The 116,242-nt window shown below is 37.9% G+C and overlaps 4 protein-coding genes across 12 annotated transcripts; 1 reads left to right on the top strand and 3 right to left on the bottom strand.

Moving 5' to 3' along the window:
• Positions 1–5,657: 5,657 nt before the first annotated feature.
• LOC149813941 (polycomb group protein EMBRYONIC FLOWER 2-like) lies at positions 5,658–55,480 on the top strand. 5 transcript variants are annotated; one of them, XM_089992422.1, is made up of 23 exons: positions 5,658–5,713; positions 5,790–6,176; positions 7,717–7,835; positions 21,141–21,309; positions 21,477–21,532; positions 23,006–23,120; positions 23,276–23,435; positions 23,532–23,600; positions 24,193–24,332; positions 24,671–24,730; positions 24,868–24,992; positions 35,445–35,509; positions 35,903–35,955; positions 36,083–36,136; positions 36,221–36,280; positions 37,173–37,219; positions 37,349–37,572; positions 37,658–37,958; positions 38,122–38,170; positions 44,987–45,070; positions 45,335–45,414; positions 53,481–53,570; positions 55,069–55,480. In XM_089992422.1, the coding sequence occupies exons 2-23, from the start codon at positions 5,895–5,897 to the stop codon at positions 55,190–55,192; spliced, it is 2,526 nt and encodes an 841-aa protein (XP_089848548.1). In that variant the 5' UTR covers positions 5,658–5,713; positions 5,790–5,894; the 3' UTR covers positions 55,193–55,480. The 5 variants fall into 5 exon arrangements, with proteins under 5 accessions (XP_089848548.1, XP_089848549.1, XP_089848552.1 ...); XM_089992423.1 differs by lacking the exons at positions 5,658–5,713; positions 5,790–6,176; positions 7,717–7,835 and adding exons at positions 17,406–17,550; positions 18,593–18,720; XM_089992424.1 differs by lacking the exons at positions 5,658–5,713; positions 5,790–6,176; positions 7,717–7,835 and adding exons at positions 17,407–17,550; positions 18,582–18,720.
• Positions 46,328–52,497, bottom strand: LOC149813942 (uncharacterized). The gene is made up of 4 exons (XM_089992234.1): positions 52,403–52,497; positions 49,257–51,031; positions 49,079–49,145; positions 46,328–46,388 (listed from the first exon to the last, which is right to left on the bottom strand). The coding sequence occupies exons 1-4, from the start codon at positions 52,420–52,422 to the stop codon at positions 46,328–46,330; spliced, it is 1,923 nt and encodes a 640-aa protein (XP_089848360.1). The 5' UTR covers positions 52,423–52,497.
• A 2,093-nt stretch (positions 55,481–57,573) lies between the features above and the next one.
• On the bottom strand, positions 57,574–91,862 carry LOC149813940 (U1 small nuclear ribonucleoprotein C-like). 5 transcript variants are annotated; one of them, XM_089992427.1, is made up of 7 exons: positions 91,655–91,862; positions 85,674–85,736; positions 85,511–85,553; positions 83,277–83,318; positions 82,912–83,197; positions 58,801–59,143; positions 57,574–58,149 (listed from the first exon to the last, which is right to left on the bottom strand). In XM_089992427.1, exons 2-6 carry the CDS (start codon positions 85,679–85,681, stop codon positions 58,803–58,805), a joined length of 720 nt encoding a protein of 239 aa, XP_089848553.1. In that variant the 5' UTR covers positions 85,682–85,736; positions 91,655–91,862; the 3' UTR covers positions 57,574–58,149; positions 58,801–58,802. The 5 variants fall into 5 exon arrangements, 4 of the variants coding, with proteins under 4 accessions (XP_089848553.1, XP_089848555.1, XP_089848554.1 ...); XM_089992429.1 differs by having other exon boundaries at positions 91,698–91,862; XM_089992428.1 differs by having other exon boundaries at positions 91,706–91,862.
• A 3,242-nt stretch (positions 91,863–95,104) lies between these two features.
• Positions 95,105–114,774, bottom strand: LOC149813939 (putative LRR receptor-like serine/threonine-protein kinase At1g05700). Its single transcript, XM_089991232.1, has 14 exons — positions 114,279–114,774; positions 112,949–113,489; positions 112,156–112,640; positions 111,930–112,062; positions 111,774–111,845; positions 111,635–111,706; positions 111,425–111,505; positions 110,921–111,075; positions 110,588–110,808; positions 110,368–110,494; positions 98,037–98,099; positions 97,770–97,959; positions 97,068–97,200; positions 95,105–95,503 (listed from the first exon to the last, which is right to left on the bottom strand). Exons 1-14 carry the CDS (start codon positions 114,361–114,363, stop codon positions 95,105–95,107), a joined length of 2,757 nt encoding a protein of 918 aa, XP_089847358.1. The 5' UTR covers positions 114,364–114,774.
• Between the last annotated feature and the right edge of the window lie 1,468 nt (positions 114,775–116,242).

Genomic DNA, 116,242 nt, shown 5'->3' with positions numbered 1-116,242 from the left:
CCCACAATACTTTATATTGTAAAGTTTTGGATGCATTGTGAGCCATTAATTTTTCAAGTTTAGAAAAACATGTCTATTAAAGCATATTTTTTACTAAATAAATTATAAATAACAAATGTATGTGGTCTGATCGATGAGATGCTGAAGCATTGGAGAAGGAGTGACGTATGACCATTAGTTATAGATTTTGGACCTTTTTTTAGTTTGAAGGGTCTTCCTTTCGTGTGTGTGTATATATATATATATATATATATATAATGGCGAAGTTCTCCAGGGAAGTGGGTAATCTCCAGCTGGAGTCAAGTTCTTAAGGCACCCACACACCTGGTGAGAGTCGAACCTAAGACCAAGGAGTCAGCACCTTCTCTCCAACCCGCTACCATTCAAGCGACTAAATCATCACCTGTTAAGTGAACAGAAGAGAAAGAGTCTGTATCAGGTCAAAGTGGGCTCCAACGAATCACCCTTAGAGCCCAGGTTGATACCATTCACCCATGGGATGAACAACATCCAGAATAAACCTATGTTTTCAACCCTTCATTCTCTAAACTCTAGTAGCTGTTTCCTTTAAGGCATCAGTAGAATTTGAAAATAAAATGTGAGACCTATTTAAAAGATAGAGTCCATTAATGGCATTTTGGATGATGTTCACTGTAGGATGAGCTCTGATGGTAACTGAATAAAACCCATTCTGACATGATAGGCACCCAAACAAAAAAAAAAAGAAAACCTCACTCAATAAGTATGAGGTCCTCCTTCTTTATTGCTCTCGGCAAAGGTGGGATATAAATGCAAACGGCATGTGCATACCACTAAGAAAGAAAAAAACAGACTAATCTCCATCGTCTAACTTTTGAACGATACGTCACCTTGTGTTGGGAGGTTTAAAGTTCGAATCCCGATGGTATGATTGTATAACTGATGATACACGGATGTCCCAAATCAAATTTTACAGAGTACGGTTAGGGATGGCAGTGGACGGGTAGAAAACGGGGTCTCACCCCCGTCCAGACGGTGGATGGAAGACATGAGGTGGGGATGAAGGTTAAAATCAAAACTCGTACGAGAATGGACTTATGCTTTTTCTCGCCCCACCCGATCCTCGTTCCAATCCCCGTTCTTAATCCTTTTTTAGGGATGACAATGAACTGACAGGAAACGAAGCCCTACTTCGTTCCGTTTGGACCGAAGATGAAGGACATGAAACGGAGACTAAGGTAGAAATGAAGGTTAAAATCATAACTCATGCAGGGATAAAGGTTCAGATTTTGAGTTGGGTAAGGGTGGAGACCTTGTTCACCACTCCAGTCTACTGCCATCCCTGACTTTGGGTATGATGGTTATAAATAAAATGACACGGTTCAGACTCGAGTCTAGACCCAAAGGTCCAATTAATACCTTAAGCCAGATATAGTTTATGAAATTTTATACTTCACCCAAGTTCTCATTAAGACATAACTTTTCAATGTAAAAATGATAAAAATATAATTTTACCGAGTATGGTCCAAATTTGATTCATGTTATCATCACAAAATTTTACTTTTGCAAGTCAAATTGACAATTGAAAAAGATTTTGAAAATAACTCGCCTCCGTTTTAAAATGCAGGATAATTCTGAAGAATGAAACTCGCATGTCGGTACGAGATTCAACCGTTCATGACGCCTTTACCAGAGGTAATTGAACAAATGATCAAAAGTGTGCTTAGCTTTGCTCAATGTGTCTAAATCGTGTTCTATTTCTTAAATGCAAAAAGAATCAGACATGTGTCATGAATTTCTGAAAATACAAATTCGAAAACATGATGTATGATTCAAAATTTGGAGAAAATACTTGGAAAAGAAGCTCTTTGAAAATCGTGAATCCTGATTGAGAGGATGTTCCTCAGAAAATGAAAATCGATTTATGAAGAAATTTTGAAGTTTTGTAAAAATCGATTCTGGGAAAACTTGATTAATTTTGAGAAAAGTTTGAATTTTCAACTTTGGAATTGAAAATGTTAGGATTTGGAAATTTAAAATATAACTTGGAAATTAGGGTTTTGGTAAACCCTAACGAGTTTTAAAATCTGGATCCGACTTTCTGACAGAGGAAAAATACCAAACAGAGGCAAAAAATTATGAAAATTTTACAGTAAATAGCCTACATTAACACGAAGCCACTGCACTTTATAGATCTTGAATCAGATATCGAATGAAAGAAATAACACAATTGCAAGTTAACTATGAATTTCAATAATGATTTTAACGATGGAAAATCATGGTTTAATCTTTTATTTTTTGACAAGTTTTTTGAATCCCAAAACGTCTGGTTTTTTTATAGAGACTCAATAACATATCCGTGTATCACATATAAAAAAATCAATAATTTCTAACTATGATTTAAATGCTAAATAACATGTTTTTTTACAGATCTATAATCAAAACGCATGAAAATCTAATAAAACATTAAAAAAACATGATTTAACAATGAAAAATAATAAAAAAACACATAAACAGCAAAACAAAATTACATTTAATGTTGAAACACAATCAATGAACATTAACAAATACCAATTCTAAAAACAGAGTCCTGATCCAACTGGGACTCTGGGGACATTGTCCTAATTGAACTAGGACTCTAAGATTTTTGGATTTTCTGAAAAAATAAATAAGAGAATTTTGAAAAACAGTTAAAAACAAGATAAAATTCAAGTTTTGGTTCAGAGTCTTGATTTGATTAGGACTCTAAGGAGGAGTCCTACTTCGATTAGGACTCTGAAATTTTTGGTTTTCTGAAAAACAAATGATGAGATTTAAACAAAGCTTTTGAAAACCAGTGAAAATGAAGTGAGAAAATAAACTTTGGATAGAGTCCTGATTCGATTAGGACTCTGGGGTAAAATCCCATAATTTTGAAACTTAGTGGTAAAAGTGTAAATTTTTTAAAATTGGGAAGATAAATGAAGAGATTTTGGAAAGATTCTTACAAAATTGAAATCAGGGTCAAAGTCCTGATCAAACTGGGTTTCTCTGAATAGAGTCCTAGTTCAACTAAACTCTGAGTTTTTTACTTCTTTTTGAAAGATTTGGTTAAAATAAGTAAAATAACAATAAAGGACATAGTCCTAGTCCTACTGAGATTCTGACAAAGATTCTTAATCCGACTAAGATTCTTGAAGAATAGTCCTAATCCAACTAGGACTCTGAGATTTTGGCCAAAACGGAAGATTTTGAAAGGTTTTCTAAAAAAACAGGTAGAAAAGATAATAAAAAGTAGAGTTTTGATCCGACTAGGACTCTGGAAAAAGAGTCATGATCCAACTAGTACTCTAAAATTTTGGCTAAAACGAAAGATTTTGAAAGGTTTTATCAAAAAACAGGTAGAAAAGGTAATAAAAAGTAGAGTTCTGGTCCGACTAGGACTCTGGAAAAAGAGTCATGATCCAACTAGAAATCTAAGATTTTGGTAAAAATGAAGGAAATGGACAATGGATATGACCATAACTGGTTTAAAATCAAAATGAAGTTTTGAAAATGTTTTAAAAAGTTAAAAAGATAGAGTCTTGATCCAACTGGGGCTTTGAAATTTTTGAGAAATTTAATAAATGAAGAAATTCAGATGCGACACCAGCTAAATGAGTCTCATGTGAGAATTGAAATCAGTTGAAAATTGAATTTAAAATGAATCCATATTGTTTTGTGAGAAAAACACTTCAAAATATAAGGTCCTGGGTGGTTGGCAAATGACAAAATGTTGATTAAAAACCCAAGTTTTAAAATTGATTTTGAAAGAAAATTTTAAGACTCGAATCTGGATTAAATATTTTGAAAAGAGGAGTGTTGAATCTCGAAAATGAGATGTAATGACATGCAATGAAGTGAAATGACATGCCGAATGCATGCAGTGACACATGAAATATATAAACACTGAATGATGGTGAAAATTTGAGGTGTTTACAGTTCATATAGTTTATATGTGATTCAAATATGTTTTTTCTTATAATGGACCTGATTAGACTTGAGTTCAGACTTGATACCATACCTGAAAATCTAGTTCAAATCTGATTTTACCTAACCAAACCCTACCCATTGACACCCTAATAACTGATAGGTGTGTGCCTAACGTCGGCTTTATCTGTGAAAAAAATAAAATTTTGAACGAACGATTGGCGCATGGCAGCTGTTGTAGCTTTTACATTGCGGCGGCAAGTAAGGTCGGGTGGTAGTGACCTCAAGTGGGAGTTATTATTCCTCCGGAGGCGGAGGACAATGACACGGTTGTTGGCGATGGTTGTTCTGTTAAAAGAAAAACTTTTGAACGAACGAGTTCGTCTCTGTAAAGAAAACCATATATATATATTTTTAAAGGCTGGCTTGTGTTGTGTTATGTAGGTAGCCCCCCATCAATTATTATTGAGCGATACCACTGTGGTTGTGAAACTGCAACGTCCCACCACTTGGAGACGTGTGCATTTGCACTGACGGCTCTACCCATTGCCTCAGAAAAAAAGAAAGTCCAGATTCTGGTCATGAATCCCCAACACAAAATTTAATATTATATCAGAACCTTTTCCCAATGAGCTGACCCATCACAAAGAGCCCAGATCATGTGATCCATTTGGATCCTATTTGTTGTTGGATTTTTAGATTGTATTTGGATAGAGGATTCAAATGATTGATAAACATTCAGTTAAGAAGTTAAATAGATTTAGAAAACTGCCTTATTTAGGTTTCAGTTTTTTTTTTTTTTTATTTACGAGATTTGGGTCACTTAAATGGGCCTCCCTGCGAGGTAAACTTTGGGACCCAACAAGCCCTTATGAAACCCATCAGTTATTAAAGGCACTCGCACAACCGGTGGGAGTGAAACTTGGAGCAAAAAGGTCAAAACCTTCTCCTCAGGCCTGCTGGCGGATATGCCACTCAGGCGATATTGGAAGTTGGATTTATCAAGATCAAAAATTTCTCACAAACATGGTCTGTTTCTACTAGAGGTTGTAGTATCAACGGGGGATCCGTTTGTCTGGTAGGAGCATAGTGCACGTTACCTTGTGTTGGGAAGTTGCAAATTCGAATCCCAAAGTATCATTGTATAACTGGTAGGGGTCTGCCTCTAACTCTAGCTTGCCTTTAAAAAAAAAAATGAGTGCAGCAAATACATTCCCCAATGTCTGACCCATGGTGACAAAAGTTAAAAACGGCAAAAATCTTAAGAGTAAAAAAACTCGTGAGATTTTGAAAATTTTCATAAATCTCGTATTTTTTTGGCAAAATCTCGGCAATTAAAATTAAATTTAAAATATAACAAAAATATTTTTTATAAAAAATATAAATAAAGCACATTTAAAAAAAAATCTAGGGGGTTTAATGTTAAATATCTAAAAAAATTATAAATATCACGATATTTGTCACGGTTTGAAAATCTCAAGATAAATTACGGTTTTATACTTTCAGACAATTTTTTGCGATATTATACCAAGATTTTTATAAAAATCTCGCGATATTTGTTACAGAGGTGACGTCTGACAACGTCTAAATCCTATTCTAAGATTCTGGTTGAGCTAGATCCAATTATGTCTTAGTCATTATTGTAGGAACCTGCCTACCAGGAAGATGGCCACATTCAAAGATATCCAAACAACCAGCTACTGGGATATACACTAACCAGACAGACGTTCATGGGATTCAGATTTGAAATCACGTTACAAATCCGAATCCGAAATATTAATTGAATGTAATACTCTTTTAACTTATTCAGATTTGGTTGGTTACCGACCTCTTGGCATTATCGTAATATTTATGATTAACAGGTGCACTACTAACATCTCGCTTCTATATTTGTTGACGATTGGAATCCCCGAGAGAAAAACTCTGTCCGTGGTCAAACTGTGAAAAGCCAGTCACCGAGAAGGGAAATGGCGACAGCGAAGGCGTGGATTCCGTCGATCTCCGACCTGCCCGAGAATTGCATCTCCCACATCCTCTCCCTGACGACGCCGAGGGATGTCTGCCGGTCGTCGGCCGTCTCGTCGAGTTTACGATCGGCCGCGGACTCCGACTACGTCTGGGAGAGGATGCTCCCGCCGGACTACCTGCAACTTCTGTCTCGGTCCGTCTCTCCGATCGATTTCTCCTCCAAGAAGGATCTCTTCTTCCACCTCTGCTCCTCCCCTCTCATCATCGACTCCGGCACAAGAGTAAGGCCGTCTTTCTCTCTCTCTCCTGTTTTTGTTCGGTAGGTGGGAGGAGAAAGGGTGACGATCTTAGCCTTTGACTGTTCTTATGATGAAATCGCCCATAGGTTTGGGGTTTAAACTGCTTGGGAGGTTTGGGGTTGAATAGGGGCATCTCTGTCGAGTGATTTATCGTGGATGAGAATAGCTTAAACCATAGAGGCGCGCGCGAGCTTTGGTTGGGGTGGGCTTGGTCGCCCAATCCCCGGTCGAGTTGACTGAGGCGAGCGGCGGGACGACGAAGCCTTGGGTCCTTTGACTAGCAAGGCTTTTCGGTCAAACTCGATTGAGCTGGCGCAGCGAGGCTCGAATGTCTTGAGTCGGTGGAGTTTGGGTGCGAATGAAGGGCCGACGAACTGTTTCTGCTCGTCTGATGGGTGGGTCCGCGAGGGGCGGGCCGCTGGTCATTAGTGAGAACATAGAGTTGACACGTTGGAGGTTTAATAGTGCATCGCCCCAAGGGTACGTTGGGAAGCGAGAAAAATGCAGAAAAAGTGATGCAAAACAAAAAAATCGTACAGAATTTTCTGATTTTTTAAAGAGTTTTTTTTTTCTAAAAAGCACTTTTTTAGGAAACATTCTTTCCTAACAAGAGATTTTCTATGTTTTATGTTTTTTAAGAAATGTAAAAATCAATGACTTATATAGCATCTAAATTTTACCAAATTTTTTAGATATTTTGATGGATATACACGAAAGACGTGTGAAAAAAAAAAATGAATGAAAGCAAAGGATGAGAATCTTAGACACGGCAAGGAAGATGACAAATTGGCCAGATAAAAAGTGAAAAAAAAAGTATTGAGGAATAAACAATGTTTTCAATCTGAACCGAGACCTTTTAACACCAAGAACCGTACGTATACGATTGTTTGGTTGGTTTACTTGCCTATTAAGTAAATAGTTCGTGTAAGGGCTCTTTGATGTCACGGAAGAGGAAGCAGCCGCACCTTTTCGGCGTAAACAGAATCGGAACCCCCCTCGGGAACACTTTCCCTGGAAAAGGGGTCGTGCGTGTATTTCTGCACGCCCATCGAGGCAAATCCTCATTCTCATGTTTGCTTGCACATTTTTGGCTCTGCGAAAATGTACGCCGGTGATGCGTTTCTGCATAAAACACCCACTTTCGGTGACAAGCAAACGGGCCCTAAGTGGCATGTCGCACCAAGAGAAGGTTGGCGTAGTGGGATCGGGGCCTTGGCGAGCAGTCAAGGTTCTATTCTCGTGGGCATCGCCCTTCTGCGCAAGCCAATGCTTAGCATAGGCCCAGGGGCAGGGGTCCTAGCTTCGGACTTTTACGCTGCCAGCACTTGCAGGTATGGCAGTACCTGCAAGCTGAGCTAGCTCAACCAGGTCTTCGTGCCGAGTGAGGGTGCGGTTTCTTAAGTTATAAATTCAAAAAAACAAAACAAAACAAAACAATAAGTGGCATGTCAAGAGAGTGCGGTTATCATCTTTAAGATGTATGAGTACCGTGACTTGAGGTGTTGGTTAACTCTAAATGCAGAGTTTCTCGCTTGAGAAGTCGAGTGGTAAGAAATGCTTCGTGCTATCAGCGAGAGAGCTATACATCGTGTGGGGCGAAGACGATCGATATTGGAGGTGGATTCCCCTACCCGACTCTAGGTATGCATTACGTTCAGTTTTCTCTGATTTTTTACTTCTTTATCTTTGTCCTTCCCGGTAGGGGGTAGGGTCGGGGTATGGTGATAACTGATAAATAAGAAGACTCGATTAAGACCCGGGTTAGGACTCGAACGTCAGATTAATACATGAATCTAGGTATAGTTTGTGAAATTTTATACCAGACTACCTGATTTCCGATTAAGGCCTACAAATTTTCAATTTAAAAATGATAAAAAAATGGTATTCTACTGGGTATGTCTCGGGTCTCCTTCGTGTAGTTCTTATCGGGTCCATGGTTTTTCTTATAATGAGTCTAATTAAACTCAGGTTCAGACTTTATACCATACCTGAAAGTCGGGGTCAAGTCTGGTTTCACTTGGTTTCTAACCAAACCCGACCCTTTGACACCCCTACTTCCCGGTGCGTGTAGCCTTGATCAGTGACAGTGGCGTTTTTTTTTTTTTACTTTATGGCCTATAAGTTTCTCACAGACATGGTGGTCAATCTTGATTTAGTGACACGTGTACTTTTGTTTTAAATAGTTTCAATGCCATTCTTGGCGACTTTTTCTCTCCGTGAAGGAGGAGAAAACCAGAGACCTGGTTCCACTGGCTCAGCCTGCCGTACTTAAGATCGCCTTTCCAACTATGCAAACCCTTGGGTACCCCTTACCCCAGGAGAGTCTCTTCCTGCTTCTGAGCTTATCCCTTTGCTTTCTTTACCCTTGTGCGCCCCTTATTGGCCATTTAAAAACGAACTAATAAGTGCTCCACCTTGACGGTACATTTGAATTGAGGGCGGTGTGCCCACATTCCACATACAAAATGGGACGCAAGTATGTTACACAAAAATGACTCAATCTTCTCTAACGTACGATGTCCAAAAATCTATGTTGATCTTAGCCGTTCAATTGATGCATTTGGACGGCTAGCACTAGTCCACATCTGCATCCAAGCGAGAATGTGATCTAAATCCTAGCCGTTGACTGGACGGTTAAGATTGAATGCAGGACGGATCCCATCAAATTTCAGAGGATGAGATCCGTTCTCTTGCATTCCATTTGAGCCGGACACCAGAGTCAGAACCCCGCAAGTAAAAACAGATAGTGGTACACGCAAGTATTTATGAGTTTGTACCTCGCCAGTGGCCATGCTCACATGGTTATGGTTAGGTTGATTCACGATTGTTCGTTCTGCCTTGATCCTTCGTGTGTTGTGGTTAAGCCTAAAGGGGGCTGTGACTCTGAGCCAGGGTTTTTGCTGCAACAAGAATGGATACAAGTCCCTTTTCACACCCTGGCAGTGGACTGATGGGAAACGGGGCCCCGCTCCACCTCGTCCGGTTTCGACAAGGGATGGAAGACATGCAACGGGAATGGAAGTGGGGATGAAGGTTAAAATAAAAACTCGTTCTGGGATAGACTTACGCTTTCCCATTCCCGTTCCAATTCCTGCCTTGCCCTGCCCCGCCCCGCCCCGTCACCAATCCTTCTTTAGGGATGGCAATGGACCGAGGAGAAACGGGCCCCGCTCTGCCTAGTCCCGTTTGGAACCAGGGATGAAAGTTAAAATAAAAACCCATTCGAAGATGGAGGGCAGGATTTTGAGGAGGGCGGGAGTGGAGTCCTTGTCCTCTGCCCCCACCCCGGTCCACTAGTGAGCATTTGTTTGGTTATGTAAACACTGGTGATGAGTCTCTCAGGCTTGAACTCAAGCTATGGCCTCATTGGGTCATGCATCTCTTGCACTGAATGCTGGAACATATGCATCAAAATAGAAAGAGGAAACGGGCTTGTTGTGCACATGGTACTCGTGCTGAACATCGTCTTCCTGTCTGTAGGTTTTCTGAAGTGGCTGAACTCTTGGAAGTCTGCTGGTTGGAGATCCGTGGTTCCATCAAAGCCACTGAACTTTCACCACTTACACAGTATGCTGCATATTTCATCTTGAAGCACAATGACCATTCAGTTGGTTTTCACTCGCATCCTGCCGAGCTTTCTGTTAGCGCATGCGACAGCGGTCACGTCTCCAAACGTGAAGCCTTCATATATTCAGAAAAACGCAGCGAGACTGCACCACTTCCTACATACAGGCGTGCGTTCGGAAGGTTCCTGAGCTTCAGGGCCCGTGGGCAAGGGGTGACCTCGCGGCCGGTTCTCGTGCCCCCGCCGAGTGATCTGCACCAAAGAGAGAGTGATGGTGAATGGATGGAGGTTGAAATTGGGGAGTTCTCCACAGATGACGAGGTTGGAAATGTGGAGTTTGGTTTGACGGAGTTGGGTGGCCATTGGAAGATTGGGCTAGTACTTGAAGGGATTGAAATAAGGCCTAAAATGAAGCCTCACAAGTAACTGCAGCCAAATCGAGCATGCTCGTTGCTATCTGCTGCTACACCATTACTTTAGGTGCATGGTGGTCATAGAGTGCTCTTTTGCTTTGCATTTGAATTTTGGCATTTATTGACATTGTGTGGATCAGAAGCACGTGAAACTGTAATAATTTGAATTTTATGAATTAAAGAAAGAACTTCTGCTTTAATGGGTTTTTAGTCATGGTTAGATGTATCAAAGATGAAACGCAAAGGGTTTTAGTCAAAGATGAGGAGATTAAGGAGAGATGGAAAGATTATTTTGATAAGCTATTTAATGATAGTCATGCTCAAGATCTTGGAGACTTCTCCATTCCTTTTCATGAGATAAATCGTGACTTCATGCGCAAGATTCAAAAGAAAGAAATTGCAGAGGCTGTGAAGAAAATGAAATCAAGAAGGGCAGTTGGCCCAGATGGTATACCTATTGAGGCTTGGAAATGCTTGGGAGAGAAAAGTTTAGAATGGTTGACAAATCTTTTTAACTTGATTTGGCGAACAAATAAGATGACTAATGAGTGGAGGAAGAGTACTTTGGTGCCTTTATATAAGAATAAGGGTGATATACAAGATTGCACAAACTATCGTGGTATAAAACTCATGAGTCATACTATGAAACTTTGGGAGAGGGTGATTGAGTCTAGGTTGAGGAAGGTTGTCATGATATCGGAGAATCAATTTGGTTTTATGCCTGGAAGATCAACTATGGAAGCTATACATCTTCTTAGACAACTTATTGAAAGATATAGAGAGAGGAACAAAGATTTGCATATGGTTTTTATTGATTTAGAGAAGGCATACGATAGAGTACCTAGGGACGTTCTCTGGTGGACAATGATGAAGAAAGGTGTTTCTCTCAAGTATATTAGTATAATTAAAGATATGTATGAAGGAGTAGTAACCAATGTCCGCACTTGTGGAGGGGTGACAACCAATTTTCCGATAACGGTTGGGTTACATCAAGGATCTGCTTTAAGCCCTTTCCTATTTGCGATAGTGATGGATGAGCTTACGAGATCAATTCAAGAAAATGTACCGTGGTGTATGTTGTTTCCTGATGATATTGTTTTGATTGATGAGTCTAGAGCTGGGGTTAATGCTAAGATAGAATTATGGAGACAGACATTGGAAGCTAGAGGTTTTAAGTTGAGTAAGAGTAAGACTGAATATATGGAATGTCGGTTTAGTAAGCAACGAAGTAGTGATGGGAGTGTAGTGAAGCTTGGTGAGCAAGATATACCGGTGAATGATTATTTCAAATATTTGGGATCCATCATTCAAAAGTATGGAGAAATTGATGGAGATGTAAATCATAGGATAAAGGTTGGGTGGATGAAATGGAAAAGTGCTACTGGAGTGCTGTGCGATCGTAGAATGCCATTGCGGTTGAAGAGAAAGTTTTATAGGACGACTATTAGACCCGCTTTACTATATGGTACGGAATGTTGGGCTGCCAAGAGACATCATATTCAAAAAATGAGTGTAGCTGAGATGCGGATGCTTAGATGGATGTGTGGAAATACAATAAAAGATAAGATTCGGAACGAAGAGATACGTAAGAAGGTAGGTGTTGCACCCATTGAAAATAAGATGCGAGAGAATCGTTTACGGTGGTTTGGACATATTCGGCGAAGGCCTAATGATGCTCCAGTTAGAAGGTTGGAGAAATGGGAAAATATATTAGTTAAAAGAGGTCGGGGTAGGCCTAGGAAGACTTGGATGGAGATGATAGGAAAGGATATGAATGCTTTGAACCTCACCGAGGACATGGCGTTGGATAGAAATGATTGGAGGAAAAGGATTCATGTGGAAGACCCAAAATGAATTTCTTTTTTGGTTCATATCGCTGACCCCAATTGTTTTGGGATGAAGGCGTAGTTGTTGTTGTTGTTGTTGTAAAGAAAGAACTTCTGTCTATACATATTTTCATTGAAGATGTACCGCAATATAGTATTTACTACAGGAAAGCCCTCTGTTTATGCTCTGGAGCCACCTTAAGATGGTTTCTTAATCACCGCATAACTGAATTTGATGTCAAGTAGGAATTTTAGGCAAGGGCCAGACTTTTCTCATTAAAATCACATTAAGTTTTCCCTCCTGCCCCTTTTGGAAAGTGATCCTAGTATCACTCACATTTAATGAAAACCATTTAGAGTGTTGAAGAGATCAAGAAAATTGCATTTGGTTGAGCTGCTGCTTGAATTGATTGATACTCTGCTTCTACTAATTCTGCATACAGATGAAAATGAAAATAATAAGCATAAGAGAAAACACTGAGCGAATGCAATCTCATTCAGTATTTTGTGGTGTAATTAGCTTTTTGGTGCACAAAATATACGTTGATGTTCTCCTGTTAAATGCAATCTCTTCATTGCATCAAATGCACACTGTACAGTAGATGTGAACAAGACCTGTAAAGTGGAAAATAAAAAACAATTAAGAACCACCCAGAACAATTCCTTTACCACCTGTATAACAATCTGGACTTTAATCATACATGTCTGATCATACAAGAACATGGCAGATTTGAATTTGCAGAAACAAAACAAATGTTGATGTGCTGATCCAACTAACTTTTCACACTATTCTTGATCAGTGACAGCATCAGAAGAAAATGAAGTGGCGAGGTTTTCATTGCCTGCCGATTCAGTCAATGAGTTGGTGGTTATCAATGCCTGCTCTGCCAAGGCTTCCTGGGGAGCCTTCTACTTGGCTTTTCTTGTTCTCTTCAACATTTGCTCCTACATGGATCAGCTCTAACATTTTGGTGAATTGTCTGTCAAAAGCAAAGTGATCCATATGGGGGGCCCTTCCACAAGTCAAGACAGGAGGCTCCCTGGGGTTCGAGTGAGGGTGTCCGTGAGGTTTTTTACGGTGCCAAGACATCAACTGTAGGTGTGTTCTGGCTAAGACCAGCGCAGCCTGGTCTCCGATCTTGGGTGTGGTTTTTTCATGTAATAATGACCCCCCACTATAAAAAGGGATAAGAAGATTAACCCCTTTGAAGTGTGAACACTGAGCTCAGGGCAAAAATGATGCAGCCGATTCATACTCAATATCTGTTTAGGTCCATCTTGGAATTAAAAGGTAAGTTGGACTTTCCCACCTAAACTGAGTACCAGTCAGAAGAAACAAGAATGATTTTCCTGCTATTGCACAATGAACTAAACATGAGAATCTCCTGGACTTGAAAAATCTTAGCAGCGTGCATATCACTAGTTAAGTCTGATCGTGCTAATGTTCCTCTTAGAGTAGAAAGGCGATTTGGACCAATTTCAACCAAAACCTCACATAAACACAATATGTTAGATTAATTCATGAGTAATCTATTCAGATATGATGTGAAACAGCAAGGATGCTGGCATGAGAAGAGAAAGCAGCGAGTTATTAGCAATCTGCAAATCATTGTAGGAAAAAACTCATAAACAATGAAGAGAGAGAAATATATATAACCACTGGATTTTCCTATTATGGATTTTAGAGAAAATCAATGTGAAGCCGTTCAGTGATATGACAGACTAGTGGCAGTTAAAACCATTCTATTGCAGTTCAACAATATGTAATTGTGTATAACCACTCTGGATTTTCCTTTTGATTATGGATTTTGGAGGAAATCAATGTAAAGAGATTCACTGATACAACACAAACTAGTGGCACTCAGCCATTCTATTTAAGTTCAACAAAAAAAGTAGTTTCTAGGAATTGCCCAGTGCAAAAAACATAATGACAACAGTAATAAAATGAAAGTCTCCAAAATCACATGGATTATAATCAAGAAACGTTTTTTCTACAACATGCAGTGATTTAACACGGCACAAATGCCTTCAGTTGAGCGCTAAGAGATGCAACCTTTCATAGAGCAACCATCTTATAAAGAACAACCTCTAACAGGTCACAGATTGGCTATTAGAACTATGAAAACTTTTCAGTTTTTTGTCCCTAACCAGAAGCCCGACGGAAAAAATAAAAACTAAAAAGCCTGCTCAAACTCTACAGAAGTTGCTCAATCCATTGAGGCACGTGGAAAGTTAGCTTTCTGATTACTGAGGTTTGGGACAGAATAGGCAACACTGAATATGATCATATATGACCTTATAGATGGATTCATCATTGTCGATTTAATAAGAATAAACCCTTGGATCATATTTTTTAAGCAAAAAATATGATTTTTAAGTCAGAAAATTGTGTTGTGTTCACCATTGATTTTTTAATCGCCAAAAAAACCCTGCACATAAGGATTTCTTAAATGTCTATCTTCACTAAGGCTGTGTTTGAGAGCAGTTGTTGAGGAGATGAGAGAGGTGATGGGAGCGGTGAGAGAAATGGGATATGAGGTTGGAGTTGTCAACAACATGAATATATGAATATTTTGAGATATGATTTTCGTTAAAATATTAACATTTTTTATCACTTGGCATAAATGCATAATTTATATTGTTTGTAGTAATTATGGGTTTAATTTGTTTTTTTAGAATGATGCAAATTTGTAGTTTATAGTTTTAGGGTTTTTGGTGTTTTTTATTTTAATTATCATTAGACATGAATCCATAAATATTGTGTGATTTAATTACGGTTAAAATATTTAGATTTTGTTATCAATTAGTATAAATGAATAATTTATGGCATTCATAAAAAAATATGGTTTTGATTTGGTTTTTTGAAACATATCATTAATAAATATTTTTTTACTTTGCATTTATGCCCACCCTAGTTTACAATCCTGGCTCGGCTCCCTGGTGGAACTAGATGGCCCTGATGCTAAGCATGGGAAGCTACAGTGCTTTTCTAGTACAAGTGCACCTTTCCTTCAGAACATGCATGGTTATCATATGATTCATAAGCAGCCCACCTACAGCGATAGGGTCGATCTCAAAAGCTCCAGTGCTCACATCTTCAATGCTGAGCACGTAAATACAATCCATAGCAACGATTTTGGATTTTGTTGGTGTCCTATGAGCAGAAAGAAAAACCACATTTTGGAGTATAGAGCCCAATAACCAATAAAATCTATGTCAACAATTCTGGGAGAATAGGGGTGGGCAATGGAGCTGGGCCGCTCGGTGGGCCAAGCCGACCTTGTCCACCATGGGCTGAGTTTGGGTAAAGGTTTTACGCCCTGAATCGTTAGCTGTCTAGCCCAAACAAGACCCGTTATATACATGAGCCGGCTCGGGTCAGCCCACGGACTACCATGCCAGCCCGATGGGCCTGAGCTACCTTGTTAATTTTTTCGTAGCTGGTTGCATAGTAACTTGGTAACTATTACTATTTACCTAATTAGTTGTAGTGATTATATGAAAAATAGAAAGATAATTAAATGGGTGCATTAAATTTTCATTTAATTCATTGATTGTTGTATTACCTGAATTAATTTATGAACTTTATTCAAAACTAATTGCTCTTCAAACCCGAGCCTCTTAAGAACCGGTCTTAAACCCAGCCTATTAATAAATGGGCTGTGCCATCTCTGAGCTGGGCTGCACTTAAAACCCGATGAAGTGAGCCCTAAACAGGACGGGGCCAGGCCGGGCTGGTCTGATGCCCACCACTAAGAGATACAGAGTTAGAGTCGTGTGTGTTTTAATAACTGGGAAAAATCACTGCCAGGTGCCACATTGAGGGTGCATTTGATTGCGCATCCCGTACATCACACACCCGCTATCAAACAACAGACATGTTGTTCCACACGTCCGCAGGATGAGCAGAAAACTGTTTTTCTGTACCGACCCCTCCTTGGAAAGATGGGGATGCTACACTTTTGAAAAAAAAATTATGTCCAAGACCAACTGGATAGTGTGTCCTGTTCATTCTGAGCAAGTTGTTCTGTCATAACTTGGACATGGAGTAAAACACACACTGAATGTAGCTCTGTTTTGGTGTACACAGTGTGAAACTCTGCCAATACTCCCCCATCCACCTGGACGGATAAAACACAATCACATTGCACACTTTGAGTGTGCCGCTGCACGGCACCTAGCTACCCTCCATCTATGGGGTGCAGCTTGTCAGTTGTGGGATCCATGAGAAGATGAAGGGTGGATCAGGTGCAGTGGCACGTTAAAGTGTGCAATGTGATGGTACCTGATATGCTGTCTCTATCCACTTAAGATCATTTCCATCGACTTCGACCTTGCAGCAACAAGGGATGCATACCGCAAGTATGGAACTTGCAACTTCATTCAAATTGAATACGTCAACCCAACCAACCTAGCCCGGTGTATGGAGCCCTTCTAGGGTGTGCTTTTTATGTTTTGCTTTAATAAGAGATAAAAGAGCAATGTTCACGTTTCCAATGGTCTTTGTGGAAGTAAAACATGCCAGATTTGGTTTAGAACCAGGCGTTGCTGTACCGCTTAATTGGATTCGGATCTAATCTATTAGAAACCAGATTCTTAGAGTAAGATGGGGAAAAGTAATAACTGGATCCAGTTTTGATTGATTAATCAAATATGTATAGTATGTTATCGTGTTGGATTATCCATCAGATTGTATATCGTTCAGGCTTAGATTTGAAATTAGCTGGATATCCAACCCAAATCCAATCCATTGACATCCCTAACAATGATCAACAATCTCGAATACTTCCCATTTTCCTCCTGCAGATGCCACCTGCGAAAAGGTTGACTTTGGTTTATATCCATATTGTTCTGAAACGGTGCTGGGCCCGGTGAATTTGCCAGAAGTAGAACAGTCCGAGACCCAAAAAAGGTCCCTCACGCTTGGACCCGACCCGAACTCACAGCTGATGTGATGAATGCCTGCAACCAAACGTGCGATCCACCAAAAGCAGGCACGGAGTACTCACAAACAAAGCGCCCATTGCGAGGCGTTTTCCACCGTCGATCGTTTCAGAAAATCTAACCGCCTTATTTGTCGAACGTCGATTTCGGAAAAGGTTCCTGTCCGTCGGTTCTAGAAAGATTAACGGTTCTAAATTTCACCGCTTCCAAGATAAACGAGCCAAGGGCTCATGCAATCAGTGCGCGTGAAGTGAGAGAAGGAGAGCTCTTTGAACGGGGAAGCAGATCAGGTCATGCTGAAAATGAGCGTTTTTGCTCATGCTGACATCGTGGCCATCCGATTTGCATTTTAAAAAGTTCAAAAGTCAACGAAACCACGTGGCATTCATCCAAAATGAAAACAGACGGCCACGATGTCCGCATGAGCAAAAACGCTCATTTTCAGCATGACCTGATCTGCTTCCTTTGAACGGCGGGTTTCGAGGAGCGCCCCTCTCTTTCTATGCCCCTCGACTACAAATAGGGAGGCGGGACTAAATCCCCGAATTTCTTCCTCTTCCCGACATTCAGCAAAATATGAACACTCCCAATTGCGAGCTAGGGCAAAGGTACGATTTTTCCTTTTCCTTCTCCTTCCTCCGTTATTTTCTTGTCTTTCTTTTAGTGAATTATTTGATTATAATAGCAATTTTGTATCCGTTTCACTCGCTACTTTCTCTTTAGATTCTTAATGCGTATCGTATAAACTCAGTTTTTTTGTTTTTTTCGGGTTTAGCGACGAATTTTCGATTTTTCGGCGCACAGTTTTGTTTATTAGGTTTCTGTTTGGTTGCTTTGACAGTCGTAAAGTTTTAACGGGTTTTTAAGTGACAGCCTTGGCGTTGATTGTCACTTGTTTAGCATATTTTGGTCCAGAATCGGTGATAATTGGGGATGACTTTGGGGTTTTACATTTTATTATTTGGTGCCTATTGGATTATCAATTGGAGCGGAAGCTCGTTTTTATGTGGGTTTTGCAAATTTAGTGTTTTTATAATATTGTGGATGAGCTCTCATTCACATTTTAGTATTTCATCTAATTGACATGCAGCAGTATATCAGCATCAAGTTCAGGCAAAGGTGTTTTAAATAGGCATTTATCTTTGGAATCATCAGGGTACTAATGTCAATAAGCAACATAACTAACTTGATCAAAGGCTCGCCTTCATTAGTCAAAAAAGAAAAAAAGGTCAAATATAAGTAGAATGAAAGGTGAGTGATTGCGTATACGCTATAAACCAATCAGACTACAGAAAGAAGGTGATGATGAAGATGATGTAAATGAAGAGCTTGGAGGACACCCCTATAAATATAAGTTCAAAGCGCTATATGCTTTGGGAGCAGCATCTAGATGTCTATAGTTAAAATCATAAAAATGTTGTTTTGGTTCTTATTGCATCCATTATTGGTGTTTATAATGCATGTTACTGCACATATTCTGTGGGTGTTTCCTTTAACACTCGTAAAATCAAGGGCTCTGACAATGATTAGTTTTGTTTATTTTTCTGTCTAACCCTTATGTTGCTAATGATTGTTAATGTCTGGATAGGCTCAGGCAACTCTTAATTGTTTAATTGGAAATACGTTAAAAACTTTGTAGGTTTGATGCAGGAAGTTTGTGCCATTCACCTGCTAGCGGTTGAATTCTTGGGAGGCTTATTGGAGCTATGAGTTTATCTTGTGTCTGGAATCTCTTGTGTCAAAATGCCTGGCCTACCCTTGGTGGTCCATGAAACAACGTATATTCCTTTCTTTCAATTGGAGTTATTTCATGCTTTCACTGTGATACTATTTGAGCCTTTATTGTGGTTTCTGCTTTATTAAACATTTTTAATTGTTAATAGCTTGATTAACTTACATCTATTATCCACTTAGTATGGTCCATGTTCATATTTTATTTTTTTTGTTTTTGTTTCTCTTTACACTGCACTTTTTTTATTGCATTTATTGTTCCTTATCCACAATAGCAAATGTAAAAAGCTCCTTGATATGCTTATCAACTCACGTGGTTCTTTATGTCATTAACTGCCCTTAGTATAGCACATTTTTTGGGACTAATCCAACATAGTCTAGGGGGAAAAAGAACATAAATAAAAGGTTTAACGACAGGAATAAAAGAATTAAGGTGGATGGGCCTTCAGCATAATCTCAGTCAATGGTGCAGAAAGCTTATGGTAACATTACATGGATGGCCCAAAGCGGGATTGTGAAAACCTATGCTGTGATCTCTAAACTACTGTACTCTGATCTATGATCTATTGAAAATAAAAGAAAATTAGTAGAAAACACAGGAAATAATTGTAAATAATCAATCCAACCTTTGATCCCTTCTAAAAGTCTCTATAACCAGTATTTATAGGAAAAGAAACCCGAAGTCTAATGTAGACCTGATATAGATTAAGTATCCAAATTAAATCCAAATATCAAAATGGATCCAAAGGAATCCTCTGTTAGTCCATGTCAATATTTGCCATTGTGGCATCTTTGTGATTTTGCTTTATTATTGTCTTATTCTTGTAATATTTTCAAATTTGTTCTTGATGTCACCAAGGTGGCTTGTTTGTAGTTATTTCTTAATGTAATTGTATAATAGAATTTTATGGTTCAGCTCCTCACTAGTGATGAATCTCTAAGGTTCAAGACTTCCTCAACACAACTGCTCGCTAGTGGCATGTTTGTAATTATTTCTTAATGTAATTGTAATTTTTTTTAGCCTCATCTGGGCAGCCAATATATAATAAAATTTTATGGTTCTGCTCCTCACTAGTGATGAAGCATTAGGGTTCAAGACTTCTCAACACAACTGCCATGCATCTCCTTCTTCATGTCAATGATGATACCATTAATTTGCATGGTATCAGATTCAGTGGGATGACCTGGCTGGACTGCAATATGATAAGTGTGCTAAAATTAAAGAGGCACAGTCAGCCTTTCCTTCCTTCTAATCTTCTCTTTATTGTTATCCTTCTCAATCTTTCTTCTTCTTTCATACCCTTCACAATCTTTCTTCTTCTTTATTTTGCTAATCCTTTTCCATCTTTTCGTCTCTTTTTTACCTGAGTTTCTTCTGTCATCCCTCTTTCTTCTACTTTTTCCCAGTCTTTTTTTTATTGCATTTCAGTTTCTTAACTTGTTATAAAACTGTCTTGACTGTGATCCCTATTCTTACCTATCTTAGTTTTCTTTCATAAAGTTTCTTTATTTTATATATCGTTTTTCACACCTACTTTAAAGTCTGAGTTTTCTTTATTTTTTATCACAGATCTGAAAAATCTTTATTAATTTTTTCTCGCTGGTTTCTTACCCAATTTCAAATAATATCTATCTTGGGTTTATATTGATTGCATTGGTGTTTGTGCCTTCTTATAGTGCACAATCATATAGCTATTAACTACTACGACTTTCATGCTGATGTTATTCTCAGGTTTGTCTTCCTAAAAACTAAAAAGGATGGTAAACAGAGTAGCTACTTTTAAAACCAGCCCTTCTAGTTTCTTTACAGATCTGCTATTTCCTTCCTTGAATCAAAGGACAGAATCATCTTATTCTTTGGTTTCCGTTCCTAACACATCCATGCCAAACATGTCTTTTCTAAAGGTTCCCATCAAACTTGCTGTATATACTGTGAAAAGGCATTGCAATTCTATACATCAGGCACATAATACTCCACACTCCACAGGCATGTTGGTGGCTCTTGTTCACCCATTGGAACACATTGTGAAGGAGGAAGGTGATGGAGCCAACAAGAGAAATATGTCGGTTCCTAAACCCCTTTATGAAGATTAGCTGGCCAAGGATGAAGGACTCCTTGGATGGTTGAGCTTGACCCTCTCAGAGGACCTTCTCGCATAAGCTGTCAATCTTAGTACTACAAAATAGGTCTGGAATGAGTTGATGAAGTGCCATATGCAGCAGTCTCAAACTAACATGATGTTTTTGCTCAAGTAATGAACCACAAAAAGGAAAACATGCCAGTGTCAAGAGTGGTCTGTCATTCCTTCATGGAGTTTCCCATGTTGGAATTAAATGAAATTTTAGCAAAAAATGTGAGCCTTTTACTGAAGATTTCTATGCTTATGTATGTGAAAACTTCATAAACGTGTTTGTTCAAGCTAGAGTTTGTATCTGATTTATGCTGTTCTTTGTGCACATGGTGCAGGAATCTTGGATGTAATTGTAGCCATCTTAGAACTGTAGAACAAATGTGTCATCAGGATTCTCAGGTCCATTTGTCTGCAGAAGAGGCTGTCGCAGCTGAAGAAAGTCTCTCAGTTTACTGCAAACCTGTGGAGCTATACAATATTCTTCAGCGTCGAGCATTGCGGCATGTAAGGGTTTCCTTTTTCTTTGGAAGATGATCATCTGTGTTGTGTTTATGGCACACTTCCCCAGTTCCCTTTTTGTACTGATTTAATTATGAAGAGTAGTTTGTCATGCTATGAGTATCTAAATGATAAGAAGAGAACAATCTAAGGGTAATTTCTTTGTGCTTCAGCCATCATTTCTTCAGCGCTGTTTGCATTACAAGATACAAGCAAAATGCAAAAAAAGGTAATATCCTCTTCTTTGTCCATTCATTTATGCTCATCTTGACTGTATTATTTTATGTGATCATTTGACAATTTTAATGTGCATTGTATGTGCTCTTGATGCTTTTGCATTTTAATGTTCCACCATGCTTTAATGCTACTGCATGACCACTGGGTATTGCATGGAAAGTTCCATCTTGCACTTACATACGTGGAAACATCTATCTGTTGATGATTTCTCATAGGTCTGTTTATGATGGCATAGCTGTATTTGGTGCTTTTTTTATTTCTGAGGTCTTTGATTCATTTGGTCAACCTATGTGTGTTTTTAGCACACTTTAGCCATAGGTTGTTTCCTGTTTTCTGATCTGATAGTGGTTGTAAACTAGAATAATGTGTTGCTTGCTTTTTTAAGTATCATAAATGTGGATAAATGCTGATCCATTAAGTACTTTAATCTGTCTGGTAATTCCATGATTCTGGGATTGGCTAACAAAAAGGCAAGGCTAAACATAGAGCAGGTTCTGTTAGGGAGAAATTTGTATTTTGATTGCTTTTGGATGGTAAAATGATGGGAATTTATGCAAAAGAAAAGCAATCTGATGACTATAATATGTTCTATGCTTGATTCATGATTTGACCCAGGTCAATTGCCCCACTTTTTTCTTTTATGATATTGTTAAAGTCGTGTATACAGTTTATACAAGACTGCAATATTTGAAAAATGAAAAAACTTGGCACTCCTGATTGGTCATGCAAATGCCTCGTTGTATATAGTTTCAGGCCTATGTCACATGGATGCAGCAGTAGATACGGGGATATGGCCATTTGCATGAAGTTTTTTAATATGGCTAGTATATAAGCTATGTCACAGTGACACGCCTAAATGGCCTCATGTCATGGATGATACACTTGGGCACGAAGTCTGACACGTTTTGATGCACGACACACTGGTGAGATAGTCCAAAACGTGTTGGACTTAGTGTCTTAGTTAGCTCGCAGAGAGAGAGAGAGAGAGACTCTCTTCTCAATAAATATTACAAAATGCCCTTGTAGGCGGTCTATATAAAATATTTTATCATTAATATAAAAGTATTTTAAGTACTTAATACAAAAAAATAAATAAACACTGCAAAATATTTTATATTAAATTATGAAATTTTATTTTATATTTATTTATATATGTATTGCCATGTCGTACTTTTCAAGATTTTGCCAAATCAGTGTCACGTTTACAAGTCACGGGCATGTATGTACTCCTATCTTTGTGACATAGTATATAAGTGGATACAGGAGCAAAAATGGAGTATGGAGTATCTGTGTGACATAGGTCCAGGCCCAGCTTGGTGGGTAAAGAATGATTACATCCAATAATTTATACATCCAATAATTTTACCATCATGCTTGAATGTTGCTTGTTTTGTGAATTTATTTATTTATTTATTTGCTGCTTAAATGTGATTCATCTAACTGCATTATTATCTTAAATTTGCAGAATTCAATTGATGATATCGCTCCCTGTGTTTGTCTCTGATGGTGTGCAACCGCAAAACCCGTTTCCCTTCTTTATACTCATAGCTGCACCTGTTTCTGATATCTCTGTTTCAGAGGTGCGACTTTTCTCGTCTTTGCTTGCTTATTGATGTGTAAGGACACCTGGGCATGCATTATGCTCTTTTACATTGTACAACATATGTATAACTACCTGCAAGCATGTATAAACCGGCACATATTATGAAGAGATAACGTTGAAGCTACCTTACAGAAGTATGTGAATTATCGGATCAGTCGGGCATGTGCAATTACCACACTTTGTGAATTTGGAAGAAGAGATCAGACAGAAGCCAGTTTTATTCTTCCAGAGATTAGGAAGCTATCAATGGATGCTAAAAATGGCAACATTGCTATCCTGTTTGTAACTTTTGGTATGAATTAAATTATCTTGAATCCTTGATGTCTTCTTCTACATAAATGTTCATATTCATGCTTAATAACTAGCTATTTTCTGTTGTCCTCTCTAGGCGATTCAAGAAACCAATCTGTGGATGGCAGCATGCTGAAAGATCACCTTCCTCTTGCATTTCTTTCATGTAAGATTCTATTATGAATGGTTTAAGGTCTCTTAACTGTTGAATCGAGCTTTAACTTCATGCATCCTCCCAAGGTGTCCCATCTGATGTCTGGCTTTATGTTGTGGTGATCTGACATGTGCTATAAGAAGGGCATCTGAATTCTCGGATAAGACATTTGGTTGCTCTTTGTTTGTAGTAAACTCTCATACCTTACCATTTTCCCTCAGCGTAGATAAGTTGAAGGTTCTGGTACTTGGTCTATGACAGTTCTGACTAAAATCATTTCAACTGAATTCTTAGGTTAATGGTAATTTATACTGCAATATTGTTGTGGGTATCTAACATGTCCATTTTGACAGAGGATTGGCATAAGGCTTTATTTTTCCAGGAATGATCTCTCTGCTTGTCAGCCTTTGTTTGCTTTGATTTGCCATAAATTGATATATTTATTTCTATTTGTTGTCCCACTGGTGATCATAAAATATTCTATTTTTGTATTTGTTTGTGGTACATATTGTCAAACTCCCCCTACATGAAATTGATACTTGATGCAAATGCTTTTAGAAATTTCAGTTTGATAGTATGAGATATTTATCCTTTCTTTTTTCAGCTAAATTTGGCAGCCTTTGTCATTGGGGCAAACTGCCTATGGATTTGCTCAGTTCTTCATGGGAAGAGTCTGCCAGCTTGCGTATGGGGCATAGGACTGAGGTGCTGCAAACAGTTGACTTGCATCCTAGCTTTCTTGAGGTATGTATTCAGTATTTTCTGAATCCATATATACAAGTGTATAAAAGTCTGTGTATGTCAGCGGATTCTAGATGTGCAAGAATTGAAATTATTAGTTTATGAACATTGATGATGGATTAACCTTTTATTTGACATCTTCTAGTAGGAAACATACTATACTCGCAATAGTCTGTTATATGTTGGTTGGACATGCAAAGCCTAATCATTTCATTATGTAGTGATAAGCTTCTTTGAACAGTTTCTGTAAGAATTTTTTTCTGCACACATTTATCTTTAACATCATAATATCAAAAGAGCCAAAAATTTGATTCTTAAGATCTGTTTTTTTCCGTATGCAGCATGGGGATTTGGGTGTCGGAAACTGTATAAAATTTCATACCCGTAATATTGGGGCTATGGTGAGTCCATTCCGCAAGCTTTACCGTCTTTTTCTTGGCAATTTACATGATACTTTTATCCCTTCTTTTGAGAGAGGAAAGGGGGTTGGGGGTGAGAATGGATTTATATGGTGATTAGAGATTTTCGTTGACCACAGAAGAGTTCAACTAAGCAAGCACAAGTAAATATTTCTGCACAAGAGCTTTGTGTGAAAGAAAGGTCTCCTTATGATTCTTACTCGTATCTTGATGTTCCTGCTTCTTCATTATCTCACATTATTCGGTAAGTACAACTTCATTTCTTTTGGTTTAATACTTCGTTTGTCAGCAGTGGATCTGCACAAATTCAGGCTATTTTCATTCACCAGATTATTTTTATGATGATGAAAACTTGTAAGAGTAGTATCATCACTGGTATCAATAATGTGAAATAAACTTACCTATATACAGAACACATGTTTCAATAACAAAGTTAGGGGAGATGTAGATAGAGTGGCATTCTTCAGTATTAATTATGATTTATAAGCATAAAAATGCTCATGTGCAGACCCATTATACAAGGAAGGAAAAATAGATCATTCTTGAACGATAAATGAAATGAAAAGGAGCAATAACAAAAGATGGGGTAACAGGTAGCGAAACCCTTTGCTACCATGTATGCCTAATAATATTCAGGATTCCATGTCCATGCCCTTAGCTCATAAAACTGCCAACAAGAGTGATCCGAGGTGGAATAAAACTGATCACATATTTGGATCCTTTATTACGACAGAAGAAATAGACACATCCATATTTGCAAGCTGTCTTAACTCTCAATTATAGGATCTTAATAGAGAAGATCACAAGTTTCTGCTTTGCTTTGGGGACAAAAAGGACTCTACTGTGGTGCTTGTTCCATTGTCCATGATATAAGAGAGTTATTCATAAGAATGTAGAATCTAGTAGTAGCCCATGTTAATATATATATATATATATACATATACTTATATATATATACATTCATTTGGCGAACAAATAAGATGCCTAATGAGTGGAGGAAGAGTACTTTGGTGCCTTTATATAAGAATAAGGGTGATATACAAGATTGCACAAACTATCGTGGTATAAAACTCATGAGTCATACTATGAAACTTTGGGAGAGGGTGATTGAGTCTAGGTTGAGGAAGGTTGTCATGATATCGGAGAATCAATTTGGTTTTATGCCTGGAAGATCAACTATGGAAGCTATACATCTTCTTAGACAACTTATTGAAAGATATAGAGAGAGGAACAAAGATTTGCATATGGTTTTTATTGATTTAGAGAAGGCATACGATAGAGTACCTAGGGACGTTCTCTGGTGGACAATGATGAAGAAAGGTGTTTCTCTCAAGTACATTAGTATAATTAAAGATATGTATGAAGGAGTAGTAACCAATGTCCGCACTTGTGGAGGGGTGACAACCAATTTTCCGATAACGGTTGGGTTACATCAAGGATCTGCTTTAAGCCCTTTCCTATTTGCGATAGTGATGGATGAGATTACGAGATCAATTCAAGAAAATGTACCGTGGTGTATGTTGTTTGCTGATGATATTGTTTTGATTGATGAGTCTAGAGCTGGGGTTAATGCTAAGTTAGAATTATGGAGACTGACATTGGAAGCTAGAGGTTTTAAGTTGAGTAAGAGTAAGACTGAATATATGGAATGTCAGTTTAGTAAGCAACGAAGTAGTGATGGGAGTGTAGTGAAGCTTGGTGAGCAAGATATACCGGTGAATGATTAGTTCAAATATTTGGGATCCATCATTCAAAAGTATGGAGAAATTGATGGAGATGTAAATCATAGGATAAAGGTTGGGTGGATGAAATGGAAAAGTGCTACTGGAGTGTTGTGCGATCGTAGAATGCCATTGCGGTTGAAGGGAAAGTTTTATAGGACGACTATTAGACCCGCTTTACTATATGGTACGGAATGTTGGGCTGCCAAGAGACATCATATTCAAAAAATGAGTGTAGCTGAGATGCGGATGCTTAGATGGATGTGTGGAAATACAATAAAAGATAAGATTCGGAACGAAGAGATACGTAAGAAGGTAGGTGTTGCACCCATTGAAAATAAGATGCGAGAGAATCGTTTACGGTGGTTTGGACATATTCGGCGAAGGCCTAATGATGCTCCAGTTAGAAGGTTGGAGAAATGGGAAAATATATTAGTTAAAAGAGGTCGGGGTAGGCCTAGGAAGACTTGGATGGAGATGATAGGAAAGGATATGAATGCTTTGAACCTCACCGAGGACATGGCGTTGGATAGAAATGATTGGAGGAAAAGGATTCATGTGGAAGACCCAAAATGAATTTCTTTTTTGGTTCATATCGCTGACCCCAATTGTTTTGGGATGAAGGCGTAGTTGTTGTTGTTGTTGTTGTTGTATTCATATATATATATAAGTATATATATACATATATGTATATATATACATATTCTTTTTTAGTGAAATACCCGATAGGGGTATTCTTGTAAAACTGCAAAATGTACTTTTTATTTTTTTACCTTTTCTTTTTTCTTTTTCCTTTTTTACCTTTTTTTTTTTCATTTTTACTTTTGTTTGAACCACAAGGGGCCCCACTCTTGTAGTCGTTGGGGCCCCAACGGTCAGATTTCTGACCGTTGGGGGCTCCCAACGACTACAAGGGAGCCCCCTTGTGGTCCCTTCTTAGTGCCCTCCTCCTCTATAAATAGAGGAGGTGTTCCTCTCTTGTAAGCATGGGTTTTTACACCCTTCTCTTCCTTTCTTCAATAAATCCAACTTATGACTTTAAGTCATTTTCTATATTTGAGAGTTTTGTGTGTGCACATTTGGTGTTTGTGTTCTTGGCTCTAGTGGTCACTCTTAAAGAGTGCCTTTTGCTCTATTGGTGCTTCCGCCTTTTTTCATTATATGGTATCAGAGCTCGGTTGGTGATTGGGCTTTTCTTTTGTTATCTTGGAACGCGTGCCTTTCAAAGTTTTGAAGAAAGGAAGTATATTTGGTGCCGATGAAACGTGACTCTAAAGTGGAGCTTTCTTTTAAGCTAAATGGGTCCAACTATCTCATGTGGGCCTCCGCTATGAAAAATCATCTAAAAGGTAAGAAACTTTGGGGTTTTGTTATGGGAACTACTCCCGAACCCTCTCTTGTTCTCACCAAAATCGAAAATGAGGTTGAAAAAGCTTTAGATGACGATGAGCGCATCAAAGCCATTAATGACCATCAATCCAAAATTGAGGATTGGGAAAGTAACCATGCCAAAATTTTGGCATGGTTTATGAACAATGTAGACCTTAAAAATTGTGCTAATATTGCCAAATTTAGAAGGGCCAATGAGGCTTGGTTTTCCTTAAGGGTATGTATACCCAAAAGGATCTTGCTCGGCAATTTTTTTGTCAAGAAAAAATTCGTTCCACCAAACAAATGGATATGAGTGTCCGGGACTATTTTAGCTCTCTAACCCCTCTTTGGGATGAGCTTGCCCTTCTTGAGCCTAAATGGGTTGCTCCACAAGATATTGAACTAAGAAGGGAACAAATTGAAAAGGAGCACTTTTTTCAATTCCTTCATGGACTTCGCCCGGAATTTGAACAAGTGAGGGCATCTCTTCTCCATAGAAGCAAAGCCCTACCTATTGAAGATGCCCTTGCCGAGATATGTCAAGAATAAACTCGACTTGGCTTGAGCATTAGGAGTGATGAAGTTTTGGCCGTTAATAGGCCCGGATCGAATGTTAAAGCATATAGACCTCCACACTTTAACAAAAATAGCAATGGGCCTAAAAAGGGAATTATATGCCACTATTGTAATGAACCGGGGCACATTAGACCGGTTTGTCCAAAGCTTAAAGGAAAGGTTGCCGCGGTTGGAGAAAGTTCTCCAAAGAAGGAAGAAAGTACCAAGGAAGAAGATATCAAAGAAACTCTTAATCATATCTCCGAAGTTTTCCAACACCTTCTCAAGTCTTCTCCTTCAACATCCGGAGCCGCCATCGCCTACTCTTCATCACCTCCAGGTATGTGGATACTAGACTCTGGTGCTTCTTTTCATATGACATCTCATAAAAACTCTCTTTCAAATGTTTTTTCCGAACCCATGTCCTCCTATGTTTCAACGGCCGATGGAACGTCATTGAAAATTGAAAGTATTGGAACACTTGACTTCAAAAATTCTCAAAACTTTTTCATTCCTAAAGTAAGAATTGTTCCAAAAATTAATTTAAATCTCTTTTCCGTTTCCCAAATCACCGACCATGGATGCCAAGTCTCTTTCTCACCTGAAGATTGCACCGTGCAGGATCTCCAGTCAGGGAAGCTGATTGGGCAAGGCCATAGAAGGGGTGATCTCTATTTTATGGACTTTTTGACGCTTCCATCTAAGTCATCTTGCAATCTTGTTAAAGACAAAAGTATTGGAATTTGGCATGAGAGACTTGGTCATCCAAATTTTGTAAAAATGTATCTTTTTCCTTTTTTGAACAATACTTGTAAAGACAATCACATGACTTGTAAAGATTGCATTTTTGGGAAATTTAAAGCTACTCCGTTTCCTCAAAGAAGTTACTTTACCACTCGGCAATTTGAACTTGTTCATTCCGATGTATGGGGACCCTCCCCAATTTTGTCCAAAGGAGGTTTTTCGTATTATGTGGTCTTTATTGATGACTTCACTAGATTTACGTGGATATACTTCCTAAGTCGCAAATCCGAAGTCTTCTCCTTCTTTAAAAAATTTCATGCAATGGTTAAAAATCAATTTTTGGGAAATCTATCTATTCTTAGGTCCGATTCGGGAGGTGAATATATGTCTAATGATTTTCAAAGTTACTTAAAAGAAAATAGAATTTGTCATCAACGTTCTTGTCCCAACACTCCGCAACAAAATGGTCTTGCGGAAAGAAAGCATAGGCACATAATAGAAACTACAAGAACATTATTGATTTCAAAAAATATCCCAAAATCCTTTTGGGCCGAAGCGGTTCTAACCTCAACATATCTCATTAATAGAATTCCTTCATCCTCTTTGAAAAATCTTTCTCCATTTGAAAAACTTTACAATATGTCTCCCGATTATAAAAGATTAAGAATTTTTGGATGTAAATGCTTTGTTTTAACTCGCAAAAATGATGAACTTTCTCCTAGGGCTATTGAATGTATTTTCTTGGGATATGGCGAAAAACAAAAAGGATATCGATATTTTGACATACTTAAGAATAAACTTTATATCTCAAAAGATGTCACATTTCTCGAAGAAGAAAATGTTTTTTCGCATCAACCAAATGAAAATATTGACTATTCCTTTTTATTTGACTTGTTACCTCAAGAAAACATCATAGATGATCATGTTGATCCTAGTGAACCTCTTAATGAAGATCTTGTTGAACATCCAAATAATGATCAAAACTTAGAAGAAAATGCTTCAAGACAAATACAAGTCTACTCTAGAAGGAATGAAAGAAATCCTCCTTGTGCCCTTGAAAGATTTTCTCAAAGTGAGTCGATAGAAGAAACCTCTCAAAGAAGATCAAATCGCATTCCCAAGATACCAAATAGATTTGTTTCTTATGACTCTTTTTATCCTAATTATTGAGCATGTCTACTTGCTCTTCACTCCTTTCATGAACCATCTCATTACAATGATGCTAAACAATATGCTCATTGGAATGAAGCTATGGAACTTGAGCTTAATGCCCTTAAAAGGGCGCAAACTTGGGAAATCATTGATCCTCCCAATGACAAGAAACCCATTGGATGTAGATGGGTGTTTAAAGTAAAAACTAAGAGATGGTTCATTAGAAAGATATAAGGCTAGGTTGGTAGCCAAAGGATATGCCCAAGAGTATGGGGTAGACTATGATGAAACTTTTGCCCCATTTGCTCGAATGACTAGTGTTCGAGCCCTTATTGCTATAGCTTCTGTTAAAAAATGGCCAATCTTTCAACTTGATGTTAAAAATGCCTTCTTGAATGGTAATTTAAATGAAGAAGTTTATATGGAACCGCCTCCAGGTATGAATTTAAATGGAAAAGTTTTAAAATTAAAAAAGGCTTTATATGGACTTAAGCAAGCTCCTAAAGCTTGGTATGACAGGTTTAATAATGTATTAATCAATTTAGGTTTTTCTTCTTGTTATACTGACACTGCTCTTTTTGTTAAAAGGACAGGTGACTCCATTATAATGCTTCTGCTGTATGTTGATGATATGATCATCACTGGGAATGACAAAAAGGGAGTAAATGATGTTAAGTCTATGCTAAAAGATACTTTTGATATGTCTGACCTTGATTATTTGAGATATTTTTTAGGAATTGAAGTGGCTTATTCCGCACGAGGATACATCTTATCTCAAACGAAGTTAGCTGCAGAAATTTGTACCAAATCAGGAATATCTGATGAAAAGAAAGTTGAGACTCCCAAAGTTATCAATGCGAAACTAAGACTTGAAGATGGTGTTCTTCTTGAAGATCCAACTCCCTACCGTCAATTAATTGGATCCCTCACCTATTTGATCCATCACCCGTCCTGACATAGCTTATGCGGTTCATGCAGCGAGTCAGTTTCAGCACGCACCTACCACGGTTCATATGGCAGCCGTAATGAGAATTGTGCGATATATCAAAAACACCATCTCTAAGGGACTCTTCTTATCCTCTTCCTCATCTCTTGAATTGACTGCTTTTACTGATGCTGACTGGGGAGGAAATCCCAATGATCGTATCTCAATTACGGGTCTTTGTATTTTTTTAGGTGAATCCCTCATCTCGTGGAGATGCAAAAAGCAGCAGAAGGTCTCCTTATCATCTACTGAAGCTGAATATCAGGCTATGGCGATGACAACTATGGAAATCATATGGCTCAGAAGTCTCCTTGCTGACATGGGCGCCCTTATTTTCACTCCTACCAAGCCCTGCTGTGATAACAAAAGTGCGATATACATTGCCAGCAATCACACCTTTCATGAGCGGACAAAGCATATCGAAATAGATTGCCATTATGTTCGAGACGAATACCTCAGAGGGACTATCTCATTACCATATGTTACTTCAGAGTATCAAATAGCTGACTTCTTCACCAAAGCGCTCCCAACTCCACGATTTATGTGTCTCCTTAGCAAACTTTCAGTCTTCTCCCCGTAAAGTTTGAGGGGGCGTGTTAAAATATATATATATATATATACATATACTTATATATATACATTCGTATATATATAAGTATATATATACATATATGTATATATATACATATTCTTTTTAGTGAAATACCCGATAGGGGTATTCTTGTAAAACTGCAAAATGTACTTTTTATTTTTTTACCTTTTCTTTTTTCTTTTTCCTTTTTTACCTTTTTTCTTTTTTTCATTTTTACTTTTGTTTGAACCACAAGGGGCCCCACTCTTGTAGTCGTTGGGGCCCCAACGGTCAGATTTCTGACCGTTGGGGGCTCCCAACGACTACAAGGGAGCCCTCCTTGTGGTCCCTTCTTAGTGCCCTCCTCCTCTATAAATAGAGGAGGTGTTCCCCTCTTGTAAGCATGGGTTTTTACACCCTTCTCTTCCTTTCTTCAATAAATCCAACTTATGACTTTAAGTCATTTTCTATATTTGAGAGTTTTGTGTGTGCACATTTGGTGTTTGTGTTCTTGGCTCTAGTAGTCACTCTTAAAGAGTGACTTTTTGCTCTATTGGTGCTTCCGCCTCTTTTCATTACAGCCCATCCAATGGAGCTATGCCCTTCAATCATTCCATCAGTAAACGTAGGCAAGTAACTTTAATTTAGGAGGATGCAGAGAGCATTGATGCTTGCAAAGTGAATGCAAAATATGCTAATTTTTTTGGGATGAGTGATGAATATGAAATGGTGTGCCAAAAGGTTTGGACAATGCAAACACAGACTATATCAGGTTGCAAAATTGTAGAATGTGTTTTGTATTCATTGGTAAAAGGTTTTGCACTATCAGTAGCTTTTCTGTTTTTTCATTTTTTGGGGGCATCTTAACTGTTTAAGAAATCTTGTCATCAGGGATGAGTTTGCTTTTTAATATTTTAACCATGAATAATAATCTTATCATGATACTTAATGCGAAGCATACTTCTTGAGAAGGTTGCAGTTTCATTTCCTGTTAATTTCCCAAGAAATTCAGGATCATGCATGTGAAAATTGATTCTAAGGTTCCTTTTTGAACAAGCAAAGGCCTCCTGTTATCGACATTGATTATTTTTATGTCTCTCTTTAGGTTGCGTTTGGAACTCTAGAACTCAGATCTGAGCATCTGATCTGCTATGGGGCTCATGCCAGATCCCAAATTTTTGCAAATGAGGATTTTTGATCCTTGAATCTGAGATCCTGAAAACCTCCCCCAGCTTTTTTATTCAATGTTTTACTCTCTCTCTCTTCAAATATTGAATTAGATCCCATGATCTCAGACCACCTTGGATCTGATGTTGAATTAGATCCTAGGATCTCAGACCACCTTGGATCTGAGATCCGAGACAAGCAGATGCACCCTTCACCTTGAAAACTGCATCCATAACTGGTAGTAGTCTTCTGCAGGAAGATGGCTGCCCTACTCATAGAAGAAGAAAAAATTGCTTTGCTTTAGTCCACTATGGTATCAGATTATAGAGCTTTAGGTCATATCCTTGTACTGGATTTGGTCATGTCAGCTTCTTGGGCTGGGATGGTTTAGCCAATTTTTAATTTTGATGCTAAATCTTTGATGCATATGTACTTTAGCCTTGTTGCAGTTAACAATATTAGTTGTGTCTATCGATCTTCGGCAATACATTTGATGTGGTCCACATGGATATATCTTCAAAAGCCATGTGATAATGCTTGTTTGATAAGGCAACTACCATTTGAATGCATATTATGATATTAATGCAAATGTTGCATCTCATGGTGGTTTTTCTTGTACCATGTAAAAGAGAAGATTTGTTTAGTTTCCAACTTGTGTGAGGTCCTGAATAGGGGTGAACTGGGTCTGGTATACTCGATCCGACGTCCTAAACCAATTATACCCTACCCGGTTCAATTTTAGTAGACGCATGGGTTCAGGTTGAGTCTGAAATATAAATCCGTAACAAAAACGGGTCGGATCTTGGGTATTATAAATGAAGACTCGAACCTGCTTAGATCTGACCTGCATTTTATAGCCAATCCAAATGGTTCCACATAATATAAAACAGAACCAACCCAAACACAAACCGATAATGTACCTGAACCCATTTTATAATTGAACCAAACTAAACTCAAACCTGCTTCATATCCAAACCAACCCGAACCCGAATCGGTTATGTACCCAAACCTGTTTTATATGTGCACCGGCTGGAACCGAACCCATTGAAATCTGACCCACTATTGTTTAGAATAGTTAATAAGTTTCTAATTTGTTAACATATAATCTTCTTAATGAATAGCTAATTTCATTAATTTACATATTTTTTGATTGGTGGGTAATTAGGTCTAGAATACCAATCATATGGAGGCTGAGTTCAAATCCGAACTTGTTAAGACCCGTACTGATCATACCCGAACCTGTTAACCTATATCGGTCTATAATTTTCAGCTATACACAGACCCGAACCTGGATCCAAATCAAAATATGTTGGGTCAGGGTTTAATTCTTATACCCGATTAAAAAACGGGTCTATTGAAGACCTGTCCAGATTATGTCTGACTCAATACATACCTGGACCCGTTAACCCATATGGGTCCACATTTTCCAGCCATACCTGAACTTGGACCCGGACCCAAATTAGATTGGGTCAGGTTTGGGTTTTAACTTTTAAACCTGTTTTAGAATTGGGTCTGATAAGTCACGGTCTGAATCTGACCCGAACCGACCCAGTTACATCCCTAGTCCTGAACATTTTCATACTGTGGGACACTCATACAGTACAACCATGCTTTTTTCTTTTTCGTTTTTCTCTTTTGATTCATGAGTGTGTGTAAGCATGTGTATGCGAAACTTTTGCGAGATATAATCAACTGGATTGATCTCTGTAGCTAACTCAACCATGGAATATAAGGAACCTAAAGGAGCATGAGTCATATATTTCACCTAACATCATTCTTGCCAAGGTTGTGTCTCTTTTCAACCTACTGAAGTTCAAACTATTGGGTCCCTTTAGAGGCTCCAATCATTGTGCATGGAGATCCTGAAATGCATAGTTTCTCCCCAAATTTTGCAGCCAAAAGTTCTAGACTGCACTTACATGTTGAGCCTTTGAGTGGTTGCCTAGCTTACGTAGGTGCGACTAGGTGTTTGGAACTGCAATGCAATAAAAATAATAATAATAATAATAATAACTCCTAGCTTGCCTATGTAACCTGTTTAGGTCGCCTAGCTCACCTAAGCATCACCTGAGCCCACTAGGCCTCACCTAGCTTTTGGAACTAGGTGAGTCACCTGCCCCCCCCCCCCCTAGGTCTATTCATGCCCTTTACTCTGTGTGTGTGTGTGTGCAAGTGTTCATGTGTGGGTGCATGCATATAGGCACACTCACAATCCTTTCAAAAGATCCATGACTTTGAGGAATTATCAGCGACTAACAAATCCAGTCCTTTTCAACATTCCTATAGAAAGAAGCATTCTGCTTAACTACAAAGTAACATGTCGAATTAGTTTTTGTTTACATTATCATGCAGTTCATGTATAGTTCTTTTTTCTTTTTCTTTAAAATTTTATGATGTAATCCTTGATGAATTTCTTATGTTTATTGGTAGGTTGAGGACTGGAAATGTCATCTTCAACTATAGATACTACAACAATACATTGCAGAAGACTGAAGGTCAGAGTTGTAAAGATTTTTTTTTGCGTCATTTGTTGTAATTTGTATACCTTTTATCTGCTGGATCTTGCTTTTCAAACTAAGAAATAGTTGAGGGATCTCCTCAAAATGTGGCTTTAATGTATATTCTGGTAATCAACCAAGTATATGCCACCTTATTAATTTAATGTGTATTGAGGTTGGTTTTACTTTCACAATTTAGGATGCATGTCTGAATGAAATGTTTGGGTTCTAGAATGGAGTCCTCGCTCTTTTTCTACCCAATGTTACATAATTGCGGCCTCTGCATACCAATATTGACGAAAGGAAGCTCCTCAAGTCTGCACCTTTCTGTTTTATTTTCTTGTGTGGTTCTCTTCTGATGAGGTGCTGTATGTTGTACTTGATAAACAGTTACTGAGGACTTCTCCTGTCCGTTTTGCTTGGTGCAATGTTCAAGTTTCAAGGTTCTTTTATGGTCGGCCTGCTTGTATTGCAGTTTTGGTTTTTCTTTTTGGTTGTACAATTTAAATGTTCTCTAGATGCCCCTAAGTTAGTTTGTTTCTGCACATTATTTTTTATTTATTGTTTCAGGGTCTGAGGTATCACTTGACCTCCTGTCATGACCTCTTCAATTTTGAATTTTGGGTTGGTAAACTCCGGAGTTCTCAATGGATTATCTTGACGATTGCTGTAGTTATATAAACAGGAAGTTTGCTTTCCAATTTGCAGGTAACAGAAGAGTACCAGGCAGTTAACGTATCAGTCAAGACTGATACATGGAGGTCTGAGGTTAGAACTTTCTTCATTGGCCTGATAAATATGCCAGATAATTTGAATGTCTTTCTTTTGTTTGCATTTCTTCTTCTGAGATCCTCTGTAACACGGGTACTTCAAAATGCCCTGCGGACTGGTGTCAATGCTGGTACTTCTGGGTGCTTTATATGCTGTGCATACCGGCATTCTGTATCACATATAGGATATGTTAGTTTTCTTGAATATTTCATACAATCTATATTTTTTATTTATAATTTAGTGGATCTGTTTGGTTGCAGTACATATATTATGTATATTATGTTGATGCAATATATGTGGCCCAATTGCATCTTCACTCCCTTCTTTTGTTAAACTGTGTCATACGTGTACCAGCACCTATACCTATATGACATAGCTGAGATCTAAGTTAGTGGTTCTGCAAGGTGCTACTTTGACATGGATACTCCATTTTCATTACCCTGCCATATCCACCTATGTACTATTCTTACTGAAGAATTCCATTAAAAAGTGCCATATCCTGTGTCGATTATCTATCATGTTTTAATAATATTGTATAGGCTGTTGGTTTCATGGTTGTCTCTGTTTTTTCCCAACATTTTGATTTCTCTACATGAACCATGAGGGTTGTCACATTTTAACTACTTGTAGACATGAAATAGTGGCTCAGGAATTCTCCATTTCAAATATTGTTAACTGAAATTTCTGCCTGCCTTCCAATCACTGATGTATTCTCCTTTTTTTTTGAGGAGTATGTGTGTGTGTGTGTGTGGGGGGGGGGGGGTGGAGGAGTGAAGAATCTTAAGCAATCATATCTTCTTTGTTGCTGATTAATGAGATCATGCAGTGCCTTTTAAAGCACACCATTTTCTTTACTGTGACTTCAATTTTCGTGTTTGTTTTTGCGAAGGTTGTTGCAGATGGTGTGGATCCACGCCTACAAACATTTTTCTACTGGTGATTGTTAAATTTTTCATTTGCATTCTCAACTTCTGTAGAACTTTCAAGGAAGTAAAATTCTTATGAGCATTTGTTTATTTTCTTTCATATTTTTATAATTACAGTTTCTTTCTTTTCATCTATCAGCTCCAAATCAAGTAGGCGGAGAAGATGCAAAGCTTTTGGCCAAAGTGCCAGGTTTGTTCACCCACAGGTTTTAAAGCTGGAGTCGCCTGATGATGCCAGGGCAGATACATCTGAGGATTGTTTAGAAAAAAATGTTTGTACAAGTTCATCAGCTATGGCTATTTCAACATCCCCTATCTTCTCTGCTCCTTCAAAGATGTCATCACATGAGAGGTCTAAAAATGGTAAGTGTGCATGAACAAGTCTTATTGTGAGGACTTTTACAACTTGATTTCTTTGAATTCTAACTGTTGAATTGTCATGGTACAGATGGTGCTTATATCAAAATGGATGAGGGAAAGATGTTGGAAACATCATCAGATGAACATCATTTGCTTCCAAAAAGGCATAAAACTGAAAACTTAGTGGTCATTGAGGATCGATGTGCTGCAGAGTGCACAGAACCTGTTGCATCAAGCTCTAACATGGCTGGTGTTTGTGCTATTGCTGCACAGGCATCTGCTACTATTGAATGTTCTCTACCTGGATCTGGAAGCAATCTTGCTCCTCCTGCCATGCTGCAATTTGCAAAAACACGGAAGTTATCTGCTGAAAGAGCGGATCCTAGAAAGTGAGTTTGTGTGTTCATATCTTGTATGATTGTCTAGATACTTAACTCAAATGTAGAAGATCGTACCGTTTCGCTTAAAATTAGTTTGCAGTTTCTCCTTTTCTACTCCTGTAAATTATTAGGCTTACTGTCCTCTCAGATTTGATCCTTCTTTTTTTTATAGCCGTGCACTTCTCCAAAAGAGGCAATTCTTTCACTCTCATAGAGCTCAGGTAATAGGCAATTGTCTTGATGGTTAAAAATTTTGGTCTGTTTTCCTTTAAGGTGCTTTCTACTCCTTTTGTTTTTTTTTTCCTGGCAGTGGTTGAATTGTGTATCAGCCGATGTAGCATGATTATGTGCAGTATCTCTGGTGCATTTTTAATTATCATGAATGTTGGTTTTACTGATCTGTTCCATTTATCATTTGTTTCTCCTGGCACATGAAAAACTCGACATTCATCTTGATTTACCGGAGTTGCTGCTAAGTGCTGCACACATGATTAATGTTGTTGTGTTTGTTTGCCATTGCATTTTGTTGATTTTCCCCTTATGCCTGAGTGGATTCAGCACCTTGGTGGTTTATTTTTCAATTTAGAAACCATTGCTACAAGCTACTAGGCATGCACAGGTTTATTGTTAATTTTTGTTGTGTCTTGTTACATTATTGCCTATGCATGGGTTCTCCATCCACGTTGTTGTTTGAATATTTAATTGAATGATTAAATGTTGGAAACTGTTAAAATGTAAAACTGTACATATATGTATATATAATAATATTATATATATATATATATATATATATAAATACATTTTTCATTTCTTTCTTTTCTGTAATTTTTTTCCTTTATTTTTATTTTTTGTCTTTATGTCATCTAGTTCAGTTTGAACTAGAACGACTCTTGCTAGTCAAGTTCTGTCCAGACTTGACTAGCAATAGAGCTGTTGGACTGACACATTCCAACAGCTGTGTCCAACAGCTCTATTGAGTCCTCTTTCAGCTGTGTATATAAAGGGGTGCAGCCCCTCTTGTATTTTATTCCAATGCTTCTTAAGCAATTGGTTTTTCATATCAATAAAGAATACATTTTTATTTTTATTTTCTTTCCAGTTATACCCTTTTTAAGGGTTATGCTTTAGTGTCATTCTTAACACTTGCCCTTGTTAATCTAAGCTCGTGTTTCGAAGATCCCTATTTCATTTCATGGTATCAGAGCCGCAGAAGTACTAAATCTTGAGGAAAAGCTGCCTCGGTTTTCGTGCCCGTTTGCAAAAGTGTTCGCCACTTGAAGAGAAGTGTTTTATCACTTCATTGGAAAAGATTTCACATCTTGTTGTATTGTTTTTTTTTTTCCATTTTCCTTCTTGTTTCTCTTCTATCCCTATTCTTTCTCTCCTTGTAATCGATGGATGACAATGATAAAGTCACCATCATGCCTATGAAACTAAGCGATACGAACTATGTAACATGGGCTTCAATCATGAAGCACCATATATGGGGAAAAGGCTTATGGGGGATTGTGGATGGTTCCGATTCGGAACCTAAGCTATCTCTTACTAAAAAGGAGGGAGATAAAGAGGTCCCTCTATCGGAAGAAGAGAAAATCAAGGCTATTGCCTCATACGAGAAGAAATGGAAAGAATGGAGAATATCTCATGCGAAGATAATGTCATGGCTTATCAATAGCGTTGACATTAAAAAATGCTCAAGTCTTGCCAAATTTGATCATGCCGATAAGGCATGGGAATACCTTAAGAATATGTATTCCCTTAAAGATATTGCACACGTGTGCAACCTCCAAGAAAAAGTTCGAATGATGACACAAGGAGACAAAACTATTCGTGAATATTACAATGGGTTGTCCGAACTTTGGGAAGAACTTTCCCTTTTAGAACCAAAGTGGCATTGTGCCGAAGACATCGAGCTTCGTCAGAAACAACTCGATGCTGAACATTTTTACCAGTTTATCACTGGATTAAGGCCGGAATTTGAAACCACTAAATCGACCCTACTTCACCGGGGAAAAATTCCTTCTATTGTTGAAACTATTGAAGAGTTAACAATAGAAGAAAATCGTCTCCGGAAAGGTTCTTTAAAAATTGAAGATGATTCCGTTTTAGCCGTGTCTAGACCAGGAAATCATGTTCGATCATATAGGCCTCCTCACTTTAACCGACAAAATGGTGACTATGATAAGAAGAAAGTTATTTGTCATCACTGTCATGAACCGGGACACTACAGGCCACAATGTCCCAAACTTAAGGAGCTGAGAGAAAAAAGAGCTGCAATTGCTGGATCGGAGCCTAAAGATCAGGATGCACCAGTTTCCCTGGCTCAACTAATGGAGATTCTTCAGCCTCTCATCAAAGGTGCCTCTTCCTTATCTGAAGCTTCAACCGGCGCAGCAGCCTCATCTTTTTCTGATCTAGGTAAAATTTCTTGGCTTCTTGACTCTGGTTCATCTTTTCATATGACCCCAAATAATCAAAGTCTATCCAAATGTGTTAAAAATAAAACAAGTGTGTCAAAGGTCTTTACTGCTGATGGGACTTCTCTTGAAATAGAAGGAATAAGAAATTTTGAAAAAATTTATAAAACAAATTTTTTTTATTCCAGAAATTAGACATGTTCTCAAATTAAATTTAAATCTTTTATCTGTATCTCAAATTTCTGATTATGGGTGTAATATTTCTTTTTCTTCTCATGGTTGTTGGGTACAAGATCGCCAGTCAGGCAAGCTGATTGGGGAAGGCCATAGAGAAGGACTCTATTACATGGATTTTTTGGAAATGTCGAAGAAAGCTTTTTGTTATAATATTAAAAAAATAGAGTTGGAACTCTGGCATAAGAGTCTTGGTCACCCACATATAGCCAAAATCCAACATTTTCCAAATCTAGGGAAATTTTGTAACTCTGAATCATTTGATTGTAAAGATTGTATTCTCGGCAAAATGAAAAGATTACCATTTCAGAACAGAACCTTTTTCTCTTCAAGACCACTTGAATTAATACACTCGGATGTTTGGGGTCATGCACCAGTAATTTCTAAAGGAGGATTTGTTTACTATGTTATTTTTGTCGATGATTTCTCCCGACATACGTGGTTGTACTTTCTCAAACATAAGTCTGAAGTATTTTCATACTTTCAAACTTTTCATAATATGGTTAAAAACAAGTTTCAAAATGATATTACTATTTTTCGCACAGATTCAGGGGGAGAGTTTTTATCCACAGATTTTCATAATTATCTTAAATTGCATGGCATCACACATCAAAGATCTTGTCCTTATACACCTCAACAAAATGGACTGGCAGAACGAAAACATCGTCATATTATAGAAACCACTAGGACTTTATTAATAGCAAATCAAGTCCCGAAAGACTTTTGGGCAGAAGCTGCCTTAACTGCCACCTATCTCATTAATAGGATGCCATCTTCTTCGTTACAAAATATCACTCCCATTGAAAAACTTATGAACATTTCTCCAGACTACTCTAGACTAAGAATATTTGGGTGCAAATGTTTCATATTTACTGACAAAAATGATAAACTTTTCCCTCGTGTGATTCCCTGTGCCTTTTTAGGATATGCTGAAAACCAGAAAGGTTATAGATGTTTTGACTTCAAAAATAATAAACTATATGTGTCTAGAAATGTTTCCTTTCTTGAAAAGGAGAACTTTTTTGATTTTAGAAAATTAAGAGACGTCACTGTGTACTCCTTTTTGCTAGATCTAACATCAACATTTGATGAATATGACCTTGACTGTAACTTTGATGATGATCGAAGAATTATTGATCTTAATGTTGAAAATGAAGAAGTTCATAGAGATACTAGTATTCAATATTCCAGGCGACAAAAGTCTAATCCTCCATGTGCACTTGAGAAATATTCTAACATTCCAACTAGACAATCATCCCGAATCTCGAGGCCTCCAGGAAAGTTTGTATCATACGAGTCTTTTTCACCCACATATAGGGCAGTTATTGCATTAATTCACTCATATGAAGAACCATCCACATATTTTCAAGCAAAAAATGATATCAAATGGATAGAAGCCATGAAAGCTGAATTAGATGCACTTGAAAAGACTTCTACATGGAATATTCAAGATCTTCCTTCAGGGAAGAAAACTATAGGATGTCGATGGGTTTATAAAATTAAAACCAAGAGTGATGGTACTCTTGAAAGATATAAAGCCCGTTTAGTGGCCAAAGGTTATGCCCAAGAATATGGGATTGATTATGAAGAAACCTTTGCTCCGGTGGCTCGTATGACTACTGTCCGAACCTTAATTGCCTTAGCTTCTATCAAAAAATGGTCTATTTTTCAAATGGATGTCAAAAATGCTTTTTTAAATAGAAAGCTAGTTGAAGAAGTATATATGGAACCCCCTTCTGGTCTAAGTATTCCTAAGGGTAAAGTCCTTCGCTTAGAAAAAGCTCTTTATGGACTTAAACAAGCACCAAAAGCTTGGTATGATAGGTTTAGTCGTGTTATGATTGATATTGGTTTTCAATTCTGTTTAACTGACACTGCTTTGTTTATTAAGAATTCTGATACAGGGATCATTGTGCTTCTTCTCTATGTGGATGATATGATCTTCACCGGAAGCGATAAACAGGGAGTTGAAACAATAAAAACACTTCTTAAATCTCATTTTGAAATGACTGATTTGGGCTTGTTGAGATATTTTTTAGGCATTGAAGTTGCTTATTCTCCTAGAGGATATTTATTATCTCAGACTAAATTTGCTTTTGATATTGTTTTCAGGTCTGGTATTACTGATGATAAGAAAGTTGACACTCCAGAAGTTGTTAATGTTAAAATGAAGATTGATGATGGAGAACTTCTTGCAGACCCTACTCCTTACAGACAGCTTGTCGGGGCACTTTCTTATCTATCCATTACCCGACCAGATATAGCGCATGTTGTTCGTACAGCAAGTCAATTTCAACATGCTCCTACTTCTGTTCATATGGGAGCAGTCATGCGTATTATCAGATACATCAAGTCCTCTCTTTCACGAGGACTTTTCTTATCTTCCTCCTCTTCTCTTGATTTAATTGCATATACTGATGCTGATTGGGGAGGTGATCCCAATAACAGACACTCAACCACTGGCTTTTGTGTCTTTTTAGGGGAATCATTGATCTCGTGGAGGTGTAAAAAGCAGCAAAAGGTATCTCTCTCATCCACCGAAACTGAATACAGAGCCATGACAACCACGACCATGGAAGTAGTTTGGCTCCGACGACTGCTTGCTGACATGGGAGCTGAAGCAACAAAGGCTTCACAAATGTGTTGTGACAACAAAAGTGCGATCTACATTGCCAGTAACAGAACATTCCACGAACGCACCAAACACATCGAAATGGATTGTCACTACGTCAGAGAGGAATATCTACACGGGATAATTGATCTGCCATATGTCACTTCAGAATATCAGTTAGCAGACTTCTTTACAAAGCCTCTCGCTCTCCCCGATTTCACTTTCTCTTAGACAAACTTTCGCTCATTGTACCGTAAGTTTGAGGGGGAGTGTTAAAATGTAAAACTGTACATATATGTATATATAATAATATAATATTATTATATATATATAAATACATTTTTCATTTCTTTCTTTTTTGTAATTTTTTTCCTTTATTTTTATTTTTTGTCTTTATGTCATCTAGTTCAGTTTGAACTAGAATGACTGTTGCTAGTCAATTCCTGTCCAGACTTGACTAGCAGCTCTTAATAGAGCTGTTGGACTGACACATTCCAACAGCTCTAAATAGAGTTGTTGGACTGTGTCCAACAGCTCTATTGAGTCCTCTTTCAGCTGTGTATATAAAGGGGTGCAGCCCCTCTTGTATTTTATTCCAATGCTTCTTAAGCAATTGGTTTTTCATATCAATAAAGAATATATTTTTATTTTTATTTTCTTTCCAGTTATACCCTTTTTAAGGGTTATGCTTTAGTGTCATTCTTGACACTTGCCCTTGTTAATCTAAGCTCGTGTTTCGAAGATCCCCATTTCATTTCAGAAACCTGCTATATGCCTACACATCTCCCATGTCACCATGTGTGTATCATTCTGCCTCACATCAGTGTGATACTTAAGCAGCCGATGGGAAAGGCCTGGAATATGCTCAAAATAGGGATGACAACAAAATGCTCTATCAGTTTTGTGTTACTTGTACCTAGTTGATGTCTAGTATTGCTAATGTTGTAGGTAAGTTTTTTTTTTCTGATGAATAATGCCTATACAGGATGTACAACCAAAAAATCAGATGTGTACAACCGAAAATGGGCTAAGGAAGAGCTCCTAGAAAGTGGTTCCCCATCCAAATACACTGGCTTTCCACCTCAATGTGGTACTCCAAAAGGGAACAAGTCAAAAGGCTAGGATATCTCCTAGGAAATGTTCAAAATTGAAGCGTGAAAGTTATCTGAAAATTATAACAAAGTACTTCATGAGATAAGCTACAGTGATTCTTCATCTTCATTCACACTGTCAGGCAAGTGTGTTGCCTGCATTTTGACAAGAAAAATAAAACATGACCGCTCATTCTGATCCAAAATTATTAGCACTAGTCCTGGAAAATTTGAAAAGTGTTTAGTGGTATCTTCTCTCTAGCATTCTCTGTATTAAAACTTAATTAGCTATATTTTCCCAATAATCAAGGGATGTTTGAAATTCATGTGAAGCAGGAAGAAGCGAGCCAATTAGAAAGCATTTGAGAAGCACACTTCCTGGGCATGGTAATAATTTGGGAAGTGTGTTTCTCATACAAATCTATTGTTATTATTGTCACACAAAAAGTTGCCAACAGTTGTCACTGGGGTATTATTCCTCACAGACTTCTATATCGGCTTTCTGGCATCTTGAACCTGGGTTGCATTATGATTGTTGAGGAGTTTTTTTAGTATTTCAGTTCAACATATCCATGCATGAAACATTTATGCATTATATGCTTCCTGCAATATTTGCTCCATTACAATATAATTTTAATACTCGTTACCACACTTTGGTTGACAATATTGCTTTTTCAATTGAAGCCAATGGCATTGGAGCAAGTCTTGTCAGACCGTGATAGTGAAGATGAAGTCGATGATGATATTGCTGATTTTGAGGATCGGAGGGTATGAGTATTTTCCTTATATGAACCTTGTTTCTTTTTACTGTTTTGTAGCATTTGGAGAGGAGCTGTGCTTCCTATGATACCTATCACTGGTCGACTCATAGTCATGAATCCAATTCCAAGGTCTGACTGGTAGTTGCTACTTACTGGACATATCATCGATTGTGGAGTCTGATATGTGACAGCATGGCAAACTTAGGGATGCATGGTGGTATTTTTAATATTATGTTTTTAAGAATAGAAATGTATTGTTATATTGTGCCAGATGCTTGATGACTTTGTGGATGTGACCAAGGATGAAAAGCAGATTATGCATCTCTGGAATTCATTTGTAAGGAAACAGCGGTAATATCTTCACGGCAGCCATTTGTCTCCTTTTCCTTTTCATCTCTATTGGAGGTTAATTTGTATTTTTATTAATTTTATATCCTTTTTTATGATAAACAAGTTCCTAAACACACGATTCATTGAGATTTGGGACCATGATGACACTTTCTTTTTCTTCCTGGCCTCTTTTTGAAAAGTATGTGATCATCAACATGATGAAGACAACTTTAAGTATAAATAAGTATTAGGGCTGTGATTGTAAACAAATTCTCAGAGAAAACTCACAGACCAAGTGATTATAATGCTGGAACTTTATGTGCATGCATGCATGCATGTAGCCTCATTTAGCAGGAGTAAATGGATTGGATTCAATTTGGTCTAGGTATAATGAAGTCTGACTTGATCAGATCTAGTACTATCGGTCTTCTGAATTGTATATGGAATCAAATCTATATCAAAATTTTATATCTTATTGTTTTCCCTTTTCTTGGGTTGGGTTCGGGTTTTGAGGATTTCAACTAGTTTGCAATGTTAATCTGACTCGATCTTGTAGAGGTTCACCAAATCTAATGGATTTAAGTTGATGTCTGATGCCATACTACCAACATCCCTCATATTTATGCTCTTGTTTGACATGTGTCATTACTCATTATTCCATTCATATATTTTCTATTTTAAGAATTTCAGATCATTAAGAATTTCAGCTGTCTTATTGGATTCACATGTCAGCCACTATTTTTTGCATCGAATACATAAATCTTGTCTATCAAATCACGTACTGGTATAACTATGATCCTTTCATGGGACAGATATTCTGTTATAGTATTCTTAACTTCAGTCTTTCATCTTTTACATAGTGACAAAATGTTTGACTGCAAAATAATGGCTGTCAAATTCTGTGGGCCTCCTTATTCTTTTTTTTTGGATAAAATTATGGCCAAACTCGTATATCATATGTTGGTACATGTAGAACGGGATTGATGCGCCACAATCTGTTCCAGAATACATGTGCTGCTCATTATCAAAGTAATTTCCGCAGGCTCACATTATCTCCTAACTTAACGTGTGCTTTCTGCATCAGTAGTAATACTGGCAATTCGTTTGTCTGCAATCTGATCCAAATGTTTTCAGTCTTACCGAGGTATATTCTAGTACATGTTGAGAATTAGGTTGTGATCTATTGTAACATGAAAATTGGCATCATGTCATCTTTTCCCATAGCTTTGATGCGTAGTAGTCTGCTTTTGACTCCACCCAGCAGGTAAAATTATAAATTCCTGATCCGTTTTCATGGTCCTTTCAATATCTCTGGCTGCCATCAACTATGGGTATGTGACCTATGTGGTTTCATCCTGTTACCTACTTCACAGGGATGCTACAACTAACTTGAGTATCCCGTGCGAACACACAATACACTCAGTTCATGTACACAGTCAACATTGTGTCACTAACTTCCTTTTATGATCTTGATTGCTTGTTTTTTTATTGATCTTGTATCCTTTTTCTTTTAAAACTTGTCACTAGTTATGTTACATTTCAATTTCAAATTAGTTTTAGATGTTTCTAGTTATAGTGATTTAGAATTGCTATTCAAGGAGTTTGCACTTGAGATGCAATTTATGTTCTATTGCTTTGTGTTAATATATATATATATATATATATATATATATATATATATATATATATATATATATATATAACTGCCTACCACACAACTGCCTAGACGATAGTAGACGTGCTCTCTCATTAAAGGAGCCTTTAGCGGCGCTTCAAAAGCACCGCTAAAGGTCAAACAGACCTTTAGTGCCCATGGGTCCACTTCCGTCAGGCACAGAAGGTGGTAGGCAGCTGGCACTTTCTCTTTCTCCCTCCCTCTCTCTCTCTCTCTATATATATATATATATTAATTTTTTTTGGTGCCCACTAGGGCTCCGTTCATGTCTGATTGGGGCGACTTTTGAATGCCAAGGTTGACATGACATCACAAGTTCGAAACCCACAGGTGGCATCCCTTGCCTCGAGGTCGAAGCTGGGTGTAGTCCCTTGTGGGCTGGGGGACCTCAAGCCAGCCAATGTGCGGTCGGTATTGGGGTGTTTTTCCCTTGGACTATATTTATTCTCCATGTCCTAATTTTTTAGAATTACTATCCTGTACCAAGCATACCCTAATTGTGTCCGGTTCTGTATCCGTATCCATGTGAGATGACCCTTCATCTATTCTAAAGCTATCCCAATCATGTACATTGGCTTTGAAAAGAAACAACAATATCTTTTTCGAGATGGACATGACCATTGACATGGCTGTTCATCTTGTTGAACCAGAGTTGCCAGTCGAGGAAGCGGGAGCGGGAAGCGATACGGGAAGCGGAAGCGGGAAGCGAGGCACTTTCAAAAATTTAGGAAGCGGGAAGCGGGGGACCACTTAGGAGCGAACCGGGAAGCGTCTCGGAAGCGACATAGGAAGCGTCTCGGAAGCGACATAGGAAGCGAACCGGAAGCGACATAGGAAGCGAACCGGAAGCGACCTAAGAAGCTATAAATTTCTAAATTGTAAATTATAAGCTACAATGTTCTAAACTCTAAGTCTAACCTTAAAATTAACATAATCCACTACTTCACTTCATCATGCAAGATTCAAAATAAAAGTATACCAAAAAAATATTATAAGACCATGACAAAAAAGTAACATAAAAGTTTTTAAGTTGGACAACTCCAACTACATCATAAAAAAAAAATAATAATTCAAGACTTCATTAATCTGTCATCTTTCTCTTCCCCTTCAAGTCAGCAATAGATCGCGAACTTTCTGCATCATCACGTGCATCTTGTCCTCCACGACCATGTCTTCTGCTCCTTCCTTCATTTTCTATAATGAATACGTTAAAAAGTTAAAATGTTCAAAAACCATAATTTAAAATATAAAAAACACAATATCAACATACCTTGCCTAGGTCTCCGGCTAAAGAAACGATCAATCCGACCATGAGGAACTGATGGTCGCTCTTGTATATCTGCAGTTCTACTAGCTCTGATGGATTGATTTGTATCCTCTTGAACTTCATTTGTACGTATAATTATTGGAGGTAATGGAGCTCTTGGTTGTGCATCTTTATGTTTGGATTTGGAAATAGTGCTTGATTGTTGTGCACTATCATCCAAATCTCTCCATCGCATATCCTCTAATCTCAACGTATTTTCTTCTACAATAGGAAGTTCTGGATTGATATCCCATTTTCGACTAGGCCCTTCTTTATAGCGATTGTTGCACCTTTTATAACAAGAATATAAAATATGAATGTTAATAAACAATCAATGATAAAAAAATAGAAAAAAAATACCAAAACAAAAGTACAACACAGTTTAATTATACCTGTCAATCAATCGAAGATTGGAATGAATATACACTAAGGTATCAGCACGATCTTCATTGAGCCTATTTCTTTTAACATTGTGAATGTAACTATAGGTGCTCCACACTCTTTCTGCAGAAGATGTGCTAATAGGTTGAGATAAAACCTTAATGGCTAATGCTCTCAACTCCGGTGTATCACCACCATAAAAACGCCACCAATTAAGCACTGACATTGTAGGATTCAGTGCATCTATTCGTGCTGCATTTCGGCTAAATCTTCCACTTCTTGATGCAAAAGCCACAAGTTGTGACCTATAAAGTATAAATAACTCTTCATTTCCAGAAGATATGACTTCAAGCGCAAGCATTGCACCGTCTAAGATATCATTATCCTTTTCTGCAAAAAAAAATGTTTAGTAACTATAACAAGAGAAATGCAAATGAAATAATAAAATAATTAAATCATTTAACTTTAAACTTTATTAAATAGATAGAATTAATTTTTTACCAGGAGAAACTCGTTTGACCCCTCCTGCTGCTGGGATTTTGAGATACTCCGACTCGTAATATTTTGGAGTAAGCATGTGGGCTAGACTATGGAGAGGCACATTCATTCTGTCCCATCTATTTGAGACAATCTTATGAATCTTTTCATATAAATCTGGTTGTCCTTTTAGATTGTCTTTGATTTCCCCCAACATGTTGTCCATGCCTTCATACACTTCACCAATTATAGGGCCTTCCTGATCACAAAATTTAATCATCTTATAGATGGGTTTTGTAATCAATAATGCTAAACGTACAGAATCCCAAAATTCTTCATCAAGAACAGTTGTTTCTGTTGTAACAGCCCTTTTTTTCATAATTTCATCCGTGCATGATTGCTTCCAATCACTCCATCTATCTGAAATTACTGTGAGCCTTAAGCTCTCCCTCACATCAAGCAAGCGTTTCAAAGTAGTATAATGTGAAGCAAACCTTGTTTTTGCAATCTTTATTAATTCTAATTTTTCATTGCTTCTAAAGATTGCTAGTGCTTTTGAATGATTTGTGATATACTTCACAATTTCTTTACTCTGCAAATATGTTTCTCCCAACCAATGAAACTCATGTGCCAAATCCTTGAAGATCAAATTAAGTGTGTGCACAACACAAGGTGACCAAAAAATATACTTGTACGTTTGTTTTAATTCTTCACCTGCTAACTTGCAATTTGCTGCATTGTCTGTAATCACTTGCACTACATTAGAAGGCCCCACAAGTTTAAATCCCGTTTTCAAAAACTCGGCAATGTTTGCAGCTGACTGTTGCACATTAGAAAAATCGCTTGCATATAAGAACATCGAGCCAAAACAGTTTGAGGCAAGTATATTTATCAAGTGTTTGTTCTTGATATTTGTCCAACCGTCTGAGACAATGGAAACTCCAAACTCCTCAAACTTTTCTCGAAATTCATTTAACTCCCTGTGAACACACTCTTTCTCACTGTCAAGCAACGTTGTTCGCGCTTTTTCATATGATGGGGGTTTATATCCGGGCACTTTACTAACTGCAGATATCATCTCTTCCCAATATGGTGATCGAAGCACATTGAAAGGTATGCCATTTGCACACAAAAATCTGATAATTTTGTGATCTACATCATCTCTTTCTACCTTTTTAAAGGTATCACGAATATCAACTGTTTTTCGGCTTCCACTAGATGATGTAGTAATACTAATAGGCTTCTTTGGAGTATCAATTCTTGATCTCCTCAACTCAAATGCACTTGATGAAACCTCTACTCGACGAACTTGCCTCTTAATTTTTTTTGCCAATTCTGCATTTTTTGCAACTTCAGGGCAAAAGGCAATCCCAACACTTTGTCCCTTTGGAGATCCCATGAGATGTGCAAAAACTCGAGTATATGACCCATGATAAATATTTTTGCAGTGCCTGCACATAAAAACTTGGGTTCCACCTTGCTTTCCTTGCCCACTCTTCTTTTGTTTCAATAAATGGCGCCATAACACTGTTGTTTTATGCATGCTAGGTGGTTCATCATCTTGGTCATCTTCAGAATAGTAGTCATCCAAGTCATATTCTTCTTCATCTTCCTCATCAAAACAATTTTCGTTTCGGTCCTCAAACTGATATGGACAAGCAGAAGACCTCTTCTTGCCCTTCCCAACACCACTAGATGATTCATGCTCCAAATTGTACAAAGAATCGTCATCGTCATCAGAATTATCGTGATCATAGCTTGAGATGGTCATTAATGAAGCAAAGAACATGCAAATATATCTGCATCATAAAAGTATTAGAATCAACCTAAAACACTTAAAAAAAGCTATTATTAACAGTAAATAATGGAGAGTGAAGAACACAAAGCATGGGGATGTAAACAAAAGACTAAGCTAAAAAAGGGGGGGAAATTACGTGCAATCTGACTATCACTGAACTAAATACTCAAACAGGCACTTCAAGTTCTAATAAGAAACAAGCAACATAAATAACTGAGAATATAGAGAGCGAGAATAGTTTGATTGAACTGCTAAATCAGATCAAGAACATATAAATCCAGTTTTCTTTCAGGACTCCACTAAAGTTCAATACCCGACTCATTGGGAAATTCTCCAAGTACCCATCAACTTAATTTTGCACAAATGGAGAACATTAAAGTGCTACCAGCCTTGGCAAACATTGATCTCTGAGACAATAGACTTAGAACTGAGGTTCTAAATCATTACAGTTATCTTCTTCATGATAATGTTCATTTACTATTTGTACCAGGCACCAGCTCACATCCTCCAGCAGCTCTCAGCCTCTCACTGTACATCGGACTGAAGAAATAGCTTTTAAAATGTGGGAACAGCACACTCAAATGCTCTCCAATAAAACAATAATATTGCATATTATACCCGTTATACACCAATTAGTAAAAAAATTATTCATCAGTGTAGAATAGTTAAGATCATTAAAACCATCAACAATATCATGTTATCTCTAATGATACTTCCACCCCATCCGGTGCACTGATTTTCTTTGCCAACTGATGAAGTATAAAATGAACTTCCACATACATTATCACCATCATATCATAAACAACTGAAGAGTTAAATAAGAAGCTACAGCACATAATGGCCAATGCAAATTAACAATCCAGCTATATCAGAAAAGTTTTGTGACGAATGCATACCATCTGTTTAGATAAGAAGTTAATATTACATTGCTTACGCTATCAATAGACTAGTATCATGGAGACAATAAAAAACAACCCACTGCTTCATGCAGAATGAATAAAAAAAACGGCTGCGATAATGAATCAGAAACTAAAAAAACTACAAACAAACCCTTGATCTACAGTAAAAAAAAAACCCTTGATAGTTATGAGAAATAGACGAGTCAAAAACCACAGTGGTTGTCAACATCGTCTGAAAAAAGGGAGAAAGGGGGGAGGACATAGGGCCACCCTCTGTCCCTATCGCCCACTGTGAGGAAAAGAGGGGGCGGAAGATAGAGGGTGTTCCTCTGTCTCCACCCGGCACCAGCACCAGCACCATGAAGAAGAAGTGCGAGACATGGGGGGTGCCCTTACCTCAGCCACCAGCAGCCATGAGAGAGTCACGGAGAGATAGAGAGAGTGACAGAGCGTGAGAGAGGGGGATAGCGTACCTGAAGGTGAACATCTTCATCTTCGGAAGTCGGTGGAGGCCACCGGAATTTTTTGAGGTCGCCGGAACTCGGAGCTCGCCGAAAACTCGAGAGAGAGAGAGAGGAGTCGAAACGCGTGAAAAAACAAAACCCTAAGCCCCTTTTGATTTTATTTTTTCACGGGTTTTATAAAATACCCATTTTAACCTCGGTAAAAAATATAAATTCATGTGTAAAAAAAAAAATTAAGGGCAAACTCGACCTTTCCATAATAGCGTCCCCCTTTAAAGGGGTACGCGTACCTCTTTAAAGGGGTACGCGTACCCCTTTAAAGGGGGACGCGTACCTCTTTAAAAGGGTACGCGTACCCCTTTAAAAGGGTACGCGTACCCCTTTAAAGAGGTACGCGTACCCCTTTAAAGAGGTACGCGTACCCCTTTAAAGAGGGACGCGTACCCCTTTAAAGAGGGACGCGCTTCCTCAATTGAACCTGCGCTTCCCCTCGCGTTTCGGAAGCGCTGCGTTTCGCGCTTCCGAAACGCGTCCCGGGGAAGCGCGCTTCCCCTATTCTATAGGCGTTTCCGGTAACTCTGTGTTGAACACAAGCGAGGGTTCCACATTGTAAGAGCACAACACATCATGAAAAGTAGTTGGTGAAGTCTTGGTCATGACTTAAAGAGTATTGGTCATGACATAAGATGTGTGCGTGGTATATGCCAAATTCAACAACATTGATACAGGCAATTTTCTGGAGAATTTAAAAGTAGACATTATCCCTGAGATCTTGGAAAATTTGCAGTGATTCTGAAAAGGAACAAAACATGATTGTTAATAACTATTCCAATGTTATGAAAAAGTTGAAAATTTCGTGCAGCTAGAAAAGATAAGAAATAGGAAAATGTGATGTTTTTTGTGGGCAATAATATATGATATGCTAAAACATTCTTTATGATTCTAGAATTTTGTGGTGCTATTTCATTTTTTGAAAGTCTTGTTTGTAATATTACATTTCAGAATGCACGCATGCATGGGCACACAATTGTTGTGTTTGGCTTAATCAAGTCATGATTATTATAATGAGAGCTTCTTTTTGTTATAGGGTTTTGGCAGATGGTCATATTCCATGGGCCTGTGAAGCTTTTTCGAAGCTGCATGGTCATGACCTTGTCCGTATACCTGCACTGATGTGGTGGGTTGGATCTCCCTTTCTTGCTCTTCAGGAGTCCTTAACTGTGTCGTCTTATAAATGCATACAAATCTGTTAAGCATGTGCTGATGAATGTTATTTCACTTGATTTTGCTGTGTACTAATGTTATATAAGGAAGCCAGTCGCCTTGAGATCTGTTCTTCCTCATTGCTGATCTCCTCCTCAATCAACCCATTTGGCTTGTCCTTGGTGTAATGAGTTGAGCAATGATACTTAGGTAACCATGGAACTTGGCGAGCTAGGCTAGGGAGAGAAGATGACGTGGGCTAAGTTGCCCATGTTCTTAGCTATAAGCTATGTCACACGGACTCGGCTAGGGGGTCGACGCAACCACGTTGACACGCCCCGACACAGGGCGGACACGGTCAACCAAGTGTCAGACTCGGTCAACGCACCAGGGCCGAGTCTGTCCACATTTTAGACTCGGTCAACTTTGACTGAGTCTATTTTTGTCCATTTAGGGCAAAAAACTAAAAAAAATCGATTTTTTAAATATATTTTTAATATATATATATATATATATAGCCGTGTGCCCTAATGAGCACAACTTTGACCGAGTCTTATTATTGTTATATATATATATATTTTAAAATATATATACATATATATAGCCAAGTCCCCGTGTCCAAAATTTTTGAAATTGCGCCGCACCCACACCCGCACCCGCACCCGCACCCGCACCCGCACCCGCACCCGCACCTGCACCCGCACCCGCACCCGCACCCATGTGACATAGGCTATAAGTAAGCTAGTTGGTGATTCAATCAAAACAACTTTGTATTGTCAGGCTCAGTCCTTTATATGAACTTCGAACCTACGCATTCTTTGAGTTTGTCAAGCCATCCGTGTTTGAGCTGTTCATGTAGCATGTGATTGTTGAATCATGCACTAAAGAAGTTGAAATTGGTTTTTTTTGGACAAAGCAGTCCTAGCTATTTTATGCTTCTCTCGTCCCCACCCCCTCTTTCTGTGTGTATAAATTTTGCAGCTGCATGTGCATGTGTGTGCATCTAGGTTCCATCAGCAGCCCTTTCTTTAAACATGCACTGCACAAAAATTCATGCTTCCAGGCATTCTAGCAAGAGATGGTGTGCAGAGTTTTCATGTGGATAATCAGCAGGTAGTATAGAAAGGTGCAAGAATGTGAGTCTTTGCCCTTTTGTATGCCTTCCTGCAGTCTTGAGAGTGAGCACTCTCAATCATTTGTTGTCTCTTATTTCAATAAAACTGTAAATCCTGAACTCTGATTGTGTGAGGCAGCTTTTTTGTTTATCCATTCTCAGCAACTGGTGGGATTAACTTCTGTTTTTTCCGTATTTGCTAGTTTTCTCTTGCATGCAACTTTCTGTCATCCCTATTTCTCAGTCTTGTATGAATGCATATGTGCTATCAGTTGTATGTAATATGCTTGATCACTGACATCTGCAACTTAGAGCTGGCAGATTATACATGTACTTGATGGAATTTGCCTCTCTGCAGGTGTTGGAGGTTATTCATGATCAAACTATGGAATCACAGCCTCCTTGATGCCCGTACAATGAACAATTGTAATTTAATTCTCGAGAAGTTCAGAGATGAAAATTCAGACCACCCACAGAGCTAATCATTTTTTGTAGTTTTCTTAATTCTTTGAGCAACATCGAAAAGAGGTGAGCCGTGAGGATGGAGAGGTTATTCAAAATGGTGGCAGCTTACTTGCCTGCACACAGTTTCACAATCCAAGTGTAACCTCCAAAATCATTCTTTTGTTGGGAGCAAAAACACTTGGCCTCTCTGTTGGAGGTCACTTCCACCTTGTCAGTAACATTATCGTAGTTGTCACAGAAAATGTCATTTTACTACATTGCAAGTTGTAAATGTTTACCAAGGGTACTATTGATATTGACAGTCATGGTGGGGTACACACTCTGGCTACAGTAAAAACATTTTCTTTTGATCGAATTTGTCCCACATGCAAGCTTTGTTTGCAATTTTTTCAATCTATTGACAAGTGATAAAAGTGAAGACATCAACTAAGTGTTTGTTCTCGGTTCACGATGCTGTTGTGGCAGGTGCCTCACTCTGGAAGGCATCAGCTCTTGGACCTTCTAAAGTTGTAGCTTGGACAATGGGCTTCTTTTGGCGTGTCCCGAGCTCTAGTGTGGTGCTGGCTAAGGTGACTTCCAGCTTTTAGCAATAAATAACAATGGTTGATTTTTCAAGTTAATGGAATTGCTGCGCAAGTATATGTCAAATCCTACGTGTGGTTCAATTAGATCTATCATGATGGGGCTTGGACTGGGTATGTGGTCCCAATTATTTATTAATCAGGTCAAACTTGGTTGTGGAATTTTGCTTCCAAATCCAATTATGTCTAAAGTTGGCATTGAGCCCATTTAAGTGGAAAAACATAACAATGGCATGTATTTCTTCACCTACCTACCTGTATCAGCCAATGCGTCGTCTGATAATGTTAGTATTTAGTGAACAGAAATCAAGAAGTTTGCAGCGGGCCACTAGCAGCATGCTGCCAATCTAAGCGTGAGCCAGTAATTGCCTTGGGACCAAGGGATGGCCCATGCACTCCCGATGGTCCATTGTGAGGATACTGCAAGCCTGACCAAACAACCTCGTAGAGGAAAGTTTTTTTTGAAGGAATCTCGTAGAGGAAAGTTTATAGCTTTAGAAAAGGTCTTTGGTCCTCTGAAAACGCACCGAATATGAAAAAGGTTCAGGTTCCTCCACAGACAAAGCCCTGAAACTTCGGTAAAACATGATTGGGAATAATATTTATGTTTTGCTTTTTGCCAAGGCAACAATCTTAAACGATCCAAGACCGACCCATTAACAAATCCGCTGGGCTTCTGCAGTGTGAAGAGGCCGCCAAAATATTCACAGAATACCACAAGCACATTCAGCGCTATGTTGAGCAAGCAAAGGATGCACAGAGAATCAGGTCGTCTATTACTCAGAACGCGGTTGACGACATGCATGCTGACAGTGAGAAAGCCGCAGTCTACACCATTAAGGGCAACAAATCCACTGATGATCTCATTCTTATTGAAACGGCTCGAGAGAAAAATGTCCGAAAGGCTTGTGAAACTCTTTCAGCTCATATTATTGAAAAGATGCAAAATGTTTTTCCATCTTATGAGGTACAGGCATTCACACAAATCCCCAGCTGGAGGGTGCCAATTTGAGCATGGATTTTGATGGGGAAATACTTGACAACATTAGGCCTGTTGTGTTGCATGAACTGAAAAGTCCAATTCAACTTCTCCAGGCAATGACTTCATATACTTCAAGGATGAGACCCTCATAAATAAAGAAACAGAAAAGATTGACATCAGGGCTGAGGAAGAATGTTAAGATCTATATTTTTAGCTAGAATTTTGTATTTCTCTTCAGTATTATATACTTCATTTCCTTCTCATCAATCATACCTCTGCATTCTGTCACATACATCGCCCAAAATCTATTGATACAAACTTGCATCTTGTCAATTGCTAAGCATGATCTTTTCATCGGACCAAGGGATGGCCCATGCACTCCCGATGGTCCGTTGTGAGGATACTGCAAGCCTGAACAAACACAGCTTCGTAGAGGAAAGTTTTTTTTTTTTGAAGGAATCTCGTAGAGTAAAGTTTATAGCTTTAGAAAAGGTCTTTGGTCCACTGAAAACGCACTGAATATGAAAAGGTTCAGATTCCTCCACAGACAGCCCTGAAACTTCGGTAAAACATGATTGGAAATAATCTTTATGTTTTGCTTTTTGCCAAGGCAACAATCTTAAACGTCCAAGATAACAAATCCGCTGGGCTTCTGCACGGGTCTAAACCTGGCTCGAGGTGGGGAGGTTCATGTCAGCTTGGCCCATCAGGCTACCCCCTCACCATAACCCATTCAAGGCTTAGATAAACCATTAACCCACATTTAGTGAAGGAAAGTCTTTAACTCGCCAAGACATAGAGCACAACCTGAAGAACCCAAGCCAGAGAATGGCAGTGCCAGAGGTCATGAAACATGTTGGAGAAAACAGAACTCACCTGTGTGCTCCACTAGAGTGCACATCGAAAACAAGTGGGCCATCATCTCAAAGGACATGAAGTCCATAATCAATATCCGGCTTAGGTACAAAGGAAAACTGGCGATAACATGTTCATATATTACACCCTTATCTTTCCAAAAGACTCCTTAGTTTGAACGATACACCATTTCAGCATCGGTTTGGCCAATGACTATTTCAGCATTGGGACCAGCCACCACAGAAAAGCACTAGTGAATCATGGGTGTTTATACAAAGTACAAACTACACACACATACACAAGCTATTGACGGGAACAAGAAACTTGGGAACCTATCCCTCTAAAACAAAAGCCAGCAAGGGTGCAGGCACCACTAGTTCTTCATTGAAGTGCACTCACTGCAATACCCATCTTTTCGGTCCAAAATATCAACACAGACTAACCAAGAAGAAGACTTCATAACCCTTAAAACATTAGGATGTAAATCCGTGTGGGTACAGGATTCTGCTCCAGCTTTGCTCGATAGTGTAAATTTGCAGAGCTGCCCTGAACTTGTCTGCGAGTAATCAAAATAGAAAACAAAACCCACTCAGTACACACGCGCACACACACAAACAAAAGCTAGTTTGCGGCATGAGGTATGTCATGGCATCAAGGTGCAGAAAAGTTACCTCAAATGCATGATCTAAGAAAATATGGGATGCCATGTGCTCATGGCCAAGAGCATTCTACATCAACCGTAGAAATGGTTGGGGGGCATAATGTGCATCTTTTTGTGTGAAGTGAACCCAAAATATGGTGCATTCATAAATTAAGGTGCATGCATCTAATCAAACAACATGCATTAATGCACAAAATAAATTGGCTACACCGAGTGAATTAACTCTGTTGGTTTAGTAAAATAAACCGAAGGCCACAGACTTTCCTCCCCCACCTGCTCAAATAAAGCCAAACAATTCAGAAAACTAAAACTCCACTTCAGTACAGGGCAACCCATATGGGACTGAGCAAAATGTTTGCACACAGGCCAAACCCACATGATACCATTAGTGTTTCAGCATACCCACGTCTAACTCTACCTGTGTTTTTCTGAAGATAGGGGGAACTCATATAATCTGGGACAACATTTTCAGAAATAACATTGCAAGGTACGGATTCTGAATGCATATAAGGCTCCTGAGTAAAAAGGTAAAAGAGAAACCGTAACCTCTAATAAGATGAATCGGAATGATTGGCCAATGATGAAGCTGAAGCAGTTGACGAAGCAGCGCCTCCAGGAGTCATCCCCTGTAATCCCTGTGGTTGCGGTGAAGCAGCATAGACATGACTAAGCAGAGATGTGGCAGCAGAAGTCTGACTGGTGGGGGTAATTCCACCGGATGCAATTGGATTCCCCACATATCCTCCAGGGTTTGTTAATGATGGTGCCCCTCGCACTCCAGAGTGGACATTAACAGTAGGTAGCCAAGGCAAACCATTGGGTTGCACTGATAGAGGGGGTGCACCAGGTGGCATGACAACCGATGGAATGGTTGACGTTGCAGCATATCCTACAAAAGTCAACGCAAACTTAATAACAAATATGTAGCTGCTTAAAGTTTCAAATGATTGATAAAACGGATAGCCCAAGTGATACATATTAACAAGTCCTCTGCTTAATGCTTCAAGGGATCTACATGCAACACAATCCAAGTGGCAACTTTTTCCCATTCAAACAAGTAGGGAATGTAATGAAAATAGGCAAGGAAGTTCACGAACACAAGTCCACTAAGGGAAGTGCACATAATCCACTAAGGGAAACAACAAGCACTCGAGCACACACAAGCCACAAATGAGCTTAATACACAATACATAAAAAATATTATTTTATATACTCAAGAGAAGCATGACATTACAAAGGGGGCTTAACCCCATATATATACACTTAAGAAGAGAGGACTAGCCGTTGGACTAGTCCCAATGGCTAGCTAGTTAGCTGTTAGATTGATCTAATGGCTAACTAGCACAGTAGCAAGCTGTTAGCTCAAATGGACCAAAAAAACCCTAATAAAGGGGATAATATACAAGAATAAAATAAATAAATAAATGAAAATACATAAGATCCTAAAAATAGATTCTACAACTATATACATATACTATATATATATATATATATATATATATATATATATATATATATATATATATATATATATATATATATAACCCTCCCTCAAACTGACGGTGAAGTCACTGAAAGTTTGCCAAGAAAGAAAGAAAGATGAGGAGCTGACAATGCTTTGGTGAAAATACATTGGTCTTATCTAAGGGTTGATTTTGCATGTATTTATCCAGTGCACATGGATGTTCCTCAATGTTACGTCAAGGATAAACTTTTAAATCTTGAACATCATTGGCGTCTTTACTAAAAATAGTTGGAGGGTCATCATTCACATTGTCATTGTAATTATCATCACTATTAGTAGGTTCAATAGTGATACAATCATTATCAACATCATCCACACAAATTCATCAATGTTAGATGATTCATTCATTTCCTTAGGCAATAAATGAAACAAGAAGGAATAATCAATATCTTCCTTAGTCATATCCTTCTAAAAACTATTCTCATCTTCAAGAAAAAGTGACATTACTCGATATATAAAGTCTTTCATTTTTTAAATCATAACATCTATAACTCTTTCGATTTTTCGCATAACCAAGAAAAACACATTCAATGGCCTTTGAAGATAATTTATCATTTCTTTCACAAAGAACAAAACATTTACAACAAAAAACTCTTAATCTTATAAAATCCGGTTCAATTTCAAAATGCTTTGATAAGGGAGAGATGCTTTTCAAAACGAAAGATGGCATTCTATTTATTAAGTGGATGGCGGTAAGAGCAGCTTCGACCCAAAACTTTTTAGGAACAATTTTCGAAATAAGTAATGTTCTAGTAGTCTCTAAATGTGCCTATGTTTTCTTTCGATGATGCCAATTTATTGTAGGGTTCTTGGGAAAGATCTTTAATGTAAAATTCTATTTTCCTTTAACTAACACTTGAATTCATTTGGTAAAAATTTCCCTTATGGATCTGAACGAAATATATGAATGTTAGTTTGGAATTTATTTTAAATTAAATTATGAAATTCCTTAAAACAAAAAAATGTTTTTGATTTTTGCCTAAAGAAATAAATCCAAGTACATATAGTATAATCATCAATAAATGTAACATAATAGGAGAATCCTCCTTTAGACATGACCAGAGCAAGTCCTCACACAACCGAGGTGCACCAATTCAAAAGATCTTTTAATTTCATAAGATCTAAAAGAAAAAATAAGAGTTTTCATTTTACAAGTATAAAATCTTTGCACACATTCTTTCTCGTTACAAAATTTTTCCACAAAAGAAAAAAGAGATAGTTTGAATCCATTTGGATGACCTAGTCTTCTATGCCAAGTTTCAATTTTTTTCTCGGGCATAGTTACAAAAAGAGTTTCTTGGAATACGCAAAAGTCCATATAGTATAAATCTTATTTTCAATGATCTTCCCCAATAAGCTTCCCTTACTAGCGATCCTACACCAAACAACCCTTAGATGAGAATGAGATTTCATACCCATGATCGGATATTTGAGAAACCAAAAGTAAATTAAAATTTAATTTAAGAATAACTCAAACTTTTGGAACAAAGAAATTGTTGGATTCGTTTTTCAAATCTCCAATACTTATGATTTCTAAAGGGGTCCCAACGGTAGTAGAAACACTAAAAAAATTTTTATTGGTGCGGCAATCGGATAATAAAGATCCATTAGGTGTCATGTGAAAAGAGGCCCCCAAGTCTAGGATCCAAGGTGACATACCCAGAGGAGACAAGGATGAAACCGCGACACCCGAAGTAGGAGTAGGTGTCTTTAAAAATTGTTGTAGAGCTACAACCAATGGTGAAATTGAGAGACATTTAAGTTCTCCAGTTTTGTTGACATCATTGCTTGTTTTGGATGGGTTTTCAACAAAACCTACATTTTTAAATTTGGGCAAGTTGGCTTTACGCACCTCGGATCATTGCAAAAGTGACAAATAAATTTTCTACAACCTTCATAGTTTTGTTTTTCAAAATGAGGAGGTCACTAACTTTGTCTTCCTTGTCATCCTTTAATCTTCCTTCCTCCATACTCAACTCGGTAAGAGCTATGTCACAGGGATTCGGCCAACAGGGTGTCGCACCCGCGTCAATGCGACACGTCTCGGGTGTCGGTGTGGAACCCGGTGCGGTCAACACACCTAGGGTCATAATTGTCTAGACCTGGACCCGAAAAAAAATGATGAAAGGGGTTGGGAGGGGGATTAAGGCAAAAAACCAACACTGACGCCTCCCCTTCTCTCCTACCCTTCTCCTTTGACAGACTCATCATCTCCTTCAACCCGACGACTGTAATCTCTCTCTCTCTCTCTCTCTCTCTCTCTTGTCGAACCTAGCCTTGCACGACTGGGTTCTATGCTGTCGAACCCAACCCTGCTGGGCTGGGTTATGCATTGTCGAACCCAACCTTGTTGGGTTGGGTTCTGCTCCCAGCACCCTGGGTTGTTGAACCCCGCCCTGTTAGGCTGGGTTCGGCTCCCAACACCCTGGGCTGTCGAACCCAGCCCTTCTCTCATTCTTGGGCTGTCGAACCCAACCCTTTTCTGTCAAACCTGATATGAATTTTATTTTAATATAATATTTTTTGTTTTAAGGACGAAAATGATGGATAAAGGAAAATGACTCGCAAAAAAAGAATTGCATCATCCTCATCTCCACATATAAGTTCAGTTGTTAGTGTTGCTTGTAGTGGTAGCGAGAGTGATGATTCTAGTTTGTTGGCTGCATAATGTGATGATGGGGGGCCACTATGGGCACATATAGATAAACTTGAAAAAGTTAAAGGAGGTGGTGAAAATAAGAGATTTCGATGCAAGTTTTATGAGAGAAATTATGTTGGTCTTACATAAGAATTAAGGCTTATTTGTAAGACATGGCATTTTAGGATGCAAAAGAGTTGATGAGGCAATGCAAAGATAATACAAAAAAATACAAGATGAATATGAGAAGAGGAAGATAATGAGTGATTCTTGTGCAATTAGTGTACCATTTTTAAGCCACCAAGAAGATGCTAAAAAAAATAAAAAGTGGACGTAGGAAGTACATGAAGAGAAATGATACAAGCATCATTCAATACATGTGGAAAGGAGGAGATTGATAGAAAACTAGGGAGGTATTTTTATTCTAGTTTACTTTCATTTAATGCAGTTAGAAATCCTTATTAGAAGGATTTGATTACTTTACTGAGAAATTGTAACTTAAGTACCTCCAAGCTCAGAAAAACTATGAATGGCAATTCTTGCATAAGAGAGGACAAATGTTGACAAATTGCTAGAGATTAAGAAATTTTCATGAAAACAAAATAGAGTTTTCATTGTTTTTTATGAGTGGACAGATATTCAAAGGCATCTACTGATTAATTTCATTACTTCTTCGCTTAGTGACTTAGTATTCTTAAAAGCAGTTGATGCATCTAGGCAATATAAAAATGTTGAGTATTTGAAGTGACTGTTTATAGAAGTAATAAAAGAAGTGGCAATTAGAAAGTAGTGCAAATCATTACAAACAATGCTCCACTTTGTAAAGTATAGCATTGAGTTTGGAGAGTAAGTATCCTCATATTTTTTAGACTCCCTGTATAGCACAGGGCTTGAATCTGACCCTCAAGAGCATCTGCAACCCCAAAGAAGAAAAAAATTCATCAACATATACTCTATGTTCATGGATTGAGGAATTAAAAAAAATGTCAAAAGCATTAAGAATTTTGTTGTTAACCACCATCATTCTAATGTCATATTTAATAGGCATTCTGATCTGAAATTATTGAAGGTTGTTGAAACACGTTTTGCGTCCATCATTGTGATGGTGAAAAAAATTAAAGAAGTCAAGAATGCTTTAGTTAACATGGTGATTGATGAAAACTGAACATTCTATCGTGTTGATGATGTTGTCAAGGCTCAAGAAATTAATAAAATCATTATTGATGATAAGTTTTGGGATAGAGTCGAATACTTCCTTGAGTTTACGCAACCTATTTGGGAAATGCTGAGAAAAGTTGACAAGGATGAGCCTGTTAAAATACTGTATATATACTTGACTGATATACGTATATCAGTCAGGGGTATTTTGGTCTTTTTAAGAACATGTATTTAATACAGTCCATTAGGAACTGAAATGTACTTTTTCTCTTTTTTATTTTTACTTTTTTGTATTAAATGCTAATATGACTATTGGGAGGCAGTCCAACTAGTCTTTGGACTGCCCCCCAACGATCATAAATATGACCGTTGGAAGGAAGTCCAACGACTGTTGGATTGCCTCCCTCACTTCAAGTGAGCCTCACTCTACTCTTGTATGTAATGCTCTTAAAAGCATTTTATGTGAAGTCTATAAAGATCTTTTTTTCTTATAGGCTTTTGTGTTATTGTGTAGTTCATATTCCTTATCTCTTTTATGAGATTGTGACCGATCCATTAGAGACCACGGTTTTGTTGTGCACTTATGTAGCCCTTTGTTGGTATTATATTCGTGCACCATTTCAGAGCTTGGCTCATGAAGAAGTGAAAAGTTATCTCGGGATTATTCTACTTATGGTGGTGCTCCTCAACTCTTGGTCCTCTACTCAAAATTCTTGAAATCATTATGGGAGAAAGAGACTTTGCCTCCGTCATCTCCTACAAGCTAAATGAAAATAATTACTTAATGTGGGTGACGGCAATCGAGAATCACATCAAAGGTAAGAAGCTATGGGGTTTTGTTAGTGGTACCACTAATGAACCGCAACTCAAATTGACAAGAAGAGAAGGAGATCAAGTCAAAGCTTTGTCCGAAGAAAAAAAGGAGAAAGCTTTGCAAGAATATCAGAACAGGTTGGAAAATTGGAAAGCAAGCAATACTCAAATTCTTTCATGGTTTCTGAATACCATTGAATTCAAAATCGCCACTAACATTATCAAGTTCAAAAAAGCATGTGATGCATGAATTTTTCTAAAGAGTACCTTCATCCAAAAAGATATGGCTAGGCTATATTATCTTCAAGACAAGGTACACAATGCAAAACAAGAAGATAAAAGTGTAAGAATTTTACGATATTTTATCTCCTATTTGGGATGAACTAGGCATGTTAGAACCAAAATGGGTAGGTTCGGCTATTGAAATGAGAAGATCTCAAATAGAAAGAGAAAATATTTTTTCTTTCCTTTATGGCCTCTGGTCGGAATTTGAGCAAGTTACGTCTTCTTTGCTTTATAGGACCTTGACTCCTTTTATAAGTGAGGCTTGTAATGCACAAGTCTAATGATGAGGTCCTTGCTATGGCAAGACCCAAAAGTTTTGTAAAAATGTAAAAACCACCTCATTTTGAGATGAAATTCAATGGAGAAGGATACAATGGAGGAGGATACAAAGGCAAAATCATTTGCCATTCATTGTAAGAAACCGTGGCATATAAGACCAGATTGTCCCAAATTTAAGAAAGTGGCCACCTTAAATGAAGAACCTCAAGAATCAAAGGGGGCAACTTCAATGATTTGACCATTGCCCAAACAACAGAGGTTGTCTCACAAATTTTTAAGGCCACTCCTACATTTTGCGCCTCCTCTTCTCCTCCAGATAAATCTTCTTGGATTTTAGATTAGGGTGCCACTTTTCACATGACTCATAATAAGTCCCTATTATCCGATTGCACTAATTCATATTTTTCATGTGTATCAACCGTCGATGGTACTTCTTTAAAAGTAAAAAGTATAAGAAACCTCAATAATATCTCAAAAAATTTCTTTGTCCCAAAAGTGAGGGTTATTCCAAAATTGGATTTAAATATTTTTTCAGTACTAAATTTTTTTATTATGGATGTAAAGTATTCATCTCATCTAAGGCTCGTTGGGTGTAGGATCTCCAGTCAGGGAAGTTGATTGGGCAAGGCTATAGAAGAAGAGATCTTTACTATATGGATTCCTTGTGTTTACCTAAAAACTCCTTTTGTAATCATGTCAAAGACATTAATTTAGATCTTTGACATAAAAGATTAGGACATCCAAGTATATCCAAATTATCTCATTTTTCATTTTTGAATTTTTTTTGTAAAGATAAAGATTTTGTATGTGAAAATTGTATATTTGAAAAAATACAAATGATACCTTTTGGACCTAGAACCTCCGTGTCTAATGAAAATTTTGAATTATTGCATTCGGATGTATGGGTCTCGCTCTCGTTATGTCAAAAGGTGGTTATTAATATTATCTTACATTCATAGATGATTTTAGTAGACATACTTGGATATACTTCCTCAAACTCAAATCCGAAGTTTTAAAATGTTTTAAAAACTTTCATAATCTTGTTAAAAATTAATTTGAAACAAATATTAAAGTCTTCTGCTCCTACTCAGGGGGAGAATTTCTTTCAAATGAATTTCAATTGTATCTAAAAACACCTAGAATTATACACAAAAAATCTTGTCCCCAGGACCCCTCAACAAAATGGCATTTCCAAAAGAAAGCTTCGTCACATTATTGAAACTACTAAAACCTTATTTAAAAAAAAAATCCAATTTTTTTTTTGACCGAAGTTACTCTAACCACAGTATATCTAATAAATAGAATGCCTTCTCAAACATTGGAAAACAAATCTCCCATTGAAAAACTTTTTAAAATTCCTCCTGACTTGAAAAGGCTAAGGATATTTGAATGTAAATGTTTTGTGCTTCTTGAAAAATATAACAAACTCTCTCCTAAAGCTATAAAATGTGTCTTTCTTGGATATGCCAAAAATAAAAAAGGCTATCGATGTTATGATCAAAGAAAAGATAAGCTTTATGTTTCTAGAAATGTTACTTTTCTTGAAAATGAAAATAGATTTGCTTTTGAAAAACCTAAGGAAAAATCCGAGTATGCTTTCTTATTTGATTTGTTACCTAAATCAAATAATGAAATTGTTGATAATGACATTGATAATTTTGAGTCTATTAATGACTCAAGTGAAGAAAGAGAATCATTTTATAATCTCCTAATATACTCTAGATGAGATAATGAAGAACACCCACGTCTGCTTGAAAGATATAATCAATCAACAAAGGTTGAAGAAACTAACGTTAGAAGATCTGAACCAATACATAGACCTCCAAATAGATTTGTTTCTTATGAATCCTTTTTTCCAAACTATAGGACTTGTCTTTTAGCCATTCATTCATATCAAGAACGCTTTAACTACAATGAAGCTAAACAAATAAAAGAATGGGTTGAAGCCATGAAAATAGAATTAGATGCACTACATAAAGCTTATACTTGGACAATTCAACCTCTCCCCAAAGGAAAGAAAACAATAGGGTGTAGATGGGTTTTTAAAATCAAAACAAAAAGTGATGGGTTCCTAGAAAAATATAAAGCAAGACTATTTACAAAAGGATACTCCCATGAATATGGAATAGATTATAAGGAAACTTTTGCCCCAGTAACTCGTATTGGCCATTAGGGCTCCAATTGCAGTAGCATTCATTAGAAAATGACCTATATATTAGTTAGATGTTAAGAATGCATTCTTAAATGAAAATTTAAATGAAGTGTACATGGATCCTCCCTTGGGTTAGACTATTGAAAATGGTATGGTTCTTCGTCTTCAAAAAACTTTATATGGACTTAAATAAGCCCCAAAAGCATGGTATGATCGGTTTAGTGGTACTGTGTTGAATCTTGGATTTAAATCTTGTTCCACTGATACTGCTCTTTTTGTAAGATCTACAGGTACCTCACTTATCATTCTCCTGTTATATGTTGATGATATGATCATCACTGAGAATGATCAGAATGAAATTAAAGAAATTTAAATTAGGCTTAAAAAATCATTTGATATGATTGACCTTGATTTTTTGAGAGATTTTTTAGGAATTGAACCTACTCGCCAAGAAGGTATATTTTGTCTCAAATCAAGTTTGCAGTTGATATTGTTGTGCGCTCGGGAATGATTGCTACAAAATATGCTGATACTCCTGAAGTGATAAACGCAAAAATGAAAGCTGAAGACGGGGTGTTATTAGATGATCCAACTCCTTATAGACAACTTATCAGATCATTAATGTATCTATCCATTACCAGGCCAGACATTGTGCATGTTGTACACACTACAAGTCAATTTCAACATGCACCCACATCGGTTGACATGAGAGAAATATTAAGAATAGTTCGATACATCAAGAAAATTATATTTAAAGGGCTATTATCATACTCTTCATCATTTTTAAATCTTATTGCTTATACTAATTCTGATTGGAGAGGTAATCCTAATAACCGTCACTCAACTACAGGATTTTTGTGTGTTTGTAGGTGATTCCCTCATCTCTTGGAGATGCAAAAAGCAACAGAAAGTGTCTTTATCTTTCACGGAAGCTGAGTATAGGGCGATGGTTATAACAACCACCGAGGTCGTGTGGATGAGAGCACTACTTTCAGATATGGGTGTTGATGTGTCAGAACCTTCAAAACTATGTTGCGATAAGAAAAGCACCATATATATAGCCAACAATTACACATTTCATGAGCGAATGAAACATATTGAGATAGATTGCCACTATGTTCGCGAAGAATATCTGAAGGGAACGATTACTTTGCCATATGTTCAGTCCAAGTTTCAAATTATGGACTTCTTCACCAAAGCTCTCCCTCTACCCAGATTCTTGTATCTTCTTAACAAACTTTCAGTGATTTTACCGTAAGTTTGAGGGGGAGTGTTAAAATATTGTATATATGATCACGCATAATTTATGCATAGATTTATGATTTTGGACATGATTTGTCACAAAAATGAATTAAAAATCCATTCTTATCAATGCTTTTTAGGATGTTTTAATTTCAAAAAGGAGAAAAATCGCACAAACTGTGTTTTGAAGTATTTCAATTCTTTAAGGAGTTTTCACTTTTTGAAAACACGTTTTTAGAATTTTGAAAAATTAAAAGGAGTTTTAAGAAAAAAAAACGTGTTTTGACCTAGGTTTAGATTATAAATAATATTTTTTTAGAGAGGCTGTCGTCCTCCCTTTGGAAAAAAATGCCAGCCTCTTCTTTTTCTCTCCTCTTCGTTTTCTCTCTCTCTCTCGTTTCGTTCAATCACAGGGGGCAAGAATGCAGAAAATGCTTGAGATATTCAAGCACGTTCACATAAACCTCCCCATGCTCGATGTCATCCAACAAGTGTCTGCTTATGTAAAGTTTCTTAAAGAACTTTGCACACAGAAGAGAAAATCAAGATCTCTGCCAAAAAAGATCTTGACTGAGCAGGTCAGCTCTGTGTTTCGGCACCAAGCTCCACCTAAACTTAAGGATCCGGGGGCACCGATCATCTTTTGTGTCATCAGAAATATGACTATTGATCGTGAACTGCTCGACCTTGGGGCCAATATGAACATATTACCGGGTTTCCTTTATGACATTTTTGGGATTGGAGATTTGAAACCCCCCACAACTCTCATACAGCCAGCAGGTCTACCAAGCTTCTCCGAGGAATCTTAGAAGATGTGTTAGTCAAGGTCGAAGACTTTTATTTTTATGTTGATTTTCGGCAGACCATTCTTGGCCACTGCCAATGCTTGTATTAACTGTTGTACTGGGGACATGGATGTTTCTTTTGGCAATAAGCGATTGCGGATGAACATATTTGATATTGCCATGAGAGCGACAGGAAATGACAAATGCTTTCATGTGAAGGACGTTAAATGGAAGCAGTCTGATCCACAGTTGGATAATTTCATGGATAGATATTCCGTTTATGGCTCACCATCATATGAGAATCGTTCCCACGTGATTCACCACAATTTTCAATCAAACATAGATATTAAGCTCGTTCCTAGCAAGAAAAAGAGTCGTCGCAGGGTCCAAAGGGGAAGAGTTGGAGGAAATGTAGCGGATAGGGCAAAAGGCGAAACCATATACCTCAAACCTCTCGATTGAGCATGACTTCGAGTCCATTGATTTCAAGAACGGTGAAGGGTAACCAGAGATTCGTCTAGCTGATGACGTAAAACATAGCGCTTTATGGGAGGCAATCCATATTAGTGTTGTAATATTAATAGTTTTTCTGTTTTTCTTTTTGGGTCATGTACATGGAAGACAGATCATGTGTGCATTGCATATTTATTTTTGTGAAGTTATTATGAGTTGCAGGTAGGGCTACAGGTTGGAATCTCTTCAGGAGTCAGTACAGTGCAGTAGCAGGTGAGATTCTATAGCGCGGATCAGGTGACATCTATCTCGTCCCTTGTGTATCTTTTGTTTCTTAGTGTGCAATCATTTAGTATCATATAAGCATGTGGGAGTGCCACTGAGGACAGTGTCATTCAAGCATGTGAGAGGGTGTAGTTTACACACCCAAATTTTTTCTATCCATATATCTACACTGATGAAAAACTCATAAAAATTAGGCTTTTAAGGAATGAGTTTGAAACCTTACATGAATGCTTTACGTAATCTTAACATTTTAGAGAATTTTTAAGCTCCACGATTTTTTTTTTTCTGACACTAATCTAGAAAAACTGGGTCATTTATGTGGATTTCAAAGAAATGACGATATATGCATGCTAGAGTTTGTTTTTGAATCACAAGTATGAATATGCACATATTTATTTTTGAAAAACTAAGCAAATGAACAACATAAAAAAAAAGAACTTAAAATGACGGTTGATGTCTTCGTTGTCTTCAAGTTGAAGTGTTTGATTCTCATGTTGAAAAAGACAATGAAGGAAATCACTTCTTGGTCTAAGTCAATATCTGTGGCCTATCTGATTCGAGCAAGTAGAGCCGGAGGGACGTTTACACCTGGTACCCTAAAACCTGAAGCCTAAGAGATGTTGACATTGCACATGACAAGAAGAAAGCTATACGTAAAAGTATAAAAATAGAAGGTCTAGTGACTCGAGCAATTAAGTCTGAGGAATACTTTGTAGCAGGTGTCATAAGGTCGTCTGGCCTGAGAGTCGCTCACCCAAACTCGTTACACGGGTCACGAAAACCTAAAAATTTGATATAGTGCTCAACGAAAAAAAAGAAGAAGAAAAAGTGAAAAAATTAAAAAAAAAGAAAAAAAGAAAAAAAAGAAAGAAATCAAGAGCATAAAGACAAATTTCAGTGTTTAAGAATAATTTTGAGAAACCTGTACAGAAAACATATAAGTGAGGATAAATAATCAATGACATGTGTTTCTTTGATTTTCTAAGAATAAAGCATAAATGATTATAGATTTTTAGAAAAGTAAAAGAAAAAAATTTCTTCTATGGTGTCATGTGAAGACTCTAAATATGTTATGAAAGTGTAATAGCATGAAATATTCGTTTAAACAAATTTCTTAACTGCCTAATGCTTCATGAATTTGAATCTTGATGTATACATGATAGAGATGCTTGTGGGTAGCATCACTGCAAACCTTCACGAGACCTTACTTGTCTACTGGGGTAACCCAGGGGTTTAAAGGACTTGTTGCATACGCTAAATGCAACGGTGATTCCTACGAAAGTAAGTTAGGATTTGATTTGCTTGTCTGGTTTTTACTTTTTCTGTGAGGGTCAGATTGCTCGAGGATTAGCAAACGATAAGCATGAGGAGATTTAATCATGCATGATTTATGCATATTAGATTTATGATTTTATGCATGATTTGTCGCAAAAATGAATTAAAAACCAAATCTTATCAACGCCTTTTAGGATGTTTTAATTTCAAAAAGGAGAAAAATCGCACAAACTGGAGTCTACCTGCGTGTTTTGAAGTATTTTAATTCTTTTAGGAGTTTTCACTTTTTGAAAACATGTTTTTAGAAGAGTAGTTTTTAGAATTTTGCAAAATTAAACGGAGTTTTCAGAAAAAATGTGTTTTGACCTAGGTTTAGATTATAAATAATATTTTTTTAAAGAGAGAGGTTGTTGTCCTCCCTTCGGGAAAAAACACCATCATCCTCCCTTTGGGAAAAAACGTCAGCCGCTTTTCTCCCTCACCTCTTCGTTTCTTCTCTCTCTCGTTTCGTTTGATCACTGGTTCTTTCCCGCTTCTTTCCTTTGATCTTGATTTCATCGTTTTTCTTATCTTTGCTTTCGCCGGTGCTTCTTACCCTGTCGTCGGAGTGCACGTTCAACCACGGGAGCAACCGCTTCTTCTCAACCCCTCCATCGAAAGGCGCTACGAGGTTTGCTTCTTTGGCCCCATCTCGTTATTAGATTAGTGCGTAGTTTAGATTCATTTTCAACATTGCATGGCATAGAGTTTATTTTCAGCAATGTTATTTCAATTAGATTAATCAATTTCTGATTTTTCTCGTCTCTGCATAATAGATTAGAAACATACAACATTGTGGATTCATCTTTTCTTTTGTATGTCATTTTATACTAATTTTCCTAGAAATTGCAACCAATAAATAGTTTGCAGCTAATTTTTTTTAGCGTGTGGGCGTAACGGTCTGCACAGAAAACATATAAGTGAGGATAAATAAGCAATGGCGTGAGTATACTTGATTTTATGAAAATAAAGCATAAATGATTACAGATTTTTAGAAAAGTAAAGGAAAAAGTCTTTCTTCTATGGTGGCATGTAAAAGCTCTAAACATATGAAAATGTAATGACATGAAATATTTGTTTAGACGAACTTCCTAATTGCCTAATGCTTCTTGAATTTGAATCTTGATGTATACATAACAGAGATGTTTATGGGTAGCATCATTGCAAGCCCTCACGAGACCATGCACTTAACATTTTTTTAAAAGAGATAAGGGTTTTAAAAAAAACGGTGTATTTCAGGTTTGAACCGACCTGTGTGATTCATCAGTGCTATCTTGTTCACGCTGATGAACGGGATCAAGATCTAAACTCTTGTAGTGATTGGATAACGTTGCGTGGGTGTGAAAAATTTGACGCCCATCATTGGACCTCGAAGAACCAATCTGCACAAAGGTTTTGCGGGTTTGAAGACAAGTAATTTATTTGTGTGTGTTGCAGATCACGGTCCAGCGTGATTCTCAGCTTGGGAAGCCCGGCTTGGTCAAATAGGGTGCATGCTCAACACGCTATTCAAATCACGCAGGTCTGAGTGATGTGGATCTGTAGACCCTTGGGTACCAGCATGACCAGTAGTGTAGTTTGGGATTTATTGATCTTTTCTTTTCTTCAATTAATTTAGAATAGAACTAGTGTTTCACGTGATCAACGCAAATCACACACTAGCGTGATTGACGCTGATCAATCTTCAGATCTGCATAGTTTGATTGTTTTATGTGTGATCTAGTTAGTATGTTTTAAATTTTCAGTAGAGTTTAGTCAGATCGTTTGATTCAATGTGTTTGTTTAATTAGTTTGTTTTAAATTTGCAACGTTATGATTAATTAGCTCATAGTTTAGTCTATGTTTTCTTTTTTTATTCATTACTTAGTTAATGTAATAATTCAGCATTAGTTTAGAGTAATTAGTTAGATTAGAATTTCTTGTTTAGTTATTTTTTATTCAACGTTTTTCTTGAATGGTAATTAGTTAGTTTGTTTAAGTTTGTTTTGCAATTATTTAAACTTGTTAGTTTGTTACAATTTTAGTTAGATTGTTAGATCAAACTAGTTAGTTTGTTAGAATAGTTAGTTTTGAAGATTGTTTCTTGTTTTCATAACATTAGTTTTAGAAAATAGTTTTCTTCTTTTGCTTTGTGTTTTGTTTTAGTGTTTTGCAAGGAAGGCTTTCTTGTGCGAAGAGCCCCTCAGGGACGTGCCCCTTGAGAAAGGGACCTTTAAGACTGATGGTTCAACTGTAGCATCCAAGCAAACAAAAGAGGCCAGATCACAAGAGAAGAAGACCCTTGCAGATTTTAGTTTTCTTTATTTTTATTTTTTTAGGGCTAGAGAGTCGTTTACTTCTAGCTGGTTTGTAATAAGGCCTTTTTATTTTTAGCCCTCCGTAGAGGGTAGCACATTTCATTTACTTAATTATTCAAGGCAATAAAGATCGTTCTGGTGTGGGGTACAAAAGTTTTTTTAAATATGTTCCTTGTGTTCGACCCGGACTTCACCACTAGTGTGAACCGGATATTTGAGATTTGATGCATGGTTTACACAAACGAGTTTTATTGAAAAATATCTTTTAAAATACTTTAACAAAAAGTTGCATCAATATTTACCTGACTGATGTACGTATATCAGTCAAGGGTATTTTGGTCTTTTTAAGAACATGTATTTAGTATAGTCCATTAGGGACTGAAATGTACTTGTTCTCCTTTTTATTCTAACTTTTTTTGTATTAAATGCTAATATGATTGTTGGAAGGCAGTCCACCCAGCGATCATAAATATGACCGATGGAAGGCAATCCAACAACGGATGGACTGCCTCCCTCACTTCAAGTGAGGCTCTATAAATAGAGCCTAACTCTACTCTTGTATGTAATGCTCTTAGAAGCATTTTATGTGAAGTTTATAAAGATCTTTTTTTCTTATAGGCTTTTGTGCCTTTGTGTTATTGTGTAGTTCATATTTCTTATCTCTTTTATGAGATTGTGATCGGTCCATTAGAGACCACGGTTTTGTTGTGCACTTGTGTAGCCCTTTGTTGGCATTATATTTGTGCATCATTGATTCGTTACAGAGCCATGGTTCACAAATTTTATGAAATGTGGGATAACATGATCGAAAAAATACAAGTTGTAGTTTTCAAGCATGAGAAAAAAATCATGCATTGGATGATTCAGAAATTTTTAATCATATACATTCAATTTTAGTCAGAAGATGAGATAAGAACACTCCTTTGCACTGCATGACACATTCTCTCAATTTCAAATATTATGCAAAGAAGTGACAGGAAGGTGGTGTTGGTCGTGTCCCTCCAAATTTAGACCCAGAGCTATCAAGGTATAAAAATATGTGACAAGACTTTATCGAAAATCACATATTCTAAATCAAGTCACACAAGAGTTTGAAACTATGTCACATGGGTACGGGTGCGGGTGCGGGGATTCGACACTTCCAAAAAACCCGGGTGCGGGGGTGCGGTAGGGGCAAAAATATAAAAAATAATATATATATATATATAAAGGGGGTCGAGGGTTCTCCGATGCTGGTTTTTCTGCCAACAACTGACAGACAACTGCTGTTAGCAGATTTTTTTTAAAAAAAAAATTCGCAGCCCTGACAGACAGCTGCTGTCAACAGCTGACAGGCAGTTGTGACAGCAGAAATTTCTTTTCAAAAAAATTCGCAGCCCTGACAGACAGCTGCTGTCTGCAGCTGACAGATAGCTGCTGTCAGCAGCTGGCAGACAGCTGTTGTCAGCAGAATTTTTTTAAAAAAAATTCGCAGCCCTGACAGACAGCTGTTGTCAGAAGAATTTTTTTTTTAAAAAAAATCGCAGCCCTGACAGACAGTTGTTGTCAGCAGATTTTTTTTTTAAAAAAATCGCAGCCCATTTCATAGGGCAATTTTTTTTAAAAAAAAATAAAAAAAAAATCAAAAAAAAAAATGGACCTAAATGATCCTGGGTGCAGTCAACACACGCAGGATCGGGTTGACCGCACCCAGTGTCGCACCCGCTCCCGCACCCGCGTCGAGTCGCATCGACGCGGGTGCGGCACCCTGCTAGCCGAATCCCTGTGACATAGGTTTGAAATATTTTTATCTTCGAGGTTATATGGACAGGCATTAATAACAAGAGATAAGGAGAATATATATACTCACATGGTGGTCAACATATGGATCAGAAACACCTTTTCTCCAACGTCTTGCATTGAGATTGTTATCCTATCTTGCTAGTTCATCTTGTTGTAAAAGGAATTCGAGCACATATGCTCAAATCCACAACATAAACAGAAACAAACTCACCAGCAAGTGTGCAGAGGATTTAGTCTATGTTCATTCCAATCTTTGATTACTTTCGCAAACCAATGAGGAATACATTGATCTCTTAGTTATTTGACTATTTCTTAGTTTCTTCATTTAAGTATGCAAATATTTAACATTTTCAAATTGGGTTTGTAATGCAGACAAGGATCATCCAAATTTTGGGATGTAAACCCAGGGGAGTGTGACTTAGAGAGGAAGCATGATTTCAACATTATAAACATGAACTTATCTGAGCCTATTCTTCCTTCTTGTGATGAATTTGATGATGAGGCATAAAAATTATTAAGATTATTACCTTATCGTCATACACATTGTGTAGAATATACCTTTGGTATGTAATTATGCATTGTCTGATTCTTTTATTAGTATAATCTACTTCTTTTCTGCTTTACTAGTTTGATCGTTTTCATAATATATTTAGGTTGATTTAATTGTGGTGTTAGTTTTTATGATGAAGAATAGAATTGTAGATTGTTAATTTGATTTATTGCATGCACGATGAATTGATGATATGATAAATGTTTTTTATTTCATTAGTGTTACTATTAATTGTTATATATATATACCCTCTCGCACCCGCACCGACACCGACACCTATGTGACATAGGGTAAGAGTCTCTCGAAGAGAAGAAATTTTGGATTTATGGAGTAGCATCATTCTCACCCCTTCAAATTCGGGTCTTAGACCATTAAGGAACATAAAGAATTGTTCCCTTTTGAGTTGTTCTTGTCTAAGACGAAGATCCCCAGTGGTTTCCCATTTAGGCTTCACAAGTTCCCTCCAAAGAAGTGTCATCTCATTGTAGAGTAGTAACGGATGGTTTTTGCTTCAAAGACATCATCCTTTTGTAAAAGGTTCATCTCATTGTATAGTAAGAGATGGTTTTGTCACCTTGCTTCAAAGACATCATCCTTTTGTAAAAGGTTCCGCCAATTACTCATGTCTTTCATAGTCTACATGTCTCTTAAGAACTATACTTCTTTGGTCACTTTGAATTAGGCCACACTATCAAGAATTGAAGCATCTACGGTATACACGATCTATGCTAGGATTCTTGCATTGTCCATCCGCCACTCCATGTGTCGTCTTTCAAACTCAAGAGTGGCGATAGTCTTCTCATCTTCTTCAAGGAACCTCAATTTCCCCTAAGCAATTTTTGTGAATAAAAGTTGAGGCTTCTACAATATACCTCAATGTACTTGATAAGGCCTTTAGATAAGATGTGGTTCACCATAGTAGAGGCCCAACTCCGGTATTTGGAGCCATTCAACTTGATGGGCATGACAAACATGTACACCTTCTCCATCATGAGCAATAGAGAGAGTGATGGACGCTTAAAGCTTTGGCATGTTCTCCAAGAAGAGGCTTGATCACCACGAAGATCCACCAAAAGGATCAAGAGATTATTGGCTCTGATACCATGTAATGAAAATAGGCAAAGAAGTGCACAAACACAAGTCCACCAAGGGAAGTACGCAAGCCACTAAGGGCAAGAACAAGCACTCAAGAGCGCACACACAAGCCCTAAATGGGCTTAATACACAATACATAAAAATATTATTTCATTAATCATAAAATGCTCAAGAGAAGCATGACATTACAAAGGGGTTTAACCCCCATATATATACACTTAAAGGATAGAGGATTAGCCATTGGACTAGTCCCAATGGCTAACTAACTAGCCGTTAGACCTAGCCTAACTGCTAGCTCAAATGGGCAAAAAAGACCCTAATAAAGGGGACAATATACAAGAATAAAAAATAAATAAAAAACACAAAATGAATAAGATCCTAAAAATACATTCTACAACTATATACATATATCAAATATATGTATATATATAAATATAAAACACATGTACAACATCCACGACTCCAAGAGTGGATGCAAAGCAGGCTTAAGTGACCGAAATCACATGAATAAAGTCTCTGCAGATACACATGCCTTTATATTACCGTGTACACATGCGAGTGCAATTTGATAAAAAGAGTGCTACATTTTTAGGGGTATGCTATGGGTTGGGCAGCCTGTGGGCCATGAAGTAACCAGCCCATTTGGGCTGGGCTGGATATTTTGAGCCTAGCCCAGCCGGATACCATCCATGCTGCAGGTTGATGCGGATGACCCAGCCTCTAAATTAAACAAAGAGAACTTCTAACTGAAAATATATAATGTGTATGCTGTAACCCATCCCTAACATCTAAAACTCTTAGTCACTTACTACCTGAACAGTGTTGAACTATCGTTTGACCTTCGACCCTCTTGTCCCGATGACCGGCATGCTCGGTGGCCATCCCTCTTTTGCAACAATTGGTGACAACCAAAAGTGCGGAAGCTCTCTCTCTCTCTCTCTGCAGATGGAACAGGGGGATGCTGGTATTTCCCCCTTTTCCAGTTGCTCTCTCTTGCTAGGGTCCTTAGGGACCAGCTGAGGTCATATGGTCTCGCCCGGCCCAGTTTATGTCCATGGGCATAATGAGTGGTCCGGCCCAAGCCGGGCTCTGATAGGGTCCAGTCCATCCAAGAAACAGGGCCAGGAAACAGCATTTGCCCAGCCCTATGCTTCAAGGTGCACATCAGCTGTCGTCTCAATGCTCCTGAACTGAAATCACAAACTTCATCACCACCACAGCCATCATCGCCAAAGATGATGGCCACAGTTTGAAAACAGTGAATGGTATGTTTTCAAAGTGGATAGTGATCTACAATTCTCTTCACGTGATTGTTCCTCTTGCTAGCAATGAATGACGAGAATGAACTATTACCACCAAGCAATTCTCAGTAACTGGTCTCAATTGCCTCTAATCTTAGCGACTTCCAACAACCTATAATTGTAACTACTAGGGAAGATTGTCTCATATGCACATTAACCGAGTTATTTCCAACAACGCTACCTCAATAAACTCCATCATAAGCAAAAGATAAGCACATAGTTACCAAAACCAGGGTACCAGGATGGCCATAATTTGTTTGGGACCTGAAAATTCTCTATTGTAACAGACCTGGAACCTACAGTATGTGTGCTAAATAATGTGTATTTTTAAAGTGAACTGCTTTGGTCGTTCTAATCACAAGCAAATCATGGAAATATAGATATTGTACCTACTGGCGGACAGAAAGCAGAACTTCACACATGCAATATCTTCAAAGCATTATTCCATATACCCTGCAATGTCAAACACTTTAACTTAGATATGTAGAACATTTAGCATGAATGAATCCAATCTCCCATTGTCTTTGTGAGACTATTATTTAAGATGTTAAAGTAAATACAGGAATCACATGATGTGATACTTCCCATTATGTGTTCTCCTAGACACAAGGGATACCTAAAATCATTATTACTTCTCACAGTCAGCATCAAATGGACGCATACAAGTATGAAATTAACAAGCCAGTAATTTAAGAATCAACAAAGGCTACAAAATGGTTTCCTCGTAAATGTTGGATGTACTGTGAAAGTGGACTCATTGAAATTTGAATTGGTCTCACAATGGGAAGAGACTATTACACCCAATTCACATACATGCATGAAATCACACACTCACCAAAGCAAAAGAGCCATCATGAAACAAGAAAAACTTTGAATGCTACAGACTTCAGAAGAATTAATACAGATAACTAAACATAGATCCAAGAAAGTTGCATGAAAAAAGCCAAAAGCTGTCAAAGAGTTGTCTAATCAACATGGTGATAAACCCATAAGACATTAATTCTTCAAAAAGACTAGGGTTAAAGGCCAAAATACACGAGATGGGTGACAATCCAATACATATTCTGCTTAAATAATTAGTCTTTGAGGAGCCAGCGCGTGTGCACACACACACAGTCAAGTGCTTCTGAGAGTACTAGTTCAATAGTAGCGCTAGAAATGCACAGATATTGGTCAGGTTGCATTTTGTACACATTGTAGTCTCCAACATCAGTCTCAACATAATATCAGCAAGGACCTTACTCAAGAATTTAAAATAGCAGTTTTTCTTGTGAACACCTCAGCAGCATTAAAAATAAAAAAATTTCAAAGAATTTCTCTCAATTTATCATGATGCTTTATTCACAACAAAATATATCATGATAGTTTGGAATATTCTTAAAAATTATATAAACATGACATCCTAAAAACTATTAAGATCTTTGGTGGCCATGGACCATATCCACATTCATGGCTCTACATTGTCAAAAGCAAGCCGTGTAGGTTTACGATCCCATAACTAGTCAACCCATGTTTGGTGAACTATTTTCAAGTTAGCCCGGTGATCCAATGGCTTGGTCAGTCAATCATCTACCGTCGCTAGTTTATTCCTAGGCAAAAAATGATAATTTTTAGCTAAATATTTAACATGATTAATACTACTTTTTTAGTGCTACACATAAAAATATGACGAGTAAGAATTAATCCAGCTTAGGCAGATTTTACAAGCATTTACATTTATTCATGCTCATATCGATTTAAGTACTGCATGAGATTTCCAATCCAACCTACTTTCACAAGCTATATGCATGAGGTTCCATGTCCTTGAAAACAGATAAGGGTTTACTAGGTACCAATCTGTATCCCACCCACATTTAGCCATATATGGTAGTATTTTTTCCCCCAAAAAAAAAACGTGTAGCCTTCTCTTTTACCACTTTGTACATTTGGCAGCACTCTAATCACTGCTCTTTAGCACTTGACCTAGGGTAAATGTATATCCACTCTAAACACACACACACACACACACACACACACACACACACACATATATATATATATATATTGAATGTTGTAAGTATCATACGATACATACAGTTACTATGGTCAAAAGTGATATACGAGTGTGTATCGTATTCGTATTGTATGTATCGTATGATACAACCCTGTATCATGTTGTATCGTACGATATAAGGTATACCATACGATATGCCTTCGGTGCACTTTAAAAATGTCTGAAACTTGTTTTTTATTTTTTATGTTTTAAAGACCTCTTGAGAGCCGACTTCCTCATTTGTGTAGAGGCCATTAGAGGGGTATCCACACCAGAGTTACCAGTCGAGGAAGCGGGAGCGGGAAACGAGGCACTTTCAAAATTTTAGGAAGCGGAAAGCGTGGGATGACTTAGAAGAAAATTACGAACCGTCTTGGAAGCGAACCAAAAGCGACCTAGGAAGCGAACTATGTAACAAGGATTCGGCTAGCAAGGTGCCGCACCCGCGTCAACGCGACTTGACGCGTGTGCAGATGCGGCACCGGGTGCGGTCAACCCGACCCTGGGTGTGTTGACCGCACCCAGGGTCATTTTGATCCATATATATATATATATATATATATATATATATATATATATATATATTTGCCCCTACCGCACCCCCGCACCCGGTTTTTTTGGAAGTGCCGAATCCCCGCACCCGCACCCATAGGCGGAGCTGGGGGGGGGGGGGCAAAACTGGGTTGTAGCCCAGTCCTGCCACCCAGAGCAGTTAAAAAAAAAATTAAAAGCCCAGTCCTATCCCAGCCCTGATTCCATATGAAATAGACTTTTAATCATTTTGTAGCCCAGTCCTAGCCCAGCCCAGCCCTGACTGCAACAAATAGTTTGATTTGTCCATATGAAATAGATTTTTATTAATAATTGTAGCCATTTTTTATTTTATCGCAAAAAAAATATTTTCGGGGACGCTGCCCCCGAACCCCAGACTATCACACCGATTTTTTTTTTTGCTACAACCCTGTTTGCCCCCCCCCCTCACATGACTCCTAGCTACGCCCCTGCCCGCACCCATGTGACATAGGAAGCGAACCGGAAGCGAGGGGGAAGCCAAAAAAAAATAAAACTACAAAAAAAAATTGAAAAAATTGGGGAAGCGAGGGGGAAGCGTGCTTCCATGCACATTTCGGAAGTGCGATGTTTTGCGCTTCCGAAACGCACTTCGGGGAAGTGCGCTTCCCCATGCACCTAGGCACTTCCGGTAACTCTGATCCACACACCCTAGGAGTCGTGATAGTGATTTGGGGGCCGATCCGTCCGCAAGGGAGAGGGCTTTTGCAGTTTGCTCAAGTAAGAGTGCACTTCTACAATTTTTTCACTCAAGAAAGTGGGTTAAGGTAAAAAATCTCTATTATGAGTAAAATTACAAAACTACAATCCAAAAATATTTCACCTCGTGGGCTCATGCCCTCGAACCCTCACCTTATGGCCAGCCCCCTGGCAAACTTACCTCAAAGTTGGATCTACAAAAATTAGAGATTTATATCAAGGTAAAAATCAGGCTCCATACTTTTCCAATTGAAAATAAGATGATCCGGCATGGCAATGGGGTACTCAAATAATGAGTGAAAACCGATTGAAAATCGAGTGCAACTATTGCCATAATATTTTTTTATGTAATATGAAAGTATGAGTCTTGTGGCATGTTCTTAATTGCAAGATATTTAATATTTTGCATTGTTCTTGTGAGATAGTTAATGTTTGATGATGTCTTATGCAGCTCATAGAGATATAAATGCTTCATATGTGATTTTATGGTCATATTTTGTGCAATTCATCATTGTTTCCTGTTATGATTTTTTAGAATTTTTGCTATTTTTAAAATTTTCATGCTTTTTTGGAATTTTTTTATTAAAAATTATGAATTTTTATGATACGATACATATTGTATTTTGGGCCCGACTGATACATGTAACGATACAATACTTGCAACCTTGCATATACTAATGAAGTTCAATAAATGCAAAAGTTTATAACCACAACGAATGTGAACAAAGTTATCTAACACAAGAGGACTAGGATGATCAACACATTACATCTTTTCCACTTAAAAAACCAAACCAATTGTTCATGCTAGTGGAAGGATCTGAATTAATTCCACAGAGAAAACCCAAAGAACCTGATTTATAATAGTATCAAAAATGAAATTGAGATTAAGGCTTAAGCGTGAAAAAATGGCGCATATGAATTTAAAAATTCTAAGAAAAGCAGCCAAACTTGAATAAATGGAAAAGATGATATAGGATACACCACACAACTTGGTGTCATTAGGTACTATCCCCTCCTGATAAAATACAATGTTCACAATTTTTTAAGCACCAATTTATCAGAAAAACACTTTTTAAATGTAGAACATGCAGTTGAAATAAATTTTGTTTTATTGGAAAATATGTAAATAAAGTAGTATTCAATGAGAGCAATGCGTTTGCATCAAACCACAGACATGAAACATAAACAATAACCAAAGCAATCAAAATTCCAGAACATTCATTGGATTTGAAAGCTGGCATACACAACTAGACAACACCTGGCACTAAAAAATGATTTCATGCATCACTTACATTCAGATAAACTATTACCATGCATCTGTGTGTCACATACGCACGCACACACAGAAAAAATCTTCAATGCAACAAAATAAAAAGCAAAAACCCTCTGAACTTTTTGATACCTGGAGTACCAGGAGCTGGACGTGGCAGAACAGGAGCGCGAACTCCTAGCATCAATGATGCACTTGCAGGGGCTTGTGAAGCACCAATAGGCATTACAGGAGGTGGCAAGACAGGAAGGCGAGGTCTTGGAAGTGCTGATGGGAGAGAAACAAGATGCTGATTGAAAGCTACACCAACTTGCTGCTGATACACAGTTTGCCCAACAAGATGTTCTTTGACCTTTTGATCAATTAGGCTTTGAGTTTGTTGCTCCTCAAACTGTTGATAATAAGAACGCACATTGGCCTGACAAAGACAGAAGTTAGTCAACAGACACCAAAATATAAACAAATTCACGATACAAGATAGTCTTTGAGAAAGATACCTTGTGCTTGTACCCTGCATTGTGCTGATTTCTGACCGATGGCTGGTATGAAAGAAAAAAAAGAAAAAATACAAAAGGTCATCAATGGTAGGAGCCTGGGAGGCCATAATAGAGCTAGCTACCACACTCAGTTGTCAGGATGAGTTAGAACATGGATGTCCAACAACATTGGAAGGGAATATCAAAGCATGAATGCAATACTTGACAACAAATCATCAATACTCAAAAGGGTAAGGAGGAACCGCTTGGATAATGAGATCAAAATAGAAAACAACACATCAAAATCTCAAAATATAGGCAGTCAACACAAATAACCTACCAATTGCATGATATCTTAGAGGTAATTTTTAAGTCATGTATATCACACAACAGCCACTGAATTTGATGGTGATATACAAATTATGCACAAAACGGCATGAGGAAAGAATGGCAAACCAGAAAATGAAAAGCATCCATGCATAGGCACCAGTAATTCTAGCTCAACAAGCCCTTTCAAATGGATGGTTAAAAGGTTAACATTCTTTAGGAACCTTAATTTGCATTCACAACTACATGCAAATAAACTCCTATAACACTCAGGGACTGCAGCATGATAGCCAAACCTAACAGAAGCGTGTTCATTGAATTTGAATTAGAGTGTAAACCAGATGTCTGAAATAATGTGAAATGATATTGCATCCATGCCAGTGTGGCAAAGTTGACTCTATAGCAATGTTATAGAAATGGTATTGGAAGGTGTATCAGAAGGGCCTAGGATACAGCCATACAAGTGTATCAAACTATATCGCATTGTATCACAAGTAAGGGTGCACAGGAGCCGGGCTCGAATTGAGCCGAGCTTGAAAAGTTGTGTACAAACTCGGCTCAGTTCGGATCGAGCCACATTAACTTACATTTAAAAAAATCAATTGCATAGAGGGCAGGATTTGAACCCAAGACCTCATGCATACGTGGTATACACGTTACCCACTTGGCTCAAAGAAGGATTTATGATTACAAGACAACAAAAATAATACATATCCTAAAATTAGTCGCCATATGACACAATTGGACGTGCTTAATTGAGCTAATCTAGCTTAATCAAGCTTGAATGCCTGATCAAGCTCGGCTCATTATGCAGCCCTAATCATAAGATATGCCACAAAATAATTAAAAATTGAAAAATAAATAAAAATTGAAAATCATAAAATTAAATTAGAAACCATATTTATGCACTAAAACTCAATTTTTAATTTTATTGTATAATTGGAGGAGTGAAACAAACATCTTTCTTAAGAGGAGTGAAACAAACATCTTCATGGGAAATATGTGGTATAATTGGAGGCTTTGTTTTTTCCTTTTGTTATCATATTTCCCATGAAGATGTTTGTTTCACTCCTCTTAAGAAAGATGACCTTTTTTCACAGGAAAGGGCTCAAAAATGAATATTACACAGATCCAGCCTTAATTAGATTGGACGAAGTACCAATGGGCTGGTATAGGGATAAATTTACACAAAAATACTTTTTTTAGGGGTGAACAAAGTAGATATTGTGGAAAACAGCTTTTAGAGCTTGAATTAGGGTGAAACCATGAAAATTCTCAAAATTTTGGGGTTAAATGATACATAATCAGAAAAAACAGTGTTTCTTGTGTTTTGGGTGTGAAAATGGGGTCAAAAATTTTATGCTAAAAAGGCCAGCCGAAAATGGTTGGATGAGCTAAAAAACTCAGTTGTAAACTTGATGTTCCCAGTGAGCGCCAACTCATACAATATGGCACAATACACTCGTACCATACCATGCAGTTTGATTATAACCCAATAATAGTTCCCTAATGCTAAGTGAGACATCATCGCCTAGGGTTACAATACTACGATATAGCGTAATATGAATTTTACAATATTGCTCTATAATCATGCTATATCGCACAGGCACCTCATTTAGCCTTGAGAATAACTATACTCATAGTGTTAATGATCTCAGTCTTGACAACGTTGTTTAAGCTGCATTAGATGCATTGTTTGTTCTTAGAGATTTCCTTTTTACTTTAAGAATTTGGGTGCATTTCATAACTCTCCCTCTATAAACGCCACCAGTCCAGTTGCAATTTGTGCACATTACTCAAATCCACTCCATATAGTCAACAAGCAATAAGAATAATAAAACAGATAATAATCAACAAGATATATTACCAGATAAAAAAATGTAAATGTGAACCAAGGTTTAATACATTCAAAGAGAAAATCCCCTTACCGAATCATGTGTCAAGTAGGTATCACAATAGTCACAATAATACCTACAGATAGATAGAACGATTCAGTTAGTCCACCTAATGGTTGCAAACCGGCAGCTTCAAAATGATTAACAAAGAAAAAGAACCAAATGATGATCAGATTGTAAGGAAGCAATCTTCTACCGTGGCATGTTGAAAGTAATGATGTCACAAAAACCTGACCAAGAAGAGAAGTTCTTGTAGTATCTACAAGCCATGAAAAGAAAAATGGGTAAATGACACTTTTACAGCTATAGGTTAGGTGGTATTGTTAATAGAACAGACAATCATTTAAAAAAGAAGCAATGCATAGAACAAAGCAAGAAAATAATGCAGAACATACCTACCACCACAAAGTCAAAAGAGACTAAAAAGGAAATATCGGACAACAAATAATTACTAGTATATGACATCAATACTGCCATCAATCTAAGATCCAAGCACTACTCAAATGGCAAAATAGAAGACACAATGCACAAGTTACAACTAACAATTTTATGTGAGAACTTCATTAGAATCCAATTTACCTTTTCTTTACTAAAATGATCCAATCTAGAGCAACTACTAATAAATTGAACTGATAATGCATGATAAAAAGGCTAGGAAATTGTACAGTATGGCGTGAAACAATAAATAAATAGGGTTATGCATCATAACTCAGAAATTTGCCATTGAACCCGCTTTGTTATATTCATGCAAGTTTTACCACAAGTAACTCATCTAGATAAACTTTGTAAATAGGGATGTTTGATGATTTGGACCAAATAACTGTCTAACCAAAATATATCAATTATATGATTGTGTTCTGCATCCAAGTCCAATTAATATCCAACCCGGTTGCATCTTCCAATAGTTTAACTATTGAGACACTACAAAATTATGATTTTAATCCTGCATCAAGAACCCGCAAAATCCTATATGTCTTCCACTGCCCTAAAAAACCAACAAGAGAGAGTTTCTATTGATATATTCAAAAACTTCTATCACTCTATTATTTCTTATTATCTTTTGGAAACACCATTTCCTATACTCCAAAATGCTAGGCATTCAATTTATTTTGTGGGGACAATTTATGCAATGTTAAGTACTTGCTCCTCAAGGCATGAAGCGTATGCCTTGAGGCGCAGGGCTGAAGCGTAATGCTTACTGAGGCGTGCGCCTCAGCCCATGAGACACACTTCATTTCAAGTTACACTTCACAATGAGGTTACATCTTGGTTTAGTTAAATGAAGAGTCAAAGTCCCATTGACCAACAACAGTATGATGACTACATAAAATGAGTAAATGCAAAATGAGAAGGGGAAAGAAGAGAGGGGTTGATGTTGCCCATCACGGCTTGCATGTTATGTCACCTGGGTCCGGGTGCGGGTGCGGGTACGAGTATGGGTACGAAGGGTACAACACGACAATTCCAAAAAATGTGGGTACGGCATGAAGCGTATGCCTTGAGGCGCAGGGCTGAAGCGTAATGCTTAATGAGGCGTGCGCCTCAGCCCATGAGACACACTTCATTTCAAGTTACACTTCACAATGAGGTTACATCTTGGTTTAGTTAAATGAAGAGTCAAAGTCCCATTGACCAACAACAGTATAATGACTACATAAAACGAGTAAATGCAAAATGAGAAGGGGAAAGGAGAGAGGGGTTGATGTTGCCCATCACGGCTTGCATGTTATGTCACCTGGGTACGGGTGCGGGTACGAGTATGGGTACGAAGGGTACAACACGACAATTCCAAAAAATGTGGGTACGGGGACACGACTATATATATGTATGTATATCTTAAATTTCACATAAATACAAAATAAATTCAAAATAAACTGAATATAATAATATTATATACTGAAAATATATATTATATACCGAAAATATATAATATAATATAATATAGGACATGCAAAATAGCATGCCTGGTACCCGTACCCATGCCAACACGAGTACGCCACATAAAGTGGCATGTCCCAGTAAAATAGCTTGCATGCATTGTCGTCTTTTGCCTAAGCTCCTTTTGCCACAAAAATCACCTATAACCGGCCAAAACTGCTGCATCTCCAGTTGAGATGGTATCAAATGAAGATGATGGACTTCTGGAAGTAACTGTACTGGCTGATATCCAACGCATTGATGAGAACCAGCAGCATCCCCCCCTCTCTCTCTCTCCAAGAATTGATTTTGTTATATAGTTGGATGGAATCCATGGTTTCTGCACTATGTCACATAGAAATGACGAAATAGGCCACGTACTCGTGTCGAGACACGACCTGACATGCGTACGGGTACTGAGTGTGGCACAGGTACATGGGTCTGTGGGTTGGGTCTGATCCAACTAAGAGCCAACCCAAAACCCACAATCTCTTTTTTTTATTTTTCCTCTTTTTTCCCTTATGAAACCCTCCCCCTTCCCACCCTCGGCAGCAGGAGAGGAGGAGGAGAAGAAGAAGAGAGAGAGAGAGAGAGAGGTGGGTGAGGGTTACAAGAGAGAGAGAAGGAGAGAGGGAGAGAGAGGCAGTGGGTGAGGGTTACGAAGAGAGAGAGAGAGAGAAAGAAAGAGAGAGGGAGGAAGATATATATGTATATATATTTTCTTTTTTTCTTTAAATTACATTTTACTCTTTTTTATATTAAATTATATATATATATATCCCGTGTCGCCGTACCCGCATTGTACCCGTACCCGTACCCATATGACATAGCTTCTGCATGAACCATCCAACCAGTGACTAGTCAGCTCATGTTTGGTTTACAAAACACTACTATAAGCATGATACTTAGTATTAAACAAGAAAAAATCCAGTCTATTGTTTGGAAAAATAACAAAACTGCATTCCATTTTTGGATTAACAAGATCAAAACTATGCATACTTTTGTTTTTAATGTGAGCATTGTATCATAAAGCACCAACTTAAAGAGTTATTTTTCATTTGGTTCCCTTTGTCATATAGTAATATGGCAAGTGTAGCTTTTATGTTTTTCACAAATAATGAAGTAAATTGACTGTTTCCTCTGATTCATAAACTGAAATAATAATAGTTATAAAGAAACAAAAACTGTCAAAAAAAAAGAATCACGAATATAAGCAGAAAAAACTTCTTAAACATAATTTTGATTTTTTGAATGAATTTTAAAAATTTTAAATTTTGTTATGATGTGATTGTGGCTAAATTTGTATAGGCAATACACTCATCTATATGCAAACTGTTATTGCCTGTTTATCTAATTTTTAAATTTTCTTGATTTATGAATATTTTAATTATTTAATCATGATACTTACACTTCATCGCTTCGAGGCTTACGCCTCACTTTGTGGATGTTACGACGCTTCACTTCACCTTCACGCTTTTAACAACATTGAATTTATGGTATTAGCCAAGGTTGTAAGTATTGTATCGTAACCCGTATCAGTCGGGCCCAAGAAGATATGTATCATAACGTATTGTAAAAAATCAGAAATTTTGAAAAAAAATAAAAAATCTAAAAAAACAGAAAATAACAATAATTCTAAAAAATCATAACACACAAAACAATGATGAAATGCACAAAATGTAACCATAAAATCACATATGAAGCATACATGTCTCTATGAACTGCATAAGACATCATCAGACATCAACTATCTCACAAGAATAATGTAAAATATTAAATATCTTGCAATTAAGAACATGCCACAAGACTCATACTTTCATATTACATAAACAAAAATATTATGACAATAGTTACACTCAATTTTCAATCGGTTTTCACTCATTACTTGAGTGCTCCATTATCATGCTGGTTCATCTGAGGACATATTTGTTGGAGGAGTGTGAAGCTTGATTTCTACCTTGATAGGTAGCTTTGTAATTTTACTCATAATAAAGAGTTTTTACCTTAACTTATTTTTTTAAGTGAAAAAATGGTGTAAATGCACTTTTTTTACCTTGACTCACTTATTTGGATGAAAAAGGTGAAAATGCAATCTTACTTGACGAAATAACAAAAGCCCTCTCTCTAGCACAATGATCGACTCTCAAAACGGTCTTGCGGCTCCTAGGATGCATGGGAAGCTCTCCAGACTGTTCTCTACGAATGAGGGTTTTAGCCCTCAAAAGCTCTTTAAAACCCAAAAACATAAAAGCACGGTTTTGCCCATTTTTAAGTCTACTGGCACCGCATCGTATGATACATGCGATACACATATGATAGATACGATCTCTTACATCGATACAATACGTATTGTACTATATCGTATGATACAAACAACATTGGTTGCACTCAATTTTCAATCAGTTTACACTCATTACTTGGGCTACAAAATGTGGTGCAGTCACTCCATCAGTTGTTGGTATGTTACTCAGGCCTAGAGTTCATCTCATAAAGTTTTAAGTCAAACTGATGAAAAGTCGACATTTGTTACTTTTTGTTTGTAAGTACCACATGTACAATCATTGGTTACACAGCCTAAATGAGAGGCTCTCCTAAGGCACCCCCTGCATAAACAAGGTTGAGTCATATTGGATATTAGAGGAATTAATCCAGACTTGTTTCTAATTAGTTTCAGTTGTAGATTCATGCATAAAAGATGAAAAAAATTTGATCATCAGGTCCATGTCTAAGCCAGTTAGGTCAAACCAAGTCTTCCATAAACATGTTCTTTCATAGTAACTAGATGCAATGATTTCAACAAAAGATAAAAACATGACAGTAAACATTCTTTATGCAACATCCCAAAGATCTAAATTAAGGAAATTGATAAAAATAAATGAAAAAAGTCTATATTGTAAAATGTAAGACAAGATCATATCTAGTCAAGAGGCTCCCCCTCAGTCAACTAGTTTAACAGAAAAACTGGTTCACCTTCCATGCAGCAATGGACCAAACCAGCAGCAAATTTATCAGGTACTTTTGACTTTTCCCATCCACTGGTGGGTGCCAAAGACTTGGATCCTTGTTCTATACTATCCTACACCTATTCTTAAGAGGACTCTAGAATAAAACCATAATTTTGTAATATTGGCATTTTTCACAAATATTTTTCCTATAACTTCAATATGATTGTTTCATGCTTATATTCGCTACTTGATAATGTTTTGTGTTAAATTGCAGTTTTAGTGGCTAGTCTCTAGTTTTGCGTTATCATCTTATAACTTTGTGGAACCTCATTTGTCTCATGTTAGTCAAAATGAGTTTGAGACTTTTAGCAATTATCTTGAATTTGTCTGATGCTACCTTGCATTTGGACATTAAATAAACTTTACATGTTCAATTTCTTTGATAATTGAAGAAAACATTTTTCTAGAGATGCTTAGTCCTAATCTAGGTCTTGCCTAGTGGACCGCCTCGTAAGGGACACTTTTCACACCATAGAGTATCATGTACGAAGGCACAAACAAATTCCTTTAGAGCATGCCTAAACATGGCAATATCTTACAATCGGTTAACAAGGTAGGGTTTCTAACTTTTCCATTTCAACATTTTTTCAGCAAAACCAGATAGCAATACGGAACCAATTGATTGGTATTAGAACCAACGCGAAAATTACATCTTGGATTTAGGAATCTCGTGATATGACAAATAGAGAACACAGACATGAGAGAGAGAGAGAGAGAGCATCCTCTAATTGCAAAGGCATTTGACATGAGAAGTTTGTACACAATTTACAACACCACAATACGTACAAATAGTGAAAATATCTCTCTGAAAATAATAAACCTATGCACACTGGGGGAAGGAGATGTCGCAAAGCAAACATCTCAATCCTTAACAAAGGAATTCAGTAACAAACCAATGTAAATTAGTGCTGGCATCCATGAAACGTGAAATATCGAACCATGCTTATCGTACATTTCACAATTAACTTAAAAAGAAAGGCGCCATCGTTCGTCATCATCAACAACGACAACAAAAGAAGAAATTATACAGGCAAGGCGACCACACAACCCACAAATAAGGCCCATTCTTTTGGGCAAGAAACACTTCCAAATTCACCCAAAATCGATTACGAACAAACTAACATTGCAAAATCAAACACGAACAACTTGCAATCCGACATATCGGCAATTTGATAGCAAGAAAGTTAATCCGAACCGCAAAAGACATAAGAGGAAAAGAATCCAACAAGTTCATTGAATAAGGACGAAAATAAACCCTAATAAAAGACGGATTCCAGCAAGGATCGATCGTGCAAGACTTTTTTGCCTGTAATAGATCGTCAGCAACACCGCACGCACTGCGTACCGATCCGCCTCGGATCACAAATCAATCGACCCCGTCTCCTCCTGTCTCTACGGCAGAAAACCCTAACAAACGCGAGCAAGGAATGCGAAGATAAGCTCTAACCAGTAACCATAAAAGAAACAGAGGCAAAGAAGCATCGCAAAACGCTAAAACTAGAGGAAAAGAAACCTTAGAACCTTCGAGAGAGGGAGCTCCCGTTGAGACGATTCGTCTCGGAAGCAAAAACCCTGACCAAAACGGGGAAACGGAAACCACCTAGAGAGGCGAGAGTTCCAAAAACGGATCGGATCATGGCTGACCAACGACCATCTCCGCCTCTTTTATAAGTTGTAGCAGCCGGGGATCGGGTTCAGGTTCTATATTACGGTTCCGAGACCAGCTGGGTTGTCTGCAAAAATAAGGCTCCAAACGGGTCGGGTATGGAACCAGAACATGGCTAACCCAATACAGAGTTCAAAACCGGTTTTAGGAATAATAAACAGGTTTAACCGTATCGGATTCGATATTGGGCTCGTGTTTGGGCGGGCTTCAAAGAAATTTGACTCGGATATGCGATCGGGATCAAATACGTGTTTTGGTGTTACCGATCTGAGTGGGTCTGTTTGCTACTTGCTTTTCATCATAAGACTTTTAAGTGGGTCTGGAATTTAGACTCAAGTTTTGGGGATGTTTAAAACCGGGATGGTTTCCAATTTATAATCGCATTGGTTTACTACTTCATCCATTGCGTTATTTTTTCTATAGATAAAGCTGGGGTTAGGCAGTCCCCTAACAGTTATGCAACCATACCATTGAGATTGAAACTTGCAATGTCTCAATACAAGGTGACGAACACTACCTGCTCCTGCCAGACAAGCGGAGCCCCCTAGTTTATTAAATATCCAACTTTTGCACTGCCATACTTCTCAGCAAAAGCTAGTAGGTTATATGTCCCCCCCCATACACACGCAAGTGTGTCTTCGGGGGTCCGAATGAGTGCCACGTATGTAAGCACGTGGAGTTTGTATCCTTGTGTGTCAGCATCAGTTAGCATCAAAGTTTGGTGTGGTTGCAAAGACTTAATTACCCTTTCTCACCATTCATGCCATGAAACGACGATTCTAAAAAAGGATAAAAATATCCTCCATCCAGAAAATGGAGGATGATCTTAATTCTTTAAAGTCCAAACGTTCTGTTTTCGCCCTAAGTAGTAAACTCATCTGCTGTAATAGGTGTTCCTCGCAATATTTTGCCTTAAACGTTTCGAATCACCTTTTGACAATGCACCATTTGTTGTAACAGGAACTCCTTTTGACGACACGCCTCTTACCGTCATCTGCTACCGTCGGAGCACCCTTTGCCATCGTTTATTGCCGTCGGAGCATAATTTGTCACCGTCTGCTCGTGAGAAATAGTTGAACTATTAAAAAAATCAGTATTTTATCTATTATTCATCATGATACCAGGGTATAAGTATCGAACTGAATAGGCAAAGAATAGTGATTTACAAAAGAGATAATGGTAGCAACGTTGAACTGAGTAGATAAAGATCAACAATTTACAAAATAGATTAGATTAGAGAGTAACGATTTATAGTATAAATCAGATCAGATAGTAGTGATTTACAGTAGAAATCAGATCAGAGAGTAACAATTTACAATAGAAATCAGATTAGAAAGCAGCGATTTAATATAAAAATCAGATAAAAAAGTAACGATAATTACAATAAAAATCAGATCAGAGAGTAGCGATTTATAGTAAAAATCAGACTAGAGAGTAGCGATTTATAGTAGCAATCAGATCAAAGAGTAGTGATTTACAAAAAAAATCAGATCAGAGAGTAACGATTTACAGTGAAAATCAAATCAGAGAGTAATGATTTACAGTAGAAATCAAATCATAAAGTAGCAATTTACAGTGGAAATCAGATAAGAGAGTATCGATTTACAGTATAAATTGTTACTTTTTGATTTGATTTCTACTGTAAATCGCTACTCTCTAATATGGTTTTCACTATAAATTGCTACTCTCTGATATGATTTTTACTGTAAATTGCAACTCTCTAATCTGATTTCTACTGTAAATCGTACTCTATGGTCTGATTTCTATTGTAAATCGTTACTCTTTGATCTAATTTTTATTATAAATCGCTACTCTCTGATCTAATTTTTACTGTAAATCGTTACTCTTTGGTCTGATTTCTACTATAAATCGTTAATCTTTGGTTTGATTTCTACTGTAAATCACTACTCTCTAATCTGATCTCTTTTGTAAATCGCAAATCTCTATCTACTAAGTTCGACGTTGCCACCATTATCTCTTTTGTAAATCACTATTCTTTGTTTACTTAATTCGACGCTTACACCCTAGTATCATGATGAACAATAAACAAAATGCTGATTCCTCTAACAGTTCAACTATTTCTCACGAGCAGACGACGACAAATTATGCTCCGACGACAGCGGACGACGATAAATGGTGTATCGTCAAAGAGAGCTCCTGTTACAGCAAATGGTGTGTTGTCAAAAGGTGATCCAAAACATTAATCGTCGAGTTCATTTCTTGTTGTAAAGCGATTCTACGTGCAATTGAGGATACATCCTCTCCAAGCAAACAAGCTCATTAATAATGACATCCCACTGCACCATTTTCCTCAGACTGAAGTTGATTCTTAGAGACTCTAGCAATGATGTACTCTTGAGAATATGTTTCACAAACTTCAGTTCAGGCATTGTTCCTTTGAAGGAGCCGATGGGCTTTGACTTAGGCAATGATAAGAGTCGCGAGAATATGCAAAACTATTTACGGGAGGATATTTTCGTCAAACGAATATATATTTTATGAGAGAACATTTCCGTCAAATAGATATCTACCTTTTTTATATGTTATTTTCTTATAAAATCATCATAGATAACATTGACATATGAATTATTGTGGGTCCCAAGATACTCCTTCGTACACACCGAAACACACAAATTTGTCTTCGGGGGAGAACACAACACCCCCCACCCTTAAAGACCCCACCAGTGAAAGGCACCTGCACACCCGGTGGGAGTCGAACCTGAGACGGAGGAGTCAGCATCTTCTCCCAGAGCCTGCCAACTCGGGCGGGAGTTATTGCCATCAAGTTTTGAGGAAGATAAATACAATGCTTTTAACAAAAGGTGATACGCGTTTTCACAGTTTTTATACATACACTTTAAGAGGGACTAGCGGTTAGACAAATAAAACAGGTCTGCCCATAATTTTGCTTGTGATGAAAGCAGTCACTTCGTCAAATTATTCTCACATGGCCGAAAAAATGGACCATAATTGATTTTCTGCAAGGAACAAACTCTGAAGGACTCATATCCACCTTTCCAAGTTTCCAGCCATAAGACCTCATCTGGCTGCTGGAGCTTCGTAAATAATGGTGTTCTCTTGAATATCCTCATCAATCGTAGAGCCAGTAGTGTAGATGCCAGTTGATGGTCCTGATTGTGATGTGAAACCAGACCCTGAGATCGTAGAGCCAGTAGTGTAGATGCCAGTTGATGGTCCGGATTGTGACGTGAAACCAGACTCTGAGATCCCACCTGCTGCATAGCTTGTGTTGCATGACTCAATGGCTTCCTTGAGATCGCTTACCACCTTGCTCATGGCTGGCCTTTTGGTAGCCTGTGCTGCTAGGCATTCTAATGCAGTGTCTGCTACCTTCCACATCGACCCCACATCATACCTGCTCTGCAATCTTGGATCTGCAACGCTTGCAATATCACCTCTCAATAGTTTCGGCCGAATCTGAGTCAAAGAGTTGCAGTGAGTTTTTCCTTCTTTTTCTTAATAATTGATACTATTATGTTATGCATAGGCAAACATGGAAACCAAACCACTTGGATCAAAGTTCAGGAAAAACATATTAAGTTATTAACTTTTGCTGCATCTGATTGTGGTTCTTATTGTGAACGCAGAAATGAGGTGCACTACGCGAAGCATGTGCTCAAGATGTTGCATAACAGCAATTATTATCTGTATAATTCTACTTTTTAAAAGGCATTAGAGGTCTCCCATTTCTCTACAACTCAACCAAAATATGAAAAGAGCATAACAAAAGGACCCGTCCATTTTTCTTATCATTTCCATTAGACAGAAACAACATGACCATTTTGCTACTTTTGGTTTTCTATAAATAGTAATAGATTATACACATATAGACATGCTGGAGTTTTAAACGAGCTTAATGAGCACCTAGTGAACCTACGCTCAGGTTCAAGTTCTGCTTGTTCAAACAAATAAGCCCTTGAAACGAGCTTGGCTTGGATTGTTTTTTAAACAAAAGCTGGAGCTGAGTCCAAGCTTCTCGCATGAAACTCGACTCGTTTCCCACCCCCTACGTAGGATAGATGGAGCTCATAAGACATTGAAACACAATCAATATATGTTAGTAATTATTCCAAAGGAAATCCTATACCCTAGTGCTGCAAAACTGTTGTGTTTCATGCATGTTAAGAGACTGCTGCATCTAATTACAGTAGAACTTCAAGTTGAAGTTTGCAAATGCATAATAAACAGAAAAGAAGACACTCACATGGTGATGCGAGAAATGTCACGAGCAGCTTGTAATTAAGCTGTCCAAAATTTTTCAGGAGCCCGACGAAGGGGTCAAGGTGCAGGATCACATTTACATACACAAAATGGGAAAGAGATTAAAGACATTAAACACGTTCAGTAGTTATTCTAAGATGGAGTAACAAATTTTTGGTATGAGCTGTTATCAGTTATGGAACAATAATTTCAAGATCGTAAAAATTGTCCAAGTTTAATATGTCAAGAAGACGAAAAGTCACTAGGTCCCACGAATATGAGAGAAGCCATAGTAGTTAACATAACTGACAACCCTGTCGAATCTCTTTGCATGTAAAAAACTTTGCACATGAATATTAGATTAAAGTGCGACATAACGGTTAATGAATTAAGCTAAAGGGAGCACACAAATCAAGATCCCGGGATAAAGAAAAGTAGAAAACTGAATGAATTACGAACACGTGGCAGAACTACAGAAGACTGTGAAAACAAAATATTGGCTGCAGCAGATATCTCTAGTCAATGTGATATTAGCAAATATTCAACTTTTATCACTTTTTTGCAGCCTCTAGTCTATATTCTTTAAACTTTGAGATCTATAGCTTTCATTCAGACACCACATGCACTTCCCATCACCCAATGGAGGCCTACGAAGCTATAAAATTGAAAGTACAGATAGACCAGCAAAATACTAAAGCAGTCAACAATCCAGTTCGGTCAAGAAATTTTGGAAAAGGGCCATATAGAAAAAGCAAGATCCAAGTATAGAAAGAATCCATACCCAGTTGGCAATATGAACCCTTTCCCCTGATGGCTCCACAATTATTGGTTTTACCCCAGAGATGAGTTCTAGAAGCACAACTCCAAAGCTGTAGACATCACTCTTTTCATTGAGGCGATTTGTCAAATAATACCTATAACACAAAGCAGAGAAAAAAGAAAAGAAGAGTATGTTAAGTGAATATATCCATCCATATTGCATTCAGTGACAATCCACAAAAAGACTTGCTTGCAGTGTAGTGGTTGCGGTAGTTTTCAGCCGTGAAGTGTCAAGTAACACAAAACATGCTCCCAGCTTAAGAGTGTCTGGAATTACGGCTCAGAGATATAGATCTTTACCTCGCTAAGCCAGACAGAGCTGATAAATTGGCTACTCAGTTTGACTCATGGGACTCAGAATGACCCTAGAGAACTGGAGAAATTACATTGCATGTCAAGATGCCACAATGTCCCCTATGTCACATGGATATGGCTGTGGGTACGAGGACATTATTTTTATAAATTTCCAATATAAGGGGGGTACTGTACATACAAAACAAAGTATCCATGTGACATAGAATGTCCCCAATTTCCAATATACATCCAAACAGGGCCCATCTAACAAAAAATTGTACTGTGTTTTATTTTGATAGCCCTGTATTCTGCACGTAAATAATAAGAGATGAAAAGGGTAGAAATGTCTACGCCAAGAAGGCAAACTCACTCTGGATCCAAATATCCATGCGTACCAACAACCACAGTAGATATGTGAGTTGCGCCATCAGGAATTCCAGTCTTTGACATACCAAAGTCTGCTATCTTCGCCTCAAATCTCTCATTCAAAAGAATGTTTGCACTCTTGATATCTCTGTGAATAATGCCAGGCTTGCACCCAGAATGTAGGTAATCCAGTCCTGCAATACTCAATGTTATTCATCCATACAGTGAACAGTTCCTCATATACAGAAGAATGCAGCTGAGTGTGAACAACCTTGAGCAGAATTAAAAGCGACCTGAAGTCTCTGATTCCAATCCAACATAATCTGTGCACGACCTGATCCCATAAACTCAATTAGTTGGCACAGTATTTTTCTGAGATGTCCTTAATTTGCTCTCTTCCAAGAGAGCCAAAAGGTTTTACGCAAACCATTTACTCAAATCAAAGATCAACCTCTGAGCAACAATGGATTCCCTCATATGTTTATTAAAATCACTTAATGTTAATGGCAAGATGCATCAGAAATCAATGTTATTTGCTTAAGCTATAAAAACAACATATGCTGAGTTCATGACTTCATGCACATACTGTCCAATCCCAGAGCTACTCCTACACCACATGATTCTTGTTTTAAATTCCAATTTTGATGCAAAAACGATTATTTGCTAACTTCATCTATGATCATTGTTAATATATATATATATATATATTATTAACATTGTAATAGGTAAATACTCAATAGGGGTATTTTTGTCTTTTCACAGACTTGTAATAGGTGGTGCCATTAGGGGCACAACAGTCTTTTTGTTTTTATTTGTATAGACTAGGTATTTAATTTAATGTTGAGGGCATATTTGTAATCATCCCATAGAGTTGTTGGGACCTCCCGAACGGCTCTATTTCTAGCCGTTGGGAAGTGTCCCAATGGCTCTAAAGGGCCTTAGTTGTGTATAAATAGGGGCATTCCCCCTCATGTAAAAACTGCTTTCTCAAGCATTTTGTTATACAAAATTTTATATTTTTAAGTGTGCTCTTGGCCCTTGTGTGGCCTATGTGTAACAGCTTTTTGTGTTGACCCATAAGTGTTCTTGGTGCTATTTGATATTGTGTTCTTGTAAGCCCATAAGAGGCATTCTCTTGCATTCTATTTCTCATTTCATTACAATCATGAGTTCTCTTATATGTTTTTCTTTGTTTGACTCCATAGACCAAGTTGGCTTGCTTATTGATTAGGACTTGCCTCAGATTTGCATTTGGTACTTGGCTATTTTGGTTTCATAGTCAATCAAGAAGAATTAGTTGTAGCACATAATTGTTCTGAAGTCAGGTGCCACATGGAGAAATTAATGTCACTTGTCAGTTTCATATATGGACCATAAACAGTATATAGAAAGTATCATGTGCACATGTATAGGAAGCACATGTTGTGCGATACCCTGTAAATACAACAAGACAGGGAGCGTACCTGGATTCGCCATTGATCGTGTAGGAAGTTCGGCGTTCTCCTCAGCCGGTCGACGCCCACAATGAGCCCAGGCCTAATGTCGACGGTGAGCATGACCCTGTTCTACTAAGCCTGAATGCGGAACTGAATTTGGGCAAGGATTCGTTACGAATTCTCATCAAGTTCGTAACCCCTATCCTCTTTATATAGTGGAGGAATTGGGCAGTTACGTGAATGTGGTCTCTCCACATTCACGTAACTCCCACCCACTATCTCCATTAATCAGCCACTTACGTGACCCACTAAGATGGTGTCAAACCGGGTCAGACTGTGGGTTGGACCCGTAACCCAAAAAGTCCAACATTCTCCCACTTGACCCAATTACACCAAAAGTGTACTAAATCGAGATGTATACCGTTATCTCGATTTAATTCTTCATGAGGGTTCACATGCCACCCTTTATCACAAGGATGAATCGTATGAGTCAAGGATATGAACACCCCTTTATGAAATGTCATATTTCCTTATACTACACTACAATTCACCTTCAGTGCTTAGGCATGTAAAGAAATTACCTATATGAATAGGTTGGTCTCTCACCTATTCTATTGGTCCTTTAACATTGTTATTCTGCTATTCTCTCTAACCCATACGAGAGATCATTTATGCAAAATCAACAATAACTCAAAACCTTAGAGAATTAAAACATAAACACAAATGTGATTACATAATGTATTGTCATACATCAGAAGGAATAAAAAAGACCCATCCCCTTTACATGTTGGGAATACAATCCCGGTGCTAGCCCTTTAGTAAGGGGATCCGCAGTCATTTCCTTCGTCCCAATTGTATCAATACATACCAGATGATTCTCAGTCCTTTCTTTAACAACAAAATATTTTAACTACATGTGTCGACACGATGTTGAGCTTTTGTTGTTATTTGAAAAGGACACGGCTGCTTCATTATCACAAAAGATTTTTAGTGGTCTCTCAATAGAGTCCACTATACCAAGACCCATAATAAAGTTTCTTATCCAAATGGCCTGTGACGAAGTCTCGTATAGAGCAATAAATTCCGCCTCTATGGTATGAGCAGCAGTGGTAGACTGTTTTCCGCTTCTCCATGAGACAACACCACCTGCTAGAAGGAAAATGTATCAAGTAGTGAATTTTTTACTGTCAATACACCCTCCTAAGTCCGCATCAGATTATCCAACGACCTCTAGGTGGTCAGTTTTCTTGTAGGTCAACATATAGTCTTTCGGTCCTTGTAAATAGCGCATGACCTTCTTCGCTGCCTTCCAGTGCGCAATGCTTGGATTTGACTGATATCTACCAAGCATTCCCACAGCAAATGCTATATCAGGTCGAGTGCAGGTCTGCGCATACTGTAAACTCCCAACTGCTGAAGCATATGGGACAACATCCATCTGAGCCTTCGCAATATCATCCTGAGGACAGTCCTTCAAGCTCAATTTATCCCCTTTCACTATAGGTGCCGAACTAGGAGAACAATTCTCCATCCCATATCTTTTAAGAACCTTAAGGATATAGGATTTCTGAGATAGGCCAAGGACACCCTTAGTTCTGTTACGACGGATCTCGATTCCAAGGACATAAGTGGCCTCACCCATGTCTTTCATATCGAAATGAGAGGAAAGAAAAGCTTTTGTTTCATGTAAAAGACTCAAATCATTAGTTGCAAGAAAAATATCGTCAACATATAAAACCAAAATTATGAACTTACTCCCACTAGTCTTAATGTAAATACACTGATCAACAATGTTTTCAGTGAATCCAAAGTTCATTATTACCTGATTGAACTTCTTATACCACTGGCGGGAGGCCTGTTTAAGTCCATAAATTGACTTATTCAATTTGCAAACTAAGTTATTTGAGTCATCTATACTGAAACCAGGAGGTTGTTGCATGTATACCTCCTCATCCAGATCCCCATTCAGGAAGGCGGTTTTCACATCCATCTGATGCAGCTCTAAATCAAAATGAGCTACGAGGGCCATGATTATTCTCAATGATTCTTTAGTTGAGACAGGAGAAAAAGTCTCATTATAATCAATGCCCTCTATCTGTGTGAAACCTTTTGCAACAAGCCTAGCCTTGTACCTCTCCACATGACCTTTAGAGTCTGTTTTGGTTTTGTAAACCTATTTACAACCAACAACTCTAACTCCATCAGGTCGAGGTACAAGATCCTACACTTGGTTATTTGCCATAGAGTCAAGCTCTTCTTTCATGGCATTGATCCAATGTGTTGATCTTTCACTTTCAATGGCTTCTGCAAATGTGAAGGGATCTTCATCAATGTCTATGAAATCATTTGACTCTTGTAAATGCACCACATAGTCCGGATGGATAGCAGATTTCCTAATTCTGGTGGACCTCCATACAGGTGCTACAGGTGGTTCAAAATGAGCCTCTGTATCCTGTTGTTGTTGTATATCCTCATCAACAACCGGATCTAGTTGGGATTGATGTTCATTGACTGGACTTTCTCTTACATTACTTAAATGAACAATGATAGAGAAAATCGGGTCATTATCCTCAGCAGGTGTAGAACCTGAATACTGCATTTCCTCAAAATCAATATTTTGAGATGCATCTATCCCAACAGAACCATTTTCAAGAAATTTTGCTTTATCTGTTTCCACTATCTGTGGTGTATAAGATGGACAATAAAACCTAAAGTCTTTCAATCTTTCTGGATAACCAATGAAGAAACCACTAGTTGTCCTAGGATCAAAAACTTTTATATGTGGCTTATACAATTTAGCTTCTGCTGGACATCCCCATATGTGCATATATGACAAAGAAGGTTTTCTACCTGTCCATAACTCGTAAGGAGTCTTTTGAACAACCTTCATAGGAACCTTATTCAAAATATGCACTGCAGTCCTAAGAGTTTCACCCCACAAGGTCAAAGGAAGGTTTGAGTGATTCAACATCGCTCGAACCATTTCTTTAAGCGTACGGTTTCTCCTCTCAGCTACACCATTCTGATAAGCACTACCAGGCATGGTATACTGAGGTACAATGCCTTCCTCTTTTAGAAACCGCACTAATGGACCTTCTTTTTGTCCCATCTCAGTAAAACGACCATAATATTCGCCACCTCTATCTGACCTGACAACCTTAATAACTTCACCGGTTTGTTTCTCTACTTCTTTCTTGAAGTCCTTAAAAACTTGAAAGACTTCAGATTTTTCAGATAATAAGTAGAGATACATATACCGTGAGTAATCGTTTATAAAGGTGACAAAATACTTTTCACCCGTATAACACGGTGAAAAAGGGCCGCAGACATCCGTATGCACTATTTCTAACTTTCCATTGTTGCGTTTGACATCTTTCTTGTATGTGTTAGACTGCTTAGCCTTTATGCAGTCAACACATGGCTCTATATTCGTAAAATCAAGGAATCCAAGGATTCCCTCTTTCACGAGTCTTTGGACTCTCTCTTTCGAGATATGTCCTAATCTTTGATGCCAAAGCAAACAGGATTGATCATCCTTTAGACCACGTTTATTGTCAATCATTGTGTTCTCAATGGAGTGAGATTCTTGAATTTGGAGTTTGGTTCTTAATCGATACAAATCATCACACATATATGCAGAACCTATATTCATTGAATTTTTTATAATAATAAGTTCAGATTTTTCAAATTTAAACACAAAATCAAACTTATCAAGTTTTGAAATTGAAATTAGGCTCCGACTATAAGATGGAACATAAAATGTATCGACCAAATCCAACATGAATCCCGACTCCAACACAATTCTGCAGGTCCCAACGCTCTTGACATGTGAACGCATCTTATTTCCTGAGAAGATGCTTCTTTCATGCTCCGTTGGTTCCCTTTTGTCCAGAAATGCCTGCAAAGAGTTGGCAATGTGCACCGTGGCACCAGAATCAATCCACCAACTATGCAATGGAACATGAATTAGATTGCACTCATGAGAAACGAATGACTCATTACCTTTATTTTCAAGCCATTTCTTGAACTTCAAACAGTCCACCTTCTTATGCCCTTTCTTTTTTGCAGAAGAAACACTTTATAGAAGGACCACCTAACTGGGATTTGGCTTTCGCCTGAGAGTTTGAACTCTCCCCAGTGGCTTTCTTCTGATTCTTCTTTTTGAATGAGCTTTTCTTTTGCCTCGACCTCTGTTTATCCTTATGAGAGGTCATATGTGCACTTTGCACCCTCTCACCCTTCAATCTCTCCTCCTCCTCAACACACTTACTCAAGAGGTCATTAAAAGACCACTCATCATTATGTGTGTTGTAGGAGATTTTAAAGGGTCCATACTCAGTAGGTAACGAGGTTAAGATCAGATGGACTAAAAAAGGAGTCAGAGATGACGAACTTCATGTCATTCAGTTGAGTCGCAATATTCCTTATTTCCAAAATGTGTTCTCGGATGTGACTGTCACCAGCATATTTCATAGACACTAATTTGGACATGAGGGTACTGGCCCTTGCCTTATTAGAAGTGACAAACTGAGCCTCAATGGCTCCCAGAAATTCCTTCACAGTCCTACAATGAGAAATTGCGTCTCGAATGTTCTTAGCCACCCGAGATTGCAAAAGCAACAGGCTAAGTCTGTTCGAGCGCTCCCACTTCTCAGAGGCAACCTTCTGATCGACTGTGCTCTGCTCATTAAGAGCGGGAGGTTCGTCAATTCTAAGAGCTAGATCTAAATCCATATAGCCCAAAGTGAATAAAACAATTTCTTTCCAATCAGAAAAATTCGATCCATCTAAGATAGGGATACTACTTGAACCGTCGATATAGAAGGAACCTGATAAATCATGAAACGAAAAACGGAAAGACATTACTATTATTGCTCAGACGAGACTCGTGTTGAAAAGGTAAAAGTGAGACCCTTTATTTTCACATTTTCTGAGACAAGCATAGTTGAGCCATTATCGTTTCACTTTGGTGAAAACGATAATACTCATAATTGCTCCGTCTCTTCAATTCTCAAGGAATTGTCTTCAGTTGGTGAAACTAGTAGATCATGAATCCAGAGGCAATTCAACACTATACCTTTGGGTACGAACATGCTTCATGGGCTGGAATGCACATCTACTATCACACCCTTGTAAATTTTGGAACACAACGACCTACTTTTGGGTAGAATCGATGTTTCATAAATTCACACACAATCATAATTACGAATCTTAATACGGTTCAAAGAATCCTTAATTAATACGACTCAGATCACTTTGGTGATTACATGAATCGGTTAATCAAAATCTTTTACAGAAAAACCTATTCGTATTATGGAGCACACCCATGCACACATTTTAATGCATGTATATTCATGACATAATATCAGTTCATACTTCAACAAAAATGCATAAACTAATTGTCATAAATTTAGTTATAATTCATGCTTAAAATCATCATGCATAACTTAACCAACGCTAAATACATGAATTAACATGCATAAATCATGCATTATTCAAAATAAACACTTTATAAAGCATGAAAAATAACAAAAGCATGCTCATATGGGTAAAACCCAGGGTCCGCATGTAGGAACCGGTCTGAAATCGCCCCGAACCGGTCATCTAAGGGTCCGAACCGGTTCTGAACCTTATAAACCGGTACTTAATATGAACAAAAAGTTCATAAAACCCTATAACAGTATGCCAAAATCCCTGTAATTCTTTATATTTATGAAAACAGAGTCTCAGCATCTCGGAACCGATGAAAAACTGGAAAGAACCGGTCAAAAACAGCTCCGAACCGGTTCTAGAAGGGGTCGGATCAGGTTCCTGATCCGATTCAGTCTCAATAGTGTTTCGATCCTGTTTTTATGGATCCAACCCAGTTTTAAATGGGATTCGGGTCTGACCCGACCCATACTTAATACGAATCAGACCCGGCCCGAATAGAACCCGGTCTTAAACAGGCCCGGGTCGGACCCGGTCCAAAACAGACCTGGGTCGGACCCGGTCCAGAACGGATACCGGGTATGACCCGGTCCTTCATGGATCCGGGTATGACCCTGTCCAAACCGGATACCGGGTTCGACCCGGTACAACATGGACCCGAGTACGACCCGGTCCAAACCTGATGCCGGGTAAGACCCGGTCCTTTATGGACCCGGGTTCGACCCGGTCCGAAACGGACCCTGGACCTTAATGGGTCCGGATCGGACCCGATCCGGTCTCCTTTTAAAACCTAAACAGAAACCCGATGGTTTCTGTTTCAGTTTTAGGGAAACCGAAAAGGGGGTTTCCGCCCTTTTCGGTTCCACGGCGACCCACGTCGCCGTCACGGCGACCGGCGCAGCTGCCGGCGACCTGCGTCACCCCACGGTGACGCCAGTCCGGCGACCACCCCCCTGTCAGACGACGTCGCCCCACGACGACGATCCACGACCTTGCTGTCTGATGGTAGAAGGGCACGACCGGAACAACAGTGCCGACAAGATCACCGGCGACCGACGGATGATTTAGCCGGCATATCGCCCCACGGCGATGGTCCAATCCAGCGACAGCCCCGGCAAAAACCCACCCCCTCCCCGGCGACAGGTAAGGGTTTCAATAAAAAAAATTTTTTGTTGCCGCTGGTTTACCGGTCACTCCGGCGATGAGGTGGGGTATCCTCGGCGCCGGTAAGACCGCCGCTGTCACCTGCAGCTTTCCGGCAAAAGGCCCAGACGCCGGCCATCCCCGTCAACATCTCCAGCATATGCCGTCCACCCGACGGTGTAGGGAATTACAGGTGACGACTCCGACGATGGGAAATGGAAGTCGCCCTTTAAGGTGACATTTGCCGGTGATGACTGTCGCCCCACAGCAACAGTCTGCCTGAAACTCAATGTTGTTTGCAAACTGTTTGCATCTGCCAGGATGTCACCCTACGGTGACATACGTTCGCAGAAATCAGGCAACGGGGTGAAAATGCCGAATGGGTCTACACGGCCACGCGCAGCGGAAATGCATGGCAGTGGGCCCATAACCCTATGTTGTGCGATACCCTGTAAATACAACAAGACAGGGAGCGTACCTGGATTCGCCATTGATCGTGTAGGAAGTTCAGCGTTCTCCTCAGCCGGTCGACGCCCACAATGAGCCCAAGCCTAATGTCGACGGTGAGCAGGACCCTGTTCTGCTAAGCCTGAATGCGGAACTGAATTTGGGCAGGGATTCGTTACGAATTCTCATCAACTTCGTAACCCCCATCCTCTTTATATAATGGAGGAATTGGGCAGTTACGTGAATGTGGTCTCTCCACATTCACGTAACTCCCACCCACTATCTCCATTAATCAGCCACTTACGTGACCCACTAAGATGGTGTCAAACCGAGTCAGACTGTGGGCTGGACCCGTAACCCAAAAAGTCCAACAACACAATTTTAAACCATTGTTGCCTGAGCAAGAATCTTAGCCAGGAATTGAGCACCCTCAGAAAGAGGAAGTATAGGAGGCACATGGTACTGTGTTATAAATATTCCATTCACTAAAAGAGTTTTTTCAATAAATGTTGATAGGCGTATGAAAAAAAAAATTCTTTTGTGTCTACATTAGCATGCATGAGTATCTTCTTGTTCTAAAATATCAGGAAACCAAGCTTCGAACAAGGGAATTGTGTTCTACTGCCCTGACTCTGAAGAACCTCGCCACTTCTAAATCCTGTTTCTCAAGTGTCTTCCTGTAGACACTGTGCTATCAGAGGCACACTTTGTGAGCTAATTATGAAGGCTCCAGTAGCAGTTGTTTTAGGTGCAAGTCAGTCTGCTTCATCCATATGTAAGAAGTTAGCATGATGCCTATCATTTTCCTTATCAAGAATGCATTTTGACTATTGGTGACATGCTTGCCAAGCAAAGTTGAGACGTCAACAGTTCAACACTAGATGCCAGTCCAAAGCCTTAGTGAAGGAGGCTTGGGTCTGGTGGTCGGATGAATGTGATAACTTCTTCCAAATCTTAAAAGCTGATATGATGTGTGCATAGGACAAGGTCTGCTGATGATGATCACCTGAATGCCTAGAGAGAGAGAGAGAGAGAGAGAGAGAGAGAGAGAGAGAGAGAGAGAGAGAGAGTGAAGCTGTGTGAATCATATTGTCCCAAATGTCACAGACCATGAGTAGACTATTTGGACTGATGAGATGGCCTACATAATCATTTTGATGTTGTAACTATCTATACAACAACAACAACAACAACTACGCCTTCATCCCAAAACAATTGGGGTCAGCGATATGAACCAAAAAAGAAATTCATTTTGGGTCTTCCACATGAATCCTTTTCCTCCAATCATTTCTATCCAATGCCATGTCCTCAGTGAGGTTCAAAGCATTCATATCCTTTCCTATCATCTCCATCCAAGTCTTCCTAGGCCTACCCCGACCTCTTTTAACTAATATATTTTCCCATTTCTCCAACCTTCTAACTGGAGCATCATTAGGCCTTCGCCGAATATGTCCAAACCACCGTAAACGATTCTCTCGCATCTTATTTTCAATGGGTGCAACACCTACCTTCTTACGTATCTCCTCGTTCCGAATCTTATCTTTTATTGTATTTCCACACATCCATCTAAGCATCCGCATCTCAGCTACACTCATTTTTTGAATATGATGTCTCTTGGCAGCCCAACATTCCGTACCATATAGTAAAGCGGGTCTAATAGTCGTCCTATAAAACTTTCCCTTCAACCGCAATGGCATTCTACGATCGCACAGCACTCCAGTTGCACTTTTCCATTTCATCCACCCAACCTTTATCCTATGATTTACATCTCCATCAATTTCTCCATACTTTTGAATAATGGATCCCAAATATTTGAAATAATCATTCACCGGTATTTCTTGCTCACCAAGTTTCACTACACTCTCTTCACTACTTCGTTGCTTACTAAACCGACATTCCATATATTCAGTCTTACTCTTACTCAACTTAAAACCTCTAGCTTCCAATGTCTGTCTCCATAATTCTAACTTAGCATTAACCCCAGTTCTAGACTCATCAATCAAAACAATATCATCAGCAAACAACATACACCACGGTACATTTTCTTGAATTGATCTCGTAAGCTCATCCATCACTATCGCAAATAGGAAAGGGCTTAAAGCAGATCCTTGATGTAACCCAACCGTTATCGGAAAATTGGTTGTCACCCCTCCACAAGTGCGGACATTGGTTACTACTCCTTCATACATATCTTTAATTATACTAATGTATTTGAGAGAAACACCTTTCTTCATCATTGTCCACCAGAGAACGTCCCTAGGTACTCTATCGTATGCCTTCTCTAAATCAATAAAAACCATATGCAAATCTTTGTTCCTCTCTCTATATCTTTCAATAAGTTGTCTAAGAAGATGTATAGCTTCCATAGTTGATCTTCCAGGCATAAAACCAAATTGATTCTCCGATATCGTGACAACCTTCCTCAACCTAGACTCAATCACCCTCTCCCAAAGTTTCATAGTATGACTCATGAGTTTTATACCCCGATAGTTTGTGCAATCTTGTATATCACCCTTATTCTTATATAAAGGCACCAAAGTACTCTTCCTCCACTCATTAGGCATCTTATTTGTTCGCCAAATCAAATTAAAAAGATTTGTCAACCATTCTAAACCTTTCTCTCCCAAGCATTTCCAAGCCTCGATAGGTATACCATTTGGGCCATCTGCCCTTCTTGATTTCATTTTCTTCAAAGCCTCTGCAATTTCTTTCTTTTGAATCTTGCGCATGAAGTCACGATTTATCTCATGAAAAGGAATGGAGAAGTCTCCAAGATCTTGAGCATGACTATCATTAAATAGCTTATCAAAATAATCTTTCCTTCTCTCCTTAATCTCCTCATCTTTGACTAAAACCCTTTGCGTTTCATCTTTGATACATCTAACCATACCCAAATCCTTCGATTTCCTATCTCTCATCTTTGCAAGCCTATAAATATCCTTCTCGCCTTCTTTGGTATCCAACTTGTCATAAACCTCCTTATATACCTTAGCCCTCGCGTTTCGAACAACTTTTTTAGCTTCCTTCTTTGCTATCATATACTTCTCCAAATTCTCATTATCACGACTCTTACTTAGATTTCTATAACACTCTCTTTTAACCTTAATAGCTAATTTGACATCCTCGTTCCACCATGATGTATCCTTACCTAGTGGTGCACCGCCTTTAGACTCACCCAATACCTCCTTAGCCACTTTTCTCATGCCACCCGCTATCTTATTCCACATTGATTCTGAATCCTCCTCGAGACACCAATCAACTTCCTTAACTACCTGCTCTACAAACATTCCTTGTTTAGCTCTTTTCAGTGCCCACCACTTAATTCTAGGATCTATCCTATGTCTATCCCTTTTGCGACATTGTCTAATTCTAAGATCTAAAATTAAGACTCTATGTTGTGTAGCTACACTCTCTCCTGGTATAACCTTACAATCGATGCAATAACCCCTATCTCTCTTTCTAAGTAGGAAAAAATCTATCTGACTCGTATTAACCCCACTTTTAAATGTTACTAGGTGAGACTCCCTCTTCCTAAACCAAGTGTTTGCTAAGATCAAATCATAGGACAAACAAAAATCTAAAATCCTTTCTCCACTTTCATTTCTTTCTCCTATACCATAGCCTCCATGGATACTCTCAAATCCATCCCTACTAATGCCTACATGTCCATTAAGGTCACCGCCGATGAAAAGCTTTTCTCCATAAGATATCCCTTGTACTACTCCATCTAAATCTTCCCAAAATTGATGCTTAATGGAATCATCTAAACCTACTTGAGGTGCATAAACACTAATAATATTAATAATATCCGTACCTAATACTAATCTAATAAGTAAAATTCTATCACCCTTCCTACAGACCTCAACTAAATTATCTATAAACTGACGACTCATAACAATCCCTACTCCATTCCTATTCCTATTCCTATTTATTCCTGTATACCAAATCTTATATCCCCAAGGTTCTATCCATGTTGTAACTATCTATGTTGAAGAAAAAATCAAAGGGATCATGCACTTAAAATCACAGGGATAATTACATGCATAATAGGCCTATTAAAATATCATTTGACACACTAATACAATTGCTAAGATAAATGTATTATTTTGTTTAGAACACAAACATAAAGTTTATAGTAAGATCTACCTGATAAAATATTCTGCAGATTTCCTCTAGAGATGTACTCATAAACTAATATCATGTTCTCTGCTTCATCACAGTATCCAAAAAAAGACACGAGATTTTTGTGGTGAACCCTTGAGAGAAGAGTAACCTGCAAAAGATACAAGAAACAGTGCCATCTTACATTCTTTAACAAGATTGGTCAAATGTGCTTTTAAAGTAATAAAAACTTTAATCACCAAACCTCAGTATAGAATTCCTTGGGTCCTTGTTTAGATTTATCAGAAAGTATCTTCACAGCAACATTTTGCCCATCCTGTAAGCATCCATGATATACAGGTCCATATCCTCCTTCGCCAATCTTTCTGCTAAAATTATTGGTGATACTTATGACTTCTGAATGGGTGAATGCTCGGCAACCAGTTGACTTCCCTATCAATTGATTCCCACTGGCCAAAGGTGGTTCTTTAAATTTCATCAAGTAAATGAAATATTAGCATACTACAGTAAAACCCATGTAGAACCAAGATGAAAACTAGATAGTGAAAATAAGTCCAAATTAATGGGACATAATTACTTGGAGATCTCCTCTTCACAATAATAAAAATAGCTGCACAAACTAACAACACAATAATAGCAGCCACTATGCCGATAACTACACCCTTGTTGGTCTTCTTTCCAGCAGATGTGTTGCAAGTATTTGACGAGCAAAGGTTCTGATTTCCAGAAATGCTACAATCACAATGCAAAAGACAGTTACCAGATATTGTGTTTAACAAAATTGACCAAAGGAAAAAGCGAGACCTGTATTTAATGTGTGCATATGCCTGTGTGTGTACAGTGTGCGTGTGTGCATGCATGTGATCAAATGCATCTGTCAAGAACCCAATACTATCTTATATCATGACCAATTAATAAATAAACAAATACATTTATAGGTCATGTTCAATTAATGCCTTGACAATTATGTCAACATGAGTGTGGCATAGAAGCAAAAGCAAAAGCCCTGTCAAGATACTCGAATTCCTGGAGTGACTGGCAATAAACAGGCTGTTGGTAACGCAAACGTAGCAATACCAACCTCAACAAAAGGCTGCCACTTTGATTCCTACGTAGAAGTGCATCTGGAATCGAACCACTCAGATTGTTATCTGACAAATTTCTGCAGTCCAAAATTGTGTAAGGCAAGGGAAATTAACAACCAAGTCATATATCCAAATAACTGATGAAAACTTTAGAGGGAACTTGACAGAAGGAATATCCCTAATCCAAACCTAGGTCCATGTCTTACAGATTATTCAACTGTGTTAGATCGGTAAGAAAAGAAGGGATTGAGCCTGTCAAATTATTGCCTGCCAAGTTCCTGCCAAAAGTGATATAGCATGTTCAGTTATTTTCCTGTGAAACCATTTATAGATCATGATACTTACAAACTCACTAAGGCTGTCAATTCAGAAAGACTTTGGGGAATCTCACCACTCAATCCACTGTTTGATAGATCCCTACAGTTGACATGTACAAAACAATTTTCAGGGAAGACGCCGAACCTTCTCTTTTTCTAAGCTTATAATAAAAAAGTTACATACAGAGAAGTAACCCTGGGTGAAGAGTCGTTGCCGCAAATTATATTCTCCCATACATAACCTTGTGGTAGACAAGGATCTCCCGTCCAATTGTTGTTGAGCTTAAGTTCATTTTTAATGTTTATAAGGGCACCCACTGTGATCATGAAAATAAAATCTTTTTTGGTAAGTGGCCTTCATGGCTAGTACTCTTATCTATGGAAGAGAGTTTGTGGCATAGTAGACTCACCATCTTGACTATCAGTTAGAGAACTTGAGAACGGTCTGACAATATAGAATTCAAGTGCATTAAGAATGGGAGACATTGTAGACCTTGCAGTTGGCTTGAGCTCAACTCGATTGCTTCCTATCCCAAGCATTGGCAGGTAGCTTGATCTGGAATATGTGGCAACAGCAGTCAGGTATGAAGGCTGTTGGGCTTTGTACCATTCCACATAGTTCAATGTGATTGTGAACTCCCTAGTTTGATTTGCCTCGAGCTTCTGCAATTCAGCTATATGTATGCACATGTAGAAATACGTATTCTTTGGAACATTTGCGGGATTCCATACAATTGAGTCGCTCGTGTTGGAATTGATAACTGCAGTTTGCATTACAGCTGATGGTGGACTAAAATCATTATTGACTGGTTCAACATGAAGTGTGGTATTGATCGATACCAAAGTGGGGCTGGCAGGTGATAACCAAAAGCGATCAAAAATGTCATCTGGGTACCTGGAAGAACATCAATCTTAGGATCAAATAAGAACAAAACTTATACTGACTGTAAATTATAGAGTGGGACATAGAAGGTACATTGTGAAATAGATCACACCCTCCATGTTAATCAAAATGCTGTAGCGTTCAGATGTCCAGCTAAACATTTTAAAATGAACAATATGCTAATGGAAATTTGTTAATATTAGCCTAAAAAAAAATTATGGAGCAAAATAATTCTTTTATGTAGGAATACGGACTGAATGGAAATCACAAGAAACATAACATCCAAGTTCGTACTTAACATCAATTTGCAGATAACACACCTGAACATCTCTCCATTTAAGGATCCAAAATTGACGCGTTGTTCTGTAATCATTGCTGTTGTACTGTTCAAAATCGTGTAACCAGTCGCATTCATTGGACGGAGCTCTATGGAAGATATGAACGGTATATCAGATGTTGTCTTCAAGAGGCAAACCGAGACACTTTTATCTGTTGGGACGAACATTACTTCGAGCCATGACCAATCCGAAGCTGAACCAGTTACCGTGCTTACAAAATTAACACCCAGATAGAAGTCGAATTGAGGAAAGGAATTCAGCCCATCATAGTTTCCATACATAAAAGAAGCTTTGAGCAGATACTTGGTCCCAGGTGTTACGGGTCCAACTGTGTAACAGTTCCTCTTTCCATATGGAAAACTTCGCAGATGCCATAGGTATTTTGACACTGTTGACATGTATTTGGTTACAACCGTTCCATTTACCCCCAACTTCGTAATATTAGAATCAGATACATACTTAATTCCAGTTTTTGCATCCACATGACTTGCTTCAAGACCCCCACAATCTATACTTATAAATCCTGGTCAAATTTGAGTGAAACTATTTTAGCACATCAAACAACTGTTTCACAATGCATAACATTGTTTATTTACACAGCTTCAAATACACTCAGATTCATCGAGAAAATTTCACAAAAGTATCAAAATCCAAAAGTTGAAAACTGCATTGGATAGATGTTTATTTTGCATCCATTAGCTAGACTTCTTGAGCTATCATCCAGGTGAGAATTCAAAATGTTTTGAATGATAAATAATTAAATGCGCGAAATTTCTCATTGAAAATCCAAAAATCTAATTCTGAATGTTAGTGGACTAACTGGATCATAATCTGCACCAACCATTTTAAGAATTATATCACAGACACGATTCCTGCGATATCGGCCTGAATTCACACCTTCAAGGCCAACTCAATCTTCTCAGTAAGCACGCACATACGAGCACGATGTGAGCTAAGAACATGCAGATTTTCACATACGCATCATATATACTTATTATGAACTCCAGAGTCCAATGAATGTTTTTAGCATTTCAGCAAATCCTCTAAGCAGGAAAAAAATTCCTGAGAATCAGAAAAGCCGAAATCCGGAACAACTTGCAGCTCAGGATTCCAAATTTTGTAGCCTTGACCTCAAAATGCGTACTCTTAATCCAAATTGATTTTCATAACTTAATGCAAGTTTCCAAATTAAGATCAAACCATCCACCAATCCTTCATCGCCTGCTTCTATTCTTCAGGAATTCATGAAATTTAAAAAATCAAAGAGAGAGAGAGAGAAAATGATTCTATGGACTAGGATTTGGCATCGTACCTGGTTCTTGCCCTACAACGATCAGATTCTGAAGAAGATTTGCAAACAACAAAAAGCAAAACAACACCTCTCCCAACCTCTTCATCTCCAGAATGACTAGAGCTCACAGATCCGATCAAAGGCAAAATTTTCAAAATAAACCAAAAAATCGAAAAAAAAAATCAAAGAAAGAGAAGGAAATCCAAGGATTGGTATTTAGGACATCACAGAACGAAGAGATTATATCGTCGAGTGCTATAAAACTACCAAACAAACGTCCAAAAATAATGAAATTAAGACGAAATTACGGTAGAAAAAAAAACAAACGGAGAAAAAAAAAAGGATAGAAATGAAGGAGATTCTCCAACTGTGAATGCGATCTCAGTTTGTCCATTTGTTTAGTGGTTGACTTTGACTTTAGGGCTTCCTTCGGCCACCATTAACGCGGACTCCTCCTCTGTTAATGTAACAAAAAAAAAAAGCAGCATGTAGAGAGAGTGTTGATAACTTGAAAACTAGTCCGGCTCCCCGCGCGGGCTTTCTTTTTACGGCCATTCGTTTGACTTGCAATTTTATAAAAAAACAGAGGAGAATTTCATTTAGGGGCCAACTTTTTTACTTATAATTAAAAAAATGCGACCATATTTTTTTTAGAATTTCAAATACTGGCCAAACATTTCCTAAAAACAGGAAAATAGGGATCTGAATAGGGCTGCTAACGAGTTGGATACGGGCCAGATCCTAATTGAAATATGAAATGCAAACAGTAGATTTGATCCAGATCCATATCCGAAACAAATCCGAGGGTGTTAGATTGAATCTGAATCTAAAATGCATGTGATACTAGATCCGGAAAAAAGAACAAAACAAGTAATTTGCATGAACAAAATGCATTCGGTTGGATTTTGATTCGGATAAACTCTAAATTTGACTTAAAATGTTGATCCTATTAAATGAATCCAAATCAACATTCACATAAAGGCACGTTTAGAAGAGAGAAAAACATTTAGAAGGAATCCAAAAAACATTCACATAAAGGCACGTTTAGAAGAAAAAAAAGTTTTGCTTATGAAAGTTTTAGTTTTTTTGTTTGTGTAGCATGAGAAAAACAGAATAGCAAAATGCGAAAAAAGTGAGATAGAGATAAGGAGGGTAGTGGTGGTGATGGTGAGATGTGGCCAGATGGGTGTGAAAGTGTAAAAATAAATTTTCTGATTGCAGGAAACATTCTCACACTTTTTCTATGGAGGAATGTTTCCTACCTATCAAAAAGTGTATTTTTTAGAAAAAATCTCTCTTGTTTGAAAGTGTCTGAAAAATTTTCTTACCTCTTTCTAGCTTTCAAACGTGCCTCAAAAGGTTCACATCCGAAAACACACGTAGACTCAGTTGTGGTATCCAACCATATCCCCACATCCCCATATGTTTCAAACGTGATTCTTTTTTTGGTTTCTTATATTCTCCAGATAAAATACTCATTGACCCTAATAAAAGAAGAAAAAGTAAATCTTTGAACTCTTAAAGATGAAGGTTATTATTGAAGTTTGGCTTGTGATTTAACTTGAGTTAAAAGACAGTGATAATCTCTGCCCCTCCTTTGACTGTTTACATTGGAAAATTTAGACACGCGATGCAAGGTTGGCAGTTGACTTACACGAGAGCAGTTAGTCCAGTATGGAGAAAATTTCATTTAGACCCAAATTTTTGTCCTTAATTTTAAAAAGTAGCTTAACTTTTGGAAAATTTAGATTTGAATTATTTTGAAAACAGTCAAATAAGGACCCCAGGTCAACGTCTATCATCTTGAACAAGGTAATTAATCTTGAAAAGTACTCATCCATCCTCATAAAAAGAAATTAAAGAGATGAATGGTGGTAAAACTCAAATGTCATTCGTGGGTTTCGAACTTTGTGACATCTCATCAACTTGGTAACATTCACAGGTTGCCCCTACCAGATGAGCAGGTATTAAATCATTTCTTTAAA

This window comes from Nuphar pumila, chromosome 16 (assembly GCF_984573655.1).
Source record: "Nuphar pumila chromosome 16, dmNupPumi1.hap1.1, whole genome shotgun sequence".
NCBI classification, from domain to species: Eukaryota; Viridiplantae; Streptophyta; class Magnoliopsida; order Nymphaeales; family Nymphaeaceae; genus Nuphar; species Nuphar pumila.
This window is presented reverse-complemented; position numbering and strand designations above follow the sequence as displayed.

What these genes read in the sequence shown, in the direction of transcription:
- LOC149813941 (XM_089992422.1), top strand. Translation starts at nt 5,895, where the DNA reads ATGGCGACAGCGAAGGCGTGGATTCCGTCGATCTCCGACCTGCCCGAG. An exon ending in TCATCGACTCCGGCACAAGA is followed by an intron (nt 6,177 to 7,716) that starts GTAAGGCCGTCT and finishes CTCTAAATGCAG; the next exon opens with AGTTTCTCGCTTGAGAAGTC. An exon ending in CCCGTAATATTGGGGCTATG is followed by an intron (nt 24,731 to 24,867) that starts GTGAGTCCATTC and finishes CGTTGACCACAG; the next exon opens with AAGAGTTCAACTAAGCAAGC.
- LOC149813942 (XM_089992234.1), bottom strand. Translation starts at nt 52,422, where the DNA reads ATGAAGATGTTCACCTTCAG. An exon ending in ATGAAGATGTTCACCTTCAG is followed by an intron (nt 51,032 to 52,402) that starts GTACGCTATCCC and finishes TTTATGATGCAG; the next exon opens with ATATATTTGCATGTTCTTTG. An exon ending in GGTCAAACGAGTTTCTCCTG is followed by an intron (nt 49,146 to 49,256) that starts GTAAAAAATTAA and finishes TTTTTTTTGCAG; the next exon opens with AAAAGGATAATGATATCTTA.
- LOC149813940 (XM_089992427.1), bottom strand. An exon ending in CCTACTTGACACATGATTCG is followed by an intron (nt 83,319 to 85,510) that starts GTAAGGGGATTT and finishes CTTTCATACCAG; the next exon opens with CCATCGGTCAGAAATCAGCA. An exon ending in ATGCAGGGTACAAGCACAAG is followed by an intron (nt 83,198 to 83,276) that starts GTATCTTTCTCA and finishes TGTCTTTGTCAG; the next exon opens with GCCAATGTGCGTTCTTATTA.
- LOC149813939 (XM_089991232.1), bottom strand. Translation starts at nt 114,363, where the DNA reads ATGAAGAGGTTGGGAGAGGTGTTGTTTTGCTTTTTGTTGTTTGCAAAT. An exon ending in CGCTTTTAATTCTGCTCAAG is followed by an intron (nt 97,960 to 98,036) that starts GTTGTTCACACT and finishes TGAGTATTGCAG; the next exon opens with GACTGGATTACCTACATTCT. An exon ending in CATGGATATTTGGATCCAGA is followed by an intron (nt 97,201 to 97,769) that starts GTGAGTTTGCCT and finishes TTTGTGTTATAG; the next exon opens with GTATTATTTGACAAATCGCC.